This window comes from Juglans microcarpa x Juglans regia, chromosome 6S (assembly GCF_004785595.1).
Source record: "Juglans microcarpa x Juglans regia isolate MS1-56 chromosome 6S, Jm3101_v1.0, whole genome shotgun sequence".
NCBI classification, from domain to species: domain Eukaryota; kingdom Viridiplantae; phylum Streptophyta; class Magnoliopsida; order Fagales; family Juglandaceae; genus Juglans; species Juglans microcarpa x Juglans regia.
Genome location: NC_054605.1, coordinates 13,765,488 through 13,909,666, shown reverse-complemented (window position 1 = coordinate 13,909,666; position 144,179 = coordinate 13,765,488). Strand labels below are relative to the sequence as shown.

The 144,179-nt window shown below is 34.5% G+C and overlaps 11 protein-coding genes and 1 pseudogene across 24 annotated transcripts; 6 read left to right on the top strand and 6 right to left on the bottom strand.

Annotated features, from left to right (window-relative positions):
• Positions 1-19,226: 19,226 nt before the first annotated feature.
• LOC121237195 (GATA transcription factor 26-like) lies at positions 19,227-26,596 on the bottom strand. Of its 5 annotated transcripts, XM_041133820.1 has the most exons (9): positions 26,060-26,596; positions 23,493-23,864; positions 22,185-22,623; positions 21,740-21,812; positions 21,400-21,503; positions 20,819-21,005; positions 20,609-20,720; positions 19,505-19,767; positions 19,227-19,421 (listed from the first exon to the last, which is right to left on the bottom strand). In XM_041133820.1, exons 1-9 carry the CDS (start codon positions 26,097-26,099, stop codon positions 19,410-19,412), a joined length of 1,602 nt encoding a protein of 533 aa, XP_040989754.1. In that variant the 5' UTR covers positions 26,100-26,596; the 3' UTR covers positions 19,227-19,409. The 5 variants fall into 5 exon arrangements, with proteins under 5 accessions (XP_040989754.1, XP_040989750.1, XP_040989751.1 ...); XM_041133816.1 differs by having other exon boundaries at positions 19,227-19,767; positions 26,060-26,595; XM_041133817.1 differs by having other exon boundaries at positions 19,227-19,767; positions 20,828-21,005; positions 26,060-26,594.
• A 17,653-nt stretch (positions 26,597-44,249) lies between these two features.
• On the bottom strand, positions 44,250-49,040 carry LOC121237765. Of its 3 annotated transcripts, none has more exons than XM_041134639.1 (5): positions 48,875-49,040; positions 48,577-48,709; positions 48,290-48,441; positions 46,613-46,723; positions 44,250-44,830 (listed from the first exon to the last, which is right to left on the bottom strand). In XM_041134639.1, exons 3-5 carry the CDS (start codon positions 48,404-48,406, stop codon positions 44,639-44,641), a joined length of 420 nt encoding a protein of 139 aa, XP_040990573.1. In that variant the 5' UTR covers positions 48,407-48,441; positions 48,577-48,709; positions 48,875-49,040; the 3' UTR covers positions 44,250-44,638. The 3 variants fall into 3 exon arrangements, with proteins under 3 accessions (XP_040990573.1, XP_040990572.1, XP_040990574.1); XM_041134638.1 differs by having other exon boundaries at positions 48,622-48,709; XM_041134640.1 differs by lacking the exon at positions 48,577-48,709.
• Positions 49,041-62,721: 13,681 nt separating this feature from the next.
• LOC121237329 (bax inhibitor 1-like) lies at positions 62,722-66,946 on the bottom strand. Of its 2 annotated transcripts, none has more exons than XM_041134026.1 (6): positions 66,673-66,946; positions 64,364-64,507; positions 64,156-64,247; positions 63,420-63,606; positions 63,142-63,297; positions 62,722-63,004 (listed from the first exon to the last, which is right to left on the bottom strand). In XM_041134026.1, exons 1-6 carry the CDS (start codon positions 66,787-66,789, stop codon positions 62,954-62,956), a joined length of 747 nt encoding a protein of 248 aa, XP_040989960.1. In that variant the 5' UTR covers positions 66,790-66,946; the 3' UTR covers positions 62,722-62,953. The 2 variants fall into 2 exon arrangements, with proteins under 2 accessions (XP_040989960.1, XP_040989959.1); XM_041134025.1 differs by having other exon boundaries at positions 64,156-64,250; positions 66,673-66,904.
• Positions 66,947-71,458: 4,512 nt separating this feature from the next.
• Positions 71,459-79,131, bottom strand: LOC121237758 (vesicle-associated protein 2-1-like). The gene is made up of 8 exons (XM_041134629.1): positions 78,885-79,131; positions 78,653-78,778; positions 78,033-78,103; positions 77,832-77,913; positions 74,199-74,314; positions 73,962-74,093; positions 73,140-73,214; positions 71,459-71,930 (listed from the first exon to the last, which is right to left on the bottom strand). Exons 2-8 carry the CDS (start codon positions 78,720-78,722, stop codon positions 71,796-71,798), a joined length of 681 nt encoding a protein of 226 aa, XP_040990563.1. The 5' UTR covers positions 78,723-78,778; positions 78,885-79,131; the 3' UTR covers positions 71,459-71,795.
• Positions 79,132-81,508: 2,377 nt separating this feature from the next.
• LOC121237245 (50S ribosomal protein L19-1, chloroplastic-like) lies at positions 81,509-92,543 on the top strand. Of its 3 annotated transcripts, XR_005934884.1 has the most exons (6): positions 81,514-81,674; positions 81,794-82,165; positions 83,152-83,238; positions 83,546-83,679; positions 85,532-85,764; positions 92,510-92,543. XR_005934884.1 is itself a non-coding variant. In XM_041133882.1 (5 exons), exons 1-5 carry the CDS (start codon positions 81,651-81,653, stop codon positions 85,638-85,640), a joined length of 726 nt encoding a protein of 241 aa, XP_040989816.1. In that variant the 5' UTR covers positions 81,514-81,650; the 3' UTR covers positions 85,641-85,768. The 3 variants fall into 3 exon arrangements, 1 of the variants encoding a protein (XP_040989816.1); XR_005934885.1 differs by lacking the exon at positions 83,152-83,238 and having other exon boundaries at positions 81,509-81,674; XM_041133882.1 differs by lacking the exon at positions 92,510-92,543 and having other exon boundaries at positions 85,532-85,768.
• A 471-nt stretch (positions 92,544-93,014) lies between these two features.
• LOC121237244 lies at positions 93,015-95,168 on the top strand (annotated as a pseudogene).
• A 1,496-nt stretch (positions 95,169-96,664) lies between these two features.
• LOC121237243 (putative glycerol-3-phosphate transporter 4) lies at positions 96,665-100,985 on the top strand. 2 transcript variants are annotated; one of them, XM_041133880.1, is made up of 3 exons: positions 96,665-98,065; positions 99,383-99,865; positions 100,463-100,806. In XM_041133880.1, the coding sequence occupies exons 1-3, from the start codon at positions 97,054-97,056 to the stop codon at positions 100,498-100,500; spliced, it is 1,533 nt and encodes a 510-aa protein (XP_040989814.1). In that variant the 5' UTR covers positions 96,665-97,053; the 3' UTR covers positions 100,501-100,806. The 2 variants fall into 2 exon arrangements, with proteins under 2 accessions (XP_040989814.1, XP_040989813.1); XM_041133879.1 differs by having other exon boundaries at positions 96,666-98,065; positions 99,320-99,865; positions 100,463-100,985.
• Positions 100,986-107,999: 7,014 nt separating this feature from the next.
• Positions 108,000-108,930, top strand: LOC121237896 (vegetative cell wall protein gp1-like). Its single transcript, XM_041134824.1, has 3 exons — positions 108,000-108,326; positions 108,369-108,744; positions 108,803-108,930. Exons 1-2 carry the CDS (start codon positions 108,000-108,002, stop codon positions 108,696-108,698), a joined length of 657 nt encoding a protein of 218 aa, XP_040990758.1. The 3' UTR covers positions 108,699-108,744; positions 108,803-108,930.
• A 4,293-nt stretch (positions 108,931-113,223) lies between these two features.
• On the top strand, positions 113,224-116,420 carry LOC121237911 (monooxygenase 2). Of its 4 annotated transcripts, XM_041134841.1 has the most exons (7): positions 113,224-113,571; positions 114,041-114,187; positions 114,543-114,608; positions 114,738-114,900; positions 115,261-115,325; positions 115,413-115,489; positions 115,607-116,420. In XM_041134841.1, the coding sequence occupies exons 1-7, from the start codon at positions 113,339-113,341 to the stop codon at positions 116,110-116,112; spliced, it is 1,257 nt and encodes a 418-aa protein (XP_040990775.1). In that variant the 5' UTR covers positions 113,224-113,338; the 3' UTR covers positions 116,113-116,420. The 4 variants fall into 4 exon arrangements, with proteins under 4 accessions (XP_040990775.1, XP_040990774.1, XP_040990776.1 ...); XM_041134840.1 differs by having other exon boundaries at positions 113,227-113,571; positions 115,261-115,489; XM_041134842.1 differs by lacking the exon at positions 113,224-113,571 and having other exon boundaries at positions 114,046-114,187; positions 114,535-114,608; positions 115,261-115,489.
• A 1,629-nt stretch (positions 116,421-118,049) lies between these two features.
• LOC121237747 (GTP-binding protein YPTM2) lies at positions 118,050-121,899 on the top strand. Its single transcript, XM_041134610.1, has 8 exons — positions 118,050-118,340; positions 119,332-119,404; positions 119,995-120,042; positions 120,134-120,181; positions 120,751-120,822; positions 120,925-121,080; positions 121,179-121,282; positions 121,556-121,899. The coding sequence occupies exons 1-8, from the start codon at positions 118,327-118,329 to the stop codon at positions 121,647-121,649; spliced, it is 609 nt and encodes a 202-aa protein (XP_040990544.1). The 5' UTR covers positions 118,050-118,326; the 3' UTR covers positions 121,650-121,899.
• An 824-nt stretch (positions 121,900-122,723) lies between these two features.
• Positions 122,724-125,307, bottom strand: LOC121237929 (pentatricopeptide repeat-containing protein At4g16835, mitochondrial). The gene has a single exon (XM_041134861.1). The coding sequence runs from the start codon at positions 124,967-124,969 to the stop codon at positions 122,906-122,908; it is 2,064 nt and encodes a 687-aa protein (XP_040990795.1). The 5' UTR covers positions 124,970-125,307; the 3' UTR covers positions 122,724-122,905.
• Positions 125,308-127,032: 1,725 nt separating this feature from the next.
• On the bottom strand, positions 127,033-132,104 carry LOC121237197 (RGG repeats nuclear RNA binding protein A). The gene is made up of 7 exons (XM_041133823.1): positions 131,607-132,104; positions 130,028-130,337; positions 129,854-129,919; positions 129,606-129,738; positions 128,631-128,789; positions 128,487-128,540; positions 127,033-127,420 (listed from the first exon to the last, which is right to left on the bottom strand). The coding sequence occupies exons 1-7, from the start codon at positions 131,788-131,790 to the stop codon at positions 127,238-127,240; spliced, it is 1,089 nt and encodes a 362-aa protein (XP_040989757.1). The 5' UTR covers positions 131,791-132,104; the 3' UTR covers positions 127,033-127,237.
• Between the last annotated feature and the right edge of the window lie 12,075 nt (positions 132,105-144,179).

Sequence of the window (144,179 nt, the reverse complement as noted above, 5' to 3'; positions counted from 1 at the left end):
TTTTTGGATTGCATATTCTCATATTTCCATTTAGCATCACTTGATGGATGATTCTGAGGTCCAATGTGATCGCGGCCGATAAGCGGATGGGTTGGAGGAGATGTTGGTAGACATTCTCTACTAATAGACCATTGAGGAAAAATTAGTTGGGTCAAAAATCACCAATCGAGATAATGCAAGACTTGCAACGAAGATGACTGGGGAGGAAGCCAGTTGATGTGTCACAAATTAGGGGAAAAATCTCTCGCATGAGATAGAGGCAACAACTTACACTGATTTGATGGGCCAAACGAGAATGGAGAACCCGTAGACGAAAACCATAATTGCCATGGAAGAACATTGGGCTAATGAAATACAAGTAAAAAATTGCATGAACATATCAATGTCGTGGATAATTAATAATTTGATTGACATTATTTATTAGTTTTGTTGATTTCTAAACAACTGCTCACTGTATGATTGCCATACTAATTTTTTTGCTTCTGTTAGGTGCGTAGCCAATGGAGGAAATTCAAGACAAACAGCTGTCGAGACTACAATCTCCTCTGCACCATTTTCAGTTAGTTTGTGGCCACAAGGGTCCTCCATTATGCTTCCATGCAAGAACCCCCCATGTGTGAGGAGGAGCACTGCCTTAAGTAGGAGCTGAGGGCACGGGGCCCAGTATGGGGAACTACCACGGATGTGCCAATAGACATAGATGGGCCAGGCATATCTGGATTGCATGGGAGATAGGCAAATAGTGTAGGGAGTACTCATCGGCGAAGAAGGGAGGCGACCTGGGGTAGCATTTCCCCAAAATCATGCAAAGTGCAGGAAGTTATGGCCGCCAGCGCCATCATGAGGATTGAGTTGGATAAACAAATGTTCGGGGAATGCAGTAAAAAGTGTAGCAAAGGTGAAGGCTCAAGTGGATTAGATGCGTCATTTAGTATTGCAACTCAATGTATGAAGTTTTTGGATGAGATCATCATGCGGCTGCTTGCACATCAATATTCTTGCGCAGCTAGGATTTTGATGGATCCTAATGTGCAGGAGGTGTTCTTACTCATGCCCCAGGACTGCAGAGTTGATTAGATCTAAGGGTTGGAGTGATGTAACGTATGATGATGCTAGCTGTTTGTTTGTTTATTGCAGATGTTGGTTGTGTTATTAGAGCTTAGTATTTATTGCGAATGTTATTTGTTTTATTGATTGAGTTGCATATGATGCATCATTTGCTAACAGTTTATTGACTAAGTGTATGGAATTTGTTTTTTTTTTTTTTTTTTAAGTGATTTGCATAATTTGGTAATAGTTTGTTTCAATCCCTAAAATAATTTGCTACTTATTATAATTGATTTGTCTATATATTATTTAGTAGCATATTTTAGACAAGTCATATACGACATAATTTATATGCTTTTTAGGCTTTCACTACCATCCTATACACGCTTATTATAAATTATTCGTTCAAGCGACAAAGTGTTCTTGAGCTAATTATTTTTGAAACTGCAAAATGGACAGAGGAAATTGGTCGAATGATGAGCTCCAGGTGGAAGCAAATAACGCGATCCAATGTGCATCGAGTATTAACCAGTATCCAACGTGGGACGAATACCAGGATTGAAGGAGGCATGATCCCTCAATGTGGGATCCAATTCTTATGGCCGCTGCAAAAGAGGAATTTACGGAGCTAATGGTTGAGTAAATTTCGCAGCATAATATCGACTTACGTGGACGAGACTATATAGTCGCAATCCTTAATGGACATCTAAAGAATTGTTATAACATGTTTCGGATAGAAGTATATGCATTTCAAGCATTCTGCTATACGTTACGCGCAGATGTCATTCTGTAATCGACAAGAAAGGTTTCCGTGGAAGAAGTCATTGCAATGTTTGCATACATCATCAGACATGGGCAAGTTTAGTGAATCACAGGTGATCAGTTTTAAAATTCGAGGGAAACCGTTAATCGGCATATCTAAGCAATGATGTGGGCACTATGTTGCCTTGCTCTTCAGGTGATTGTACATACACATGTTGCTAGGGTGGCGCCTTATATTGAAGGCAATCATAGATATTATCCATGGTTCGAGATAACCATTTGTTACTCTGGGTTAAGGAAAACAATATGTAGTTGACACTTTCGTAATGTGGTCATCCCATTTATTAAAAATTAAAGAACTCACAATTTTATTATATGATTGCAGAAATGTTATGGTACAGTCGACGAGACTTATATCGACACATGGACCCTCACTGAGGCAACTAACGCATATCTATCGATTTCGATATGAAATTCACGTTCATATACGCTGAGTGGGAGGACACTGCCCATGATGCTCACATATTTATGGATGCGTTGAGTCAGGATCAATTTTCCATGGCCTCCTGAGGGTAAGTATTTTATATTAATTAATTTATAAACAAACGGTATTTCATAATGTTTGAAGCAAACATTATTAATATTTTTAATATTTTTCAGGCTATTATTACTTATTAGATTCCGCCTTTCTTGGGAGATTTATGCCCCTATATCCTAGCATGCAGCATCATAGGTCTAAACGTCACATCAATTGTTCATTCTATGGATATTAAGATTATTTCAATTTTCAACATTCTTCCATCTGGAATGTTATTGAGCAGACTTTCTGTGTGTTAAAAAAAGGGTTTTGAATTGTGCGATCAATGAATCCATATAGACCAACAAGGCAACGATATATTGTTGTTGCATGTTGTATTAGACATAACATTACTAGCACCATTACACCCAATGATGAGATATATCATCATTTTACCAATCCGGATCATTATGATGGACAGACAATTAAAGATAATTCGACTCATCTGTTGCGTGTTCCAAACATGCTATCTGCGTTGGCACAAGCCATGGCTGTAACTAGGGAGTCTATCGCACTACCTATGTGGACACATAGGATTGCTAATTGATACTTGACATTCTTTCCATGGTATTCTAATGTATGACCATTTTCGTACTTGTGGAAAATGTTTTGGAAATTGGAGGCTTTATGTCGTTAAATATAAATATTTTTTATAAGCGAACCTGTTAAATGAGAAATGCAACTGATGTTGAAATTGACTGGAAATAGATGTAGAAGATCGAATATTGGTTTTTATCGCTTTTATGAGCACACTCGAGTAAAAAAAAACTGATAATGGGGGGAGCATGAGATTGTTGTCATCATAATTGATAAAATGATTTTTTTACAAGTTTGGAATTAAATAATTTCCGTTCTTGAAGAATTTTAAATGAGCAAACATGTTTTAATAATTTCCAATATCTATTATAATTTGGAATGAGTTGAATTAAATAAGTTTTGGAGTGAAAAAAAAGAAAAAGCGAAATAACTCACCCGCGGGGTTGTGATCATAATATATAGCCAAAGTTTGATTTTTACCAATTTTGATTTAAATAAATTTCTCTAAAAGAATCTTGTGCAAAATTCATTTTTAAAGGTGTTGGGAATTATTTCTCATAATAATTGTGTTTATCACTAAAACATATAAATAAAATCCTTTCACCATCATTACTAATAAAATCAATTATTGATGAGACTCATTTTTTTTCAACTTTATATTCAAAAGTCAACAACTCAATATACTTCATACATCTAAACAACTCAAACTACTATCAATGGGACTCACAAACCAACTCAATCTTTACTCACAACTATTCACAACTATTCTCAACTCTGCTCATTACCCAAATGCAACCTAAGTGAACCGGTATGATGAAACAACATTTAGGATAGAAAATGTCTATATTAGAATTTAAAACAATGGCATTCTTGCCAAAAGATCTCTAGTTGATGGCATTGCGAATGTTTCCCCTATTCTAGGACTAAAGGTTGAAAATTCTATTTAATAAAGAAGGAAGTGTGGGTAACTAGGTATGAAGAAGAACCAAACAAAAAACAAAAATTAAACAAGAACTGAAATCCTAATAGTCTAAATTTCAGATAATCTGTTCAATGATTTCTCTTCATAATAGCTCGGGAGTTCATAACTGCATATGCCTTTTTTTTAGGGCTAGTCGCATAATGGACATTTTATAGATGGGTAGGGTCTGATAATTGATTCCAAACTTTCAAAGTTCAAAACTTCAATTTTTTTTTATTTTTTTCAAACTGTCCGATTTAACTCGGGAGAACGGCATGATCCAGAGAGACCTTCTTTCAGAATCTTTCGTTTATTGATTTTTTCCAAACTGTCCCATTTTTTTCCTTGTTATTAAGAGTAATACTACATATAGTCTTAGGATGTGAAAGTCTCGTACACTTCCATTTAAAAAAATAGAGTTCACTATTAAGAATTTAATTTTTTCATGTAGGGTCCAAATTTATCTATTTTTTTAAAAAGGAATATGCGAAGCTTGTAGTGGCTGTAAATATTATTTATTTATTTTTCAAATAATCCAATTGGGCTTGGTGGGCTTCTAAAGGGCCTGATCTTGACAATGACGATCCCAACCCGGCTAGAAAGCATGTTGCTTCCACCGCTATCCTCATGGTCTCTCTATCGACAACTCCAAGGTAAATCACTATGATGGTTCCATGCTATCGAACTTAGAGGAGCAAGGATCAATTACCATTGATCATCCTAATGATCAGATGCTTGATGGACCACGTGATGCAAAAATTCATGATGACACTCTTGCAGTTGGTGGCTATTCCATATGTAGATTGAGGATTTGGGGAAGGACTTGAATCTAGGATTTATGATGGTGAAATGGACTCAGAGATTCGACGCCAAACGAGGAAGATAATTCTTCAAGAGGCAAGGTTTCCCAGTGTGAATAGAGGAAATTAGAGTTTTTGACCAGGGAATTGTTGTTCGAAAAGTGCCTAAACGAGTCACCCTCGAGAAAATATAAGATTTCAGAGTGATATTTGGTTTAGAGGTTTGAGAAACTTCTGTTGAAGTTCTAGCTAACAAAAATACATAAAATATTCATAGATATAACTTGAAATCGCAATGTGATTGTTATGGCTCCGCTCTAGAGGGTATAGCTTATGGGTTAGTTCCGACTTCTGAGTTAAAGGGAAGGTAGAAGAAGACAAGTCAAAGAGTTGCTATCGTGTTGAAGAGATTTACTAAGATTGAGGCTTATTGATGGAAGATAGAAGTGATGCGGTGCCGTTTAGAGTTACCACCCACACGACATCGTTTCTGCTAGAATAAATGAAGTTTTGCGTTTTGCTCATAACTGAAGTTATGCGTTTCACTTGTGGAGGACACACTCATTTTATCTTGTTAAGACCTGGAAGGAAGTTTGTTACTAGTGTTATTTGTCCTTTAGTGTTATTTTTGTTTCAATTAGATATAAGAATGTAAGGTGGGACCAGATAGTCATCATTGAATATCTCGAGTCTGAAACTTTCTTTTCCTTTCCTAGAGGTTGAGATTTGCCTCAAATCAATCCTGTGATGTTATGAACAGTGAATGAAATATCAGTTTCCATTATCATTTCTCATCAATTTGTATTACAATTTCCTTCCATATTTCCTTGTTTCTTTACAATCGATTTGAGAACCATAATAAGTTGGTACTAGAGCCCACCGATGGAACTAGATTCAAGCAACAACAGGAACTTCTACAATGCTAAGTAGACAGCCATGAAAAGAAATTCATGAAATTCAGGAAAGGCTAGATCAAATGTTTGGCATAATGAGGACCATTGTTGCAAATTAGAATGATGCAAGGGGGAGCTTTCACAAAGGAGTCTGAATGGAGTTTCCAAACTTTGAAGGTGAGAACCCTACTGCATGGGTCTTTAAAGCACATCACAATTTTGAATATCGTCAAACACTACCAGCACAACGTCTATTGATGACATTGTATCACATGAATAGGGAGGCACTAATTTGGTATCAGATGCACTTGAGAGTGCACTGTTTAATAGCTGGGAAACGTTTACTAGAGCCCTACAAATACGCTTTGGCCTCACAGTGTATGATGATCCATTAGAGGCATTGACTCACCTAAAACAAACCTCCACAGTGGCTGCATACAAGGCTCAATTTGAATCTTTATCCAATAGGCTAATAAGTCTCTCAGAACACCACAAACTAAGTTGTTTTTTAAGCGGCTTAAAAGATGAAATCCGCCTCCCGATTAGCATGTTTAGCCCTATTAACTTGAACGCAACCTTTGAATTAGCAAAAATCTAAGAGGAGTATTTACTCAGCACTAGAAGAACCTAGAAGTCAGCTAGTGATACACATCATTTTTCACCTAAGGGTGGTGTTAGCTTCTTGGGGAAGCATGGCGAGAACTCTAAAACACAGAAGCCATTTATACCAACAAAAATGCATCATCAATGCAAATGGATGAGAGTAGGAAGGGCCTATGTTACTATTGCAAAGAAAAATGGAATCCCACCCACGTTTGTAAACATCCTAGGGTTTACTTACTTCAAGGTTGGGAAGATTGTGGAGAAGAAAAAATAAAGGAGGTGGATGACATTGGGTTCCTGGCTCAGGTACTTCACCTGAGATCTCAATACATGCCATAGCAAGTACCCCGAATGCTAATACCATGCATTTAGAAGGGAGGATCAAGGGAATTTCTGTGGTAGTCTTGGTGAGTTTTGGAAGCACTCACAACTTTCTAGACCCATCCATTGACAAAAGAGCTCGGTTGAAGGTGGAGGAGTCTATCCAGCTTTCAATTCGAGTAACTAATGGGGAAATAATCAAAAGTACAGGCCTATGCAATAAGGTGGGACTGATGGTGCAAGGTAACAAGTTTTCCACTTCTTTTTTTTTTTTTTTTTTTTCTGTTAAGCATGGGTGGATGTGATGTTGTAAGGGGTGTGCAATGGCTCAAAACTTTGGGCCCCAATTATATAGGACTTTTCAAAATTGTGCATGAAATTTTCTTGGGATGGCAAGAAGGTTTGCTTGTGGGGTATACCACTCAGTACTTTAACTTTTGAGGGGAGTCCAAAATTACTAGACAATGAAGTTAATAAAGGAAAGGGATTATTAGTGCAATTACTATCCGAGAACTGTGAGCATTTTCAAAAAAAATTAGGGGATGGATTAAATGAAGTGCTGGAGAGGTTTTCAACAATGTTTGAGGAACCTAAGGGTCTTCCACCCCCACAGTTATAGGACCATAAAATACTTCTTAAAGAAGGTACACCACCAATTTCTACTAAACCTTATCGTTATCCGCACTATCAAAAGTCCAAGATTGAAAAACTAGTGAAGGATCTTTTGCAGTCAGGAGTGATAAGGCCGAGTTCCAGTCCATTCTCCTCATCGATTTTGTTAGTCTGTAAGGTCGACGGGAGTTGGCGATTATGCGTAGACTATTGGGCTTTAAACTAGCACACGGTAAAGGATCAATTTCCTATACCGGTAATCGATGAGCTGTTGGATGAGTTATTTGGAGCTATGGTGTTCTCAAAGCTAGATTTAATATTTGGTTATCACCAGATCAAAGTAGTACCCAAAGATGTCGCAAAAATAGCTTTTCGCACACGCGAAATACATTATGAATTCCTAGTAATGCCCTTTAAGCTGACCAATGCTCCAGCCACGTTTCAAGGCCTAATGAACGATGTCTTTAGGCCCTTCTTGAGGAGGTTTGTCCTTGTATTTTTCGACGACATACTGGTTTATAACAGGTCATGGGAAGATCACTTGGTCCATTTAAAAATGGTCCTTGAAGTGTTAAGAGACAACCAGTTGTTTGCAAAACATTCTAAATGTAGTTTTGGGGTCAAGGAGGTCCATTACTTGGCCATATTATCTCTACTGAAGGGGTGAAAATAGATCTTTCAAAGATAAGTTCTATGCTTGAATGAATGGCCTATACCAAAAAACCTAAAATCCTTGAGGGGATTCCTTAGGTTAATAGGCTATTACTGGAAGTTCATCAAAAACTATGGGGGCATTGCAGCCCTCCTCACAATTCTATTAAAGAAGAATGCTTTCAGCTAGACCAATGAGGCAACACAAGCCTTTTACCAACTGAAGGAGGCAGTTTTAAATCCCCTTGTTTTAAGGCTCCCTGATTTTTCTAGGAATTTTATGATTGAATGTGATGCTAGTGGCGTGGGAATGGGTGTTGTTTTACTACAGGAAGGAAGACTAGTGGCTTACATGATCAAGTCTTTAAAGGGGAAGGCACTATTGTTGTCAACTTACAAAAAAGAGTTACTAACCCTAGTCACAACAGTGCAACGGTGGAGACCTTACTTGTTGGGTCAGTCATTCATTATTAAGACTGATTAGCAAGTTTTAAAATTTTTATTGGAGCAAAAAATAGGCACAGTAGCCCAACAGAGATGGGTTACAAAACTCATGAGCTATGATTTTTCTATAGAATACAAAAAAGGCAAAGAGGATAAAGTTATTGATGCCCTTTCAAGAATGGATGAAGATATGGAACAAATGGAAGGATACTTGGCCATGGTGTTGTTTCCCACACCAGATTGGATCACAGAACTGAAACTGAGTTACTCTTCCTTAGCTGATATGGTGTATTCATTGGAAAGACTGCAAAATAAGCTAAAAGTTATGAATGGATACTCTACTCAGCAAGGTCTGATTTTAAAACGGGGTCGTATTGTGTTGGTGCCTGATTCTGCCTTAAAAAATAAAGTTATAGATTATATACATGTAAATCCTCATGTTGGTCACACGAGGTACCTCAAAACGTATCAAAGGGCTAAACGTAAATTTTTCTATATAGGGATGAAGAAATATATATAAAAAAAAAATTGATTTGGGAATGCAATATTTGTCAAGTTAACAAGAGTGAAACAGTACCAACTCTTGGATTATTGCAACCTCTCCCAAAACCTAACCAAGTTTGGATAGACATATCCATAGACTTTATTGAGGGATTATCCATCTCTCATGGGTTTAGTGTCATTTTGGTGGTAATAGATCGCTACACCAAGTATGGCCATTTTTTTACATTGGCACACCCCTACACAACAAATAGCTCAAACATTCATGGATGAGGTTTTTAAACTACATGGCCTTCCTAAGTCAATTGTTTCATATTGTGACACTATATTTTTAAGTTCCTTTTGGCGAAACCTATTTACACTGCAAAGGGCCACACTGAGTTTTGGCTCAACTTACCATCCCTAGTCGGATGAGCAAACAGAGGCACTTAATAAGGGCCTTGAAACATACCTACGTTGTTACACTAGTACTAAACAGAGGGACTGGAGTAAAGAGTTATCTATGGCAGAATGGAGTTACAACAGTTCTTATCACACAACAACAAAGCTCTCACCTTTGAGGCTCTATACGAGTATTACCCACCCATGTTATTGTCATATGTACCATGGACCTCATCCACTGAAGTTGTTGACCAACTATTGAAATCAAGAGAAAAAATTAGAGAACTGTTAAAAGAAAATTTGGAATGGGCTCAGAGTCGAATGAAGTTGTTTGTTGATCAAAGAATAATTAAACTTTGCAATTGGCGATTGGGTTTACCTGTATTTGCAACCATTTCGCCAGAAATTAGTGGCCCTCCGCCGTAATCTGAAACTATCACCTAAATTCTTTGGGCCATTCCAAGTGCTGAAGAAGATAGGAACCATTGCGTACCATTTGAGCCTACTATCATCTTTAAAATTCACCCGATATTCCATGTTTCGTGCTTGAAGAGGAGGTTGGGTTCTCAAATCCAACCCTTACCAATGCTTCCTCTGGTGGATAAACATGGGGATCTTCAACCAAAACCTAAGGTTGTGGTAGATCGATGCCTCGAATGTCAAGGGAACAGGGCATTGACTAAAGTTTTGGTGAAATGGTTTGAGGCGTCTTCAGATGATAATACTTGGGAAATATTATGAAAACTTCAAGAACTCTATCCCCACCTTGTGGGCAAGGTTCTTTTTAAGTGGGGAAGGGGGGGATGTTATGGCTCAGTTTGGGAGGGTATAGCTTATGGGGTCAGTTTTGAGTTAGAGGGAAGGTAGAAGAAGACAAGCCAGAGGATTGTTGTTGTGTTGAAGAGATTTACAAAGATGAAGGCTTATCGATGGAAGATAGAAGTGATGCGGTGCCATTTAGAGTTACCACCCGCACGTCATCATTTCTGCTAGAATAAATGAAGTTATGCGTTTTGCTCATAGCTAAAGTTGTGTTTCACTCATGGAGGACACACTCCTTTTATCCTCTTAGGATCTTGAAGGAAGTTTGTTACTAGTGCTATTTGTCCTTTCGTGTTATTTCCGTTGTAATTAGATATAAGAATGTAAGGTGGGGACCAGAGAATCATTATTGAATATCTTGAGTCTGGAACTTTCTTTTTCTTTCTTGAAGGTTGGGATTTGCCCTGAATCAATCATGTGATGTTAAGAATAGTGAATGAAATATCAATTTCCATTATCATTTCTCATCAATTTGTATTACAATTTCCTTCCATATCTCCTTGTTTCTTTACAATCGACTGAGAACCATAACAATGATACTGAAATCATTGCATTTGAATCCAAAGAAAGTAGCGAGGACGAATGGGAAGAAAGCTAAGGTAGGTTAAGACAATGGTAGGAGGGTTCACAACTATTTACAATTTTGGGGGCTACATTATTTGTTGAAAGGCATTGTTCTAGATACTCAGATATTGTTCCTCCTACCAATCATAGTCAAAGGCAGTTAGGGGCTCACCATTCACGGCATCATCCATCCTAGTGGTCAGTGAAAGGTCACAACTATTTCCAATTTCTTTTTTCCATTTGCTCTTAGGAAACTTATATGAATTTAACTTAAACTTATATATGTACGTTTGATAAAGAAGTATTGAAGGGTACACCCTTTTACAATTTTTTATATTTTTTTAAATGAAGTCTATTTTTGTAAAATAATGATATTCTTCTCTTTTTTTTTGAATAATTCTACAAGAAAGTCTCACCCCACACACATCCACCTAACCAACATGTGACTTGTCATTTTTTCTCTTTTATTTAACTACACACATATTTAAACATTAATATAGAAGGGAAAGAATGACAAATTACATGTTGATAATCAGATGGAGGTGTGTGGTGTAAGAGTTTCTTGTAAAGTTTTTCTTTCTATTTTTGCTAAAAACTAATGGATAAGATAAGCTTTGTTATTCATTACAATCTTTCTCATGTCAAGAAGCTACATACATGCTTGTGGGAGTAACATCATTCGCTAGAGTTATTTTAAAAAGGGAAATGCCACGCTCATCGAGAGTGGTTACCGAAAAAAGTTAGCTAATGCTTCTTTTCTTTTTACTTAATTATTAAAGAAATGTTTCTATTGAGTTTGTGATTTTTTTAAAAATGTTTAAAGGGGTTTAAAAAATATTTGAAAAAAAAATCCAAAAAAAAATTGTACACTCCCCAATAGAAAAATTCGGTAAGGATCTCAGTGGCCCTAACACCACCCTTTTCAAAATGAAAAATTTTTCTCATCGGCCATTATTCACCACTCCACACCTCACACTTTATAAAAAAGTAAAAAACACCCTCCTATGAAAAATACTCACACACCCTATGAAAAAGTTATAAGTGTGGGGTGTGAGAATGAATAGTGGCTAATGCATAGTAAATCCTATACTTGTACTCACAAGAAAAAAGTTTGAAAATCCTTTCAATTTAGAAATTGTCTTCTCACACACCAAAAAAAGGTAAACTTTACAATATAACAAAGGAAATTAGTCTTGACTCGCTTACTCCCATTTTTTTAAAATGATTTTCCCCATTCAAAACACGAGAGCAACCATTGAAGCTAAATTTAATCGTAAGGGTCAATTTGGTTAGCAGAATAGATGGCTAAAGAGAAATTACAGTTGTTTGGTTATAGTTTTAGAAGAGAAAATGGTTATTGAGAAATAACTATTCATGAGCAATTGGATTACCAAATTTTTTAAAAAGTAACTTTTTAAAATTTTAAAATTTTGGTGGTCCGACCACTCCCAAGTCCCAAGTCCCAAGCCCCATGGCCTCATGGTGGTCTAGGCTGCCTCTAAGATGGCCACAAAGTGGCCTTGGCTACTCTAATGGCCATGGGGCAGTTGATTTACATCTAGAACATTTTATGGATAGAACGACTATTCTCATTGTCATACGTAGTGGCCTGAGCCATCTTGTTAGTATTTCAAAGATAGTTTAATATAATACGTTAAATTATAGAACTTTTTTATTGTAAAACAAATCTAATATATTGCATAAAGCCAAATCAATTTCTAAACTCTCTCTTTGTATTTCTCTTTATGACCTAGCATTTCTCTTTCTACGTATAAGGCTTCACGCCCTAAAATCATATCACTAGTCTTTCTAACTTTAAGTAAGAATTACAAGGGTAGGTTTATAATCAAATAGACTAAAAAAGTAAGAATTACAAGGGTAGGTTTTATACTCAAATAGACTAAACTATGTTCGCCATATAGGACCTCGAAAAGATGAAAACTAAGCTAGTGTGTAAGATGCACATTATATACTGCTGATACAGAAGAAATTGATTTGTATCAAAAGCATACTAGTTTGCAAGTAGGACAACAAAAAGATTAATCATAACGAAAGCTTTTGACCACTAAGGTGGTAGTTCAATAGTCGTTGGGTTACTCTTAAATGGTTTAGCATTTACTAAGTCCTGAGTTTGAATATGAATATAGATGCACCTTAAACTATTGGAATTAGCCATATAAGAATTCATTAAATTTACTAGTTGGGCTAAAGTCTAGACTATGGCTCAAATTTGACTTAAGGAAGCGCCTACAACTTCTAGTCATCTAGGCCATTATGTTCGATTTCCAACGAGTAAGGTGCTACTATGGTGACGCCCAGGCAGGAAAGTCACCTCCAATTGCTCCCTCCTACTCTTTTTACCAAACAAAAAACTAGCAACAACTTTTTTTTTTTATGCATTTAAAATCCAAATCAATCTAATATGTTTGGATGTAAAGTATTTACAGATGTACATAACACCCTTTTAAGTCGAATGCTTGGTACTCCCAACCCCCCTCTCTCTCTCTCTCTCTCTCTCTCTCTCTCTCTCACACACACACACACACACACACACACATCCTAAAAACATCTTGTTTATAATACTCTTGCACGCATTTTCTTTGCAATACTTCTCATGTAGTGTGTTTGTTATGGTAGTTGACAATTGTTAAGTAAATATTGTAGGCACTTCGAGGGGCTTGGTCCTCCAATTTGTAATACTCAGATTGCTGGAAATTAATTACTTCATTCATAACAGAAAACAATACTTATAAGCATTACAATTTAGACTTGGTCAAAGGATGACCCACGGACTAAAACAAATAACTATCCACTATTTAATTAACTGACCCACAATAACATAACCCAAAACAAAATAATGACCCACTATGCTGCAGACCCATAAGGCCATCATGGCCCACTATCTTACGGACTCTACCAACGTGAATAAAAACAATGAAATGGGCTGACTTAGCCTAGCCCTTCAAACAACCCCCTAAAAGCTAGGGTTTTGTCTTACGCCTCATAACACATCTTTCTCCTTCAGAAGACCTTGCCCTCAAGATAAAGGAAGTGCCACTGCAGTTTTTCGCGATCTTCCCATGTCACATATTCTCCTGTCATTCCCTTCCACTAAACTAGCATTTCCACTCTAGTCCATTGTCCCTTCTTGATTAATCGCTGCTTGTTTAGTATCTTTTCTGGTTCTGGTTGGAGGGTTCCCTCGCTCATTACCTTCGACAGCTCTGTAAGTGGTTTTATGTGCTCCCCCACTATCTTTTTAAGCAAGAAGCGTGAAAAGTTAGGTAGATCTGAGATTCTAATGGTAGATCTAACATGTGATTTTTCGATCTGTTGTACCACCGTGTACAGCCCATAATACATCGATGACAGCTTGAGGTTTCTCCTTAATGCGACTGACATCTGGCGGTAAGGTCAAAGCCGTAGGTAAAATCGATCTCCAACTTGGAACTCCCTGTCTATTCGCTTTCGATCCGAATAGATCTTCATCTTTTCTTGTGCATCCTTCAAGTTTTCTTGAACTAACTTGTGAATAAATGCTCTGTTTCTGAGTTTTTCATCTACTGCTTGTACTTTTGTGGACCTTGGTTCATATGGCAACATCTATGGGGGTGATTGCCCATATACCACCTCATATGGTGAAACCCTAGTTGATGTATGCTCTGATGTGTTATAAGCATACTCAGCTAGCGATAGCCATCGTGCCCAGTCACATGGTCTGGCTCTCGAGAAGCATTGCAAGTAACCTTCTACCCCTTTGTTCATCGCCTTTGTTTGGCCGTCAGTCTGTGGGTGTCATGTAGAGCTAAGTAGTAGCTCTGTGCCACTGATTCAAAACAGTTCCTTCCAAAACTGACTTATGAACACTGGATCCCTGTTAATGACAATGGTTAGTAAAAAACCATGTAATTTAAATGCATTGTCAAGAAAAATACATGCTACTGTTGCCGATGTGTATGGATGGGAGAGGGACATGAAATGAGGATATTTGCTCAATCTGTCTATCATCACCATGATCATTGTACGCCCTCCTAAAGGTGGCAACCCTTCAATGAAATTAATGCTAATATCTTCCTAGTTCCTTGTAGGAATTGGTAAAGGCTGGAGCAGGCCTGTGGGTTGAATTGTTTCTACCTTATTTCTTTGACAAGCATCACATACACGAATGAAAGCTCGAACATCCCTCCTCAAACCAGGCCAATAAAATCCATTTTTTATTCAAGCATATGTTTTACATACACCCGTGTGGCCCCCTAATGGACTGCAATGGAATTGCTGCAGGATCTCTTACTGGAATGGCACCAAATTTCCAAGATGTAGCCTACCCCTATAAAAGAGTAGGCCATTGTAGATCTGGTACTAAGATTGGTCCAGGATTCCTTGGTGGCAGCGGCTTATTAGCTCTTGCAACTGGGAATCTTGGGGGTAAGTCTTTTTTAATTCTTTTATCCATTTGGTTTGCATGAGGCTTATGGCTTGTATTGGTGGTTGGTTGGTTTGGGTTTTATGGAGGATGGAAATTGGTTATTTGTGTTTTGATGGTGTTGAAGTGTTGGGTTCTGGTATAGTGTTGGAGTTGGTTGTTGGTTCTGGTTTTTTAGTGAATGGTAACCTGGATAGTGCATCTACCACATTATTTGTCTTCCCACTTTTATACTCCACAGAAAAATCATACCCCAACCACTTTGAGACCCACTTCTGCTGTGCAAGGGTTCCAACCCGTTGCTCCAACAGATATTTCAAGACTTATTGACCAGTACGAACCTTGAAACTCCGTCCCACCAAGTAGTGCCTCCATTTCCTTATGGCTATCACCAAGGCCAATAATTCATTCTCATATGTAGATAGCATAAGACTCCCTCCTTCAACCCTTGACTTAGATAAGCAATAGGCCCGCCTTCTTGAATCAATACAACTCCCAACCCTTCACCTAAAGCATCACATTCTACCACAAAAGTTTTAGTAAAATCAGGTAATTTTAAAATAGGGGGGCTAACCATTGCTTCTTTGAGTCTTTCAAAGGCTGCTTGAGGTTTATCATACCGGATGAAATAATTTTTTCAGAGTAGAACTGTTAGAGGTGCAGCTATTGCACCATATCTGTACACAAATTTGCGATAATAGCCAGTGAGACCTAAGAATCCCCTTAAGGCCTTCAAATTTTTGGACGGTGGCCAACTTTGCATAGCTGTAATTTTCTGGGGGTCAACTTTTACACCTTCCTTACTAATCAAGTGCCCAAGATACTCCACCTGACTACTGCCAAATACACGTTTAGACTGTTTTGCAAATAATTGATGAGACCTCAATGTTTCTAACACAACTTTCAAGTGATGCAAATGATCTTCTACTGGCTTGCTGTAAATTAATATATCATCAAAAAACACTAAAACAAACTTCCTTAGATAGAGTTTAAATACTTCATTCATCAATCCTTGGAACGTGGAGGGGCATTGGTAAGCCCAAATAGCATAACCAAAAACTCGTAGTGACCCTCATGGGTCCTAAAAGCTGTCTTGGCTATATCCTCCTCTTGCATTCTGATTTGATGATAACTAAAGCGTAAGTCCAATTTAAAAAATATTTTAGCTCCATAGAGTTCATCTAATAATTCATCGATGTTAAGGATAAAATACTTATCTTTTAACATGTCTTTGTTGAGAGCACGATAATCCACACACATTCTCCAGCTCCCATCTGTCTTTCTAACCAGTAACACCGAGGAAGAATAAGGGCTTTGACTCCCTCTTATAATGCCACTCCTTAACATCTCAGCCACCAAACGCTCTATTATGTTTTTTGATAATATGGATACCTGTAAGGTCAAACACAAGTTGGTTTTGAGCCATCTTGTAGCTCAATTTTATGGTCATGACTCCGAGGTGGAGGCAGACCACGAGGTTAAAAAAAAAAAATGCTTCAAAGTCCTTCACTATTCTCAAAATAGTTGGCACTCATTCTCCTTTTGATTCCCCCACTTCTTCTCCAATTAACTGTAGCCAGATTCCTTTTGTAGTCCCTTTGTTTAACTTAGGGACATGCTCTTCCGCCTCTAAGGTCTCTCGGGGTGGTTGCAGCCCCTGTAATTTAATCTCTACTCTCCTGAAATTAAATTGCATAGTTAAATCAGTAAAATTCCATATAATGGACCCAAGATTTCTTAACCAATCTACTTCTGATACCACATCACATCCTCCCAAAGTAAACAAATAAAGATTAGCCTTAACCCTTAGATTCTGTAGTTGAATAGGAACTGCCCTACAATAACCTTGGCAAGGTAGGCTATCTCCATTAGCCACTTTAACTATCAACTGGCTTTCTCCCACTGGCAGTCTCTACCTCTTTGCTACATATGGATCCACAAATCTGTGAGTACTTCCTGTATCAATAAGAATTAAAATCTTGTGATGATTAATAAAACCCTCGACTTAGGTGATATAGATCCTGCCATGGCATGTAGTGATATGCCAAGCAGTTCCCCTATCTCCTTTTCTTCATCCATAATCTTTTATGATTGAATGATTGCCAATCTTCTTGCACTAGTCATAGTTTCTTCTTCTTCTAACCCTTCCAACAGAAATAACTTGGGTCTACTACACTTATGCCCTAAATGAAATTTTTCATCACAATAATAACATAAGCCATTGTCTCTTCTTTTTTGCATTTGGGTTGATGTTATTCTTTTTATAGGTAAGGTAGTTTTTTTGTTTGGGTTGTAGGGATTGGGATTGGGACTGCGTCGATTTTCTGGTTTGGATGGTGGTGTTTGTGGTAGTCTCATTAAGGGTGCAGGTGCAGGGAGTTTTGATATGTAGGGAAAGGTAGTTTGAGTTGGGCTTTGGTTTCTGCTGGTCCCCCTTTATTTCTTCTAGCAACCTCTTCCTCATGCAGTTTAGCTAAACCAAAAGTAGCTAAAATAGTGTTAGGTTTAAGCATTGTTACTATTATCTTCAAATAATCCCTTAATCCACTAATGAAAGCGCTAATATGGAACTCCTGTGTTAGTCCACTGATTTTATTTGATAGGGACTCAAACTCTGTTTGGTATTTCTCAACAGTGGCAGTTTGTCTTAATTTAATGAACATCTCTACTGGATCCTCATAGGTTGAGGGTCCAAAACGCACCTTAAGTGTAGAGACAAACTCCTCCCATCCTCCAATAGGCCTCAAATCCATCAACCAACAATACTGAGAAAGAGCCTTCCCTTCCATATGGTAGAAGGCTATATGAGATTTTGGTCCACAGGAGTATTAAAATAAGCAAAGAATTGTTGTGCTTTGAGGATCCATTCCATGGGTTCAAACCCATTAAATTTTGGACAATCCAACCTTAAGGTCCTAGCATGAATTCCCCCATTCCCTTTCAAATAAAGGATTATTACTGACCTAACCTCTCTGATTAGAAGACCCTTCTCCCATGTGTTGATTTCCTGCTATCACTGCTAATTGCTCATAAGAAGCTGCCAAATTATTCAGTTGCTGTAACACTGCTTCCAGCATATATTTTTGCTTGTCTTGTTCTTCACGCAGGTGCACGGTCTCTCCCTCGGCCATGTCGCAAGAACACGGCTGTAATACCATTGTTATGGTAGCTGACAATTGTTAAGTAAATATTGTAGGCACTTCAAGGAGCCTGGTCCTCCAATTTGTAATACTCACATTGTTGGAAATTGATTACTTCATTCACAACAGAAAAACAATATTTATAAGCATTACAATTTAAACTTGGTCAAATGATGACCCACGGACTAAAACAAATAACTACCCACTATTTAATTAACTGACCCACAATAACATAACCCATAACAAAATAACGACCCACTACGTTACAGATCCATAAGGCCATCGTGGCCCACTATTCTACAGACTCAACAATGTGAATAAAAACAACGAAATCGACTGACTCAGCCCAACCCTTCAGACAGCCCCCTAAAAGCTAGGGTTTTGTCTTACGCCTCATAACAATGTTGCACCCTTTGGTGCCTTTAGATATTAAAAATAGACCAACATTACCAAATTCTAATTGTTCCATTAAATGATGCGCATTACAAGTTTGCATTTTGCTTTCGTTAGAATTTGAATAATCACCCAATGCCTCAGTTGTGGAAGACTTCCTTGGAATGATTTGCTCCTAGTTTTAGCACAATCACACTATGATATGGCTATACAGCAGAATATGTACGCCAATGTCAAAAGATGGGAGGAACAGATACAGATTAGAGCTAGCATGGAACCTTTAGGCAGTCTCAAAGTTACAAAGCATTTACCTATCTTCATCACTAAATCTCATCATCCATCCCTCCAAATGACTAACGCAGGGAATGGCCATCAAAATGTTCTGAGAAGCTACTATTGTACTTTAATTTTGTAATCTTGTTGAAGGAACAAGCACTGGAATTCTTGCTTGATAACACTCTGTTCCCTTTCGAATACCATAAAAGATTGGGATTGGGATATGCATTCGTGTTCTTTTATCCTTTGAGTGGATGGTTGACAAACAGATCTTATCTTTAAGATGCAGGCATCCTCCAAAAGGCATAAAAAGGTACACGAAATGTCCACTCCCTTTATGCATTTGAAAAAATAAATCCCCTTAACTTTTTTTCTTTTTTCTTAAAGAGTTAACTTTTTTTCTTTTTTCTTAAGAGTGAATATTTTCATTTCCTCTTGGCCAAAAATACCCAATAATGATTACAAAGAAAGCAAGCCAACATTGCTATGTAATTATGCAAGACAAAAACTACAATAACTACAAAAATACTAGTATGAACCATATAATACAATCTAACGTAACCTATACAAAAAGGCCCACAAAATTCTTCCCTTAGCATTCAGAGTTCAAAAAGGTGAATAGGGAGAAAGATCAAGCAGCAAACCTCATTCACAGACTTTCGTGTTTACCATCCAAAATATTTGAACCCCAGTCAAAGTTTTCAAAGGCATACCTACAATAGCCTTAGTGATTAGAAATCATTTACAGTCAGCGACTGACAAGATGTGGGTATATTGAGCTACTACTAGTGCTTGCCTGCTGGGCACCAAAACTTAAAGCTGGTTGAAGGAGCTCTGCCTGTGGAAAAGAGCCATTGGATGGCACGTCTAGGAGCAGATCCTGATCAGAATTTTCTTCAACAAAATGAAAAGAATCCAGCATGAGGGAGCCACCGTCGGTGGGCAAAGCAAATAGACTTCTTGGACTAAAGCAAGAACCATCATTGTCTATCGCTTCCTTGGTCTCGTAGCTAGCCTTCATGATCACCCTTTTCGGGCACTTCATCATGGTCTTAAATTCTACAAGATGCAAGATTAAATTTAAGAACCATTTCAGTCTACATCATTTAAATCTTATTATGCAAACATGACCATCATTTCATGCAATAAACTAACAATGTAGCTCTGAGTATTCAATCCATGGAATATAGTATATTGTTCATGGGCTTAGTCATACTTAAAAACCACAATAACTGAGATTTGCATGTAGAGATGGAGAGGGAAATGTAAGTTTTCAATACACATCCAAGTTCTCAGTGAACACAAATGCATAGCTGTCTTGTCTTATGAGACTAGATCAGTTAAATATGAGAGAGAGAGAATATTTCCTTGCTGGTTCTGTATATACAAAATGCCTAGTAGAAACAACCATGGGAGTCCAGTCCAAATATGATTATCAGATTGGTGTATTTCCAGGCTTGCAAAACCACCTAGAACCATAAGAACGGAGCACACCTAAAAGGTGGAAAGAACAAGATTTGAGAATGTAAGGGGTTTAGCTTTGTTCTTGTTATAGTTGATTTGTGTCAGTGTAAAATGCATATTCTTTATCTCGTAGGCTTGGAAATTATGATGCATTTTCTGGTTCCGGATATCAAAACTGTTGATGAGGTTGAAGACAAACTGTCCTTTAAGCCCATCAGTTTTATGAGTGACACCTTGTTGTCATTTGGCAAAGAAATTCACTCAGCTTTCTGAAGCCCCATATTAAGCTTCTAAAGTCAGTCTTTCACTTTATGAGAAAAGCCCATGTTGAATTAAACCCTTCATAGTGTTTGGAAATTCGAACTCTGAAAAATACATTCAGACAAAAGCCAGGCCACTCAGCAAAATATGGCCAAAAAGAAAATTCTCAGCTAACCTGTGGGATTTTGACTTGGGCTGTCATGCAACCTCTTGACATTTGTTAAATTACTTGAGGCAGCGGCATTAGATCCAGAAACAACATATCCTCCCGTACTACTTTTACATTTCTGCAGCCAAAGGAAGATGTTAATGGGTTTCTAGCAGCAGAACATTTTCAGTTAACATTTTTATCTAGTGATATTCTGATTTTAAAAGTCACTCAAACCTTAAGCACCTGATAGTTTTCAACCCATTTGGACTTCGTCAAATCGAATAATGCAAGCCTTTTCAAAGTCTTGCAGTCTTCAGATTTTGCGCCAGAGATGGAGATGTCAAAGACCCCTTCCACAAGCAGTTTTCGAAAGTAAATTAAATTATCCTTGAATTGAGGACTATCAAACATACTTTTGAGGCTGCACGGAACAATTTAAACCATCATGAGGGCCAGATCATGTCTAACTTCTTAATACAATTGTTTAGGATCCTAAACGAAACTCTCAGAAGCTGGGGAAAAAAAGACACTAAAAAGAAGTTAAGCAACGTGAAAACATTTCTTGTGTGCGTGACTGTTGCTATAACTTGATCCATATAGCGATACGATTCTTTTCTAGTATGCTCAACATATTCATGCATGCTATTACAAAAAGAATATATTGTTGAAATACAGCATATGAAATTACTTATCAAAAAGAAATACAGCATATGAAATGTGTTTCATGTCTAAAAATAAATTAATTTTCATTGTTGCAATCATAACATTTACAGAAAATTATGTGGTCAATAATGCTCAATGAAAAGGATTCTAACCTATCAGGGACTGTAACAGCATCAACTGGAGATAGATACTTCAGTAATCTTTGTTGCTCTTCATTCGCCAAGTGTCTCATAAACTCCTCATAGTTTAATACATCCTAAACCAAACATGAACTGCAGTTATGATAAGCACTCAACAATTGAAGGAATTGCCAAAAAAATGGACTTTGTACACACATGCATGCTATATGGTGAGCATAGTTTAGGGTGCTACCTATGGAAAATGAGAACTTGATCAAAAGCCTTATTTGCAATTAGTTAATTAACTACATCAAATTTAAAGCAATCAGCATCTGTGATAAAACCAAAAAAGAAACATAGGAACAAAACTTACATTCAAATCTATATCACACAGCGGAGAGTTATGACTTGCCAGGATTTGTAGATTCTCATTCTGAGACTTGTCCCTGCAATTCCAAGCAGCACCAGAAATATTATTTATGGAGAGAAAGATGCATTCAATTTCTTCCACCAATTGTGGAGCAACAGTTTCTCCACTTTGTTATCAAATTATCCACGACTCACGCTAATGCTTGATGATCAGTGCTGTAGGGAAACTAGAAACAGAAAAAAAGAATAGTCCTACTATTGCCCTTCAGACAGGTTACAGTCCTGGCATCTACGTTGGACACAAAATCTTACATTTATACTCAAGATGTATCATATTTTTGAGAGGTCAGTATGTATCAACCTTCCTATCTGGGTTGAACATATTACCCATACTTTATACTCCCAAATAATGATGCCCGTTATCTGAAAGTAGTGTAGGAAGGAGTTACCTTTTAAGTTGTTCTGGTTGCATCCCTTGTCCAGCATGGTTCTTCATTCTTTCAAACCCAGGACTTGAAAAACCAACAACCCTGCTAACATTATGTACAGGAGGGGCATCAGAATAGGAATAAGCCTCATTAGATGGAAACTGTTTGTTATCAACTGAAAGTGAGCTAGCTTCAGATTCCTCATCCCGAGCTATTGAACTCGGATGCCTAATGAGAACACTTCCATGTCCTATCTCAACAGAAACCATTGGCGTTCCACTCTCAAAAAGTAGATCCTCTTCAGAAGATCCAGAGAAATATGAATATGAAGACTGTTGTTCGTGCAAAATAGAACATAGATCTTTTGTCAGCTTCTCGACCGGAGATGGCTTAGGACGACTCACACAGGTCCTCTTCCTTGAAGGCACTGTTGTATCCCACACCATTGACTGAGATGGGCCTGAAAGGAGAACAATAGGAGAGCATGTAAGGTCAGAAATATTTGGCTCTTATGAGATGGCACAAAACTTCACATACTGTGAGGTAAACTGATAAAGAGCCCTTTATATGATCCAATGATGATAGAGAACCACAAGATAACAGCTTAGAAAAAATGAATAAGCAGTTGAACCTCATTCTGATAAAGATGTACTACCCATGGAAAAGACTGAAAATTCTAACAATAACAAAATCGTAAAAGCTGTATTCAGAACTGTCGGCTACAACTAGAACTTTTGACTGAGAGAAATCAATGAAATCAAATCACTTTTAGGCTCTAAGTGGAGAATAAAATCATGGAAATAGAGTTAATTATATAATCTACTAAGGCATCTACCATCATGATTATTTGTTAGCATATATATAACCTCAATGTACTCGCAAAATGATACAAATAATATGCGGATAGAAGCTAACTTTTTGATACAAACGTTCTGGAAAATGAGAGGGCAATTCTTTTTCTTTTCTTTTTCTAAAACATCATTTGAGTCATATAACATTATTTTCCTGCAAACAACAAAATATGTTTCTTCTTCTTCTTCTTCTACTCTCTCTCACTCTCTCTCTCTCTCTCTACTTTTCCCTTGTCCGTTTGGAAACATTTCCTGAATTCACTTCTTCCCTTGCATCAAACATGAAACTTAGAAATTCCAACAGGTAAGTAGACATTTGGACAGGAATTAGTAACTCTTCGGCTGACTTCAGAATACTGTCAACTTAGTCAGTTTTGCCCTGCAGTGACAAATTAGACTCCATTCTGTGCAATAATGGGAAGCAGGAGTGGGGGACTGATTACCCCCCAAAGACTACTAGTTGTAGTGAGTGTCCAACCTGTCAAATCACTTGCATCTGCACTGCTAAATTGTGCACAACTCTCCGAATTAGATATTGCCGATCCGGAACTTGATCTGTTACTTGTATCTTCATCTATCATCTTTCGAAAGCCCTGGTTGTAATCGGGCACACCAGAGGCAACCACCATATTATCACTCTTCTGCTTTCTTTTGAGTAGTTTCACTTCTTTGTTTTTATTTATTGATATACTCTTCATTCTGGAAACCCTGTGATCCTCATACTCATCAGGTTCTGCCCGAGCATGTAGAGGGGTATAATTTGCAAGTGTTCCCTTTGTCCTCCACCGAGACCCACATGCATTGCACAAGACTGGCTTCTCGGGAGGCCCATTGCGCCAAAGGGGAGTGCCTGTTTCAAGGATTAATAGTCAGCAATCAATACGTATAACTGAGGCGACATGTTATTATCGTATCAATAGATGATAAGCTTAGAATATGAAAAATGTGCATTGAATCATTGATGCCATGAATAAAGACAGTTTGGTGTATCTGCATGACAAAAATTAAACATTTTAACCAACCATACAAGAAAAGAACATAATTCTTTGAAAGTATGCCATTTATCACAGAATAGAGTGATATGAGTGCAATTGGTGACACCATGGAACTAACAGATGGACCATGGACACCAGGATTAAAAAAAATGAAGGCCTTTTTCAAATTAGAACATAGCTTGCCCCTAGCTGATCAAATAAACACATAATTATCTTTAAGCATAAGCTCATACCATGGATGAAAGTTGTATTGAGTTCAAGGCAAAGAGTTGCCAAGCACAACATGTCAAAAAACGCTAAAGGGGAAAAATTACATGGCAAGAATGAGGAGAAACAAAAATCCCCTTAATGATTATAAATGAATGGGACATGTGTAGGTGATAAGTTTAACAAGGGCATCCTACTTACCATGAATGACTTGTCACAGTGGCAAATACCATTCTGTTACATCCTTTCTAGCATGTGGAGGATTTAGATATTTTGTCCACTACTTCATTTCAACTCAAAAAACTTTCCTTTCTATACTGAAAAACACAACTTCAAGTTGCTCCTCAACTCAATGTAATATAGGATCAGGATTGACTGCTAGTGTATAAATTTTAGACTGACTAGGCAAGGGAATAGAATTTTCCTTTTTCATAGAGCAGGTGAACTCTCACACACTAGCAAATGGCTGGGACAAGGTGCACTAATTGCGTTCCAATCAAAGTCAAAACAAAGCGCCATTTTCTGATTACATTTTTTTTTTTTTCAATCTTCGAGTCATTTCTTTGACATTAAGCTCAAATGACTGAGACTGCACTATGGAATGTAACAACTATAATAATAAGAAGAAGCTCTTGCTTTCCTCACGCAACTGCTATCCAATAGACTCGAGAGCAAAAGGAATACTTGTAGCACAGATCCCAAATGATAAAAATTAAACTCCCTTCGAATGACTTGAGGCATTGAAGTTTTGGTAAGTAGGGAACAACCTCTTGGAGATGGCAATTAAGTGCACACCAAAATGAGGCACTAGGCGCCAAGTTTTGAGATAAAACAGACTCAGTTGGAATGCTAGGAACAGTTTAGTTGACGTCAACACATACAACCAACTTAAGAGCCTATCACAATACAGATAAACCGTTATCTGAACAGCTCCAGGGCTCAAGCTTCAGAACAATTTCCATCCAATGACATTGAAAATGTGAGTTGGAACAGAAGTTCCACACTGATAGAGCGTGAGAAAACAATTCAAACGAATACAGATTAGTTTTGTTAAGAGTAGTTCTCATTTAAACCATAAGTCTCGGGATTAAGCATGAGAAATGAAATCTGGGAGAATGGTAGCACAAACACTCTTCAGTGACACCAGTAAGAAAAGATTGAAAAGGAACACAGGGAAGAAACCTACCACGAACATAGTGCAAGGCATAAATGAAAAGAAGCACGGTTACCACAAAAGTGTTTTCTTTTTTGGAGATTGAATTCAAGTTAAAAAGGAAATACTACTTACCCAAAAACAAAAAAAAAAAAAAAAAAAAAAAAAAAAAAAAAAAAAAAAAAAAAAAAATACGAATAGGAACTAAAGTTTTACTTGGTATTCTGGTTCACAAAACCCCTCGACAGCAGTGGGAACTAGTACAAATAAAGGAGAGTCTGCAATTACCCAGCATTCAAACTCAATTTTGAATGGGTGACAATTTGAGACTTCAACGACAGTCGAAGGGGACAAACACCAACAAAGATAGAAGTAAAGGGGCTACGAATAATCGAAAACGAAGGGAATAAATCCATGAACGAACTCAAAACCACCAGGTATTCAAAGAAACAAGGACGCTTGTGGAAAATAACCCACGAGCCTTACATGCTGTAAATTCATTTCCTTTGTCCAAGTAACTCTTCCCTTTTGTACGTAGTTATTCTTTTCGTGAAAGAATAATTTATCAAGCAATAAACCATTGGAATAACATTTACTAGGGAATCAAAAAAAACGAAGAAATCAATTTTTCTCGTATGTTCATGATTAAACCAAAAAAAAAAAAAAAAAGCTGGAGAAACAAGAACTCACTCGTAACTCCACAGTGATAGCAAGGCCCTTGCTTGCCCATGTCTCTCTCTTTCCCTCAAGTGAAGAAAAAGGAGTTAAAACAACCCAGGAAAAGTAAATAAATTGAGGAAAAAGAAACCAAAAAACCAATGTGTTGAGGAAAAAGTTAAAAATTTTGAAGGGAAAAAACTTCGTTAAAATGAAATTGTTTTCTTCAAGCCTGGTATGGCATCATACTGCTGGGTATGGAAGGCTTTTTCTGCAACAACCCAGAGAGAGTTGGTACAGGAAAGCAAAAGCCAAGAGACCCAGAAGAGTTTAATGTCTTTTTATCCAGGAAAAATCACAGACAACAGCCAAAAATCTACCATAAATATAAGGGATTGAGATGGGAATTCAGCTAGGAATCTGTACAATCCAATGGAAAAGAAAAGACCATTGGAGGAATCTCATAAATGGTTGTGAAAAAAGGAAGGTGAAACGGGGAAAGAGAAGGAGAGAGAGTGGGTGTATGTATGTGACCTCTTCTTGTTGTATTGTAGATGAAGTAAATGTTTACCTTTCTTTGAATATAAAAAATAGTTATATATTGAGCTTTCTTTATTTTATTTTGATGTTATTCAAAGATTTCAATTTCTTTTTAATCAGATTGTAAAAATTTTGAAGGAAAAAAAAAATATTTAATCCACAAATGGGGGGTAGACGAGTATTATTTTATGTATCCTGTGATTCCTGTTGCCTATGGACTTCTATTATTGAGTTTTTCCAAACTCTCAACCTTATTTGTTTTGCAAATAAAATAAAATAGAAAGAGAAGAAGAAAGTTAAAAATTAAATAAAATATTATTAAAATATATTTTTTAATATTATTTTTATTTTAAAATTTTAAAAAGTTAAATTATTTATTTTATTTTATGTAAAAATTTTAAAAATTATAATAATTAAATAAAATGAGATGAAATTATTAAAAAAGTTTTATAAAAACAAATGAGGCCTAAAAACTCGTTTAGTTTTTTCTTTTTTTAAAATCAGGCAATCACAAAATTAAATAAGAAGATTGTTATTATTTTATTGGTTTAATTTTGTTAAAATAAACTTTTATTGATATTTAGAAGTGAGAGAAGTAAATAAAAGGCTATGGCTATAAAAAAATAAAAGGAGAAAGGAAAAAAAAAAAAAGTCTCTTTAGGCATCTCTCAAATAAATAAAGCCTAAACTCTAAAGTCACCGGCTGCCTGACCATTGGTGGGTTTACAAACCAATTTTTCTCACATTTTCCAAACAAAATTAATGGAATGGAGGCCCCACTTGATTGGCATGGTTTTCCTTCCTTCTTGTTTCATGTTTTCCTTCCTTCTTGTTTCAATTTTGAACAAGGGTGATTCAATAAATTACAAGGTAATGAATGACTTAGGCTGTATTTAGATGTTGAGCTGAACTTATTTTTTTATGAGTAGTAATAAGTTGAGTAGTAGAGAAGTTATGTGGAGCTCATTTAAATTGAATTTAAAGTGTGTTTGGATGTTAAGATTAGTTTAGTACTTTTTATGAAAAGTTAAAAAAGATTGTGAATCCCACGTATAAAGATGTGTTAAGTTGAAAAAGATTGTAGGTCTCACATGTAAGGAGGTTTTGAGTTAAGATAAGTTTAGTAATTTGAGAGTTGAGTATTTAGATGTTAGACTCAGCTTAAAATTAGACTGAGCTCAGCTAAATTCAACTGAGTCTTGCAACCAAACGTAATCTTATTTTAGGTCTTTTGATAGGGAAATTAAAAAATTGCACCCCATCCATATTATTATTTGAAAAATATTCTAACCACAAAAAAATTATATAAAAGTAATCTCATAAACTGATATGGTTTGATGTCGGTCGTCAGATTATAAAATTATTTTATTGTAAAGTAGATCTAACAAATCAGATGAAATCATGTCAATTTGTGAGATTATTTTGTATAATCCTTTTATGAATGTAGCAGTACTCTTATTATTGTCCCACCTCAATTACAGCTTCTTCTCTTTCTTCTTTTGTGTGTTTGTGTGCAGAATGAACAAAAATAAAGAGGACAATACTATGTCCATAATACATAGTGGGCATCCCATGAATTTGACTCATTTGGTCCCATGTGATGCCTTTTTCTAGTCTGCCTACCTTGGTTTAAACTTTGGCCCCTCCCATATCTAAATTTGCACCATAATGGCAAGTAAAACAACCATGGGTCATTTCATTATAAAATAAAATAAATATATGGGTTGCACTTATATTTAATGAAAAAATTATTAGATATATCCTATTAAAATGTAAATTGATGAGATCAACTTATTTATCTACCCCAAATAAATCTCATATGTTAATTTGCTTAACATGATGTAGTTAGGATTTTATCATTGGATGTAAGCCAGCCAAATTGTTTTATTATACATCTAAAACCAATCCTTTGGGGACCAAAAAATGGGGAGTTAATATTCTTTAACATATGAAAAAAAAATGTTGTTATATATATATATATATATTGAGAAAAAAATCTTCATTATTTACTATCTCACATCCTACACTTTATAAAAAATACACTTACGTCTTATAAAAAACACTCTCATACTCTATAAAAAAACTATATGTATGATGTGTGAAAGTGAATAGTGACTGATACATAGAATTTATCATATATTGAATGTTTTATTGTATTATTTTTATTAGTCAAGTTTGAGCCTAACATTATGCTACATTTTATATTTAATGAAAATTCGAGAGTGGTTAGTTTACGACACGAAAATCACACGACAATTTATGGAGGAGAGGCTATCTTCAAGTTGATTACAAAATAATTATTTAATGAAAATTATCATCATTTTCATTTTATTTTATTTTATTTGTGAAGCTTCTCTTCAAGGGTAATTACAAAGATAATTTTTTTTAAAGGGCTGAATTAGCAAAGCAAGGTAGAATCGATGTTATGATAATATAAAAAAATTAGATGTGTTGTCTATGATAACTCCTTCAATAATACTATAGGATTTGGTCATTACCAAAGGTCCAGATCAATTCTGACAGGCTCACATTCATGCCCACCACAATATTCCTAGAAAATTCCACACCAAAGAAATTTTAAAATAAAATATATATAAATAATAATAATAATAATAATAAGTTGAAATTTTGATAATCAGAGGCTCATTGGTGGGTCCCGGTCGAGGGTAAGCAAACCGTGTAAGCGCTCATACCGGGAGATACTTTATTTTTTATTTATTTATTTTTTTTTAAATGACGTTTTGGTCCTAGTCACTTTGTGGGTTTGGTGTCCAATCAAGTGGTTTCCTGATGATCACCTTGGATTTGTTGGACTTAGGCTTCGTTTGGTTTTTTAATTACTCTCAACTCATCTCAACTCATTATTATAATTTTTTTAAATTTTAATAAAAAACATAATAAATAATTCAACTTTTTCAAATTCTAAAATAGTAATAATATTAAAAAATAATATTCTAATAATATTTTGTCATTTCAACTCAACTCACTTCAACATATAAATACACTTTAAGTTTGGATGTTGAGTTGAGAATTGAATTAAATATTTTATAAATAGTAATAAGTTGAGTAGGTGAAGTGAGTTATGTAAGATCCATCTAAAATGAGTTAAATATATTTGAATATTAAGATGAGTTTAATGTTATTTATAAAAAATTAAAAAAGATTATGAATCATACATATAAATATGTGTTGAGTTAAAAAAATTGTGAGTCTCACGTATAAAGAAGTTTTGAGTTAAGATAAATTTAATAATTTAAGAGTTGAGTATTTAAATATTAGATTCAATTTAAAATTAGATTAAATTAAATTATCTTTAACTGAATCTTACAATCAAACGAAACCTTAGTCTCTCTCATGACTGCGGTGGAAGTTGCTAAGGTGAACGATTAGAGTGGTGGGGGTGAGTCACAGGAAGGTCTCTCTGTTTAATTTTAATAATCATGATGGCAATGGATAATACAGAAAGAACTAAGGAGCCGTCTTCAAGAGGACATAAGAAAGATATAAAGAACCTTTATATTCTAAACTACGGTGTGACCAATGACCATCTCTCAATGTTTTTTGTGGGGAATGGATATTCCTAAGCCACCCTAAAAATGTTCAAACAACTCTTTCCTCCTTGAGATTTTCTACCATTTCCATCAAATTTATCTCCCTAATTGTACGTTACCTTGAGTAAATCTTAATAAGTTTTTGTTGAATTAGACTCGTTCGATATGAGACATGTGTTTCATAAAAGAAGATGAGGAACATGTGTCTCTCTTCTAATAGATCTAATTTTGATTAAAAATCAAATCAAATCAAACCCAATCAGAATGAGAAAAAAAATCTATTTATAAGTTGGTGTGGATAACACACATAGTAAAGTGCTTACATGATATAATTTAATTGTAAGAAAAATTTTAAAATCTGAATCTTTCAAATCAAATTTTACTATTTAAATGATGTGAATAATGTACTTTACACACCGACTCGAAAATATAGTAACTCAATCAGAATTGTATCATACGCTAATCAATTTAAAAAAAGAAAAAAGAAAAAAGAAAAAAAAAACTTGACCTGGTGAGGTTTTTGAAGATTTTGTATCATCTAAATGGAAGAAGTAGGTTGACTTTGGAGAATTCGAGGGCGGTGACAAGTAATTTCTTTAGCATCATCAAAATTCTAATTTTCTCACCTTTTGCATTATCATTAGAACTTTTCTTTCACCATAAGTCTCGGAATTAGAGGATTGTTTGGTAATATAGTCCATGATAATTAGTAATTTAGTGTAAAGTAGAGAACAAAGTTGAGAGGAGACAGAATGCAAGTTGAAGGCTAGAAACCTAGCATGCTCTTGTTTGTATTCTTCCATCTCCCTTTTCATATTTACCAACAACCAAAAAAAAAAAAAAAAAGAGAGAGAGAAAAAAAAGTATGGCTCTACAAAAAAGATAAGCCTTCAAATATATATATATATATATGAAAAATTATTCTCATCAATCACTATTTACTATTCCACATCTTATGAAAAACACCCTTACACTCTATAAAAAAGTTATATGTACGGGGTGTGAGAGTGAATAGTAGCTAATGCATAGCATTTATATATATATATATATATATATATATATAACCTATCTTCATTCTAAAGAAGAAAATATTTCTTTTAAAGAAAAAAAGAAAAGAAAAAACATTGTCCATCCTCTAGACATGATTGAAACCTTGAAGTCCCCAATCTCGTGGACACCCATTTTCCATTGGGTACAAAAAGTCTAATGCCCATGTTATATCTTCATTTCCACAAAGAGAAATTGAGGACATAGAGTGAAAATACAGACAATCCAAAATAACTAATAAGGAGTAATAAGGATTGGGACCATTCTAAGGATCACTCCTACTCTATATGCTTCAAATTTTGTTAACAATTAACTTTGATGTCTAGTTAGAAGGCTTTATCAATGAGCTTTATTGGTCTTTTAATCTTAATTTGATTGGATATGCATGAGAAGTGGGGCTATATTTATTAATTATAATCATGAATATCAATTATAAAGTTATTTTTGTCATAAATTTAGTTGCGAATATATTTAATAAATCTAGTTTATGCATGTAAGATATATAATTGCATTTATCGGGTCCAATAAAAAATTTGGGATTGATTCAACCCATTTATTAAACGGGTAAAATTATATTGAAAATATACCGTGTTCGGATCAACCAAATATAATTTGTTTGTTAGATTGTCTATGTGAGTATTCTTTAATTTAATGTGTTAGAATATTATCGTACTTATTATAAAATATATTCATAATATTATAGTATGTATGGTAATATAACTTATTTTATACCGTATTTAGTTTATTATGTGAGTCAATTAATATCAATCAGTATAATTAATTTATTGTATTTATATTCTTTCTCTTATATTCTTTCTTTGGCATCATTCATTTATAAATAGGGACATGTGTTTTGTTTTCAATAACAATTGAGAATAGAAAAGATGAAGCCTTCAAACTCTCTCTCTCTCCGTCTTTTATTCTCCATCTCCATTTCTATTTTATTTTTATTTTCTATGTAATGTTTGAAGCATTTAATTAAATGGGTTCTTGTAGGATTAACATCTATAGTCGTAGGTTCATAACTCAAAACAATGAACATGACTCACGAATCTAAATTATTAGTCATGCCTAGATGACCTTTGAATATAGAGTATTGCTATACAACAACCTCTACATCACACTCCAGTCGATCATTTTTTCTATTCTCTTGATCTTTCTACCATTTCCTCATTCTTTTTGCCAGCTTTTCTTATTTCTGTCGTACAGCACACACACTCTCTCTCCCCCTCCCTCTCCCTCAAGCTCTTCGAGGAGAAGCAACACACGATGGAAAAGCTAGTGGATTTTTTACCCTCTGGTTTTCTAATACAAGGATCAAGAACCAAGCATCAACGTGATATATTCTGTGATGGAAAACCGTGACCTGGCAGCTAGGTTCGATATTTTTTTTGGTGTTGGTGGGCTATTTTCGAACCGGCTAATAAGTAGAATTTTTCTTACATATAATAGCACATACACTTATTACAAAAAGGAAAAAAGGTTTTAGATATCGAATCTTTGAATTAACCTCCATTTTCTAGAAAAGAAACTCTATTTTCTAGAAAAAGAAAAGAAGAAAATGGATACCTCTTAACTTTTGAGTGGTCACACATAAAGTCACAACTTTTTTGATAGAAATTTTAAAAAGAGAGAAAGAGGGATGGATGGAAAAAGAAAATCATAAATTGAAAACTTAAAAAAAAAAAAAAATTGGTGTAGCTTGATTAAATAGAAAACTTTAAGTAAATACTTTAAGATTTTTTTTATTCACTTCAATGCCATCATTGTGTCGAGGGAGATCGTGGTCATTTTACCCATGTGAGGGACATTGTAAGAATTGTTTTAAATGATAAATTATATATATATATATATATATATATGTATGTATGTATTAATTAAATTGATAAGCACAGCTTAGAAAACATCAAATTTTGGGTAATCTATCCCATCCACCATAAGCTAAACTAATTTGCAGTGCGTCATTATTTTCAATCTGATCAATTTAGCAACATAACATATTAGTACTAATCTTTTCTCATGATTAAAACTCCATCAATTTTACTACCATATTTAACCTTATTTTTTCTTATATTTAGCCTGAAAAAAGAACTAATTATATTCTTTAATAAATACCTTTGGCCTAATGATATTTATTTGTATCTTGTATCTTAAAGGTGAGATCTAGACCTTCTCATTGCTTAAAAAAAAAAAAAAACACACACACACATATAATTAGAGAAATTCTATTTGCAATCCTCACTTGGAAACTGTATGTTCAGGTTTTTTATTAAATGAAAAAAAAATGATCATTTTAGAAGGAATTTTTTGTAATTTTAAAAAAATTTTAAAAAAATTTAAAGATAAAATTACTTAGATTTGCAGTACAGTCCCCAAAACGTAGCATTACTTAAGAAAATATATAAAAGTAAACTAAAAAACTGATATGATTTCATGTAATTCGTTAGATCTATTTTATAATTTAACGTACCAAATTAAATCATGTCAATTTCTAAATTTACTTGTATATATTCTCTATGTGACTAAATCATTTATAAAGAAAATCAATTTGGCAGTAGATATTTATGAGCAAATAGTGAAACATAAATTCCAAACTATTCAGTGATTATTAAAGTGAAATTAGGAAAAGCAAATGCTGCTGCTGACTCTCACTGTTAAGTGGAGTCGTGACTCACAATATGGATAGCTTTAAAATTTCAGGTCGAAAGTGAAAATATATAGGTTGTGTGCATGAGTGCTAGGTTCACCAATGATCCATCCACACAGAGCCAACAAAATAGTGACGTGTGGAGGATTATGATTGGCGAAAGGGTCAATTGTTGTGAGATAGATAACATAAGAAGGGAAGGGAGGGCAGGCAGGGCAGGGCACTAGATGCCACACCACTTACCTCACCTGGGCTGACTTAAAAAGCTGAATGACACCACTTAACTGCACCATAGTTCATGCCACTCCACACCTACCCCCAATCAACATTGTTCACTTCCTACAAACAACCAACAGCTACTTGCTTTGGGGCTAAAACTGCTTCAAAGTTTTAAATTATATATATATATATATATATATATATGTATGTATGTATGTGTTGATACAGTTTTTAAGCTCCAGTAAAATAAGAAAATAATCATCAAACCTATCCCGGATGATTAGAGAAACCCTGATGATGAAGTCAATATATTCTGGAGCAATACTAGATAAAATCTTAGAATATGTAAATATTACGTACTCATTTTTTAAAAAAATAGGGTTTATTATTAAAAAATAATTTTTTTTCATGTGTATCTCAGATTTATCTACTTTTTTTAAAAGGGAGTGAGCGAAACTTGCACACACTAAAATTACAAATATTATTTCTCTTTATTTTGATTTTAGAGTGAAATCTAATGAATAGAGAGAATTTTAAAATGATACAATTTTAATGGGATTCTAATGAATAAGATTAATAAATGCTTGAGGCATCTCAGACTTGAAATTGTTCGATGATTGAAGTGAATAGTTTGTACAAAGTAAGATTGAGTGATTATATACTTTGAAATGAGGCTATATTATGGCTTTTATAAATAGATTTATTGGCCGATTTTATCTCCAAATATATAATATTGATGAGAAAATAGTTTTTTTTAAAAAAGATGCATATGTATTTGGTTAAAACTAAGTAGCTTTATTGTTTAAATAATAAACAATTAATTATACTTCAACTTGTTTATTAGTTCTTTCAAATAAAAATACCTTAAAATCACATTATCCTATGTGGTTAAAAGGGTTTTGTTTTAATCAATAGAGGTCCCATAAGAAAATAATGGAGAGTTTAACATGAGATCATTATTTCTATTTCATTCTCGGTTTGGATATAAAAGTCTCCTCAATTTATCTCATCTTATAAGAATATACAGCGAAAAAATACCTCAAGCTCAGCTTATAAAATTGCTCCACAAGTTTCTTCAAATTGACAAATTCTAAGTGTTTCCTCTTAGTGGTGAAATATATTACGTAGTATAAAACTAGAATAACACTTAACAAATCTATAGCCTAAATATCTTATCAAGAGAGAGAGTTTTGTAAATTTCAGATGATGTCAAAACCAAACTGAGGTGCACCAACACATGGCTGGCCTTGAAGGCCAGTCATTACACTGTAATCAAATTGCAGCCGTTACAAGCTGCAACAGCTTATAACGTTTGGCATTAAGCCATCCATTACAAGTCAAGTAACGTATGACTTAATCTAAGCATAAAGGGAGGGGGTCAGCCCATGTGGGCGCCCCTCCTTCCTTCTTGCTAACACATTTAATTATTATAATTTTTTTAAATTTTTACACAAAATATAACAGATAATTTAACTTTTTCAAATTTTAAAATAATAATAATATTAAAAAATAATATTTTAACAATATTTTATTTAATTTTTAATGTTTATTTCAACTCATCTCTTCTAAACTAACTATTCAAACTTGTAATTGTATGTGTTTTTCCCCGTAGTCTGAAACGATATTGGCAACACAAATTGGTCTTAATATCAGAACACGGGCCTTAGAATTATTTCGTTTCAAAGTAGGAATTTTCTTCAGGTTGACTGCATCCTCTATTTCTCTGAAATTATATAATTTTGGAAATATGAATTTTACACATTTTTCACGAAAATGCTTTAACTACCAAAGAATTTCACAAAAGAATAATGTAAGGAACAAGTTCTATGTACACAAATTTTACACAAATCTTTTATAAAAAAATGAACTTTCGAAAAACTGAATTTTTTACATTTTTTATGGTGAGGTGGAGCTTGAACATGTCCTTATTCTTTACTAAAATAAGTTTATAAACTGACATATTTTGATGTGATATATTAGATTATAAATTTATAAATTTATTTTTTTTATAAAATTTTTTCACTTGGTAGACCAAATATTACGTATTGCATTCAACTGTGTAAAGATGCGCCTGAAGATGGACAAGTTATTGTGGAATGGAAATTGTTACAAATATAAAGGGATTATATAAAGATAAATCTATAAATTGACGTGATTTTATGCTATCCATTAAATCTATTTTATAATAAAAATAAATAAACAATAAAAATAAATAAACACTAAGAATTTTTCTTATAAAATATTGGCAGTTTTGGCTCCGACCGAATTAAAATAAAATAAATCAATTTTTGTCGTCAAGCTTTTTCTTTTAACTTCAAGATAAAATAATAGCGGAATGGTTGTTTACAGGTTTGCGTTTGTGGGCTGAATTTTGATCGAAAAGATGCGGAATTTTTTATTTTTTATTTTAAATAATGAATAAAAAATGTAAAGGTAGATGAAGTCAGAGATGGAGACTTTCTACATCAGTGCAGTATCCTTATCCGTTAGATAGATCCCAATGAAAGGCTTAGATGGCGACCGCAAAGCGGGATTGACACGAGAACTGCACCAAAACTTTCAAGGCGGATGACTTGTCTGCATTGAAGTTCCCTGTGCGACTCATCTTACCCGCGTATGGTGGAAGAAGAACACTAGTCTCTTCCGCTGTGGTCCCGTTGGGATTTTTTTTTAGCTTCGTCGTTAAGAAAATTATTTTTAATGATGTATTTTTTTTAAAAATATTTATATTTAAAAATATTAAAAAAATATATGTAAATAATAAAAAAAAATATAAAATACGCTGACAGAGCGGTGGCTCTAGTGTTACTCATAATGGAATACTATTCTTTCTTTTTAAAAAAAAAAAATTAAAAGGGTTGGAATAAGCAACCGAGAGTTAAGGTATCGTTTATTTTTAAGAAACTTTTCAACTCATCTTATCATTATAATTTTTTTAAATTTTCATATAAAATAAAATAAACAATTCAATTTTTCTAAATCTCAAAACAAAAATAATATTAAAAAAATATATCATACTAATATTTTATTCAATTTTTAACTTTAATCTCAATTTATCTTATCTCATTTGCGAAAAACAAAAGAGACATTTAATTGTGACAACACCATACCCATGAGAATCAAACAAGATATGTTGAATTAGCCAGAAGCCGCACATACTCCCTGGAAATTTAATAAATCCTGGAAGTTTGAGACATCAACCTCGGTGGAAATTTAATAAACCCTTAGGAATATGATACTAGGAAGAAAATGTATGGAAAAATAATATGTGTATTTATAGACTACACAAATGCCGCATACTCTTTTTAAAAAAATGAATAAATATAAGACTTATATAAAAATAATAATTTTTTAATGATAGACCCAACTTTTTTTTTCAAAAAAAATGCATGACATTTACATAACTCATGACTATATCTGACGTTCCCAATTTATAGTAGAACATGTTACAAGTCCAAATCACTTCGAGGGTGGGTATGCTATATAGCCTATAGGCATGGTGTCGAACCATTGAATACTACAGATGATCAAAAGAAAAGAACAAATTCAGGAGAAGTGGGGGAGGCAGAGCAGGGCAAGTCGTGACCCACCTGAAATCAAGGTGCATCTGCGGAATTACCATTTGTGGCTGGCGTTTTCTATAGGTTTCATTTGTTTTTTTTTTTCATTTGATAAGTGAAATATATATTTTTAATTATTAAGTGAGCTTTACGTATAAATATATAATTCTGCGCAACCCATCTTCCTAGTGAGTTAAACCCTTCCTAATGGATTTTCTTTGAAGATCTCCTTGTCGTAACCAAATCAGAACTACCCTTTCCACAACTACCACTCAACTGCAATAAAATCCACAACTTTTTGACAACATCTCAACACAAAATACGGAAACAAACTTCAAAATATCTGCAAATCATACTTTCAGAACACTCTCCTACCTTCAGAACACTCAACACTCCCACCTTCAGAACATCTCCACCCTCATAACACTCCCAACTTTCAGAACACCCCCAACACAACAACCAGAAGCAACGCACACAACCATGAAGTCTGCTCAAGAATTAGAAAACCTCCCAACAAAAAACAAAGTCCTAAACTCGAATGATTTGAACTTAGAACCTGAAACAGAATTTGCTTGACATCTCTAGGATCGTGTTCTCATCGGTAGGATCATTTCATCCAAACCACTCAACAAGCACGCACTACATGCAACCACTAGATCGGTGTGGAGCTGTCACAGGGCTCAACATTGAAGACCTGAATGTCAACACCTTCCTATTCACCTTCTCAACGAAACAAGAAAAAAACAGAGTGATGGACCCGCATCCATGGAACATAAAGGGATTTCACATGCTAGTTCGTGACTGGCCTCCAGGTTTGAGCTTACAAGAAATTGATCTAAAGATGTCTATTTTCTGGGTACAAATTCATAGCCTTCCTTTAGAATTTATGACAAATCAAAATGCGGAAAAAATTGCGAGGAAGCTGTGAAGATTTATTCAAGTGGAAAAAAACATAAAGTCCGGGGATAGATTTTAGAAGATACATGAGAATCCAAGTTGAGATTAACATCGATAATTCACTGCCAGAAGGTTTCCAACTCAAAAGACCAAGAAGGCCAACCACCTGGATAAGCTTCAAGTACGAAAGACTAAGATTTTTGCTATTGTTGTAGTTGTTTAGGTCACATACAACAAGTCTGTCCACTTCTACAAATCCAGACATAAGTTTCAAATTTTGGTCCATGGATGCGAGCGGAGAACCCAGCAACCAGAAGAATTACTAATGCTGAAAATCAACAAATTCCACTCGAGATTAAACAGTCTGAAATGGTAACTTTTGAAATGAACACACCAGCATCAGAAACCGGAAACAAGGCAATTCTTTCCACCAGCCTCCAACAAAGGGAAAGAAAAATTGTATCAAGATAACGAAATCTCCAGTCATCCCCAACCTCTGGCTGAATCAAATGACAATTGTACTCAAAAACAACAAGAATGGAAACTACAATCAACTTGATCCCAGGGTGCAACTCCTCCATGAAAGCCAAACCTGCATGAGCATGGGCTTCACCGAGCTGTTGAGTGAACCACGTGGCAGCTTATAAGTAGAGCAGACATGAGAGAGAGAAAATTAAAGAGTGTAGGGACAATCACTTCTTTCTGTCAAATTGGAAGCTCCCTCTACATACTCAGTGTGTAAAATCTGGTCCCCGACTCACGATAGCCAAGAGAATCCCATCCATTCAAAGAAGCTTTGGTGATCTAACGGTGAATAACACTCCCCTTCATTAAACCATAGCCCGCAATGTTTAAAACCCATCAATTCAACACACAGTAAGTCCCCATCGGAGCAGATCAACGTATCTGAGTCAAATCTCTTCAAACAGATCATAGCCCAATTCGAGCATCTCCCAAGCCCAACTGAGCTAGTCCTAAAAAATACTCCATTTCAGTCTTAGTCAGCCTATCAGGAAAGTCCTATTTTGCAATAAAGCCCAATCCACACCCAACTGAACCCATTAACCAAGACAACAAAAGCCCGACCCACAGCTTGTCTTCTTCTTCCAGAATCACAAACCCAACGAAAACACATACCCTCAATCCCAATCAAGCTACAGATACCCCATCAGACAAAGAAACAAGGATCATGTTTACTCACAAGGGGCAAGGGGAATCAACTTTTCCTGGAGAGGAACTCAGTAAAGCTCAGATAGAGGAAGATGATATCCCGATTGCAAATTATCTTCATACAACAAAAAACAAGAGGAATGACGCAACCAACAGGAAAGCAAAGAAAATCATTTTTTCTCCGTACCAAAAAGATGATCAGGACTCGGCTAATCTGACTCAAACCCACACTCTAAATATTTTCTCTTTTGATGATGAGGTTGAAGTGGCAGGGCCAAAATTGCCACCAAGTCAGAAATGAAAATCTTATCATGGAATTGAAGGGGCCTTGCCCGACCTTGTGCAATTAGAAGTTTGATGGCAATTATCTAGAAGCATAAACCTGATGCAGTCTTCCTTTCAGTGACAATTTTGATAAATGTGAATATCTCAGCCATTGTGAATAGACTAGGCTTCTCTTTGTATATAAATGCCCCACCAACTGATAAATGGGGTGGCCTTTTGTAAATATTAATGCAATATCTGTGTTTGTGTACTTGGATCCTTCCCATAATCCTGACTTATTAATCTAGTTTGTTGCCCTGCACAAAACAGTAAAAAATGGCAGTTTTGGGACATAATGAAAAAGGTTGCTAATAATTATGAGGGCCCAAGGTTAGACATTGGAGATTTCAATTCGATTTTGAGTCAAACCGAGAAAATAGGAGGGAGGCCTTTTGCATGTTCCTCACACACCAATGGTCTTAGAGCTTACATGGATAGGAATGGGATGATGGACTTACGATTTCATGGTCCTAAGTATACTTGGTCTAAAAATAGGCAAGGCTTAGGAAACATCAGAGAAATTCTTGACAGAGGAATTGCTAACCATTCTTAGATTCCAATTAGTGCATCCGATCACTCACCCATTCTTTTGGATACTTTTGGGAGAAGGTACCACAAAAATCCCTTTAAGTTTGAAGAATTTTGGATTAGGGATCATACAAGCCAAATGATCAAACAAAAAGCTTGGAACACCATCTTTGTTGGCAATCCTAGTTATATTCTCTCAAAAAATTGAAAGAGGTCAAAAAAATTCTAAAATCTTGGAACAAAAACCATTTTGGGCACATTCAATCTTCTGTAAAAAATCTAACCACATCTATGCCACAAATCCAGACTAATGATCCAAACATTCAATCCATGATCAGGGAAGCAGATTTGAAAGAAAATCTCAATGAACTAAGAAGATAGGAAATCCTTTGGAGGCAAAAATCTAGATTGCAATGGTTGACCACTATTGATCTTAACACTAAATTCTTTCATATGTCAACCACTATGAGGAGGCGCACAAATTCTATTGAGTCTTAAGTTCAGTTCTAACAATTGGACTGCTGATCAATCAATGATACATAATAAATTTCTGGACCATTTCAGAAAAGAAAGATATTCCAGTCATCCAATTCTATGATCCCCTCTGAGTTGGAGTAACTCTTTCCTGAAAAAGTTTTTGATCATGAAAACCACTTCCTCTGTGAGATCCCCACTAAAGAGGAAATTCTCTCCACTTTGAAACAAACTCCCTCAAAAAAGGCTCCTGACCCAGATGGCTTTACAAGACTGTTCTATAAACACTATTGGGAGATCATCAAAATAGATTTCAATGCTGCCATCAAAAAATTTTTCAGAAATAGGAAGCTTCTCAAAGAAATAAATCATACACATTGTTTTAATAGAAAAAAAACAACCCAAACACTGTTCATCAATTTAGGCCAATTAGTCTTTCTAATGTCTATTATAAAGTCATAGCCAAAATTCTTGCAAACAGACTCAAGAAAATCCTTCCCAAAATCATCTCACCCCATCAAACAATCTTTTCCCCTGGTCAAATCATTCAGGAAAACACAATTTTGGCTCAAGAGGTCTTTCATCATCTCAAGAAAAGAAAGGGGGGGGGGGGGGGGGGCGCTACTAAAATAGATATGGAAAAGGCTTTTGACTTTATGGAGTGGAATTTTCTCTTTAAAATAATGTCAAGCCTTGGTTTTCGCAACAAATGGATCAGCTAGATCCAAGAATGCATCACAACAATTTCCTATTCAGTGCTCATTAGTGGCAACCCCTGTGGTTTTTTCCATCCATCCATAGATCTTAGACAATGAGATCCTTTGTGCCCTTCCTCTTCATCCTTGGAACTGAAGTTCTCACAAGACTCATAACAAAAGAAGAGAATCTAGGTCACCTTAGGGGCATCTCTATTGGTAGGACTAGCACTCTCATTTGCTGCGATCTCATCCTTTTTGGTAAAGCCTCTAGTCAAAATGCTCAAAGTTTCAAGAATTGTTTGGACAAATATTCTCAATGGTCTGGTCGGAAAGTTCATGCTGGCAAATCATCTATTCAATTCAGTGGTAACGCCATGGCTCAAAAGGGAAGTGAAAGAAATCTTTGACTTCAAAAGTGCTTCTTCCAAAACCAAATATCTTGGCCTCCCTCTTCTTCAATGCCTAAAAAAAAAAAATACTTTGAAGAGGTACAAGAAAAAATTATTCAGAGATTAGCAAGGTGGAAAGCTAAGCTTCTTTCACAAGCTGGTAGAACCACTTTAATAAGATCAGTGACTAGCTCTATACCCTTTTATCTTATGTCCACTATCTCTATTCCTAAACTGTGACCAACAACATAGATAGAGAATTCATAAAATTTTGGCAGGGGTTCCCTTCTGAAAAAACTTACAACTTCACTCCTAAATCTTGGAAATCTATTTGCAAACCCAAATTTGTTGGTGGCCTTGGCCTAAGGTTAACCTCGGATTTTAACAAAGCTTTACTTTGTAAAATTGGCTGGCAGATGATCAATGGTAACACTGCTATTTGGAAAAAAGTGTTTATTGGAAAATACTTGAGAAACTCCTCCTTCTTTGCAACCAATCCAAAGCCCACTGATTCATGGATATGCAAAGGTATTTTAAAACAAAAGGAGTTCCTAAAAAACAATGTGTTATCAGATCAACAATGGGGTTGGCACAAGGGTATGGGTCGATCCTTAGATACCCACTCTTCCTTCTTTCCAAATCATTCCAAAAACTACCTCCATCTAGAAGGACCTTTCACTGAAAGTTTCTGAATTAACCATGGAAGAACCCAGAAGGTAGAAAACAATCTTGTTACAAACACTTCTCTATCAAGATTCAGCGAATGAAATCATGTAAATCCCTCTTGCTTAGAAAAATTATCATAACTTGGATGATAAACTCATTTGGACTCATCACACTTCTGGGAAATTCACTGAAAATCGGCTTATGCTGCTATCTCAATCAATCATAATCACAACACCCCTGATCAGTCTAGTAATTGGAGAAAACACTGAAAAATCAACATCCAAGATAGACTGAAATTTCTTTGCTGAAAAATCCTCAATAATATCATTCCCACAAGAACTCTTTTAAAAAGATTTATTCCTCTAAACAATAAGGAAATCCAGTGCCCGATTTGTAATACTAAGGAAGAAACTCATAATCATCTCTTCCTAACCTGCACTTTCACAAGAATTCTATGGAGGCACTCCCCTTGGCCTCTGAACATTTCTTGCTTTGCTAATAACAATATTAGCCAATGGATGGAATGCATAATCAGTCCTTCAAGGAACCTCAATATTCCAAGCAGAGATGAGCATCACTTTCAAATATTTGCCATTATTGCTATGGACAGTATTTGGTTCCTTAGAAATAAGATTTTTCATGAGGCCTTCATTCCCAACCTTGATAATTTTGTCTCTACAACTCTAAAATTTACAAAGAACACTGTGATGCTTGGGGCAATAAACAGATTAATATAAGCCATACTTGGAGTGACACCAAGAGATAACTAAATTTTAACATTTGATGTGGCGGTAAGAAGCTCAGGCAGCACAATAGTAGCCATATGCAGATCAGAGGATGGCTTTCCAATATTTGTCCACACCAGATTCATCCAAAGTCTGAACCCAAATCAGGGAGAAGCTACAGCAATGCTCATAGGAATAATGGAAGCTAAGGAAAAAAAAATTGAGAAGATTATGATTGCAGGTGATTCATTGGGAACAATGCTAGTAATGAATGAACCAAATAACATCCTAGACTAGACCGGACTGTCCAGCCTATAATTCATGATATCAGGAATGCATTGCAATCCTTCCAAAGTTGGCAAACTAGGAAAATTCATTGAGACCTTAATCGATGCGCACATTCTATTGCGCAATGGGCAACTTCCAATAGCCTCTATGGAAGCATACCCCTTATTTCAATTCCCCCTTGGCTGTTAAACTTTTATATCGGTAAAGATCTACCTGTTAGTCTGTAATATTTAACTGTACTGCCGTTATAAGCTGAGTTTCTCTTTATTATGAATGAAGTTTGTTTTGAAAAAAGAATATATATATATATATATAATTCTGCGCAAATCTTGAACTGAAATGGCGAAAATGAAGCTTGATGTAACGTCAATTAGCTTTAAAATAACGCCATAATGGTTGGGGGATGATGACCAAAGTTGTGCAAAAAGTGAGTAGTTATGGTCAACTTCAACTCGATCAATCATGGGCCTAAAAGAAAGATCAAAGAACAACATAAGGAGTTGAATTAAGTGAAATTTATTAATTACCTCTGTGTGCTGAGCTCAAGCCTCAAGCTATCCCCAAACTCTTCGAGCTTTGGGGCTGCCCCCAAATAAGAATACTTCTTGCTGCTGCTGATTCTTTGAAGGGCTCTCATATATCAAGTTATTTCACTGCCCTTGACACATCAGCCTTCGAACATGTTTCTTACCTTCCTCTGTGACATCCAAAATACTTATTTAAACCGATGAGGTGGATACAGAGTATTAAATACCAGTAAGACTGACTCCTAAATAGACAACCAAAACTGAAACACACTCTTACAAAAACATGTCGGAATCTATATTTTCAATGTTACACAGAATCATCTCATTTGAGTTTGTTGAGGGGTTTTGGTGGATGCTTGGTCCTAGTTGTGCTGTTTCATATCAGCCTGATGTATAGTCGAGTTTTTTTCTGCTTCACCCTTTTCAATTGAAGCCTGTTGATGCATGGTTTTCATCATCTCCTTCAATGTCTTCTCCTCTCCTTCAAGTTTCATTTTCATAAGAATCTCAGCTTCTTTGTCAATCGGCTTGAAGTACTCTTCAATAGCCGTTTCCTGCACAAAAGCATCTTTTTGTTACATGTTGACTCAGACTTCAACAGGGGAAACAAACAAAAAGAGAACATATATGAGCCAGACGAAGATGTTATGAAAAAATGTAACATCTTCCATACTAGAGACTAGTGTCTCATTTAAGATAAACTAGAAAGGTAATCTGAACTATATCCTCTGGCACTCACCATATCGCAATGAAATTATTTTTTAAAATATTTGTAGATAATTTTCTAAATTGATAAAAAGCAGAACGTATCAGAGAGTGAAGCATTTGAATTATATGAAATAGCCAAGGAAGGTATCATATCATGTCCATAGGTACACTTAATCCAGCATAGGTCTTGGTTCTGACAAGCTAGACTTGGCTGGGGTCTTCCTCTTGCCATCTGGAAAAGTGAAGTACCAGGCATTCTCACCAGTCCTTGAGCAAGTTGTCAGTGAAGTTGGGAAAGACTGAACCTACTGCTGATGCCTCCTGAGCTTTTCTGGTTTATTTAAGCATTAATTTCAGGGCTAATTTGGCACCTGTTGCTGTTTTTTTTTTTTTTTTTTGATAAGTATCTGTTGCTGTTTTTAATTGTATGCCTTATGGTTAATTACTTCTCAGAACCAGGTTATTGAATCTTCTTTTGGTACAAGTGCTCCTTTATTTGATCTTCTTATGTTTGAAGCAGTCTGTGTTTAACTATGTATATAACATTTTTTTTTGCAATGACTGGTTGACAATAATGGGAATGAGTAGTTACTTATCCTTAACAAGGGAGCTTACAGTTGTCATCTATCTTTGCTCAATCAGTAAACCATCCTTTCTCATCTCAAAAGTTCTAACACTAATGATTACAAAATGTCTCAACCGCATAATGACATAAACTTAAAAGAATTAAAAAAAATTACCGAGTCACATAACTTCTAAGAACCGGATTAAAAACATCAGTGGTGGCACTTTTTAACTCAACCCATTTGTGGTAACTCTTTTCGTCTTCTTCAGAATAGACTCAGAGATAGAGGAGACTTTAAAGAGCTTTTGTCAGGCTAAAAACTAGAAGTCAGTGCTGTAGCAGAAGTACAGTCTCGGACTCACAAAATACAAGTTTTACCGTGGGAGTAGACTCGAGGTTTTGCCGTGGGAATTTTGCGATAGCTAAGTTTTCTTCACTTTGAGACACAACCAGTTTCAAAATATCACAAAAATTCAGAGTTGTTTTTAGCTTCTCTTTCTAAAAACTCTAGAAGGTTCCATCAGAACTAGCATGGGATAGTGATACATAGTTAAGACATAAGACCTTCCACAATTGCCAACTATAAAGGCTTTAGTATAAATGTATGTCCGCAAAAATACGAGTCCTCCTGCAAAGCTGTAACACACTGGTGTGTTTGTGAAGTCTGATGTATGGTTGGCAGGAGCTAGGGCTAGGGGTTTGTGGGTGGGACCCTAGGGAGGAACAAAGGTCCCACCCATACCTGTGGTCCAACCTGATCATATCATGTGCATACAATCTGTGTGGAATTTGGGTGAGCGCTGTAGAAGAATTTTTCATTGAGGGAACTACGTAAGTCTTAGGTTTTTTTCATTTGTTTTCTTTCACTTTTCACAAACTGTGGCTGAGAAGGGATTTTATCCCAACATTTGGTTCCTAGGTTCAAGCTCAACATTTATTACTTAGAAGCCCATATTACCAATAAATTTTTTTCAGGAATAAATTCAAGCACATTCTGAAGTAGAATTTCAAATAATCCAATAGTGCTTTGTCAAATATCCTATGTCAATGAAATTAAACTTACGGTCTCTTCAAGCTTCTTGTTTAAAGTTTGCATCTCCTCAACCATACGTCGAACCTCCGCTAAAATAGCCTGCTCTGGAATCCTTCTTAAGGTTGCCTTCCTTTCTTGTGCCTATATAGAGTGTCAACGGTGAAGTACATTGATATGAAACATGTTTATCGTTTATCATGAGAGAGAGAGTGACTGCTCGATATGCCAATAAAAAAACTTGGGGGGGGGGGGGGGGGGGGTGGGGGTTGCTAATATAACCGATATCATACTTAAAAACATGATTCTCATAAGATCACGTGTGCCATCGAAAAGAAGTTTCTTGTCCGTCAAGTCTTGCATATCTTTCAGAAAACTGAGTTTATAGAAGCAATTAACACGCCTCCCCCATAATCAAATTTCAAACACTTGACAGATATAGATAACTCAACAGTTGCCTTCCGGCTTCCTGCAATATGATCATTACTCTTCATACAACAGTTGACTTGAGGCTTCCTACAACAAGCTTCCTACAATAGGGGAGAGGCTCATGTAGGAAGCCTGATCTGGTTTGCCACATGGTGTCCAGAGTTCTAGCCGCCAAGAATCTGGGCTGCCCATGGTGGCTACTCTCTGGCCACCAGATTGGGCCGCCCATAGTAGCAGGATAGCTGTGTTTTTTTTCATTAAATATTTTTTCTAAATTGTTATATCATCCCAAAAACTCCTCTAAAAATTGTTCACATCCAAACATACTTTTAATGGTCACACCATTTTTTAAAAACTCTATCAAAACATCCTCTAAAAGTTTTTTTACAGCTATTTATAAACACTCACACTATTCATGAAAACTTCTAACATCCAAACATCATCTCAATTTTTTCATTGACCAAACTAACATTTTCCGTTAACTTCAAATTTCCACCCCTACCAAACACAAAAAGGTAAAAAAAAAAAAAAATACTGGAAATTATTTCCACTGAAACAAACATAACCTAGCATACGATACAATTAGAAAAATTCTATTTGGAAGCCGGTGTGCAAAGCACACCCACCATGTCATTGACATGGAAAAATTTGATTTGCTACAAAAATTTAAAATTAAAATTTCTTACAAATCAAGTCTTACCATGTCAATAAAATGGAGGGTGTGCTTTGCACACCAGCTTCCAAGTATAAGATCTCATACAATTATGCTTCAAAACATGAAAGCGAAAAAGTCACATTTGAATATAAAAATGAACATAACAGATGCAAGTACACTGCCCATTTCTGGTTGGAATGGGTCTATTCATTCTCATATGAAAAGATGAGATGAATCTATTTCTTGAAAGTTCAGCAGTAACGAAGTTGATCATTTGGTGAGAACGTACATCAAAGACAGGCAAGCAAGACAGGGAGGAGCTTTGTATGTATTATATGTAGCCAAAAACATACACCATAGATAAAAGCGAGCCCATCTTTTGACACCAAGCCTTGCCAGAATAGAAGCAAAGCAATGCACGTCAAAGATTTCTATACTGAGAAAATGCAATATCAATGGTGAAGCCATAAAAATTTGGTTCTTGTGACTAGGTCTATTCACCTAGTTACAAGTCGGGAACTAGAAAAGGAAAACATTCACTACAACTAAAACAAGCAAAACCTGAGACACGTTTATAAAAACAAGAATAAAATATTACAGCGACGACATGGAAATGTAACCAAAACCTGCTGGATACGCTTCTCAAGCTGCAACCTGAATGCTCGGATTCTCCGCTCTTCATATCCGGAAAGAACCCTCACATAGAATAGCGCTTTTCTTCCAAAATCTAATAGCTTATCCATATTATAATTCGACAACGATCTTCCTTCAACCTTTCCTGCAAGAACCAGATTCATTTAATTGAATTAATTTGTTTGTAACTTTTGGAGAACCTCTTATTCGGATTCTTCATATACGTGTTTATGATATATATATATATAAAACTCATTCGATTCAGTAGCATATAAATTACATTTTCTCAGAATTAAATGCAGCTGTTGAAGTGTGAAACTTGTACCCCGTTTGGACGCCAAGAAAATGCAGGAAAAGACTGGGTCAGGTGCCGCTTAGCTCAAAGTTAGCAAGTAAATTTTCGTCTCTTAAAGCTACAAAAAAAATTAAACCGATTACGAACAAGAACCTGAAAATTCAATTCGAGATTGAAGATAAATAAATTAATAATGAAATTGATATTAGATTAAAAAAAAGAAGAAGAAGAAAATAAACACAAGGATCGAGTCAAAACGAAAAGAGAGGAATGAGCTTCTGACATTTGAATGGAAAATTGGCATGGTGGGATTCTGTAGGAGCACCGGAGCAGTGTGAGCGACGACTGTGAGCGGTTTAGCAGTGATGGAACACGTCCGTTTGGGTGTACTTTACCTCTAGGGTTATCCCAGCTCGGAATTAGATAAACTCGTCGTCGAAACGGCCCAACGTTTTAACAAAGAGCTGCTATATATATAGGGATCTCACAAAGGTATCCATAAAATGATGTGGCATAATGCCACGTCATTTTTTTTTTTCTAGGCATTGCATTACTGCCAGCCATCCCGTTTGAAGCTTTCTCAAAGCATCTTTATCTGATTTTGTATCTCTTCTCCATCCCTATAATTTATAGATTATTTAGAGTTTTGGAGAAAAATCCTCTCCATCCCAATCTCCATTTTGCGGTTTGTTTATACGGTCTCTACAGTAGTTCTCCATATATGAGGAACTACTGTACATCCACATCTCCACTTGGTTGTTCTTCATCCCGCGAAAACCCTCCCCATAGGGGCCTCCCTCGCAACACCAACGAACGCAGTACACACCTCCATCGGCATTCCTGTAAATTTTTTACTTCGGTTTCAAGAAAACAAAATCGTTTCTCATTTTCCCTCATTTTCTTGGAATATCTCTCTCCTTTTATGTTTCTCTCTTCCCATTTTTCTTCCTCCCGACGCCATGATCAAGGTAAGCATACCGATGGAGAGCAACTATGTCTCTAGCTCGGCGATGTTTTCGCTGTTTGGCTACCGAGAAAGTGCCGAGCTCACTTTCACTGTTATGCATTTTGGTTTTTATTTTTGTCACTCAGATTCAGTTTATGATTTTGGGGTTTTTAGAGGAAACCGCTTCATCAATTTTATTCTTGCGTTGCCATTGATTTCTCTGTGTTAATTTTGGTTCTCTTCGATGTTTGGCTGTCGAGAAACACCATGGAAAAAAGCCTACTGTTTGATTTGCAATTTTTCTCGGTAGTCACTCTCGTTTAGATTAAGGTTTTGGGCTTTGTTGAGGAAACCGATTGAAATTGCCTATGACATGCATTGCCATTGATTTCTCTGTATTATTTTGGCTCTCTCGAGTTGTTTGGCTGCCGAGAAAGTAATGAGAAATTAGTTTCTGTTTTTTTTTTAATTATTCTGTTTCTCTCATTGCTGTGTTGACTGTTGAAATGCCAAGAATTTCAAGAAAAAATTCACACAGATTTTAGGGGTTTTTGGTTTTGAGAAAACTTTGGTGGAGTTTGTGGTTATGGAAATAGATTCGAGGGATATACTGGATTTTCTGCAAAATAATCGCGAAATAGGCACTCGTGCCCTTGAATATGGTCACGCCGAATAAACTTACGGCGTCGGTGATTGGCATAATGCCTCGATGACTGTCCATCGGTCTCGTCATTAAGAACAACATCTAACTCATCTTCAGAGAATAAGTATGTGAGTAATTTACAAAAGAAGGTACGAGCCATTTGATGAAGGGAGTGAGAGACTGTTGAATTTTGGTTCTTTAGATGAAATGAGACTTGAATTTGTGAGAATGTGAATGCAAGTAAAATGCGTATTTATAGAGGAAAAAATAACCATTATATATAGGACAAAAAATGTTACCGTTTGAGATAAGACAAAAAAAGTTACCGTTTGAGAAAAGACAAAAAATATTACCGTTGGAGGCAAGACTTCAAGATATTACCGTTTGAGGTAGGCGTTTAAAATGTTACCGCTAGAAAATGCACATATTAAAAAAAAATTACTATTTTAATAATGTGAATTTCGGTTTGAAAAATAATACTGTATTCAGTAGTCAAATCGTATAGGTATTTAGTAGAATGTGAAATTTGAAAAGAATGAAGATAATAAGACAAAATAGTTAGTAGTTAAGATTGTAAATGGAAGTGAGAGAAAAAAATAATAAAAAAATAATAGAAAAATATTATTTAATAGAATAGAGATGGGGATGGGGAATGGGATGTAGAAGATTTTTGAAAGATGAGTAAAATTTAGAGAAAAGTTTTAGGAAATGTACTTTTTAGTTAAATTATAGGGAATTTTATGAGGAACTGGATGGGGATGCTCTCACGCAACGTCTCTTGACAACGTCCCGCACAACTCACTCTTTCACACTATAGCTTACAACGTCCCTCTCCCTTTCCTAGTATCTCTCTCTCTCCCTTAATCTTTCTCAGGTTTTTGTTTTGCAATTCCTTTTTTTTTCCATGAATTTATCGCTAGCTTCATTTATTTTTATTTTTAAAGTGTCTATTGCGGCTTCATTCTTCTTCTTTCTTCTTCTTCCTCTTTTTTCAAGTATCTACTACAGGCTTCATTTCTTTTCCTTTTTTTTTTTTCTCTAGGTACTATTGCCTTTAAGTTTGAGAAAGTCAGTTCCAGGTATGAACGTTTCTTCACTCCTCTTCTTTGAGTTCCATTTTTTTAAGTATTCTTTTCATTTTTACACATTTAAAGTGAGTTCTAAGAGATAAAAATGACATTTTTACACATTCTCGAGTTTTTATTTTTACGCATTCTAAAAAGTGAGTTTTAAGGGATAAAATGACATTTTTACACATTCTCAAATTTTATACATTCAGTATACAGATTTTACACATTCGATTATATAATTTTGGTTTCATATAGAACTGTCTTATATATATTATTATTATAGCTATAATCAAGATGGAACTGTGTGGATTAATATTTTTCGAAGAATAACACAACAGTGAGGGTCCTATCACTCAACGAGGTTAGATGTTAATTATTGAATTTTTAATGGCATTGTTTTATGGACTTTTAAATTTCGATTATTTTATGACATGCTTAACAGGTTTTAAATAAATCATGTTTTGTTTAATGTAGACCAACAAGAGCAAACTGGATCTCAGTATACAGAGAATCAAAAGATTGAAGAACGGAATATTGATATGATATTTGGGACTCAATCAGATGTTGTTGAATACTACACAAAATATGCCAAACAAGAGGGATTTGGAGCGTCGAAAAGAACCTCGACTACTGGGAATTATGGGGAGGTAAAATATTTCACCATAGCATGCAGTCGCCATCATAAGCCAATAAGCAAGTCATCAAAAGTTGATCAGCCAAAACCCATAAGAGGGACAGATTGCAAGACTAAGATTAATGTAAAGCAAATAGCAGATGGAAGGTATCAGTTATCCAATGTCGTCACAAACACAATCATGCAGTAAGCTTGAGTATGTCAAGACATATTGATTGCCATAAAAAATTATCAAGTTGGTCAAAAAAAAAGAATTGAAATGATGGATAAAGCTGAAATCCGTCTAGCTAAAAATTACAAAGCTATACTTGTTGAAGGTGATGGATATGAGAATCTTACTCTTGGAGAGAAAGAGTGCAGGAATCATATCAACAAAGTTCATAATGAGCTGCTTGGAGAAGGAGATGCAGAGCCATTTCACAAGTATTTAGTGCGGCAACAAGAGAAAAATAATGGTTTTTTCTATGCGATAGATCTAGATGAAGAAGAGAGATTAAGAAATGTGTTTTGGATGGATGCTTAAAGTAGGGTAGCATATGAATCATTTAGAGATGTAATAACATTTTACACAACGTATTTGACAAACAATTATAAAATGTCATTTGCCTCTTTCGTGGGAGTTAACCACCATGGCCAATCGATACTTTTTGGATGTGGCCTTATATCAAATGAGAACGCAGATACATTTGTGTGGTTGTTCGACACGTGGTTAAGGTGCATGTCAGGACAGGCTCCTAATACAATTATAATCAACCAAGATAGGGTAATGAAAGCGGCAATAGCAATAGTTTTTTTAAGGGCCGAGCATAGATTTTGTTTATGGTACATTTTATTCAAATTACTTATAAGCTGGGATTTTATTCACAATATGAGAACTTTAAAGACCATTTATTAAATTGTATATATGACTCTTTGAGCTGTCAAGAATTTGAAGAAAGGTGGCACAACATTGTTCAAAGCAATGGTTTAACAGACAGTGCTTGGTTGAGTAAGTTGTATGAGGAGCGGCATCAATGGGTACCTGCATATATGAGAGGTACGTTTGGGCTGGAAGGTCCACAACCTAGCGTAGCGAGAGTATGAACACATTTTTTTATGGCTATGTAAATGCAACCACACTATTGAAGAAGTTTGTTGGGGACTATGATAATGTTTTGGCTAGGATGGTTGAGAATGAGAAGATAGTTGATTTTGGTTCATTCCAATGAAAGATCCCTTGCATTACGGTCCATGCAATTGAGAAACAACTTCAAAAATTATACACGAATGCCAAGTTCAAAGAGGTACAAACAGAGCTTAAGGGGACTATGAATTGTTTGTCTTCCCTAAAAAAATGAAGGCGCAATATCGACGTATGAAGTTGTTGACCACTTGAGCATTTATGAAGATTTTGTAAAAGAGGTGAAATACTGTGTATATTTCAATGACGATAAATGTGAAGTGATGTGCACTTATAGACTATTCGAGTTCAGAGGAATTTTATAGACATGCACTCATTGTCCTCACCATGTGGAAGAAAGTCGTGGAGTTGCCATCCAAATATGTTCTTGATCTTTGGAGATAAGATTTAAAAAGAAAGTACACGATGATACAGAGTAGTTATGATGACCTTAGCAATAATCAAGTTGTACAAAGGTTTAATGATTTGTATAACGATCATTGTGAAATTGCTTTAATTGCTTCAAAGGATCATGAGACCTACATAAAGTGAAAGAATCATATGCGCAAGTTTAAGGAGGTAGAGTTGAGTCAGAACAATACAACGAGTGAGTATGTTGTGTGTCAGGATGGTCCAAGTGAAACAAAATAACAAAATCATGAGGTTCGTAGTCATACTGGTATTAAAAGTAAGGGTAGGCCTCCATCCAAACGGCGAGTCTCTACAGTGGAGACAATACTGAAAAATAAAAGAAAAAGTTGAAAAAGAAATAAGATAGATGAGGTATCATAAAATTGTGCAACTAGATTGTCATGTCCAAGCCTTTCCTTTAACACTATACTAACAGTTTTTTTGTGATCTGCAAGTGAAGGACATATATGCTGGAGTAGGGAGTCAAGATAGTATACTTACCCAACCATGAGTACTCTGTAATATTGGAATTTTAATATAATTAGGTGGTTGGGCGGTAATTTTGGGATTTGAATGTAACTTTAGGATTTAAATGTATATTTTGGTAATGACAGTGGAGACAACTTATTTTCGTATTTAAATACTAATTCAACAAGCATAGTACAACTTCCATAATACAAAATCTTTTTTCTATTTAAGCATTATGAATTCTTGTACAACTTGTGCAGCTACAATTATGTCTTACATATTTGACAATAAAGTACTTTGTCAATAACTGCTAACATTACAACTCAAAGTACTTAACAATTGCTAACATTACAACTCAAACAACTATCATCCTTAATACAACCTATAGAAACATTATGGGACACCTTATAGGAATTGTTGCTAGTAATGCTACAACTACCAACAGAGCATGTAACATCATAAGCATAATTTGATTCTAAGTTTGCAAATGAACACCCCACAGTGCCAGTTTGTCTTTTCCTTGCAACGTCCACTTCAGGAATCCTAATTGGTCAGCACAAATTCACACATCAAACACAAATAAAAGCCCTGCATGTTCAAATAAAATGTGAGAATCTCACTTTTGGAGAGAGAGTGCAGGAAAAAATAGCAATCATGTCCAAGGAATTTAGATAAACTCAATCCACTTGCCAAGAAAGGAGAAAACAAGGAACGTGTCCAAAAAAAAAAAAAAAAAGCAATCAATCCAACCAAAAGTCTTTCTATTATAAGTACCTTGTTTAACAGCAAACAGTCCAACCAAAAAAGAAGAAGTAATCAGTCCAACCAAAAAAGTTATATTCCACTCAGTGCCGACTGACTTAAACAAACCAAATCTTCCCAAACCAAACCAAGTTCTATTTCAAAAGTGTTTTTTCTCCTCAATCAATGCTCTAGTTGATATGAGAAAAGAAATGCTGCAAAACCAGTATGCAATGAAGTAGCCAAGAGGACCTTGTTCCTATCAACGAGTTGAAAAAAGCTTGCCTGTGGGTAGACAAAATAATGATGTACAACAGTTCTATCGTTCCTTTTACCATTCTCTTCATATTAATTAATGTTGCATGTAAATAGTAGATGGCCAAACTTATCATCACTTGCCTTTTAATATGTGAACAAAACAATGATGTACAACAATAAATATCAACATGTGAACTACAGAAAGACACAAGCCTTTTAACACACAAATTCAACATGTGAACCACATAATATCAAGGAAAACTCGAGGTATGTTGGATACGGCTTTCTAGCTTAGAGACCCATGAAGCCTTTAACACACAAATTACAAAGTTCAAGGTGATTTCAAGTCCTAGAAAATAAATTACTTGTGGAAAGAACTGGATTAGAGTCTACCAAGTACATAAGATTTTGATCATGTGCAATTTCCTCTACATACCCATCAATTAGTCTACCAACACTCAACAGGGATCCAAGTTCCACCACAAAATTCTCGGCCCCCTTCTCACTTTTCTCAACATCCACATCCCAGTTAAACTTTTCATGAAGAAAAAATTGATTTAAAAATGCATTGCACAACTCAACATCACATACCGTAATTTGGGGTTGTGAGTGACGGTACTGGGTTGATGCCAGAACAACGTCCCGCATTGGGAGGGTCATGATCTTCGGCGGCGGCGAGGATAGTAGCAGAAAGTGGCCGCATTGGGAGAGTCACGATCGTCGGCTGGCAGTGAGGAGACTGGCGGAGGAGGGGCTTCCGTGCATTGTCGGCTGGCAGTGAGGAGAGTGGCGAAGGAGGGGGCTTCCGTGCGTTTTTGGCTGGCAGTGAGGAGAGTGGTAGAGGAGGGGGCTTCCGTGCATTGTTGGCGGAGGAGAGTCACGATCATTGGGGAGAAGGGGAGAATGGAAGAAAAAAAATAGAGAATAAAAGAAAGAGACTTCGGGGAGAAGGGGAAAAAGAAAAAAAAATAGACACGTGACACACTATCAGTGTGCACATCTGTTTGTGAGATCCCTTTGTGAGATCCCTTTGTATCTCTAGTATTTTTTTTTAACAAATGATATTTAAAATATATATATATATATAGTTATTATATAAATGGGGATCGACGTGCTACAGTGATTCTACAACAATTTCTCATTTCGTTTTTTCCTTTCGTGCATGTTTGTTTCCATGTGTTGGTGGTTTTTTTTTTTTTTTTTGTGTTTTCGTTAGGTAGATATTTAGGTGGGTTTGGTTGGATTCTTGGGTGGCTTTTCATTTTGGCCTTTTGTTCGTACCTTATATTTGGTCTTCTCTCTCTCTTTCTCAAGGTTTTCGTCTTCTCCTTCTCTGTCATTTTCTGCGTATGACTCTTTGTGTGGGTTTGTTTAGGACGTTTGGCTTGCTCTCTGTGTGGGTTTGTTTGGAACGTTTGGCTTGTTTTTTATTTTGCCTTTCCGTTCTCTGCATATGGCTCTTGGTACTTATTTTGTTTCTTTGTTGTATGGGTTTATGTGGGACGTTTGAGTTTCTTTTCATTTTGCCCTTTCAGTGGTGCTTGTTGAAGAGCAAGGATTTTTTGAAAGTTGCGATTTTTTGTTTTGTGGATGTTTAATAGGTCTTTTCGAAAGTTGCGGTTTTTTGTGGGTTCAAAATTGCGATTTTTATGGGTTGAAAGTTGCGGTTTTGTTTTAGTGGGGATGTTGTTATGGGTTCAAAGTTGAGTTTTTTTTTCTGGTTTTGGAAGGGTTTGAAGGGTTTTGGATTTTTTTTTGTGTCTTGTGTTTTTTATTTTTTGGATTTTTGGTGGTGTATTTTGGTCAATTTGAAGGAGTTACAGAATTTAGAAGAGTTCGAACATGTTGTTTTTTGGCTCTTCCGGGGACTTTATGTGGGTTGAAGGTTGCGGTTTTGTTTCGGGAGGATGTTGTCATTTTCATTTTTTTCGCTTTGATCCCGTGGTCAATGATGCACTTCATTTGATTTGTTTTAATTCTAGTAAAATTTACATTTTTTGTTATTTTCAATTTGATTCCATTGTGGGTTCAAAGTTATGATTTTTTGTGGGTTGAAAGCTGCGGTTTTGTTTCGACGGGGATGTTGTTGTGGGTTCAAAGTTGAGATTTTTTTTACTGGTTTTGGATTGTGTTTTTTTTTGTTTTGTTTTTTGTGGTGCATTTTGATAGGTTTGAAGGACTTGCAGAGTTTGTGAACATGTTGCTGTTTGGCTCTTCTGGGGACTTTCGGTGGATTGAAGGTTGTGGTTTTATTTCGGTGGGATGTTGTCCTTTTTATTTTTTTTACTTTGATGTCGTGGTCAATAATGCACTTCGCTTGATTTGAGGACTTTCTGTGGGTTGAAGGTTGCGGTTTTGTTTCAGTTGGGACGTTGTCATTTTCATTTTTTTTTTCGCTTTGATTTCATGGTTAATCATGCACTTCGTTTGATTTGTTTTAGTTTCAGTAAAGTTTACATTTTTTGTTATTTTCAGTTTGATTCTATCGTGAGTTCAAAGTTGCAGTTTTTTGTGGTATTATTGAAGTGCGTTGCATTTCCGTGTTCTTCCTGTATTTTATTCGTGGTATTATTGTGGTGGTGATTTGTTGTTTGCGGATTTGATTTTGGATATAAGTTTTGATTTCGTGGTCGATTATGTACTTTTTTGTTGCTGGAATTTTTATGAAAGTTATGGATTTTGTTGTTATTGTTGTTTGTAGATTTTATTTTGGGGGAAACGCTGATCAAATATATGATTTTTTTGCTTTTCTGTATCATTTATGTAATTAGAAATTTGTTGTTGTTTTTCTTGGAGTTTAGGTAACTGTTTTAATTGTGGTTTTTGGTTTTTTTATAGTTATATGTATACCTATATGCTTCTTTTATTAGTTTTATCAGTATTTCTATCTCTTTTCTATTTCTACTTTTCTATTATTTTAGTGTGAATTTACGAACTACAATGTTTCTACAATAACTTTTCACTCCGTTTTTTCCATTCCGTGCATTTTGCTCTGTATTTCTTTGTCATTCATTTTCTATATGTTTCTATTTGTGTAGTGGGGGTTTTATTTTAAATGGATGTGCCAGCCTTTGGTCAGTGCATTAATGGTGCTCTGAGTCCGTCGGTCACTGTTGATGGATTCGATAATTGCTTTTTGGAGATTTTTTCTTAATAATAGTCTAGATATTTTTTATGAAGTTTTTAAGATTTTTTTTTATTCGATCTGTCAGCTTCTTAGTTTCTTGGTTCCTTTTGTTTTGTTGGTTCTACTGTTCTTTTTTCGTTTGGTTGGTGCATTCTTGTTTCATTTTTATATCTAGGGACATTCAGTTTCTGAGATTTCAGTTCCCAAGACAGCTTCTGAAATATTTTTTTGTCCTTTTCTAAAAATTCCAACCGTCTGAACTGTTTGTCAGCTTGAGAGGATGGGTGGAGTCTTTAGGTTTTTGTGTAGTCAGTGCATTGGGAATGAGAAAATGTGATATGATTTATATTTTCTGTGGAAAAGTCTTTTATTGTTTTATCACTATTCTTTTTGTACGTCATTCCTTCTAGAATCCCTACTTTTTGTTCACATTTATATAAACCGATATATATATCATTTATCATACACTACCTCGCTTTTCTATACTCTCTCGTTGTTTTCTAACATTATTTGGTCAAGTGTTTTGTATTAAAAAACGAAGACTGGACTTGGAGTTCTGAACTATAGTGTTGCTACAGTAATTTCCTCCCTCCATTTTATCTTTTTGTGCATTTTGTACTGTCTTTTTTGCCCTTAGATTTATTACGGTTTGTTTCTGTACATTGGGTGTTCTATTTATTACGGTTAGTTATTTTCAATTTGATCCTGAGGTCGATGATACACTTCATTTTCCTGAAAAATAGTATATAAAATGACATTATTTATATTTTGGTGGTACCTTCGGTTGTTAAATATTCCTCCATTTTTTTGTCATCTATCTGTTGTGTAGAGTTTATTTGTAAATACTTACAATTTTAAGAAACGAGTTTTATTCAAGTTTTTTTTTTTTTTTACATTCCATTAGTTATATCTGAGATCACGGTTTATCTATATTCTTTTTTTATGTAGCTTTTGTCTGAGACCACGGGTTATTTGTGTTGTATGTTTGTACCTTATGTTATTAAAGTTCCTCAATTTTTTTGTCGTTTCTCTGTTGTGCAGAGTTTATTTCTACATACTTCCAGTTTTGAAAAATGAAATTTTATTCAATTTTTCTTTTAACATTTCACTATTTATATCTGAGATCACGGTTTATCTCTTCTTTTGTGATATAGCTTTTGTCTGAGACCACGGGTTAGTTTTGTTGTGTTTTTCATTTCTTATATTTTTACATTTCAATTATTTTTTTCATGGTTTAAACGTTTAGTTATGTTGTTCCGTTCAAATTTGTAACTTACTTAAACATTTCTTGTCTTTTTTATGGTTGAAGATCTTCATGGATATTTTTATACATTGTTGTTGTTTGACATCTTTGTGTTGTTTTGTTTGGTTCGTGCTAGCATGGTTCTGAAATTTCTTTTCCTTTCTTATCTGCTTTTGATTGCTCTAATTTGGTTATCTTTGCTGCAGGCAAGCTGGAAGTACTGTTTTCGTGATCCATTCATTTAAGATTTGTTTGTGTTATATTAGACGTTTCTATGAATTGAACATAGTTTTGGTTTGATATTTAAATAAATTAGATGTTGTTGTTATGTTGAGGTTAGTGTTTTTGATGTAGATGTTTTGGTTTGAATATATTTGAGATCTTATGGTGGACATTATGTTTTAATTTTAAATGTATATATTAGAGTTATTCCTAATTTTTTTATCTATTTTGTTTCACAGTTTTTGGTTTACTAGTGAAATGATTTCTGTATTTGTATTTATTCCCTAGCGTACTAAATTTAAGTTGTTGTTTTTGTCTAACATGGTTGGAAGTTTTACTTGGCTGAATGTTGTGGTTTTTATTTTTTTTATACTCATTGTTCTCAACACTGTTTGTTGTTGGGTTTATTTGTTCAGAACAAAGTATTGATTCCTTCATAAATACTTTTGAAATATTAAAATCTTAATTTTTTATGTATTTTGTTTCTTAATTTCTAGTTTAATATTGAAATGATTTCTGTGTTTGTATATATTAAAGTTTTATTCCCTAGCGTTCTAAATTTAAGTTGTTGTTTTTGTCTAACAAAGTTGGAAGTTTTACTTGGCTGAATGTTGGGGTTTTTACTTTTTTATACTCATTGTTCTCTATATTGTTTGTTGTTGGGTTTGTTTGTTCAGAACAAAATATTACTTCCTTTTTAAATACTTTTGAAATATTAAAATATTTTATATTATTTTTTTAATTTTCTATTTATAGTTGTATGTTGCAAATATATATTAACATATTATATAGTTTGTCTTTGTTTTATAACCTTTTATTATCAACGGTTATAAAAGAATACCTTACCCAAAAGGCATTGTCTTTTACATAAATTTCTTTACTTTTGCAGCTTTAACTTGCTAATATCCAGTCAGAATTTTTTATGCCTTTGTATGTTTTTTCATTAAATTTTATGAAAAGACAAAGTTATGATTTAAGGTTTTAATTAGATTGTTTATAAAAATATGATTATTTAACTGTGGCTAGAAATAAATAATGTCAAAAAAATCATTTATGCCCAAGCATGTTGGGTTCAATGAGAGATTTCTATATAATAGAAGAAATTAAGCTAGTGAGCTTTTCCCTTCTTTTTTTTTTTTTTTTTTTTTTTTTTTTTTTTTTTTTTTTTTTTGCATCTATATTATGCGCATAAGTCATATCTTAAAATTTTTTATGCTTATTCAAACGTTCAAAAAAAGTGTGAAAATAGTGACCACCAATTTTCGAGTTTTTGTCTATTTTATTTTCTTGTCATTGATCTCCTACGTATTTGGGTAAATACAATTTTAGACATTTTTCTATAACCTATCTGATTTTGGATTTTGAAATTAGTGCTAGTATCAAATATTCATACCACAAAATCACTTTATAAAATGTTTTTTTTTTTTTTTTTTTTGTTGATTCTTCGATTTCACAAACTCTTCTTTTCATAATAAACTTTGTAATATACTATTGACGCTTTGATTTTATGAACTTTTTTATTCATTATTTGAAAGACGAATTATGAAATTACTGTGTAATTATTATCTTTTATTGTGCGTTTAAATTTTACAAATTTCAATCTTAACAACTTATTTACTATTATCAAGTTTTGCTTATGGTTTCTGACTCTCTCTCTCTCGGTTTTGTTGGCTGACTCTCTCTCGTTTCTGTGGTCCGTCGCACAAATTCTGACTCTCACAGATTCGACATCAACAAAATCTCAGCTCATGCCTGTTAAGTCTTGATGTTCCATGGAACGTTCGCTTCAACTAAGCCGTTGGCAAGAATCAAAGAGCCATAAATTTTTTTGAAGAAGGTAGATCTTTGCTTGTTCACAATACGTGCTGTCTATTTTGGACTATCATAATCTGAAGAATGGGAGAGTGGTTCATTTTGTGTATGATGCTCACGTGCATGAATTATTTGGTAACGCTGTCATTTTGAGATTGGGCAGTGTTTTTTTTTATGCATTCTTATGTGTTTTGAACGACTGAAATTACCTACTGCTGATGGAATTGATGTTGTGAAATTGTGGAATTAGTTACATGCTGCTACTGTTGTGTTTTAATTGTGAAGTGTTGTTGTGAAATTAGTTTATCTTGTTGATGTGTTTTAAATGATCCTGGTTGTTTATTAATCACTTTGAATTGTTGTTGAATTATGTAATTATTACTAGTGTGGGATTGCTATAATTCAGTGGCCTGAAATTAAATGAATGAAAAGTCTTATTACAAGCGATTTCGCGTACCAATGTTAAATGTAAGACATTCGTTTAATAAAACAATATGAATTGAAGACAAAAATTATCTTCGTAAAATAAAAGACCTTATTCTTCTCTCAATTTTTTTTTTAATAAAAAAATTTATGTGAATGTTTATACACGATTAGGTGCGCTAAATCGCTTGTATCTAACAAATCCCTTAAATGAAACTTGAGTCTGAGATGGTCATCAAACATAGTAGCGTAGATAATATTTTATTATTATTTTAACTAATAGATAGATAATCCAATGTGAGAATAAATTTTAAATAAAATAGTCAAATGCAAAATCATGTAATATTATTTAAATTTTACAATTACATTTGCATAATCCAAAGAGAATGCTTGATTGCATTTAAGTAGTGAGGTAATTCTGAGACATCCTGTAAATACTAGTAAAAAAATAATGAAAAAATATTAAATAGTAATAAATAATAGTAACAAATAGGTAAAAAATAATAATAAAATAATACATAGTAATGAGGATACTTGAGAATACCTTAGTAGCCAAACTAGACTGTTCATTTCATCTTAACTCAAATATCTCAATACTATTTACAAACCATCTCAATTCACTATCCATACTAGAACTTAAACTCATACATCGCACCCCCATCATAATCCCTTGCCACTTGAACCATCCCCCAAGGAATTCAAAAAGCTTACCATTATCATGAAAATAAAAGATGCTCAATGTATGAGGGTTGATTGCCAAAACTATAATTAATAGGAAAAACAGCAAAAACAAAAAAAAAAAAGAAAAAAAAAAAGAAAAAGATGCAAGAATATATTTCTTTTTTATTCCGACGGGAGGCAATTCTAAAGACTTAAAAAAAATGATAAACCAGAAACCTCAGGTCGGATTTGAATTCAACGTCGATTCTGAGACGAGACTTGAATGGTATAGTCAATCATTTTACACCACAAATACAACGTCAAGAATGAACATCCATTATAGTCTAATGAAAGCTGTAACCACGGAGAGAGTCATTATCATTCAGGAATTCCAAACATGCACCAAGAGCCAAAAAGAAAAGCTAATTACAACACACCTAACCAGGAAATAAAATCATAGTATATTCAGTAATTTCGTTCCATTGAGAAAACAGACATTATAGACAACTAGCTAGATTTTGGCAAACTTGGTATCAGGAAAACATTCAATCCCTCCTTTTCTTCTTCTTCTCACTCTTGTCAATGGAATTCTTCAACTGCACGACAAATAAGGCCATGTAAGTACACTACCATATACATGCACTAGGAGTAAACTAATAATTTTTATGGTTAACACCACAAAGAAAAACAAGGTGGGTTTCGACACTTCATATGGCGTTCAAGTTTAACTCACCATAATAGTGAGAATTCGGACAAAGACAGCGACAAAATCAGTGAAAAGAAGCAGTGCATGATTCACATAGTCCAAATCACCATGGTGTGCTTTCTCAATTATTTCCTGAGTGTCCACAATTGTGAAGCCTACAAACACCAGAAGCCCAAAATACAACTGCAAAAGTAATCAAGAAAACAGATTAATCGAGCTGCTGCTAGTAGCCACCTATTTCAATCACCAATATAGAATATAACATGATAAAAAACAACAGAAGACTTTGATTATAATCTCCTCACCTCAAACTTGAAGATGGCTGCAGAACCCCCAAAAATAGAAGACGCAAAGTGCAGCCACAAAAGGATGCTGAGGCCAGAAGAAAGCAGGCCACCAAGGTACAGGTACTCTCTACGCCTTGCCAACATGGCTGCTAATGAAAAACAACTGAACGCCAGTGCAGTACCCACAAAGGCACTGACCAAAATACTGGAAGTGGGGGGAACAAATATTTCATGCATCAGCATGTGCTATTTTAACATCACTTCAAAAGTGAGAATGTGTGTGTGCGCGCGTGGGCGGTTGTGAGAGAGAGAGAGAGAGAGAGAGAGATAGAGAGATGAATCTATGACAAACATATGAAGAGGCAAAAAGAAAAAAAGAAAAAAAAACAAAAATATCTCGAGTAAAATATGACATTAAACAGTACATTATGACACTATCAAGAGGCAAGCACAAGTATACTGGTAGTCTGGTAAGCATATTTCTCCGACTAAGGTGCATAAGAACATATCCACATTTTAAGCAGAACATATAACTTAGCAACATTTTTTTTTTTTTTTTTGATAAGTTGATAGCAACGTTAATTGATCATAAATGGTAGCTATACATATATGAAAAAAGGCTAAATCAAAATGATCCCATATATGAAATAACATACTGGACAGTGGATCCAGTTCATGATCTATACTGAAAATTCTCAACCATACCAATTGAGCAAGAATATAGTAAGCAACATTTGATAAATGGGGAACACACCTTGGGTCAATCTCAATAGCTAAATCAATCAGGGGGCCAATTGAAGCCCCCTCAAAGACAGCTGCTGCCATCAATAGTGCAACCCTTTTTTGCTGCTTACCAAGAAAACACAAAGACAAAAAAAAAACATATTAAAAATTCAGAAAGTTTTCTAAACTGAAAACAGCAGGTTGAGCAGAGAACAAATCACAGACAATTAGATTGATACCTCTTGATGAGAAGGAGTGGATAGTAGCCAAATCATGCTTCCCATGCATGCAAACGTTGTAAGGAGACCACCAATGTTCCAGAGAAGATGCAGGTAAGCCCCGGCAGCAGAAGCAATCAAGGCACAGCATAATGACAGGTAGACCTATACAATCGATGAAATTAGACGAGGAATGAAATTGTTAAGAAAAAACAACAGGGGTTTCTCTTTAAGCCCAAATGTCTTTCAAGAGGGATAACTGAATACCAAAAGAAGAAGAAAAAATCCTGAAAAAATCTATGATTCAAAAAACAGAATTCACAGAAACTCATTTAACAAAACCTAAAGTCAACCACTATAAATTTCCACCCAACATCAACTCAAACGAAGAAAAAACAATCATATTTCCTACAATTCTTTATCTGAGTTTTCTCAACAACTACACAAGAAAATCTTTTTTTTTTTTTCTTTTTATAAGCAACTACACAAGAAAATCTTATTGTAACCATTTCAAGAAATTGACGGGAAATACTAGCTTGTTACTCTTCATCCTAAACCTCATCTATCCCCAGTCACACTTGGTGAGTGACACATTTCAAGTGATTTCTTCTATCAACCACTTAAATGAAAATCACTTACATGTGCCACATCACCAAGTTTTATTCGGGATAATATCATCTAGGATGAAAAAGAGCATTATTTTTTACAAAAACAAACAGATGAATGCTAGAAGCCCCACGATTTTCAAACATGATTTAACAAATTGGTGTCACATCAAACAATTTAAGATAAAAAAATCAACTTCATTTATTACATTCGCCACGTAACACCAATCACATTAAGGCTATGTTTGGATGTTAAACTGAATTGAGTTGAGATGATAAAATATTGTTAGAATATTATTTTTTAATATTATTATTATTATTTTGGAATTTGAAAAAATTGAATTGTTTATTATATTTTGTGATGAAATTTAAAAAAATTGTAATGATGAGTTGAGATGAGTTCATGATCCAAACAAAGCCTTTGTCATCTTATATAGAAGTTTGCAGGAGAACTAGTATCTTGTATTTTCCAAAAAAATACAGAAAAATCAGCAAGTTTCCCTCGCTCACCCTCTCACTATTTCGTTGTCCCTAATTTCTCTGCAACCAACAAAGGAAAGCGCTATTAGAGCACTCTCATTGGATTAGCTAAAAGCTAAATCCGTTGATTATTTAGCTATTAGAGAACAAAATATGCTTACAATGGATTAGTTAAATTATATTTGAAATTTAGTTACAATGACTTTCAAAAATTTTTCCAAATTTGAAAGTTACTGTACATACATTAAATATATATTTAATTAATTATTTCTGTCTCCCTTTCTTTCTATCACATATTTTATCACAATTGGTATATTAATTCGAGTTAGTGATATATTAATTTCATAAAAATATGATTATTAATTAATATATAATAGGTAGAATAGTAAAACAAGATAAAATAAAATAAATTAATAATTAAAAAAATTAAATATTTTAAAAATTATTAGTTATTTATTACTATATAATAAATAAATGTATAATCTAATGTGAAAATTTGATGTAAATAACTAAAACCAAATTCATCTTATATTATTTTATTATTAAAAAATAATTGTGGAGATTTATATGAATAGAATAGTCAAAAATCAAATTTCTCTTATATTCATAAAAAATCTCCTTTAACTTTGGCTAATCCAATGAAAGTGCTCTAATTACTAGGGAAAAAAAAAACTCCAAGTTAATTCCATTCAAGTTAACTACAACTTTGGCTAATCAAGTAAACACGACCCAGAACCTTTTCCCCTCATCCGTTCATTTCTTTCTTCCTATTTTCCCCGTAACGAAATAAAGAAATTTGGTCTAGGTAACGAAAAAAAGGGGTAAAAAAGAAGAAGAAGAAAAAACTGTAATCCTAGGAGTCCATCAACAAACATCCAAATCAAACTCTCAGTTTTCCCCGCTTCACTGTCTTCTCCAAACAGAAGTTCCAAATACTAAAGAGAGAAATTTCTCCAACACAAAATTGTCTCATCCACATGTAATAGAAATCCAAAGCAACTCTAAAATATCAGATCGGCTTCTTCTCCTACCACTTCCCTTTTCCATCAATTTTCACGCTGACCAGACGAAACCTAACAGAGAAAAAGTTTGTTCTAGAAAATGTCACATAGATATGGAACACAAAAGTTCAAAAAACTATGAAATGTAAGATCGTTTGCCTTCTCTTTCGCTTTCACCCATCAATTCTCACCGTAATCAAACAAATCCGAACAAGGAGAAAAATCATTCCGACAAAATCAGTACCTGTTTGAGATGAGTCTGGACGACGGGAGAGATCTGGCCAAAACTCTTGAGAGAATCGTAGCTCCAGCGGCTTCGTGAAGACGACTGGGAACCAAAAAAGGATGAGAACGCGTCCATGGAATTTCGATCGTACCGAGAGAAATTGCGAAAGAAGGAAAAAGAAAACTATTTCGATTGGAAGGGTCCAGAAAGTAAACGAAAGACCGAAGCTACAGATTTGGTGAATTATCGTCCTATTATTATATAGAAGTTGCTGGAGAGGGTAGTTTCAAAGAATTTTCAATACCGCAAGGAAGTTACCATAATAACCTTTTCTCTATATTTAATATTTTTTTTATAGTCGGTCTATAAAACATAGAAAAATGATTTGTACAAGTTCTAAATAGATAAATCTCATACAAATTTTTGTAAAAAAATAGACTCTATTTTAAAAAAATGTAAAAAAATTATTATTTATAAATGAGACTCAATATTTTATAAAAAATTTATATAAAACTTATCTATTTAAAACTTATATCTAACATTACTCTAAAACATATCATACACATAACTTCAACAATAAAATCGTGAAATGAGTTTAATTTTTTAATTTCTTTTTATTTTTAAATATTTTAATTATTAAAAAAATATAAATATAAATATAAATTCACTTTTTTAAAATAAATAAAAATATATGAATAAGCAGAAAGTCATTCTCATTTTTAGAAAGTAAAAAATAAAGTCTAAAGATATCCTTGTAATATGTTTACTACTCCTATACTATTTATATTATATTTGAAATTTTTTATTTTGTTATATTTTTTTAAGTATTTTTTTAACATCTCCTTAATTATTAAGAAAAAATTAAAATATAAATATAATTTTATTAATTGTCAATTTCTTAATCTTTAAATAAAATAAAAAATTAATAAAAAAATCAAATAAAAAAAAGAATAATAAATAATTTAGACTAATCCTATCTTTTTTCAAAGTAAATGGTATGGGGTGTAGACTGAGGCAAAGACAAAAAGGGGGCCCACACCCTCTTAAATTCCATCGCTTTCACTGAAAAAAAAAAAAAAAACACGAAAGGACGATGCTGTTTCTTGATGATATCACGTCATGTAACCAATAGGATCAAACAAGTTCGAGACTTGAATAAATCAAAAGTCTATACGGCTGCTTGAATAGTTAGTCCTTGGTCGTCCATTTTTTATAGTCCTCATCTTTGCAACATCCACCTGAGTCTTGCCAAAGCCCGCCTTGCTAATACCGCTGAATTCTTTGCTTTGGGCTCCCATGGTGACAGCATCAAGCCCGGAGAATATATGGCGCATAAATATATATATATATATAATATATATACTAGATAAAAATAACGTACAATGCACGTTTATTTAGTTTATATTTAATTTTTTTTATTAAGAACTAATTTATTTATTAATAAAGACGTAATGTTTTCAGTTAATTAAATAATGATGTAATATTTATGTAATTTATAAATAATTATACGCTTTGATATATTATAAAAGAAGAGCATTAATAAAAATTATAAATAACATGGTCCTATAAATAAATATCGTCCATAGTTTCATGAAAGTTGTTTGAAATAATTTTGATTCTAAGATAACGATTCAGTATTTTTCTCATCTTGCATTGCCTCAATAAAGAGGACATTAAAATGTCTATGATGACGATCCAATATTTTCCTCATCTTGCATTGCCTCAATAGAGAGGACATCAAAATGCCTACGTTTTTTCTCCTTCATTTTCTTTAGATTTACATAAACTTGAATCTTTCAAATTTTTTTTGATAATTTCTTCACAATACTTTTAATATATGTTTGATATTCTTGCAAAATAAAATTTGAATAGCTTTACATAATTAATAAAAATCCAATTTTTTTTAATTAATTCATTATAATCAAACTCAATTTTTAAATAAAAATTTTAAAAGATATCTCTTCTATGTGTTCCATCAACTCAACTGCTGAACAACCAAATGCCTCTTCTGCTACTTTACCAAACATAGTAGCAGCTAGCTTTCTAGTATTATCGTCCAGTTTAATATATGTCTTAGCACTTTAAATGCATTGAATATATTATTTTAAATTTTAATAGTGTTAAATTCTAAATTAAATTAGATATTAATTCTAAATTAAAATTATAAAATACATAACGTATTTTTTTTGCAATATATACAAATGAAACTTTTATTGTATTTATATCTAAGTTCCTTTATTACAAGATTTGTACGTACGTAGAGAATTTGTCGCTTCGGAATTGAGTAATCAGAATGGATGCCATCCAGATTCAACAGATCTTTTGTTCGCATTTAATAATTAGAAACCATTGGAATCATGCTCACTACTTAATTAATTATATAAATCGTTCATTCATGAACTGGCAGCTGGCCTGCAAGGTATATCCTTAAGGGATCGCCAACGAAGGGACTCCGCCGTGGAGGAACTCGGTCACGCACGATGATCCGCACACCACGTCCACGCAGAACTGGACCCTTTGTCGAGCTTATGGACAGCTGAAATCTGGGGTTCTCTACCCAACCTGAAATCTTGATTTTTCAGGTCCGTCTCTCTTTTCCCTCTTTTCTCTCTTTGGTTTCTCTGATTCTTGTTATCCTATTTTTGATTTTCCAGAAAGTGGAGGGCTTTAAAAGTTAAAGAAGGAATCTTCATTGAGTTGGGAGTTGGTTTTCCTTTTGAGAATCGGATATTTTGGTTCTTTTGTTTTGTTCTGTTTTGGAATCTAACAAAACATATTTCAATATCACATACAAAAAATATTTTAGAAACTATTTGCCAAACTTAATTCCCCATTCCAAACAACTATCAACTATTTCTCTACTAATTATTTTAAAAAATTCCTCTATTAATTTTTTATTTGGATGTTATGATTTTTTAATTTTTTAAATTATTAATTTATAGGAGAAAGATGATGATTTGCGAGTCGACCCAAATCACCTCAAAAGGAATAAGCAACTTGCCTGCCTGTCTGCAGGCCTCCAAGTTTAATTAATATATATCCGGATTCTCAAATTCTTAAAAACTTCCATAAATCATACTAATTTTAAATATATGATTAGATTTATTTATTTAATGTGTTTGAATGTTAAAATTATTAATTATATGTTTACCAATCTTTCTCTTAATTAAATTAAAATTTATGATAAATTATTTACGAAGAAAATAACTATTTATAACATAAAGAATATATTCATTTTTTATAGAAAATAACTGATCATAAATAAACAGATTTTTTGTAATGAATTTGTTTCTTAGTTGATCAATGTATGGCTCCACAAAATTCCTGATTTAATAATATGACTTGTGTGAACTATATTTTTGTTGTTTAAATTTGTTTTGGGTTTCTAAATTATGAAACTTAATTTTATTTTTAGTATATATTATTTCACTCTATTAAACCCTATTTCGATTTTCCATCCTCACAAAGAGATCGATCAATGCATGTGATTTGTTTCAGTCGGTTTTCAAAATCAATAGAAAAAAAATATAATTGAAACTGGCCCATTAGCAAGCAATTTAATAATCAGCACAAAAATCAATTTGCATTAATGGGGTTTATTAAATTTAAGGAAAAACAGTAAAAATTATTAAAACAAGAATTCACGAAACTTGCCGAGACAATGAACGGTAGAAGGAGCAAACCGTCCTTTACAAATTTGTAGGGATAAAATCGGGAAGCAGAATAGAAGACGAAAAATTACTACTAAAATGACAATAAAAGAAGATATGATTGATTTAGAAAAAAAGCGTTAACTTTAACGAAAAATAATAAAATCTATTAAAACAAGAATTTCTGTTAGATAGCTACTTTATATATATATATATATAGATAGATATATATATATATTAACTATAAAAAAAAATCATAAAAATAAATTCATAAATATAATATAATTATTAGATTATAAATTTATTTTTATTGTAAAGCAAATTAACATATCGTATAATGACAAGTTAATTTATAAATTTACTTTTATAAAATCTCTTTATATATATATATATGTATATATATACACACACATACATATACGAAGAATGATATCATGCCCCCTAATTTATACAATTCAACTTGCCCCCTGTTGTGGCACCAGAATGTGTAAAGTGGCTTATTAAAAAAATTTGAAAAAATATATATTCAAAACAAAATGTCGTTCAAAAATACAAGAAAATGAAAAAGACTAAAATCCTAAATTTTATCTACCTTTTATGTTCGATCCCATGGTCAATAGTTGATCACATAAGCCATGCTTTTATGTTGAGGTAGGTGATGCTTGTGTAAGCATACATACCTATCTTATACGGTAAATAAAATGAAAAAGTAAAATAAAATGAGTTTTTATATCTTATTAGATCTCTGTTACAACAATAATGGAAATAGATGAATGGTGAAGGAGAAGGTAAAGATATCAAAACGAGAGAAACAAAAAATAAAATAAAATTTGGCAATAGCCACTATAAAAGCTACATTCGGAAATAGAATTATACTCCATATATGCCAATAATTCTCAATAGTTTTAAGAGACTGCTTTCCAAGGTGATCACTCTACCCTTATCAGTTGTGAAGCATTCTCATACGAAGACCAAAGTTGTTCAAATGAGTGTGGCATTACTTACCAAAGTGAAAAAAAATATATATATATATATATATAGAGAAGAATATAGAACAAAAATTGGTAACGTTATTAACATATGGAACTAACCAAATTTTCGGATTTAGATCTCCTAGAGTTCTTGATCTGCTTAGAGTGGAAAAGAGATAGATACATAAAGTAGACCCCGTATCATTTATAGTTGTCCAAGTAAATTTCTCGTGCAACATTAAATACTCAATAACAAGTCATCTGTCTATCCCTCTCCCACTCTAAGCCCCGGAGTCGAGAACTCTCAGGTCAAGAACTTCTCCCAAATTTTCACTATTACATTGGGAGTAACCTGCGAATGGAAAATAACATAATTTGTGAACCAGCTGACCACAACGGATTTACTATGACCAATATACAAAAGCAGCAAAGAAAATATGCAACATCCAACTAAGCGTTAAAATTATACAGTGAAACAGACAAGAAAAATAAAATCTTCCGAATCCTGTAAAGTATCGAATCATTCTGCCGACGGTGAAGACAATGAAAAGTTCAACAGGAAGCCAGCCACGATGCCAATAAGTGCCACAATGATTGCAAAAGTAAGTGAGAAGCCATGATCAGTTTTTTGAGGTCTTCGTCTCTTCAGCATGTCCTGTAAGATGAGAAAAATTAACTAGTACTCACAACTGTCAGTCAGCAGCTGAATATATCATAAATTTAAATTCCGGGAAAAGTAGATTATCTTGGTAGCCACACCTACATATTAAATGGAAGATGACAATAATTCCACCGAACATTCTAAGCATCAAAAGGTGACAGGGACAGTCAAATGGTCGAACATGTTCAAGGGATTTCAATATCGTAGTTATATGCTAATCAGAAAGATCATGGAATAAGCTATACAAGTGTTGATTTTCATTGTATCATATGTTCCTACTTTTAGGACTGTAATATGAGTGAGGAAGAGAAGGAAATGAAGCTACATCCTAAGAACAGGAAAGAGATTCTTATACTATCTACTAGCAGCCAGATCCTATTGGTTAGAATATCCCCAAGCTTCCTCTAACCTATAGAAAGGAGGGCCATCATGGATCAGAGCACTCACCTTATTCCACTACCAGCACAAGAAGCTGGTAGTGGAATGTCCCGGGCCCGATTTAGAGAAAGAACTTTTCCTTTGCTGCAGGGCCGGGGAGAACCATTCGCTAAACTAGCACGCATAGGCAACGTTCTTGTATATGTCTCATATACCGGGCCTTATTCTATTTCATGCTCAATTAAATTTTATTTATCGATTAAAAGAAAGTGTTGTTTGGTTCCAAATATTTTGCACATGGATACCAAAAAACAAAAAAAAAATGGCCCCCATTTAACGAGGAAAATAACACAAGTTTTCAGCTGACTTTTTGCAGTAATCATGTCGGTAAGGCATCTTGGGAGGTGGCACTATAGTACCTGTCAGTAAGGCATCTTGGGAGGTTAAAAAAAAAAAAAAGAAGGCATCTTGGGAGGTGGCACTATAGGTACTATGTACATTTATGTATGTACTACCTCTCAGGAAGAATCTGAGATAATAACTTCATCATGATCATCATCAAACCACTAAGGCCTTGTTTGTTTTCGCAGATGAGATGAGTTGAAATTAAAGTTAAAAGTTAAATAAAATATTGATAGAATATTTTTTTTTAATATCATTTTTGTTTTGAGATTTGAAAAAGTTGAATTGTTTATTTTATTTTGTGTGGGAATTTGGGAAAGTTGTAATGATTAGATGAGATGAGTTGAGAGGAATTGTGAAAACAAACGACCTAAATCATACTGGAAACCAATTGATCAAGGGGAAGACAGAGAGCACAAATACCAGTTCTTGTTGCAGTTGCTGTGTTTGTTGAACAGCTGCATCTCTTTCATCCTTCAGGTGCTGCACAGCCTGGTTCGCATTCAGAAGAAAAAGGAGGAAGAAAAATTAAAAGAAAAACTAAGGGACTTAGTATCCACAAGGCAAAAGGAAGTAATCACCTTAATGAGCACGTTTTTTTTTTTTTTGGATGAGTAAGAGTAAATTTATTGATACAAATGAAATAGGCACCTTAATGAGCATGTTAAGAGTTCACAAACTGACAGCAGGTAACCACAGATACAAGAACAAAGGGATTCAACACAACCAACTCATTTCTCAAAGAAGATCCATGAGCAGCAGTCACTTAGACAGACAAAATTGATTACCAAAAGGAGAATTGATAAAACAAATAAAACTACCTTTAAATGGTAACTAAGATATATAATGAGAGAGAGAGACAGAGAGACAGAAAGAGAGAAATGAGAAGAACTTCCAGCTGTTAACATCAGTGGTAATGGTAGGTTGACTCGGCGCATTTGATACAGGCATAACTATGTTGCTGAAAATGCTGGTGCTGGAAACTGGAAGGGAGTCCTCTTTTCTTTATTTTCTTTATTTCTTTTACAAGTTCAAATCATTCTAAGTACCTTTTTCTCATCCCTTCCATGTGTTTTCTCAACTTCTACCTTTTTGTGTTCCTAAAGACCTCATGCACTGATCATATGGCTACTATCAAAACACAACCAGGACATTTAGTAGTTGTGAGCTGAAACGCATATAAGACCACACATATTCTCACAAGCCAGAAAGAAAAATCAAAATCACAAATTCAATAGAACTTACAGAGTTAGTATCAGGACTTTGAGTAGATCCCGCTAATGCTTGATTTTCTGAGTTTGCATGTGCTGAGGCAGGAGAGATATACAGAACTCTAAGCTTGCATTCTTCTACTGCCCTTCCACTGTCCTTGTTAAACTGAATTCAATGGTAAACATCAATGTCTGAACATCAATGTTATTTCAAAGGGATATCATCAAGTTGGTCAAACGATGACATGGCTCTCAAAATTAACATTCTTACAGTATCTTGCGGAAGTTCATCAACATCAGTATGCGGAGGCACTATTGTGCTCTGCAAGAGAAATTTATCTTTACACTGCATATCTGGAGGATATTCTTGCTGGGCTTGGAGAGTGACTGCAAATCAAGAAGATAGTTTAAGGTACCATTAAAAATAAGAAAATCTTGTGGAACCATTGGAGAATACTTTAAACACAAATATTGTCCAGATAGCGGTAAGTGAAGAAAGGCTGTATTGAACTTGAAGTTTGGGAATGACTGTGCCAACCATAGAAGTGCAGTGGTTCAGGACTTTGTCTATTTGCAGACATCAATAAAGCCTTTTTCTTGCTAAGTTGGCCTGGATGGTAGTTTCAAACCAGGGCAGACCACTGTTGCAAATTCTTAGAAGCAAATATGTTGGCAATACAATTTTTCTAGAGAGACCAGGCTATACCAATGCGTCAGACTATGATGTGGTTCGAAAAGGTGCATACATTCTTGTGGGTAATGGAAGAGATGTAGATGTGTTGAGAAATCCATAGATACCCGGGCAGGTTTCGAACAAGGGCAAGAGATTATATAAATGCATCTATTCCCTTAATGGTTGATGATTTGATAATGTGGAATGGTGGTCAATGGAATAAATAAAAACTTATAAATTTGGACAATGGCTGTCAATGTAATAAAAACACGTAAATTTTTTTTTCTTAAAAACAAACTATTTTTTGAACAAAGCTCAACTGAAGGTATTCTGCAAATTCCCATTCCTTTTGAGTCAAAAACCTGATTCTCTTGCTTAGGTGGCTGATGGGATAGGAAAGTCAGAGTGGAATCTCTCATTGGGTGGACAGTGATGTTGCAATGATGTTGCATTGTTATGGAGACTGACAACAGGAGGAAAATTCAAAGTGCTTGTTTGCATGAAAGACTCAAAATGCTATTATGGAGGATTGCAGCAGATGCCCTTCCTCTATGATCATAAGTTGTTAGTTGGTGCCACACAGAATCCTCTATATGCACCCTTGTGAATTAGTAAACAATACACTCCCCACATATTCAATAATTGTATAGCTGCTAAAATGGGGTGGTATTTATTGGTGGGAATGGAGTCATAGACTTTATGCAATTAGAGCAACATCAATCATGGAGTTTAGCCAAAGTATTAAGCACCAGCCATCATCTTAGTGTGCTGGAAAAGTTTCGAAAGATGAGTTTACAACTTCACTCGTAGAGACCCTGGATATCATTTGGAAGTTGAGAGATTAATTATGCTTCAAATACGTACAACAAATGTTGAGAAATTATTGAAGACAGTAGAGAGAGACTATAATGACCCAAGAAAAAGTCTAAGCCATATCTAGGCTCATACTCCAAAAGTACAGATTAAGGTCCCGTTTGGATGTTGAGCTGATTTGAGATGAGTTGAATTCTTTATGAATAGTAGTGAGTTGAGATAGTGGAGTGAGTTTTGTGGGACCCACCTAAGATGAGTTTAGAAGTGTTTGGATGCTAAGATAAGTTTAGATATATTTATGGGAAGTTGAAAAAGGTTGTTGGTCCTGCGTGTAAAGAGATGTTGAGTTGAAAATGGTTGTGGGTCCCACGTATAAAGAAATTTTGAGTTGAGATGAGTTTAGTGATTTGAGAGTTGGGTGTTTGGAGATTAGACTCAGCTTAAAACTAAACTGAACTGAGTTGATCTCAATTTAGTCCAAGTTCCAAACGGGACCTAAGATTACAATTGGAGTCCATTGGAAATCACTAAAAACTGCAATAACTTCTCCCTCTCGCAAAATGTGGGATCTCATACTGTACTCAATTTGAGGTATTACAATTTTCTCCCTTTAAATTCCTAAAGAATTGTTAAGCCACTCCATCGTAGCTGGTACGACTCAAATCCACACTTTTGGCTAGAGATTCACTTTGTAACCATTTGCAACAACCCAAGGAAACCTGAAGACAAATTTGAGCTTATACTCTAAAAGGACTAGTTATGGTTACAATTGGAGCTCCTTAGAATCATTATAAACAACAAGGACTTCTTTCTCTTACACAATGTGCAATACTATTCACTAACCTTCTATGCTTAATATGGGATATATAAAGCCTTTAAGGAATATAGCAAAAAGTTGTCATGGCGTAGCATGGCTCAAAGACCTAACAAAAGAGATGTTTGGAAGGCCCTTTCAAATCAATGGGCGAAGCTAAATTGTGACACAACCTTTAGAGCATACAAGGTTTTTCTAGCTATCTTTGCAATAGATCACATGGGTAAGGGAATAAGGGAATTATGGGCTAGTGTTGTCTAGAATTGGCTGAGGCATGAACTTTGAGATGACCAACTCCATTGCTACTCCAAAGAATTGGTTTGAGGTAATCCATGAAAAAGATTCAGCTATTGTATTGCAATTATTGTATTGCATCACATCTCAAGTGACCAAATAAGAGAGAGAGAATTCTATTTGTGATATACAAAGATGGGCAACTACCACTCCAGATTGGACTCTTTCCTCAATTAGCAGAACAAGTAATGGAGCGGCTTTTTCACCCATGTTTAACAGGATCTCTTTGCTAGGGGTTCAATCGGTTCGGTTCAGTCCAATTTTGGAAGTATTTTGGAACTGAACCGGTCTAAGTTGGTTTTGGAATTCTAAAACCGATATAGACCGATTCATCCAGAAACTGAAACTTTCGACTTTTTCGGTTTCTCTCCGGTTCGGTTCAATTCGGTCTTATAGGTGTGATTCGGTTTTGGACTTTTTTGTTGGGCTAGTTGGTTTTTTTGACCCAAATGATTTTTTTTTTACCCCAAATATGATAAGAGTCCAAAACATTGTTTTCAAAAACACCATGTATATAACCACAAAAAATGTGTAAAAATGTACTTATAAAAATTTATGTATCATATATATATCAAAAGTGTACTCTTATACATTATTATATATGTGAGTATGTAACTTAATATATAAGGAGAAATAATAACATATTAACAAATTAATATTAATACTCATGATTAAGAGTAAGTTTATATCAAGAACGCACAAATAATAAGAATTTTATAGTATGTATAAGATATATAGCATATAATACATAGAATATAAAAAAAATAAAAATCAGGTTCGGTTGGGTCCAATTCGGTTTTCAAACCATGAAAACCAAGACCAAACCAATTTTCAATTGGTTTCAATTCCTAGGAACCGAAACTGACCTAACCGGTGTTTGGTTCCGTTCAATCGGTTTTTTGGTTTTTTTGTTACAACCCTACTCTTTGCCCAAGTCCTTTCATCTATATGTAAGATTCATGCTTGGCGGATTGTAATTAGTTTTCCTATCGCCTTGTTAGTTAATCATTTCCACCAAAAAATAAATGTACTCGGTAATAGTACACGATCAAGTGGCATATGATTGATCAGTACCAGCAAGAACATTTTGATCAATCAAAAGCTACCCCCGGCATTTACAATATTTCACTGAAAGCTTATTTATTTTCCAATCACTAGATTCACTATTTGCTCATGTGAGCGTGTCTATATGTTCTGCAGTTTGCCCCAACTATATATTCATAGATTATCAAAACGTCGCCACTTGAAAGAGGAAAAAGAAAAAGGAAAAACAAACCTATCAAAAGTTTTTACAAGATATTGTAAGGCACCTCTTATGAAACATGAGTCCCAAGGCTGAATAACGCCAGTGTTGGGCCGCACAAAGTACTTTTTAGGTGAAGTGGTTTTAACCTGGCAAGAAACAGAAGGAGGAACATTCGAGTCACGCGTATTAGTAATTTGGAATGGCTTGACAAATGCATATCAAGTAAAAAATAAAATGTTTATCTGAACGGTAACAGAGATGGCACCTTAAAAGCAACATGATGTTCTGTTTTGTTCACAACTTTAAGATCACAGTAGCTTTGCTTTTCCAGCTCAACTGATTAATTGAATCCCAAAATCATAAGTCCCTAAGAACTTCTTAAAGAAAATGATATTACAAAAATCACATAAGCAGAAGACAACTCAAAGTATATTACAGAAACCAAACAGTTTCCACATCCGCATCCATGTGGACCATATCCATATAAAAATCCATGGGTCGAAGTTCATCACTTGTCCCCTTCTCATTTCGAAATTCATGTATTCATATAATCAAACCACAGTTTATAATGGGAAGAAGGCATAATTTCCTATTGTGACATTGTTAAATCTAAAATATAATGAACCGTACCCGAGTCTTGCCTGCCTAATCATTAAAAAACAAGACCGCAAAGTTTGACCAACAAATACATCACAGCAACGAAAAGGGACACATTTCCTAGCTCCCGACCTACCGTGGACATGGACAATTTAAATTCAAATCCATTCAAATGCAACAAAATCCAGACGCATGCAAGAACAACAGAATTTTGAAAAAAATTACGATAAACAGAAAATTTTCAAGGAAAAGTTCTAGAGAGAGAGAGAGAGAGAGAGGTAAATATACATTGGAACTTGAGGTCGTCAGGTTGAACAGCCACCAAATGATTGCCGCCGCCGCCGCCCCCGTCGCTCATGATGAACTTAACAGACCAATGATCCCTAACACGACCCACTCAAACCCTAATAATACCTGCCCATTCACACAATCCCCAGAGCATTCAGAGACACTCACAGAGAGAGAGAGAGAGAGAGAGAGAGAGAGAGAACTCAGAAGAATTGATTGGGGGCTGACTCACACGTGGTGTGGAAGGAATATGGGAACGCTGCGGATGGCTCGGTCCAAACTTATATCGCGGTGGATGGGTGGGGTTGTGGTTCCGTGATTTTTGGCCACCTTGATCGGACTCGCTCTCGAGGTGGTCCGAACCAGCCCCAGAAACACGAAAGAGAGAGACAGCGAGAAACGACACGTGTCGAATAGTAGCGACGGCGACGTCCGGTTCAAGTGAGAGAGCTTTGAGTCACCAGAGTACTATGCCTCTTTGGAGGTTGAGAGGAGACAATAAATTTATAAATAGTGGTAAAATTATATATAAATAGTAATAAATTAATTTAAGTTAAAATGTTTTATAAGTTTTTAGTGAACGAGAAAAAAAATTTTGAATCAAATAATTATAAAATTAAAATAATCTTTTAATATGATTTTTGTTTTAAAATTTGAAAAAGTTGAATTATTTTTTGTATTTTGTTTCAAAATTTGGTAAAATTATAATAATTAGTTAATGACTATAAAAAAAATTAAAAAATTAAAAATTTGAAATTAAAAAATAGTTATATTTGAGTGGCATTTGAATGTTGAGATGATATAAGATGGGTTGAGACCATTCCAACGTCCAAACAAGGCCTAACATCAAGCGATACCTACTTTCTTATATGTCACTAAGCGAGCATTTTTATTATTATTGTTTTAAAAAGATTAGGGCATTTCTTGTCTATTTATTATTTTGCATTCTAAGTTTTATAATTAATGATAATCATTTTACCATGTGATGATCGGGATAATAAATTTGAATCATATCAATATACTTATTATAATTTTTAGGATCTAGATTTGGAAAAATATATATGCATTCTCAGTCGGTATAAATTTCTCAACATCATTAAATGATCAATAAAAACTATATGATTTCACAATGTATGTGTTGCTCTAAATTTAAATTATAGAGTTTAGGTAGCAATTTTAAGAGAATCCAATTCATCCATACAAAAAGATATTTGAAAAAACTGGAAAATTTTATTAATTTGACAAAATTAGAATCTTCAGTTTGTATTTTAGAATTTAGAAGTTTAGTCTTGTGTTTTGGTTCCATAGTGTAGGGAGAAGGCTGTTATTTAAGGCTGATTTCAATGGATGTAATGGATATAGAGATCAATGCTAAGTTCTAGGTCCCGTTTGAATATTAAGATGGAATGAAATGGTTTTAAATGAAAGTTAAAAATTAAATAAAATATTATTATAATATTATTTTTTAATATTATTATTATTTTATAATTTAAAAAAGTTTAATTGTTTATTATATTTTATATAAAAACTTGATAAAGTTATAATGATGAGACAGAATAAAATGAGATGAAATCGTTTTTATATCCCAATGGGACCTCAAAGTGCCATTGCTTGAAATAATAAAGATGAAAAGTCCATAAAAGTAAAAGCTTGAGTGGAAAATGGATTTAACATGGCTTCTTATTATCCTATTTGTGTCTAAAATTTCTATTTTTTCAACGGTCAAGCGTAACTTCTAAAGGTGGTGATGCTGCTAATGTACACGTTAACTATTCTTTTTAGAATTATAATGTAAATATGGTCACATTTTTCTTACATCAATTGTGTAAAGATATTTTTTTTGGTAGAAATTAGAAAGAACACATTTTGTATTGCTCTTTATCCTTGAAATTGATAATCTGAAGTGATATATAAAACAACCGGGTCTAGTGAATGTGCCCATTTTGCAGAAGACTTGGCTGAATAATTTTTGTTTCGTCGGTAAACAAAATTTTATTGATTATAAAAATAGGTAAACGTCTAGATATATAGACAGTCGTAGAACCATGTTATGTATTGGCCCTCCATTTTTTTTTTTAAATTCAAAAAATCTCCTAATTGTTTTTTCATAATTCTATACTTAGAAAAATGGCCCCTAAAAAATTTTATAATTTCAACATGCTCTCCAAAATTTTTTATAATTTCTATATACATATAAATGCCTCTCCAATTTTTTTTCGTATAGTCCCAAAATGTTGTATAATTTATATATAGTATCTATTAAATTAAAGTTAAGTTTACGAGAAATAATAAACTTATTAATCTGTATCCCAAAGTCTTTTAATAATTTGTATTAAAAATATTAGAGCGAGTTGGGATTTATCATGCACAATTCAATCCTATATGTTTTTTAAGAGATATTTATTGTTTACAAAAAAATTTATAAAAATAAATTCAACGTATCAGTAATTAGATTATACAATTTTTTTTATTATAGACAAAATCTAAAATCTTAGATCAAATTATATCAATTTAAAAACTTATTTTTGTTAAAATTTATTAAGAGAGGTAGCACTTTTCAATTATTAAATAGTGTTAATATTTAAATTGACATAAATTTATATAATACATTATATCTACATATAATAAGAATAATTTTACATAAAAAGTTATGTTAATTTATAAATTTTTTATAAAAAAAATTATTTATTATCTTTTTATTATTTACATTAAATAATAAATTTATAAATAAAATATAATAAATATTTTAAAATACTTACTTTTGGTCTAGTCGATGTAAAAGTAAGTCGTGTCCGTTCGCTTTTTCGTTAATCACCTAATCGGCTGTTCGGCCCGATTCTGTACGAGCAGGTGCCTACACGTGTGGGGCGGATAGAACCAGATAAGGCTCGGTGCCCTCTTCAGTCCTCTCCCTCTCAACTGAGTCGGAACACAGTGACGGCACCCTTCCATGTCCACTGCTCAGTAATTCTCTCCCATTTCGCTCTTCGTTCCAGTCATGGCCTCCAAACTTCTTCCTCAGGTTCTCCTCTCTCTCTCTCTCTCTCGTTTTCATTTTCTTAATTTGATAATGATTTCAATGAACTTTACTTATAAAAAAAAATAATGATTTCAATGAACTCTACGAGTTTTTGTATGTAGGCTCTGATTGTTACCCCAAGAAACCCTCACCAATGTCCCCAAAAGAACATGAGTTTTGCTACGCGTGTTTCCGGCCTTCCCTCCTCGTTCAAGTCTGGTGCTCGGACTTCCGTCTCTAGGGTTTCTTCGTTCTCGATTGGCTTGAATTTGAATCCCATGTTCTCGGTGGCACCCAAACGGGTTTTTTTTGTCAGAGCTGAATCAAATCCTGAAGCTGAAGGGGAAACCAATGCAGAAGTAGAGGTGAATGAGAATGTTGAAGAGAAGGAAGAGGTTGATGTTGAAGAATCTACTCAAGTAGAGACTGAAGTTCAGTCTGAGGAAGCCAAGCCGCCTAGGAAGCCTCGAATTAAGCTCGGAGATATAATGGGGGTAAATCATTTAATGCTTTTTTTTTTTTTTTTTTTTTGCCCCTCGCTTCGGTTCTTGACTTCATGCCGGAAACGGGAAAAGGAAAGAAATGGAACCTTAGATCTTCCGTCCACTTCAAAAGTTGTTTTTTTAATATAGTCTAATCTAAAACTTACTTGTAGTCGAGTGCACTAATTTTAGGCTCTGTTTAGTTTCTGAGATGAGAAGTTCCTTTTTGTTTTTACAATGATAATTATAAAAGCATGCCGTTTTACCTAATTCTGGAAGAGGGGAGTGAGTTGAGTATAAACTGACTCTCTTGCGCCTTTCTTCTGCATGTTCGTGTTTGTCAATTCGGGACGGGGCAATGTTGCCTTTTTCATGAACATAAAACAGTAGCTGAGAATGTCAACTGCATGTTTTCTGAAAATGGGTTATTTGAAAAGAAAAATGAAGTAAAGAATGGAGAAAAATAATTTTCAGAAGCACCATCACGAGTTTCTGAGGCCATCCATGAAAGGGAGGGGAGGAGGGAAGAATAGAATGGTCCTTTCAACCTTTTTTCGGTGATCAACTGCTTAAGCGCTATCAATCATCTCTTACCGCAATTGTGATTTGGATCACCAAAGCAGATTTTGAACAAATTTTCATGTGGGGATCCACAAGACTCATTACTGAGTATTGAGTACTGACATAAAGGAAAAGGTTCAATTTGAGTGAGATGTATGTTTGAACAGCCTAGACAGTGAGGGATACAGTCTTATTACCATTGCCATCAATGAACAGCCATTTGAAACGGATTCTAGCTTCCATAATATAATTTATACTATTTTCTGACTATATCTTAGACAAAAAGGTAGTTGGATACTAAAAAGAAAAGGTTTCGACATTCTAAATTTTGGTTCTTTACTATCCTCACCTTCCCCCCATAGTTATTCTCTTTAGACAACCCACTGGTTTACTGTGATATAGATGAAATGATCGAAATTATGCCGTTGAATGTGTAGATATTGAATACAAGGGCAGTCGAGGCGTCAGAGAAGGAGAGGCCAGTTCCAGACCTTAGAACTGGAGATATTGTGGAAATTAAATTGGTAAATGTTGTTATTACCTTTGTTGCTACTTATAAAAAAAAAATTGGTACTTTGGGCTTGGGCTAGGGCTTTGTTAGGTTCATTTTCTTAGATGGGTTTATTGTTCCTTGTATCTATTTTTGCACCACAACTAGGTGTTTTCTCTTGTATACATCCAGTGTACTTGGCTACGCCTATTGATATTAATAATTGTTTACTTAAAAGAAAATGGTAAATGTGTTTTCGATTCTTTTTTATTTTTTAGGTTTGTTTATTGTGTTTTAATGAAGTCCTTTCCTGATTTTTTGTTAATGTTATTCACTTCCAGGAAGTTCCTGAAAATAGGCGGAGGTTGTCTGTCTACAAAGGTATTATTATATCAAGACAAAATGCTGGTATTCACACAACAATTCGAATTCGGAGAATTATCGCTGGTGTAGGGGTTGAGATTGTTTTCCCTATGTAAGTACATCTATTTTATTGACTCTCATGGTTTGCTGAGGCTTATTTTGGCTAAAACTCTATTGCGAGAAATTCGATCAGAATAAGAATATTTATGAGTGGCTATGAAAAGAGAAGAAAAAAATAATTAGTGAATAACTAATGAAACATCCAACAAAATATTTGCAATATGATGTATAGTCATTGAGTTTTCACGTCAGGGTGACTTTGGATTAGTACATCCTCCCAAGGTGTCACAAATGCTGGTAGCGTTTGCAACACTCTTGGAAATGTGAAACCTGAAACAGTTATTGCATTCTATGTTGCTTTCAGTTACGGCAGTATATAAATGGTAATGAAGCCATATAATGGAATCCTAAATGCCCATATCCATAGAAACATTATGCTAAAAAAACATCAAGGGAAGTAAATAGGTTTTTATGCAATCTGTTGAATAGAAAATTATTGGAATTAGAGCATATCATTCTGTTATGGCATTATCCTGATGTCATATAGTCTGTTGGAATAGGAATGCATGGCTGCAAATACTGGGTATGGGTATGGTATGATGAAATTATGTAGAGAAGAATTTTTGAAAAGGCATGAATAGGCTGTTAAATAATTTTTTTTTTTCATTGAACTCTTGTATGTTTGTAAAGTTATACAGTGTAATAGTCTAATCATGCAAGCATATTGTACATGAAAAAAGGTTACATTTGGTATATAAAGAAGAAGCAAGGGTCTGAACACATTAGTATAAAAAATGTAGAAGGTCAAAGCATTAATAACAGATCTTATTAAGTGCTTCGCATACTAATGGGAAGTGCATTTTGAAAAGCGTGCTTTTTTTTTTTTCAGTGCTTCTAGGGGTGAGCTTTAAGCGCGAAAGTGCATTTGTTGCATTTAATTTAAAAAAACTTTCTTTCAGTCCTTCAAGCACATGACTCTATAGCCTGGCACCATAAGTAACCTGATAATTAGAGACTCTAGGATTGCATTGTATTGGAGTATTTTTTTAGTATACTCTAACATGCTTTGGTCATTGCTATCAAATATAACGGTTGTGTATATTTTCTAAGCCACGTGAGAAGTATATAATTTTTTATGTTCGAAGTTTATATAATTAGTTGATCACTGCTCAGTTTGTATTGAGAGCGGCTTTCAACCCATCTTATCTTATCTCATGATTATAATTTTCATATAAAATACAACAATCAATTTAACCTTTTCAAATCTCAAAATAATAATAATATTCTAACAATATTTTATTCAACTTTTAACTTTAATTTCAGCTCATTTCATCTCAACTCACTATCCAAATCTAACCTTAGTTGTCATGTTGCATAATACTCCAATAAAAGAGTTAGGAGATGCTTGGGGAATGAGATGAAAATTTTGTGAATAGTAGTAAGATAATTTGTGAATAGTAGTGAAATAGTTTGAGTTAAGTATTTATTGGATTTTGGGAAATAATAGAGAAAAAATTAAATAAAAAATATTCTAAAGTTAAAATATTATTAGAATATAATTTTTTAATATTAGTTTTGTTTTGAAATTTGAAAATGTTGAATTGTGTTTTGTTTGGAAGTTTGGGAAAGTTGTAATAATTAATTTGAAAAAATTGTAATGATTAATTTTAAAGTGTTTGTGTTTGAATGATTTTTGGAAAGAAAATGAGATAGGAAGAGATGAGATAAAAGATGATATGAAATGAGATGAAAATTGTTTCTAAACATCCCCATAATATGCTAAATATATCATTACGTTTGTCCTTTTAAAACCTTTATTATGTTTCTTGTAACTCTAATTCCGTTGTGTGTACTGTATGAACTTGATGCAGCCTGATTTGTGCTTTATCATTGTTTTGTTGCAGTTACTCGCCAAATATCAAAGAAATCAAAGTATTAAAGCACAGGAAAGTCAGGAGGGCGAGGCTGTACTATCTGAGAGACAAGCTTCCCAGACTCTCCACTTTTAAATGAAGAACATCTGTGCAACTAATCTTTCTCTGTTTTCCCTTTCAGACTAATTTATTGAGTTTTGATCAGAAGTTGTATAACTTGCAGTAATCCATCCATTAATCCGTTCTGTTGTAATATAATATCCATTCTTGTCAATGTCATCACACATTCACAGCTTTCTTTTTAAGAGTCCTGCTACCCGTATGCGTGAAAAAGGCGCTGCAGGTTACGTGCTGACGTGGCAGTGACAGGTGTCACTTTAAGTAATTTCTTTTTATTTAAAAAAAACGTGGACAAAATATAGGAGGATTAATTTGTTTTCATAATCATTTTCATCTTATCTTATTTAATTATTATAATTTTTTTAAATTTTTATATAAAATAAAATAAATAATTTAATTTTTTTAAATTTTAAAATAAAAATAATATTAAAAAAATCTATTCTAATAATAATTTTTTTAATTTTTAATTTTTATTTTAAATTATCTCATTTATAAAAACAAACCAGGCCAAAACCTTAAATTGTCTTATCGCATTCAACATTTAGGTATGCCCGTTTCTCCCATTCCTCTACAGCCATTTTGGTAAACTAACAGCCAAAGCAAACATTTCTGCACACCAACTTTGGTTAAATGGGCCTTTTGGTACTCAATTATTTCTCTTTATCTTTCCTATGCTAGGTTGATCGTAATGCTAAAATATATTTGGTTTAGGATCTTTTGTTGAGGACTTGACTGTTGAGGATACTCTGTCTTAATCTAAGACTTGAAATATGTGACTTAATTTATACCTTAATTCTAGGAGATTGCTTTGTATATAGTTTTCATTCTTACATTTCTTATTAATTGTAATTGATATGTAATTATTTCATACGATATGTAAATTGCTATAAATGACAAATTACTCACAACTTCAAAGTTGTGGTGGTTTCATTAAACTTTCTCATGGTATCAAGAGCTAATACGGATTAACATCCCTCGATTCCTCCCTTCATCCTCTCCTATGGCTGCCGAGCCCACCCTTCTCCCTTTAAACACCATAATTCACATGGTAACCATCAAACTTTCCTCTACCAACTATCTCATGTGGAATAGCCAACTTCTTCCCCTTCTTGAAAGCCAAGAATTACTAGGCTATGTTGATGGAACCCTTGAGTCTCCTCCACGGTTCGACCCAGCCACTTCACAGACGCCCAATCCCAAACACATGGCGTGGAAAGTCATTGACAAACGACTACTCAGCCTTCTCCTCTCCTCCCTCACCGAGAAACCTATGGTTGAGGTTGTCGGTCTCTCCACCTCTCGAGAGGTCTGGCTTGCCTTGGAAAACACATTCAGCCACCGCTCCAAGGCTCGAGAAATTCGCCTCAAAGATGATCTGCAGTTGATGAAGTGCGGTGCTTGATCCGTCACTGTGTATGCCCGTGTCTTCAAGGCAGTCTGTGACCAGCTTCATGTGATTGGTTGTCCAGTAGACGGCATCGATAAGGTACACTGGTACCTCCGAGTAGGGGTGGGCAGCGGGGCCCCGCCCCCGCTGCCCCGCCCGGCTTCCGCCCCGCCCCCACATGGGCGGGCGGGCTAACCCGCTCCGCCCATGCGGGGGCGGGGTCCCCCGCCCCGCATAGAGAGGGTATAGCGGGGGCGAGGGGCGGGATGACCCCAGAGGGGCCCCGCCCCGCCCCCGCCCCCGCCCCACATTAAAAAAAAAAATTTTATTTATATATATTAAATAAATATATTGTATATAGATATACACAATTTATAAAAGACTTAAAATTATATTCAAGTCATTGGATTGTTTTGGCCTCCTAGGCCAATCTTTATATAGGAGGCCAAGGCAATACAATAGTCATCCTTAAGCAATGTGGGACTTACTACTAAGTCCCACATTGCTTAAGGATGACTATTGTATTGTCTTGGCCTCCTATATAAAGATTGGCCTAGGAGGCCAAATCAATCCAAAATCTAACTCTAATGAGTTTATATTTTTTTATATTTATAAATTTTAATTTATTATTTAAAATATATTATAATTTTGGTCTAAAAAAATATTTTTAGACCAAAAAAATTTTTTTTTTAACATAATGGCGGGGGCGGGGCGGGTGGGGGTTTTTCCCCCGCCCCCCGGCACCGGGCGGGGGACCCCGCCCCCGCCTCCCGGGGGGGGGGGCGGTGGGGAAATCCCCAACCCCGCATGGTGCGGGGCGGGGTGCGGGGAAGGGCACCCCCCGCCCCGCACCATGCGGGTAGCAGCCCTACCTCCGAGGTCTTAGCTCTGATTTTTCTTTCTTCTCCATTGCACAGATGGCTGTTACGCCCCTCCACTGTTTTGCTGATTTGATCTCAAAGGCTGAGAGCTTTGAGCTCTTTCAAAAATCTCTTGAGTCTTTAGGTTCATCTTCAGCAACGTTCACAGCCACCAACCGAAGCCATGATCATGCGAACCAGAGAGGAAATTCCTCTCGCATCCAATGCGGACGCAGCAATGGCCACTCTTCTTCCAATCGCGGCCATGGATGTAGCTCCTCTGGTCATGGGCGTTGCCCCCCCCTCCCCCCCACCACCCCGCTACCAAATTTGCCGCACTGAAGGACACTATGCCGATCGTTGCAACCAGCGGTACGCATGCCATGAGTCTTCTGCTCACCTTGCCGAGGCCTTCAATCACTCTTGCTCTGTCACTGAAAGTGAAACCTCAGATTGGTACTTGGATACTGGGGCTTCGGCCCACATGACCACCAACCCATCTATTTTGGATCACTCAAATACTTACACGGGTAAGGATTGTGTAATTGTAGGGAATGGTGCCTCTCTACCCATAACTAATACGGGTATTATTTCTCCAAATCCAAATCTTCATTTATTTGATGTTTTGGTTATTCCTCATCTCACTAAAAATCTCTTGTCAATTCGTAAATTAACTTCTGATTTTCCATTATCTATTATCCTTACTAATAATCTTCTCACTGTCTAGAATCGCCAAACGGGAAGAGTGGTGGCAATCGGTAAAAGAGATGATGGCTTATATGTGCCGGAGTGTGGACATTCAGTTTTTATTTTTGTTCTTAAAAATAAATCTCTTCATACTTCATATAATTTATGGCATGCTCGCTTTGAACATGTGAATCATTTTGCTATTTCTTTTTTAAATAAAAATGGTCATCTTTTTCTTACATCTTTATTGCCTTCTCCAAAACTGTGTGGTACATGCCAACTTGCGAAAAATCATCGTTTTCCTTATTCACGTAATGAACGGTGATTGTCTAATGTGTTGGATTTAATTCATTGTGATATATGGGGTCATTCCCTCGTCAAATCCACCTTAGGTTTTGCCTACTATTTTCTTTTCATTGACGATTTTTCTCGTTTCACTTTGTTATATCTTTTGAAATTAAAATCTGACTTTTATGATGTTTTCTACCAATTTCAAACATTTGTGTAAAATCAACATTCTGCTCGTATAAAATTTTTTCAAGTGATGGCGGTACCGAATTCACTAGTCATCATTCCAAAGATCACATTCGCACCTCTGGTATCCATCATCAACTCTCTTGTCCATACACACCTGCTCAAAATGGTCACACTGAAAGGAAACACCATCATGTTACCGAGACAGGTTTGGCCCTTCTTTTGCACTCTAACCTTTCTCCCTACTTCTAGGTTGACGCCTTCAGCACTACAGCTTACATTATTAACTAATTGCCCACACCACTTCTTGGAGGTAAGTTAACTTTTGAGCTTTTCTATTGTTCCTCTCCTAATTATGCAAATTTTCATCTATTTGGTTGTTGTGTTTATCCTTGCTTACGTGATTATATGCCTAACAAAATTTTCTCATGTAGCATTCCATGCATTTTCTGGGTTATAGTCCCTCATATAAAGGTTTTCGTTGTCTTGATCCCACCACTTCTAGGTTATATATCACCCGACATGTCCAGTTTGATGAAAATCATTTTCCTTTTCTAAATAAATCTCACTCTCAGCCCATATCCTCTCTCCACTTTTCCAATTTTTTGGAACCTAGCATGCTTCATATCGAAACACCTGCCTCTTCTCCCAAGCACCATTCCCCACCCATTACTCCATCCGGATCTAGCCCGTGTGCTATTTGTACTGACTTAGTGGATGAGTCTTTGCAGGCTACTGACTCTCTTGCAATTCCTTCTTCGCTGCACCCAGCCCCGAGCCTGCCTCCTGTTGAGTCTGCCACCGACCCTCACATTACATATCTCACTCCCACTCTAGCATTCCCGTTGGGTTCTCACCCTATGCTCACACTCGCTAAGGTTGGTATTTTTAAAACTCGTCATCCGGCAAATATTGATGTTTTGAGATCCTCTGGTCTTCTTTCTGCTCTGCTTGTATCTACTGAGCTTAAAGGATTCAAATCTGCTGCTAAAAATCCTGCTTGGCTTACGGCTATGGATGACAAAGTTCGTGCCTTGCAAAATAACCACACCTGGATTTTGGTCCCGTAACCCGCTAACACAAACATTGTGGGTTCTGGGTGTTTCGGACCAAATATTTATCTGATGGATCCGTTGAACGTCTCAAAGGTTGCCTTGTTGCCAAAGGCTATATTCAGGTACCTGGTTTTGACTATACTGATACTTTTAGCCCTGTTATCAAGACTACCACTGTTCATGCTGTGCTTTCTACTGTTGTCATCAACAGATGGCCTCTTCGCCAACTTGATGTCAAGAATGCATTTCTCAATGGTACTCTCACTGAAAATGTTTATATGGAGCAACCTTCTGGGTACATTGATCATCGCTTTCCTAATCATGTTTGTCAGTTGAAGAAAGCCCTCTACAGTCTCAAACAAGCACCTCGTGCCTATTTTAGCGCTTCAGCTCATTTCTTGTTCAACTTGGATTTTCCTATAGTCGTGCTGACACTTCTCTCTTTATTTTTCATAAGTAGTCTGACATAATCTATTTGCTTCTTTATGTTAATGATGTTATTGTTACTGGCAACAACTCATCACTTCATAATAGCTTCACTTGCAAGCTCAATTTTGAGTTTGCCACTAAAGATTTGGGCCCTCTCAGATTCTTTCTTGGTCTTGAAGTTTCAACAACTGCAGATGGTCTCTTCATCATTCAGCTAAAGTATACGGGATATTCTTACTTGAGCTTAGTTATTTGACAGCAAATCGGTCCACAACCCTATGGTTGTTGCGCAGCACCTATCTACAAATGGTAGACCTTTTTTGGATCCCACTCTCTACAGGTCTCTCATCGGTGTCCTCCAGTATTTGATCATTACATGGCCTGACCTTGCCCATGCTGTCAATTCTGTTAGCCAGTTTCTCCACGCTCCAACAGAGAATCATTTTTTTTGCCGTTAAGCGTATTCTTCGCTATGTCAAGGGCACCCTTCATTTTCGCCCATTTGCTACTTCTGGTGTTTTAATTGCTTACTCTGATGCAGATTGGGCAAGCTGCCATGACACTCGTCATTCTACCTTTGGCTACTCTGTTTATCTTGGTGACAACTTGGTTTCTTGGATTGCCAAGAAGCAACTTACTGTCTCCCGCTTTAGCTGTGAATCTGAGTATCGCGCTCTTGCACACATTGCAGTTGAACTACTTTGGCTTACGCATCTTCTTCATGATTTAAAGGTCTCAATTCCACAGCAGCCTCTTCTTTTATGCGACAACAAAAGTGCCATTTTTTTGAGTTCCAACCCCGCTTCTCATAAGCGGGCCAAATATGTTGAGTTAGACTACCACTTCCTTCGGGAACTTGTTGTTGTTGACAAACTTCGCACTCAGTATGTTCCCTTTCACCTACAGGTTACCAACATCTTCACAAAAAGTATTCTTCAACCACTTTTTGACTTTTTCAGATCCAAGCTTCACGTCTGTTCCAATCCGACACTCAGCTTGCGGGGGGGTGTTGAGGATATTCTACCTTAATCTAAGGCTTGACATATGTGACTTAATTCAGACCTTAATTCTAGGAGATTGCTTTCTATATACTTTCCATTCTTACATTTCATATTAATTGTAATTAATATGTAATTATTCCATACGATATGTAAATTGCTATAAATGACAAATTACTCACCACTTCAAAGTTGTGGTGGTTTCATCAAACCTTCTCATTGACCATCGAGGAGGCTTGTTTTATTGCGAAGAATTGAGAAGCATTAGGATGTTTTTAAAGCTTCTAGATCTGTAGCGTTACAGGTTGGGAATCGCATGAGAACGTTGGGACAAACCATGGTGATGCCCATGCCTTCAAGCTTGATACACTTCTCAAGTTTGATGTCAAGGGTGCAAATGGAAAAACCACTCTGTTCATTTTATTGTACATGCGTCATTTGTTTTAGTTAAAATGAAAAGGCAAGAGAGAGTTTGAGAGTCAGAGTGTCACAGTTCCCGAATGAAGGACCTGGGCTATTGGCCTTGGGCTCGTTTAATTTCATTTACAATTTCAAATTCAACATGTATTTGGACTACAAGATAGCTAGTGGGCCTTAGTTTTATTTGCTTGTATGATATTAGTTGTGTTAGACCAGGCCCATGTAGGGGTCATCTTTCTTATGTATGAGCTGATGGCTCTAGGTTTCAGACATCCAAGAAGTTAATGAAAATTCCTATTTCTTTTCTATTATCATCTTCTTCCTTTCTTCAATAGAGGTGCAACCCTCAAAATGAGCAATTTCTATATATTTCTCTTTAAACAACTTGAGGTGTGTTACAAGTGGTATCTAGAGCCAGCCTTTCTTTGGCAATTACTTCATCAATCAATTGAAATTGAAGAAATTATCTCATCATTACTCAAAATTAAAGAGATGGTTGAACAGTCACAACAACGTTGTGAAGTTATTCTACAGATATTCAAAGATGTCAAAAACAGTTTTGAAGACTTCGGGACCAACTTCAATGAAGAGGTCGCCTATCTGCAACACCAACTTTGTGCGTTGTAGGAAGAAAAAGAACACGATGGCTGTAGAAAAAGGGGAAGTGAATCTCGACTAAATTCCTCAGTTCTCTGATCTCCCTTTCTAGCTATCATTTCCTTCCTTTCTTTTAAAAATTTATTTTCCCTTTCTCTCATATCTGTCGGTCGTCCCTAGCAACATACACTCACTAACAGTAAGAAAAGAAGGCCTAGCCATCAAATGAAAATTTGATTCCGGTGGCGTTGAGTTTCAGATTCAGGACTCCTCACTATCAACCCAAAAACCCACGTCATTCTGATTTTATCTATTAACTCTTTTTTCCCATCTCCTAGGGCTAAAGTTTCACTCTCTCTTTCTCCCTGAGGCTTGGTTCTTATTTTAGGTCCCTCTGGGATTCAATCACTCTTCTCTTGTTTATTTCCTCTCTTCCTCGTGTCTTTCTTGGTTTCCATTGGGTTCCATCTCGTTTATTTTTTCTCTCGTGTGAGGGCTGCACGTAAGGCGTTTGCTAAAAGGCAAGATAAAAGACCAGAAGCTGAGGTGGTCAACGCTGCCATCGTTGGGGCCATAAGCTACCTGAAGCTGCACGAAATGCTCGAAGACCATGGCGACGGGGTATGGAACCTGGCTTGGGATCTAGCCATTGGCACCTCTAGATCTCCTCTTGTCTTCGCCCCCTGTAGCGGCGACAAGGCCAAACGAATCTGGGAGCTCACGCACAAGAAGAATGCCGGAGTTCAACCAGAGCTCTTCAATACGACCATACCTAACAAAGTCAACCCTCTCTATCATTCATAGAGGCATCGGCATGACCCAAGCATATTTGGGGACTAAAGATATCATGGAGGTGTTGCAAACCGGAGTGGAGGTGAGCATGATTGGTCGATTCGGTGGAGCTTCTACCAAGCACAACGACAATAAACAGTGCCTCTGGCAATTTCAAAATATTGGTTCTAAAGTGGATAAGGATGAAAGAAAACCATTTCATTATGAAGGTCAGCTTGAAGAAGAGTTAGCACAACACAATATGCAGAGGGGAAGAGAAGGCCCAGACAATTTCTTTCACTCGGTTGACTTGTTGGGAAGTTTCTGGAGCTTCGCTGGTTTTGGATCTCGTAGAAGTATGATGCCCAGTCTGATTGGAGACAGGGATCCGTTTGACCATCCTTCTTTCTCTCGCCCCTTTGGAAGCTTGTTTAATTCTAGTATGTTTGTTTCGAGTGCTACTGTCAGTGGGAAGGATCACACTAGTCGAGCATCGGGAATTGTAATAGGAGAATTAAACTCCAATGATGAAGGAAAGAATGAGAAAGGTAAAGGCATTGAGCCTGACAAAGACAATGATCAGAAGAATTCTCCATCTAGGAAAGAACCGTCTGTCGAGCATCCAGATGATGATGATGAGAGCAAAACCCGATTCAGAGGATTGACCGCAACAAGGTTGAAGGTGCACAACTTGTTACTTATTACCCAAAAATAAGGTTGGGGGTGATTAATTATATCACAATCTTGATTCTGGAACTGTTCAATTTTCATTTGGACAAATTAAGTAATCTGTTTGCTCATATTGCGTTGGGATTATATGGTAAGAATGATTATCCGAGTTTTGTGCACGATTTGTTTGATAAAATGCTTATGCAAGATTTTGTTTCTTGGATGAGAACATATATTGTACTTGGGAACTTTGAATTACCACCACTGGATGTTTCCATCGCATTCCTGCAAGCAACTCTAGCGTCCGTCTTTCCTCTTTATGCTTCAGACTATTTTGATGATCTACTGACTACGGATGAGAAGGCCATCAGGATGAAAGTAAAACAGTGCATGGAACAAGAAATAGCTCCAATAATGGCAGAGTATTGGGAGAAGTTCAAGTTTTTGTTTCATATTATTCCAAAACTTGGTGCCCTGAATATCGCAGGTGGCACAATCAAGGGCTATGGGTGTCCTGGTCTCTCCATTACTGCAAGTGCTGCTATTTCAGCAGAGATCGCTAGAATTGATGCAAGCTATTCCACATTCATAACAGTGCAATTATCATCTCTGGTAATTGATATTGTTATGGCTCCTAGTGAGAAGGTGAAAACAACAAATGGAGACATGTTCTTGGGAGGAGATGATGTTGATAATGCACTGTTGGAATACTTGGTAAGTGAATTCAAGGGAATTGAGGAGTCTGCAAAAGAGTTTTTTTTTTTTTTTACCAAATGGCCTCCCCATATGTTGTTTCTTTCAAGGCTATTTGTGTGGGCCTTGCAAGACATGGGGTAAAAGATGAAAATTTTGATTGGGTCACTAACGGTGAGTTGAAAGTTAATAATTTCCAATTACAAAAGAAGTGTGACAGCCAAACTGCACCTTATGGACAATGTGCTTTTACGGGGGATGGTTTGTCACAATTCTCGAATGAAGGACCTGGGCTATGGGCTCTAGGCTCGTTTAATTTCATTTACAATTTCAAATACAACATCTATTTAGACTACAAGATAGCTAGTGGGCCTTAGTTTTATTTTCTTGTATATTTTTATTTGTGTTAGCCCAGATCCATGTAAGGGTCATCTTCCTTATGTATGAGCCAAGGCCTCTAGGTTTCAGACATTCAAGAAGTTAATGAAAATTCCTATTTTTTTTTTCTTATCATCTTCTTCCTTTTTTCAATGGAGGTGTTCCACTTGAAGTGAGCAATTTCTATATATTTTTCTTTAAACAAATTGAGGTGTGTTACATAGAGATGCTAGAAGACTTGGAAGGTCGGAGAGATAGGAAAAAAAAAACTTCTAGATGCAAAAGCAAGATGCTCATTCTTTACAATTTTACCCCTTGTATCACATGTTTTTTTAATAGTTCATTGAATTATTTCAGTTGATCAATTTAGAACCGATTCTAATTAATTTTAGATCGATTCAAGCTGATCCAAAATTGTATTTATTTTTAAGTTGTTTAACAACTGATTTTTTTAAAAAAAATTCTTGTACCAAAATGATATAACTAAACATATATTAACTTCATCATTGTATTCAATAAGAATAAAAAAAAATTGAAAGATAAAATATGTAGTTCTTTATTTTTTTTTAATTGAACAAAAAAATTAGGAGATAGATGAATATTTTGATTAAATTTGAAGTTATGCATAAAATGTTATATACATTTTTCATGTACTTATAACTTAATAATATTTATCTTCTCCATATGTGATGCAAAAAAATATCGACAATTGAAATTAAATATATAGATTACATATTTATTGAAACTATTTGGATTCATATCATATTTTTATTAAAATTAGTCAATAAATTTATACTTTATACTCATTTATACATTATATTAAATGCTTGAATTGCATTATATTTAATTTTTAATACTTTTTTTATTAACATTGAAATAACCTGGTTATGAATTGTCTGGATTTCTTGGATCACCCAATTCATTAAATCAATCCTTATCCGATTTCAATTTTCGAATCTTACGTTTTACAACTCTTTATATAATTAAGTTTTAGATTAAAGATATTTATGTAAAACAATACTATTCTTATAAATTTTTTTATAAAAATACTCTTCATTTACAATAAAGGTGGGTAAAGAATTATGAAAAATGTTATATGTGTTAAAGAATTATGAAAATGTTGTGTATCATTTTCCTTAAAAAAAATCTGCATTGATTAAAAAGAAGGTAAAATTTGATGTGATTTTTTTTTAAAAACATTACTATACTGCTCCACTCTTACTTTTCTATTTGATTGTTCAGTAAAAAATTTTATAATTATTTTTTTTATTTAATAATTAAAGAAGTAATTTTAAATATATTAGTATATTTTTTTATTTTTTAAAAATATTTAAATACATTAAAAAAATGTGAAAAAAAAACGCTTGTTTTTTTTGAGAAAAATTTGATGAGATTTTTACCATTATTTAATAATGACATCATGTGTAACACGTGTAGCGTAACCACGACATAGGTGGTATCCCGCGCCGTTTCTATGTTGTTCCCGATGCATGATGACTCATATACTTGTGTAGTACCCCACCTAAGATCAAGCCACGTGTTAACTCTTCCATTTTTCATAATAAATAAATAAATAATAGTAGTAATGTGGGCAGCATGCGTGAGTATAAAGCAACAAAAAGAGACAGAAAAAAGAATTTGAACGGAAACGTCGGAAAGGACTTTCAAAATCCCCACAGTTGGCCACGCCTCGTCCCTCGCTCTTCCACGCTCCGTCCCTACACCCGCCTTCCTCGCTTTTCCTCTCGTTCACTCTTTCCCCCTCTCTCTCTCTCTCTCTACCTTGTCTCGGTTTCCTCGCCAATCCCACCCGTCAAACGGACTAAGGTTGCTTTCTCTGGTTCAGCTCTCTCTGAATGCATTTCTCCTTATTGGCTTGTTACGTAATTTAACTTCATTTTGTATCTGTTCCTGTTGATTTTGAATGTGCTATGAGGGGTTGTCATGATTGGTGAGGAATTTCGGGTTGTTCCTGGTGACTGACTTGCAAAGAATATCTCGGAGTTCTGACACAATGAGAGGTACCCCACCTGGGATTTTGCTAATAAGAAGCATTAGAGGCAGGGATTGGTCCTTTGCTACCTATAGGTATTTTGTTTTGTTCATTACCTTCATTGCTTATGCTTGTTATCATGCTTCTCGAAAACCCACTAGCATAGTGAAGAGCGTTTTGTATCCTGACCCCAAAAGAATCCCGGGGCAGTATCCTTGGCCTATTGGCAAGTTTTTTATCAAGGAGAATTTTGTAGATAATGACATTAGCTCGTTGAGATACAAGGGTTGGGCTCCATTTAATGAACCGGATGGGCCGTCAAAATTGGGGGAGATTGATGTTGCATTCCTAGCATGTTATTCTTTGGGAATGTTTGTTGCCGGACATTTGGGCGATAGGTTGGACCTCCGGCTGTTTTTGGCGAATGGGATGATCGGCAGTGGCATTTTTGTTGGGTTATTTGGGATGGGATATTTTTGGAATGTGCATGCGTTTTGGTATTTTCTTGTAATGCAAATGGCTGCTGGGTTGTTTCAAGCAACGGGTTGGCCTTCGGTTGTTGCTGTTATTGGTAGTTGGTTTGGGAAGAGGAAGAGAGGTTTGATAATGGGTATTTGGAATGCGCATACTTCTGTTGGGAATATCACTGGGTCTCTTTTGGCTGCTAGTGTCTTGGACTATGGGTGGGGCTGGTCTTTTATAGTTCCAGGCGCATTTATCATTATGGGAGGGATAATGGTTTACTTGTTCTTGCCCGCTTACCCCGAGGATTTTGGGTTTACCTGCCTGCCTGGTGTAGCTTCGAATTTACAGGAAACGCCTAATGACGAAGAAGCTCAGATTACTAAAGGAAATGTGCCGCGAGGGGAAACAAATGTTGTCTCCCAACATGGGATGGTGAGGAGGAGAGGTGTCGGGCTTCTTGAAGCATGTTTAATACCAGGAGTAATACCATTTGCACTGTGCCTTTTCTTCGCTAAGCTTGTGGCCTACACATTTCTGTACTGGCTACCATTTTATCTTAGTCAGACGGGTATTTTCTATACTCCCAGCTTTATTAATCAGCTTAATCAACATAGAAGTCTAAACTAATGTAACTTTTAAGTTCGTAACATTTTACATTGCTGTTTGGCTTGTCAGATAGCTTTCGAGTTTTGTTCCTGGTATATATGTTCTTTCGGACTCTTGAGTAACAAGATTAGAGGAGATTTTAAGCAATTTTGGATAGCTAGAAGTAACAAGAACTGCTTACATAAAGGAGGTAAAAGAATAGCGTATGGTAACTTGCTATGGGACCAGTATAAATAGTTCTTAATGCAGTCCCAAAATGACCTTCTCTATCAGAGGTGAATTGGTCTCATTTGCAGAACAAGGATAATATATAAAGATAGTGTCTCATAATCAATGGTTTCCAGTTGACTATAGAATTGCTATTTTGAATTGACATTAATAACTAGTAAATAGAAATAAGTGCTATATTTTCAATAAAAAAAGGAGACTGATATGGTTGAAGTATCTTGTGTCTCCATCCTTCTGCTCCTCTATGATTTCATGTAACTACAGTTAATTCCATACAATCTGGGCAAAGTGACAGTCATTTTCAACAAAATAAAAGAGAAAAGTGATGTGATTGTACATTGATGTTGGTGTCATCTTCCTAATCTAAGTAGTGACCCAACTATATTCAGAAGGGAAAACTGCTTACAACTTATCTTCAAATTATATTTATATTTTTTTAACAATTTGTGCCTTTGTATGTGTGCCCGTGCGCACATATATATTTTTACCATAAGATAGCTTGAAAGATTAATCATGCAAACATGCTCATGAATCTTCATTTGAAGGCCTGTCACTTAATGATTTTAACAGATCTCAGGTTGACAGTTCGAAAACATTCTGTACCTTATTGTGAGTCCCCCTAACTAGATTATTCCAGTTTGCACCCATTGTTGATTTATCGTAAGAATAGAGGCAATATACCTTTGTACCACCCGGGTTCATGTTCTGATCAAAATCGTCACTGTGAGGACCCATCAAGTGTTTTTTGCCAATTCATTGTGTATTATATGTGTGGATGGTAACCTCCATTAAAATTTAGAAAATTGATTTTGCTACTGCTGATAAGTTGATGCATTATGAACATGGCTATCTGTAGTTGCACCATTTCTGTATGGGTAGATTTTTGCACTTGTTGCCTGCTTCCAAATACTTTAGTGATTTCATTAAGCCATATACTGTGCCTTGAATCGTCTTTATGATCTGCCATAATGTTTCTATGATTTGGCAGAAATTGGTGGAGAGTATATTTCTGTGAAATCTGCGGGAAACCTATCCACCTTGTTTGATGTAGGTGGCATTGTTGGTGGAATCCTTGCTGGCTACATCTCTGATAAACTTGGTGCTAGGGCTACTACAGCTGCCAGCTTCGTGTATGCTGCAATTCCTTCAATGCTATTGTATCGCACATTCGGAAATGTTTCAGTGAATGTCAACATTGTACTTATGATGATAACTGGCTTGTTTATAAACGGGCCCTATGCACTCATCACCACTGCAGTTTCTGCGGACCTTGGCACCCACAGTTCCCTTAGAGGGGATTCTCGAGCATTGGCAACAGTGACTGCCATAATTGATGGTACTGGATCAGTTGGAGCAGCTCTTGGCCCTCTTCTTACTGGGTTCCTCTCAACAAAAGGATGGGATGCAGTATTTGTGATGCTAATGATTGGTGCTCTTATTGCGGGACTTCTTTTGTCGGGTTTGGTTATAGCTGAACTCTCTGAGAGAACTTGCAATCCAATGTCTCAATCCAGCGGCCAGCAAAGTCTTGGAGGTAAGACAGTTATTTTTCCCCCTTCCTTTATACTTCTTTCTCAGAATCCAGTGCTGAATTCTGAATTTACTGAAATGCTAGCTAGCAATAGGGTAATTACTGGTTGTCTGTTTCTAAAATTGCCCCTAGCTTCCATGCATCTTACAACCAATGAATTTATTTATTTATTTATTTTTGCCTCAGTGGATTGGCAAAACAAAGGAGGCCGAGTCTGTGGAGTGAAATCATCTTTCTACTTATTTCGATGAATTTTCAATCACTAATGTCTTTGATGGTAGTTTGGACTGTTCATGGAATTGAATTGTTACCCTGTTCAAATATTATTTAAAAGATGACAAATATAGCTCACAATTCACAACTGAGATACTCCCTAGGAATTTCTGACACAATCATCTTGGCTTTGAAAAAGGGTTTTACAACGTTTCGGATTCAGTCTATGGCCGTGGTTCTCAAAATCCACGATCAACTGCTGATATGCCATCTATTTTCACTTGTATCTAAGCCCCAGATTCCTCATCTTGAATCCCTCTACACGTCTTGGGACCAGAACTGTAATGTCTCAGGCATGGACTAACAGGTGCTCTCTTCTTTTTGCAGATCATGTGACTCAACCACTGCTAAGGGATCGAAGGTGATATAAATTTGGGTCTTAAGAAGCTTCATGTTGTTGATAACATCAAAGGAAAAGGCTCAACTGCATAGGACTGGTATTTCATGTTTACTTCGATGAATAGTATTGAGGCAGCACCTATGTATTTCCGAAGATTTTTTCGCTTTGGTTGCATCTTGTAGCACATGCACTCAATATCCTATTAGGGATTTGTGACTTGTGAGAATTGCTAGATTTACATAGGGATTTTATAAAAGTGAACTTACGAACTAACATAGCTTGATGTGATGCGTCAGAACTACTTTACAATAAAAAAAACATTACAATCTAATGTAACTACTTTACAATGAAAAGAACAGTACAATCTAATGTATAACATCAAAGCTACGTTAATTTGTGAATATTTTATAAAATCTCTATATGGATGAAACACTTATCGTCCTGTAATGTACACAAACTACCCAGCAATGTATAGATTTTGTTTACTTGGCCCCTCAATGGGCTCTCCAAGCCAGTCTTCTCTTGGGAGCTTACCCCTAATCACTGAATGCTCAAGTTTTTGGACAAAGCAATCTCAGAATAGTTGGAGGTTAACTATTAGGATAAAGCTTGGTTTGGTTTCACAAACTTTTGAAATCATCTCATTCTATTTTATCTCATCTCAACATTCAAACAGTATTATTTTTCAATTTCAAATTTTAACTTTTTTATCTAATCATTACAAATTTTCTAAATTCTTAAACAAAACACAAAAAATAATTTAATTTTTTCAAATCTCACAACAAAAATTATATTAAAAATTATATTCTAACCCTTTTTTAACTTTATAATTTTTTTTATTATCTTTTTCCCTCTTATTTTCTAAAACTTCATAACAATTTTAACTCAAATCATTTCACTATTATTCACAAATTATTTTACTACTGCTTATAGATTTTTCATCTCATTTCATCTGTATAACCAAACGAGTCCTAAATTATCGTTTACGTTTTTCTTTTTAGAAATTGAGACTTGTAGTTTAAATAGTTTTAAATTGAACCTTGGGGCTAGGATCATATTTCAAATTGGTATTTTCGTCAAAATTTTGTTAATTAAGAGACGGAAGATATTAAGATGATGCATAAACTGCCACGTTATTACTAATCAAAAGAAAACATGTCGTATTTATACACAATCAATTTACAATTAACTAATATGAACTAACATAGTAATGATTGAAAAACCAATTGAAATATCATCCTAACTTTGGGGGATTAAGCATCTGTTTGACAACACAATTATTCTGACATTCTCAAATATAGGGGAGTAAGTTTACCGATAAGTATATTGATCGGTTTCAGTTCATACAACCTTAGAATTTTGGTTTTAGGTCTGGTCTCGAGGTGTGGTTTTTACCGGACATACCGAAGTGTATATATAGTTTTTTAAAATATTTATATATATTATTTTATATAGTAGCTGTATAAGTTAATTATGTGATTTTTATTTGATTTATCATCATTGACCATATTATTTAATAGTCATTAATCATAAATAAAATGTTAAAATCTTAATATGTATTAAATATCATAATTCATTTACTATTCATGAATACTAAATTAGTAATTATTAATATCATAAATATTTGAACACCAAGCACTTACAAGTTACAAGAGTCATATTGTTCTATTCTGCTTCAAAATATGAGGAATCCTTTTTTTTTTTTTTTTCAAATTGAAGACATGACCCACCTTGAGAAAGCCACTAAATATTTGCCAACAAAAATACGATATTTTTTTGGGTTCTTCCTATATATACGTATGTAGGCATCTCCTTTAGCAAACCAACAACATGTTATTTTCTGCCAAGCTGTTACGAGATATCATTAATTGTTCCTTTTAAAATAATGTAACACAATAATTCTGAGATGTGTGAGCACTATGTACTTTTCAAAATCGACATCCTAATGTATTAAATGCAATAGCAATGGAGAATGAAAAATTCTATACATAAGCCTCACACTCTGCACATCCACTTAAAAACATGTCATTTTATATTTTTAATTAACATGTCATTTTATATTTTTATAAAATGATATGTTTTTAAGTGGGTGTGCAAGATGTGAAGCTTGTGGGTAGCATTGCTCATGGAGAATTATCCACCATGAGTTCTTGGAACGAATGAAGTATTTTGATTGGTCTACATGACATAGATCATGTTTCAAATTGGTATTTTCGTCAAAATTTTATTAATTAAGAGACAGAAGATATTAAGATGATGCATAAACTGCTGCGTTATAAATAATCAAAAGAAAACATGTCGTATTTATACACAATCAATTTACAATTAACTAATATGAACTAACATAGTTATGATTGAAATATCATCCTAACTCTGGGGGATTAAGGATCTATTCGACAACACAATTATTCTGACATTCTCAAATATAGGGTGTATAAGTTTACTAATAAGTATATTGGTCGGTTTCAATTCATATAAGTTTAGAATATTTTCGGTTTTTGGTCTGGTCTTGGGATGTGGTTTTTACCGGACCGACCGAAGTGTATATATAGTTTTTAAAAATATATATATTATTTTATATAATAGCTGTATAAGTTAATTATGTGATTTTTATCTAATCTATCATTATTGACCATATTATTTAATATTCATTAACCATATATGATAAAATGTTAAAATCTTAATATGTATTAAATATCATAATTTATTTACTATTGAATACTAAATTAGTAATTATAATTAATATCATAAATATAATTAATTTATAAATATCATAAATATCTAAACACCAAGCACTTACAAGTTACAAGAGTTATATTGTTCTATTCTGCTTCAAAATATGAGGAATCTTCTTCTTCTTCTTCTTCTTCTTCTTCTTCTTCTTCTTTTCCCTTTTTTTTTCGAATTGAAGACATGACCCACCTTGAGAAAGCCACTATATATTTGCCAACAAAAATACGATATTTTCTTGGGTTCTTCCTATATATAATACGTATGTAGGAATCTCTTTTAGCAAACCAACAACATGTTATTTTCTGCAAAGCTGTTACGAGATATCATTAATTGTCCTTTTAAAATAATGTAACACAATAATTCTGGGACGTGTGAGCACGATGTATACTTTTCAAAATCGACATCCTATGTATTAAATGCAATAGCAATGAAGAATTATGTCCCTGTTGAAAACTCCAAAATGGACAACTTTCATTCTCCACCATGAGTTCTTGGAACGAAAGAAGTATTTTGATTGGTCTACATGACATAGATCATGTTATAAAAGTGAATTTATAAATTGATATGATCCGATTAAAATTTCAGATTGTAATTTTTCTTTTTATTTCTAACATCTCATGTCAAACTATGTACAACAATTTATAAATTTACGTTTGTAAAATTTTTGCGTAGACTTAAGACTAATGAAACAAGCAATATAAAGCATAACCCAATAATCCAAGCAACTCCCAAGGAATATATATATATATATATATATATATATATATATATATTAATATGCCATTTTATTAATTTCCAAAACACTTAAACTATGCTTCTTTATGAGTTTGAACAAACCCACACAATAAGGGTCCACTGAGTTAGGCCGTGAGTTTGGATACATAAATGGTTTTATCTCATCTTATTTTATTATTATAATTTTTTTAAATTTTCACATAAAATTTAATAAATAATTCAACTTTTTCAAATCCCAAAACAATAATAATATTAAAAAATAATATTCTAACATGAAAATTTTATTTAACTTTTATCTAAAACCATCTCATCTCATCTCATCTTATTTCACTATCCAAACGGAGCCTTAAATAGAATACTGCATACTCTTTTGTCTGAATGGTAAGGTTTTGGTCCTATGCATTTATTTATTTTGTTCCAGAGAGAGATAGCTGACAAAACTCGATTTAATTTCTCCTCCACGCATATAATATATATATATATATATTGTGTGTGTGTAATGAGTTTGTAAATGATTTATAAAAACATAGATTGATTTGCAAAGGCAAAGAGTGCTTAATTATTATTAATTAATGAGAAGATCAAGATCATCATCATCAAGAAGAATTTTACTGATCTTTTGCTAGCCTTTGATCTGCTCAGGAGAAAATGCAAACCCCATGCTTCTTAATGACCACCCAATTGCAATTTAGATAATTATTTGTTATTTCGGAATGTGTTTACTAAAAAGATAATAAATAAAATTTATCTAATATTGATTAAACAGAAAACTCTCGCAGAATGTTTCTATTAAGAAACTTTGAGGAATAACAAGTACGTACGTACACTACTTGATTAACTCAACAACTCGAAAAAAATTATATATATGTTCGCTCGAGAGGACATGATTGACCATGTGCAAAATTGTAAACTTTTGGATATGAAAAATATTTTAGTCACGAATTAGAAATTTTATAAAAGTAAATTTATAAACTGATTTGTTGATATGATACATTAGATTGTAAATTTATTTATATTATTTATAAAATAAATCTAACGTTTCATATGAAATCATATCAATTTATAAATTTATTTTTATAAGATTTATTTATGTCTGTAATATTTCTCTTTGGATATTGGATAGCAATAATTCATTTTATCGACTGGATCAAGTAGCTAGCGGTCAAAGCCACCTGCATGCAGGCATGCATTAGGAGAATCCTCGAAAACTCCTTCCCAAGCCGCCTTTGATCATCTTGATCTTAAAATTCTCCATGAACGTCCACCTCAAACCAATCTAGCTTAATTGCACCAGTTTCCAAGTGTATTATAATTTATAACTTTCCAATATGATATAATATATGAGAGAATCTAGCTAGCTAGCTAGCAGCAGCTTTATCCATCTTCTTTACATAATTTTCTATGATCACTAATCATGTACTTATAATTCTTTTACAATTTATTTTCAAACAATCAATGAAATTATGCCACTTCATTAAAAATAAATTTTAGTATTACAAAATCATTCTCCATTTCATGTAGATTTGTAAACTAGTTATAAAATATAAAAATTCTACTCATCTCCTCACATTATGCACACATTATATATAATTTTTTAATTTTTTTATTATTTTTTCTTATCAAATATATAGTGTATGAATGAAAAGTAGAAGAAATTAATTAATTTATAAATAATAAAACAAAAAAAAGTAAGATGCGTGGTATGTGGAGATAATAAATAGCGAAGCTTGTAAAATAAGTGATTGTGATCGACTCTCGAGAATGAGTCAGCAACTAAATATATAAATTTATCATCATTATCGTCATCGTCGTCGTGTGTGCAAGTTTAAGCTTAGCTATGATGTTTGAACTTTACAAGAGATTTTCAATTAGATTAAGGTAATGGAACAAGATCAACATGCATCACCAACTTCTTGCCTTCGCTAACCTAGGTAGGCTGCAGCCTTCCTAGCTTGCTTGCTTTGTCTCTTTTGTTATTCTTTGATGCCGAATGATTGAGGCATATTGCGTCGGTATTTATTACACATTTAAATATTTAATAAATATTAAATAACCCATTTTATTTTAAAAAAATATTAGTCTAATCTAGATTAATATTTCCAGCATCGCAATTATATATTAGCGTTGCTTCCTCATCAACACAAGAGGGACGATAATACTACATCTCAAAAATTTTTTCATGTCGAAATGAAATACCGACACAAAAATGTGGCCATTTGCGGCGTAATTTGTCACTGCTAAAGGAGGACATGAGCAACCAAAAGGACATTCCAATGGTAGGAAAAACGCCCTATTTGCGACCAGATTCAAGTATCACAATAACTAAATAGTATCCCAAATGACTACTTCTCATTCCCGGCACATATATCCGATCTCAAAATCATTCATTCGCCACAAATGGACTATTTTTCTTGTCATTCTATCTTGTCGCAATTACTAGTTAGCTTGACAACAAAAAAACATAACTTTATTTCTGTCGATACCTATAGCATCACAAATACTTTAGACAGAGTTTTTATGACGGTAGTTTATCAACTAATGCATTTAATGCATTTCCGGCGATCATCAAAATGACACAAATACACAAGATCCGCCACAAAAAATCGTTGGGATCTTCTCGCCACTAGGATCTCCTCGCCACTAGGGCTGTAAGCGAGCTGAGTAGAGCTGAGTCGAGCTTTGGCTTGTCGAGCTTGGCTTGACTTCAAATATTTGAGCTCGAGCTCGAGCACGTGCTTGAAATCTTTATTTATTATTTGTTCGAACTCGACTCAGTAAGCTAGACTCCCAACTCGAGCTTGAGCTCGAATTATTTATTATTTATTTTTTGAATAAGATTTAATAATGAATAAATTAGATAAAGAAAAAAAATAAAAAGTCTAATATTGAATTTGTACAACTAATAGATTTTAAAAATTTATAAATAATTAATATCTAACTAGTTGATATTTATCCATAATAACAATATATTATATGCCTACATATATTATTAATACATACACATAATATGATAGTATATATCTATTTCATATATATTTCCTACATACTAGTATATGAAATTATTAAATCTTATCGACTAATTATTGTACAAATTATAAAATATAACTATGGAGTATATTTCATATATAGACATAAGTAATTAGGTTACATATTATATATTTAATTATAAAAGTGCTATGCTTATATTATTAGCTAATACATATATATGTATATATACATAGATGTATGTATATTATCAATATATGAATAAGTTTTAATCAACTCGAGCATAAACGAGTAGGCTTTAACAAGTCTTAGCGGAATTGAGTCGAATTTTGTCAAGTATGTGTCATTTACTAATCGAGCGGATATCTGCTTTCACGGGTGAGCTTTTTTTTTTCACAAATTGAGTTCGATTCGAATTTAATCGAACGAATACCGAGTTGATTATTGAACAGACTGATTCATTTACAACCCTACTTGCCGCAAATTGTTAGTCGCAAATATTATTAAAGATCATGTTATGTACCGTTTTTGGTTTTAATGGGATAAGTACAAGTGATTAGTGATGCGGGGGAGACATGAAATGGGGGCATGGGATTATGTCTATTATCTTTCTAGAAGTACTGATTGATTAGGCAGTGGATTAGTTTCCACCTTTATTATGTTGCATGCACGCCGGGCACGTTTAATTTGAGTATTTTTACCTTTAATTTCTTGCTCTCTATAGGAGTAAGCCTATCTTCATCCTTTCTAATGTCTACCTAAAAAGCCACAAAGACTCAAAAGAGCTCCACCAACAGCATGCCCACGTGTCAATCACAGCATGGATTGCGTGGAATCTCCATCCACTCATCTGGAAAGATACAAAGATAATATTCTCCCAAAACCTCCTTTCCTTTCCCTCTATTTTCTGTCTATATATCAACCTCGCATCACTACTCTCCCCTATCCCTCACAAAAAACATCTCTCTCCTCCTCCACCTCGATCTCATCCATTTCTTTCTTCATTCTAACCATATTTTCCTCTTCTCAGTCACTCAATTCACACAGACACATTGCTAGCCAGCTAGAGCCATGGCTCTCCCGCGTGCCGTGCTCTTGCTAACCATATTGTCACTCACCCTCATAGCATCCTCCATTAATGCTCAAGTTCCACCCTCCAGCTCCCAGCCGCCAACCAACATGGCTACTCCCCCACCAACAACCATGGCCACCCCGCCACCAAGCGCTGCAACTCCTCCTCCAACCTCGCCCCCAGCCACAGCACCAAGTACTGCTTCAATGCCTTCCCCTCCCCCAAGCCCAACAAGCTCAGAGAGCCCAACATCTAACGCACCATCTTCACCCTCTGCGCCTGAACCACCATCATCAATGCCTCCATCTCCTCCTTCCCCATCACCAGCAGCAGAACAGACTCCAGGTCCCGCACCAACAACCATGGCCACCCCGCCACCAAGCGCTGCAACTCCTCCTCCAACCTCGCCCCCAGCCACAGCACCAAGTACTGCTTCAATGCCTTCCCCTCCCCCAAGCCCAACAAGCTCAGAGAGCCCAACATCTAACGCACCATCTTCACCCCCTGCGCCTGAATCACCATCATCACCTCCATCTTCTCCTTCCCAATCACCAGCAGCAGAACAGACTCCAGGTCCCACGGGGATGGCACCAGGAAATGCTCCGGCCTCACCCAACGACGGCAGTAATGTTTTTGTTCATGGAAGCAGCATGGCCTTGGTGGTAGCATTGTTTGGAGGGTTTGCACTCCTTGTTTGATGACATTCATGATGATCTGGCTCATTATTGTTTAGAATCATTGTTCGTATTTTAATTTTTTGTTCCCCTTTTTTGTGTGTTTTTTCTCATAATATTGATACTTGGTAGCTGTTCCATTTGTGATTTTGTGAAGGGAGGAGGTGGATTTGGAGATATATCAGATATTACAGGTATTTGTTCTTAGTATATTTTGAGTACTTAGCAGAATAAGAGGGACCTTGGGATTCCTATTTGTTTAATTTGTAACTTTCTAAGTGCTAGATTTTAAGCCCCCAAAACAAAGCTAAAGTGTTAGCATATAAGGTAGCTAAAATATATATTTTTTTAATATTAGCTAGTCTTTTTAATTATTGTTATAATATCAAATGATCATTGAATAAAAAATAACAAACAATTTTTTAATAATTATAATTTGATGCACATTGAGAGATGATTAAAGGGCTATTTTCTTGGAAATTAATTGCTGCAAATGTTTGTACTCCGAAATATATCATAATTTAATCCAAGTACCTAAACAATTTTTTTACAAATTAATATACATGAGAATGCATGATGCTTACATGATAAGGAAAAATAAATAAATAAAACATGCGTGCATGATTCAAACTACTTCTTCCCTTAACAGCTAGAAAGGTGGTTAGGGGGTAGATGGACATTTGATGAATAGGAATAAATGGTGTAAAAAGTTAGGTGCTAGCTCATGTGAAGATATATTATATATATAATTAATATTTGAAAGAAATTAGAAATTAATTAGGGCCCAGGGAGATGATCAAATCATCATGTTACTGCTTTAATTTGGAGATGGGAAGGTTTCCTTTAGTATTGATCAGTGCCATGAAGATTAAAAGAAGAAATGGCATTTTTATTTTTTTGTGGTGGCAGCACGAGTAGCTGGTTAATTTGTAGGGCTAGCGCTAGCGGCTTGCGACAAATCGAAAGTGATGTATTCACATGCATGGTTTTATTAGCCCCACAAACATGTACGTATATATGTAATCATGTGTGGGCCGGGGAGAGAGAGAGAGATTTGTAATTGCTAACATACGTGCAAGAACCATTCTGTGATATCCCTGCATTCTCATAAGTGATAAGGGTAGATATAGTGTATAAGATCTCACATTATTTAGAAATAAAAAATTATTGCTCCTTATAATAATGTTCTAACGGGGTCCAATTATATCATTGTCTAGTCCATTTGAAGTATAGGTTATATAATTTGGGCCTTCTACTAAAATGTTACACATTCTCAAAGTCCATGCATGCCACTGAATTTTGGGAGACACAATGATCGAACCAACACAATCCCCACAAATTCCCATCCTTGTTGGTAATGCGTAAACCCTCCACGCCAATGTGAGACAACATCACGAGCAAGATGCTACTATTCTCTCTCTTTCTCTCTCTCTCTCTCTGGTTTGCAACATTCCCCAATTACAATGTATTTCCATTATTTTTTATGAGAAATACTATTTGTCATCTACATACCACACACCACACACCAACATATATATGATTTATCATTTATGTCATTTATGTTGGTGTGTAGTGTTAGGAATGATAAGCAGAATTTTTTATTTTTTATATCTCTCTCAATACTCTCTCGCACGTACACACATAATACATGTACATATAAGATTCATGTTCTTCATGGATTATAATAGGGGACAAATCTTCTCATGAAACAACTATAAATACATGTTTAAGAGTACTAGTAAATATCAGTTTGACTAATAGATTATGTAAATGTAATTTATGTTTGGTTATGATTAGATGAGGCTATACTTGAAATAGAATTATGGATGAATATAAGTTTAAATAAGACTCTAAGAGTGCATCCGATAAAGATAAGTATGTGAACGAAAGAAATTCGATTAAGATAAGTTTTGAATTGTAACTCTTATCAAATCTTGTTTATATTATGAGATAAGAGTCTACAAGAGTCTTATGTATGTGTTGAGTTTAAGAGTCAGTAGAAGAGATAAAGATGCAAACTTTATTGAAGAAACTGAAACAGAATTGAACTCAATCTAGTCCAAAAAAAGTGATCCAGTCTGATATGTTCGCAAATAGTTAGCAACGTATCTGACTTAGATTTTGGATAAACCTAGTGGTAGAATCCTTCTCCAAATCAATGACATCATTGCCTATTTATAGAGAAGTTGGCTGAGGATTTTAGATAACACTTAAACTGCACATATTCACAAGTATTTGAGAGATTGAAGATCTGGATAGAACTTCAAAAGATCGTGCAAGAGAAAATTCTTGAGAGAACGATTTTCTAAAAAGACTCAGTCTGTGGGATTGAGTGAGAGGATACTCCAAGGGGGGAGTTGTCGTGTTCAAGATTAACCACTGGAGGTTCCAATAGAAAAGATAAAGATTGGAAAGTGTTAGAGGTTCTAACTACCTACTGCGGTAGAAGACAAGCGGGTCGCGTGTTTTGGGTAAACGTGTCTAGTTACAAAAGTTTTGTAAATCTTTTATTTGTAATACTCTCAATCGATAAAATTGGTTTTCCTGGATTTGGTATATCAATATGTATTATGGCACTTGCTTTAGGGAAAAGTATACAAATCCTTCTTCAACATGACCAACATGGCTATAGGCTGATAAAACATATACAAATGAAATGTAATCAGGTTCAATCCCCTTCCCAAACATTTCCTCAAACAACTCAATGGCTTGGTTTGCACAGTCATGTTATTGGCAAGCAACAATCATCGTTGTCCAACAAATCACATTTCGTTCTTGAGTATCTTCGAACACACGATTGGCATCAACCAAGCTCCCACTTTTTGCATACATTGTAATCAATGAGCTTGCAATGCATGCATTGTTCATAAAACCTGTTTTTATGGTCCGATCATGGTTCAAAGCGTCTTGATTCAGTGTTGAAAGACTAGTAGAAGCATGAAGGACAGAAGAGTATGTAGCCTCATCAAGTGCTATACCTAACCAGAGGACGAAAGTGGAAAAATTGAAAAAAAAAAACCATTGAAACAAGACGCAAGGGCTGGGAAACTAGAGGATGAAAGAGAGATAGAGTGATTTACTGGCAGTCGAGGAAACTCAAATGCACGAGCCTGAAATAGAACCAATGAAATGGGACGCGGGGACTAGGAAAATTGCTAAACGAGACAGTTGGCTGGGACTGAACGAGATGGGACGAGAAACTCATGGAGACAAGACAGCTCTGGCGAATTTCTTAAAAAAATAAAAGAAGTTGACTTTGCATTATGCCAGGTCAAGTGTGTGAATCCCTTTATGTCTGTAGCGAGTCACACACACACACATAGATATATATATATATATATATATATATATATATTGAATTGGATCACGGACTCATTTTAATTTGAATCAAAATCTTTTAAAATCGATATTTAAATTTGAGTGTATAAAGTAAGATAAAAGACAAATATATGAAGTTGTGCTATATGGCATTGCTTTGTGTGAGTTTTTTTAACACATTAAGCCTCATTTTTTTTCACAAATAAGATAAACTGAGTTGAGATAAAAGTTGAAAGTTGAATAAAATATTATTAGAATATATTGTTTTAATATTATTTTTATTTTAGAATTTAAAAAGTTAAATTGTTTATTTTATTTTATGTAAAAATTTAATAAAATTATAATAATGACATGAGAATAGTTATAAAAATAAACAAAACCTAAATGCCATTGGAGACAAATTTCATGTTTTCCCTCTTCCGTTTGGGCAGAAACTTCAATATCTTGGATCCTTACCTCTATAAGAATTTCATAACGTTTTGAGGAGGGATAGGTAGAGGATTGTGGTAATAAATAAGCTAACAAAGTCAATGGGCCATCGGGGCATCAGATGGATGGTTGATGGCATTTTTTTCCTTACCCAATAAATGCATTCTAATTCAAGTTAAAAGCTGGAGTTCAATGGAAATATTATTATTTCTATCTGTAAATTGGTGTGGATGGAAAAGTAATGGAGACGAAATAATTAATTTAATTTAATTTAATATTAAAAAAATTAAAATTAAAATTAAGATAAAAAGATTAATTCGGGTCAAACTTACTATTTTATTATTTGAGTAATATATATGTACAATCCATTTTATAACTCTTTATACAATTATATTTTAAAATAATATTATTTTTTAAATAAATTTATTAAAATATCCATCATTTGAAATAAGGTCGTGTTGGTAAAAAATTGACTATTCCTATATTATTTTTTGAGAAAATATTATAGGTACAAAAGAATTATATAAAGTAATCTTATAAATTGATGTGATTTGATGTCGTTGATTAGATTATAAAATTAATTTTATTATAAAATAAATTTAATGAAACCACATCAATTTATAAAAATCTTTTATATAATTCTTTTATAAATGTAATTATACTCTATTTTCTTTACTATTAATCTCTTATTTTGGAGTAAAAGACAACTCATCCTCTTTTTGGCCAACACCGATGTCATAACTGAAAGGGGCTTAGGAAATCTTTGCCGGGAAAAATCTGATCAAATAACAGTTAAACCAATCTCTGACTTCGTCTCCACCACTTATTTCTTTGCTGATTAAAGTTAAACTATCTTCTTCTCTTTCACACACTCTCTTACTATCACAAACTTTGCAGAGACATTTTCTGGAGCATCAATGGCCACGATTTCTTGCCATCTTCTGTTTCTGAACACTCCTCGCTCACACCCATATTCACACCGGCCTCAAGCTAAACCACTCTCACATGGGCGGCCTCGATTCCAAGCCAGAATCGGAACTAAACCCACTATTGCATCATTCATCAAAGCTCAAGCTGAAGCTCAAAAGGAGGAAATTGTCATCGTAGGCGCTGGGATTGGCGGGCTTGCCACTGCGTTGTCTCTTCACAGGTTGGAATTTCTTGAATCCCAATGTTAGCATAGTTACTTATTCATAATACCCCCCCCCCCCCCCCCCCCCCCCATGTTATTGCTGTTTTGTTTCTCTGGTTTACCCACTGTTCTAAATTAACCCAAGTATCCCCGTGAAGGGCTTGTAAGGAATCCTTTCTAATGGATATGATACCATTCTTAGGAAAGTAATTGAGTTAAGTGTTCAGTTTATTTTCGAGAAAATGGGAAGATAAAAGCAATGAAATTAATGTAATGTTTCTTACGCGTTTGGTTCTGAATGTATGATATTTATTTGCCTACATAATCTGAATAATTAGGCAATGATAAGGCAAGCTTCTTTTTTTGTTTTGGCTTTGATTTCTGCTCTAAAGAATAAGATCTAAAATTTTGTCTAAGTTATTCACATGTTCTTTGCTTTTTTAACTGATCCAATGCATTATAATTCCCCATACTTTTGAAACATCAGGCTCGGACTTCGTTCGTTGGTGCTTGAGCAGGCAGAGTCACTTCGAACTGGTGGAACTTCACTTACCCTTTTCAAGAATGGCTGGCGTGTGTTGGATGCAATAGGAATAGGCAACGATCTCAGGGGACAGTTTCTTGAAATTGAAGGGTAAGTGCTGATTTTCCAGCTCCATTTTACTCAGCAATGAGTCAATGACTGACATGGGTACTGTTAGATATCAGCAGTTTAGTTTCGCTGTAAAGAATGCGATTATGGTCTGTGTATAATTTTGTGGTTGTCCTAGATATAAGATATAGGCATAAAATCCGCAGGTAGACTTCAGCATTTGATTTCTTGGAAGAGTTTAAACTCGAGGATAAGTTATATCTTAATCACTCATGAACTATAATAACTTTTCTCAGAAGAAAATGTTTGAAGGCGCACTTCAAGATGTCATGCAACAGGTGAAGAAATAGAATTCATGAATTTTACCCTGAACTTGTTCATGGTATCAGCTGTGCAGGATGGTGGTAAAGTCAGAAGAAGGGAGGGAGTTGAGGTCCTTCAGATTTAAAGATGAAGATGAAAGGTATTGATAATTCTTCTTGTTCTAGGATGCGACTTTTAAATCTCATAGAAGCACTTTCTTCCTGCCTAGCCCCATGTTGCAAAAGTTTTTGCTCCATTAATCGGTAGCAGTAATTACATGATGACACAGCCAGGAGGTCCGTGCTGTGGAAAGGAGGATACTTTTGGAGACTCTCGCCAATCAGTTGCCACCAGGTGCAGTACATTTTTCTTCAAAGCTAGCCAATATTGAAAGAACTGAAAATGGTGAAATTATGTTGGAACTTGTGGACGGGACTCGACTATTTACAAAGGTAAGTTGATCTGATTCCAATCTTCTAGTTAAATTATATATAGAACTTAGTTTTATCTATTGATACAGATTGCATAGTTTTCGCTTCCGAATTCCTCTCAATCCAGCTGTAGACATAGAAAACAATAAGTCTAGTACAACCCTTTGATTAAGAGAGAGAGAGAGATGTTGCGTCCAATGACCCAGTTGTATGAACTTTCTCCAGTAATAAAAAGGGGGAGGACTAGAAAATGGTCATTAAATCAACCTTTCAAGAGTAGAATTCTTTATGATCTTCGTTCTCTTAAAGTAACTTGCCTTTTAACATATCCCACTGTTGCATGTAATTGTGAAATATGTATAACTCGACTCTTTCCAACAGATCTTAATTGGCTGTGATGGGATCCGGTCTTCAGTAGCCAAGTGGATGGGATTCTCTGAACCGAGGTATGTTGGCCATTGTGCTTTCCGTGGCCTTGGATTTTATCCTGAAGGGCAGCCATTTGAACCAAAAGTCAATTACATATATGGTAGAGGATTGCGAGCTGGATATGTTCCTGTTTCTCCTACAAAAGTATACTGGTTCATCTGCTTTAACAGGCCATCACCAGGTCTGTTTTGCATTTGTTATGCATTAGTCTTCTCTAGACACTTAGTTTTGTCAGAAAGCAAAAAACTTTTTAGTTTTGTCACATCGTTCTAATGATCCAGGACAAATCTTATTGCAGGTCCGAAAATTAGCGACTCATTTGTGCTGAAGAATCAAGCTAAAGAACTAGTCAGAAACTGGCCTTCAGACCTAATGAAAATTATAGATCTCACACCTGATGACACGATCATTAGAACACCACTTGTAGACCGTTGGCTATGGCCAGCCATCAGCCCTGCAGCTTCAGATGGCCAAGTGGTTCTAGTTGGAGACGCGTGGCACCCAATGACTCCGAATCTCGGGCAAGGAGCCTGTTGTGCTCTGGAAGATGCAGTAGTTCTGGCAAGGAAGCTTGCCAATGCAATCAAGTCTGAAGCAGAATCTGTAGAGGGTGCTCTTAGATCTTATGGAACTGAAAGATGGCCCCGTGTCTTTCCACTAACCATACGTGCAAATGTTGTGGGATCGGCCTTGCAGTGGGAGAATCCCGTTGTGTGTTCTCTTAGGAACAATCTTATCATCCCTAAGCTTGTTAGGCTTGGACCATTGTTGGAGCATACCAATTTCGAGTGCAAGTCCCTATAGAAAAGAAGAATATTTCATATTTCAGTGTAGCAAGACATGATTTGGGGTAGGGTACTAGAAAGCTCAAACCTTCTCCCATTTAGAACTTCGAATTATTGCTGCTCTGTAACTTATGTAAAGAGACTCTTACAAGTTTCCATAGAGTTATAGAACACATACTTTCGAAAAAACTTGTGTTTAGTAGACATAAACTGCACACAAAATCATGTTTTTATAAACTGAATTCAACATTTACAACTGTGTTCATATGAAATGGCAGAAGAATGTCTTACAAATATGAATGATATATGGGTGCTTGTGATGTAAAACTTTTCTTGTTTGGATCAAAGTCCATCAGCTCCAATTCCGGACCAAATTTATCTCTGTAGACTGTCCTCTCACCAAGAGGCTGCTGTCAATCTTCAAGCCCTCAATTCTGCCAACAATAAAATTGATTCTGATGACTGCACAACATAAACTTTGTTTTTAGACAAGTGGGTCTTGAACACAACTTCTCCCTCCATCTTGTTCATAATCTCACCCTCATCATGTTCATCCGATGAGAGGCGGTACGATTTGAGCTAGAGCTCATTGCCATGGACAATCACAACTTAACAGTCTCTGATAACTGATAAGATGATTCTGAGTAATCACAACTTAACAGTCTCTGATAACTGATAAGATGATTCTGAGTAATAGGTTTGTTTCCCTCTTAGTCTTAACATCCTGCCCTAAAATCAAAGCACACGCTTTTACTTTAAAAAGAGATTGCTCATTTTCAAATCCATGACAACAAGTGTCACTGTAGTCTGTATCACCTAGCAATCCAACAAACATTCCAATTAATACCCAGAATAGAATTGGGTGTCTATCAAACTTTGGAGCTTCAAGATGACATGCAAGGGTAATGGGAAAAAGAGGGATTGTTTTACAATAAAACTTTTACAAACCACTTTTATTTGCAAATAGCCTCGTTTGGTTACGCAGTTGAAATGAAATGAGATAAAATGTTTTATTTAAAATTAAATAAAATATTGTTATAATATTATTTTTTAATATTATTTTTGTTTTGAAATTTGAAAAAGTTAAATTATTTATTATATTTTGTGTAATAATTTAAAAAAGTTGTAATGATTATATGAAATAAGATGAGATAGTTCTCTTTGTAAATCGAGTATTTCCCATAAAGATGATGAGAGTGTCTAATAGTCATGTAATTAATATTATTAACACAATAGAAGTTAATTCTTTTTTTTTTTTTTTTGGTTATCGTTATTGTGATAAACATAACAATATCTGTCACATCAATTTTCGCACAAGGGTTAGAGTGTTTCAAATACAAGGATTCTTTAATACCCTACAAATATTTGTTCATCTTCAACAATATCATAATTTGACTTTAGGTTCTAAGCTTATATTTAAATGTTAGTAATTGAGTGATTTCGTGATGTACAAGTTAAATGTAATGTTTGTTCTCAAAGTTTTGACATAAAATATAGTTCTGAAGAATAAATTTATTTGACATCAACTTATATACAACTTATTTTATGAATATGATAGATCTCAATTATGTGATACGTCACACACCAATTTAGTAAAGAGTATTGTTATTCATCATTTCTTTTATTAGCATCCTCCCACCATTTCGTTATGTGGAATTAAATGATTGAAAAATATTTGTTATGACTAATTTATAAGCTAATTATTTGATACCATATTATAAGATGTTGAGAATACAGTAATAAAATAGATGATAAATAAATTATTTTTTAATAAATGGAGTAAGGGTGCATAACGGGTGGTAAAATAGAAATAATATTTGTAGTTATTGAGTCGGCAAATATCGCATAATCTTTTTAAAAAAATAAATAAATATTAAAAAAAAAATTAATTTTTAAAATAAATTCTATTCTTTTTAAAAGTAATTATACACTTTACCTGTAACATTTTCGGGGGCAAAATTTCGTTCCCGTCGGTACGTCACCCAAATGATGAGAATTTTCTGAACCCGACTTTCCGGGTCCTTATAAAAGACGCTACCCGCTTGGCACAAGCCCCAAGCCAACACCTGCTTCCCATTTCCTCGATTTCTCCTTTGCGTTTTCAATCTCTCTTCCTCTCAGGCAATTCATATTTGTTCCGGTCAGTTATCGCCGGGGAACGCGTTTAACGCGTTTAATTCCACCATCTCTTCGAGATTATTGTGATTTAGTCGATCCCCATCTCAACATAGCCATGAATCCCGACTAGTAAGCTTTATTCATCCTCGATTCTCCTCTTTTTGTTCCACGTTTTTCTCACATGGGGTTTGAATTCTATTTTTTCCGATTTTTTTTTTCGAATCCGTTTAGATCTGTGTTGGTTTATTGTTCAATAGCTTGAAATTTCGTTTTATTTTTCATGATTTGTTTTGAAAATCTTCTACCATGTTTGGATTATTCATTTCGCTTTGATTATTGATTATATGGAATTATCCCGTTGATTTAGATCTAGATGTTTCGTTGCCAGATCCGTTGACCCGAAACGGTTCGATTTTGTTTGCGGCAGTTAGGAACGTCTTTGGTATGATGTAATGGTGTGTGAGCTATAAGATCTCTTCCCATATTTCATCAATTATTTGTATTTCTTAACGAAAATCGTGCAAACTAGGTCTGGTGAATTCGGTGTAAGATTAGAAATTAGCCAATTGAGCCGACACTTAAATTTTAACTAATTGTTAAGCTAAAACTTCAAAGACGCAGATTTGGTCAAATGCTTGAACGTTTGGAAAATTCTAGTGGTTTAAAGGTGAGTGTAATTGGCCATACCCACAAAATATTATTCAGGAAAAGCCTAATGAAAATTTTCATATTGATGTATTATGATGTATGGGAGCAGTTTTAAGAGTGCTTTACCTGTGTTATGCAACAGTTGCATTCTTAATCTTATCCACGCTGTGAACTTACATATAATGTAATTAAGGTGTGGGTTTTGATCAAGAAATGAGGACAGGGATGGTAGTTGACAAGTTTGATTGAGGTCTTTTTGAGTTTTGGGATCGCTATGACTTGACTATCGTTTTATGAATTCATTGCCTACAGTAGTGCGCATGAAATTTAATTTTGGCTTTGAAGGCAATCTATGATGTGTTGCAGTGCAATTCATTTGCTGATGAGTAGATTTGTGGCTTCAATCTATTTTTTCTTTTAAGATTGGAGTAACATTCTACTTATTTTTTCCCATGTTATTTTCTATTTGCAGTGACTATTTGTTTAAGCTTTTGCTCATTGGGGATTCTGGTGTTGGCAAATCTTGCCTGCTTCTGAGGTTTGCTGTAAGTTTCAAGTGTCCTTTTGTTCCATGCTTATATTTAATCCATGTTTTAAAATTTTTATAAGAGGAGATTATTCAGTATATATGTTAGTCATTTCGTGAGTGCATTTACTTCCCTTCGCAAATAACTTATATAGGCTAATAATTTCCATGAGGTGATTTACTATTTTTACGGAAATTAAAAGTCTTCTGATTCGTCTCTAGGAACTGAATTTCATACTGCTATGTCAAAACAACCTTTTTCAAGAAAATAATATAACCATGCTTTCTGCTTTGGCATTCATGTGAGAAGTAATCAAGGGCTGGAATGTTTTTTTATTGTGATGTAGTCCATTTGAAACTGAAAATTCAGTATAAACATTGAGCTGTAGTGCAGGACAGCCAAAGGACATTTGTGGTATATATATTTTTTTATGCAAATTTATAGAAAATATCTTTTTCTTGTCTGATTTTACTTGTATCGATATAAAAAAAGTAAATTTACTTGTTTATTTCTTTTCTGATCTAAGGTTTCGGGTCCAAATTTTGATAATTATTCCAAAGAGACAATTTTTTATGTTTTGTAATTATATTCTATCCTTTGGGAACCAGGATGATTCATATCTTGATAGCTACATCAGCACCATTGGAGTTGACTTTGTAAGTATTCATTTTCCTAACCGTTGGCTTCCACCATTGGTATTTTTGACTTAAATATGCAGCAATTATCTCTTATGAATCTTGTATGTAGAAAATTCGCACTGTGGAACAAGATGGGAAGACCATTAAACTCCAAATTGTAAGTTAATTACCGTGTTATTACTTCATTTATCAGGGAGAATTTTAGTCTCATGATCTGTGTTGGTGTTGATTGCAATCAATTTGAGATCCCATTGGTATGAATTGCTTATTGTGTATAATAAACATACTATGGTTTTTAAATAATTGAAGATGTCAGATCTGAATGAGTGTTTTATGATTTTGAAACGTCTAAGCATAAAATTAGGCTGAAGTGTTCATATTTGTTAAGAAGAATTTTATAAGTAGTGTACAATCAGGCAGTCAAAATGTATTGTCTTGTTGGTTGATAATATGCATTTCAATGAATGTTAGTTATGTTGTAAGTAGGCTACATGACAAGGGAAATGTGAGGCGTTTTCCTGCTTGAGGAATCTCCTTTGTGCTACTACTAATTTCTGATTGCATCTTTTTCCTGTCCTTGGAACGTTCAGTGGGGCATTGCTGGTCAAGAAAGTTTTAGGACAATCACTAGCAGCCACTACTGTAAGGAGGTTCCTGCTTGGGGAATCTTCTTTGTGCTATTACTAATTGCTGATTGCGTCTTTCTCCTGTCCTTTGAACATTCAGTGGGACACTGCTGGTCAAGAACGTTTTAGGACAATCACTAGCAGCTACTATCGTGGTGCTCATGGGATTATTGTAAGTTCTGAATTTTCTATTTAATTTGCGTGCTTCTTTCTATTCTCCATTGGTGGTTCCTCTTACAAGAAATTTGGCTCAAGCAAGTGGCTGTCTGGACAGGTTGTTTATGATGTCACAGATCAGGAGAGCTTCAACAATGTTAAGCAATGGTTGAATGAAATTGACCGCTATGCGAGTGAAAATGTGAACAAGCTTCTAGTTGGCAACAAATCTGACCTCACAGCAAATAAAGTTGTGTCCTATGAGACAGCCAAGGTAATAAATACTAAACGGGCAGGCTTTCTATTCTGTTGAAAAGACTCTTTCCTAAAAAGTCTTAACTGTAATGCTTGGACATGTTGTTTCATTGTTAGGCATTTGCGGATGAAATTGGGATCCCTTTTATGGAAACAAGTGCTAAAAATTCGACCAATGTGGAACAGGCTTTTATGGCCATGGCTGCTGAAATCAAGAATAGGTACTGTATCGTGTGGCTTTTATGTTGTCATATAGTTGAAAAAGGAAAGCTGTGAAATACGGCATTGTCCGTTTTTGAGTGGTTATCTAACTCTGTTGCTTGGTCATCTAACTTGGTTTGCTGGGGAAGGGGGGGTCATCAATGAAATCTGCTAGTTATGTCGGTTCAAGATATCGACCTTTAATCAATTCTGTTGGTTCAACAGATCAAGTTATTATATATACATGTTTCGAGAGACTCACCTCATAATTTCTGTTGGTTCTATGTCTGCAGGATGGCAAGCCAACCCATGAACAATGCCAGGCCTCCAACGGTGCAGATTCGGGGACAGCCTGTCAACCAGAAGTCTGGTTGCTGCTCTTCTTGAAGGGGGAAGATGTATTAAAAGGGGTTCATGATGTATGTCTACCTACCTGTGTTTTCCTGTGGCATGTAAAACAAAACTAGTAGTCCTCTTCTTAAATACTTTGATATGAAGAAAGATTGTTAATCTGCTTGTCAGTTGTTGTTCAGCACTTACATAAATTCCATTCTTTTGAATGTATTTGATTTTGAAAACGATTGTACAAATTAGGAATTTATATCGGTGAATAGCTGTACTTTCCTGCTTGTTCCAAGTTTGTTTCCTCTACTTGATTGTGGAAAAGCTCTGATGCCAATGCCTGTTAACCTTTTACGGTAACTAAGGGCCCATTTGGAACTCAGGGGGTTGGCTCAAGTGTTGAAGGTCTTGGTCTTGGGGTATCACTCTTTTTAAGGTCTAAAGTTCAATATATCATGGGTGTAAATAATCTTTTGAGGTCACACCTCCCGGTGAAAAGTTAGTGATTTAACCAGTTTCGTGTAGGAAAATTTTCAAGGGTGTGGTACACAGGATTGAGGTTTACTCTGCAGGATGGGTTGGAATGGCTTTGTCTTAGAAAGGTTTCCTAACTTAAAATAATAATAATAATAATAATAATAATAATAATAATAATTAAAAATTAAATTAACTTCAAAAAAAATTCCTAGTAGTAACCAAAGATCTTATTATTCCTTGTGATTTTTTTTATTACTATTTTATAGAAAGGGTAATAATATATATGCACAAAGTTTTTGACAATTTTTCTAATAATGGAAAAATGGTATATGAATAAATCTTTACAACCTTCTCACACTCCCCACTCTACATTTTTTTTATTTTTTATTATTTTTTTTATCAAATATTTATTATATGAATAATGAATAGAAAATTTGAAAAAATTTTAAAAAAATAAACTAAAAAAAATTTTTAAAAAAATATTAAAAAATTTAAAATTTTTAAAAAAAAATTGGGAGTGTGGTGGAGGTTGTGTAGCAAAACTCATGGTATATATATTATCATTATGTACGTATTCACAGCTTTTATATCATTATGTTGACGTAGTATTATTATCAACATCTGAGTTTGTTATTTTTAAAAAAAAAAATAAAAATAATATTTTATCTAATGGTTAGATGGAAAATGGAGAATGTTAGAAACCGGTGTCTTCTGCAAATTAAACAATATTTTATAGCCAGATCTAAACACAGGACAGGAGTATATTAATGATTTACTCTTCCAAGAAAGACCCATGCATGCACTGGAGGATTTTGCGTGCGAGCTCACCAGTAATCACCACAACTACAAAGACCATCTTTGAAATGATGGAACCTCCTAGTATCTCGAACAATGATTTCCCTTCTTTCAATTGCTGATATGTACTTGGCAGCGCAGTGGCAATCCCCACATACCCTCAAGTTTTTAAAGATCCGGATTGGAGTCCCTGATGGCACTTTAATGAGGCCGAAGGCAATGGCCAATTTCTCACTGTGCCATAATAAAATCTGCTCTTTCTGATCTTCCCCCACATCATGTAATGCAAATTCTAGCTCTGGAAAATAGCCTGCCGACTTCATTTTCTTCTCCAATTCTTTCAGTTTCTCATGTATAAGGTCCAATTCTGGGTGGACCCTATCACCTGACCTAAACTCGTGAACTATATTCTTCACCTCAATCCAACTGTACCCTGGTGTCTTCACTACATTATTTTCTTTCATTGATCTTCGAACTCTAGCAACATGGTCCCATCTGTTCATGGATGCATAAACATTAGCCAGTTGAACATAAGCAGCCGCACTAGCAGAATCAATATCAAGCAAGCTCTTCGCAGCATATTCAGCCAGCTCTGGATTCTTATGGACCCTGCAAGCACCCAAAAGTGTACCGAAAATGGCAGAATGAGGCTTGAAAGGCATTTTCTTTATCAAATCTACAGCTTGAATCAACCTCCCTGCTCGACCAAGAAGGTCAACCATGCATGTATAGTGGTCCGGCTTAGCTTCAACTCCATAATACTTTACCATTAAATCAAAATACTGAACTCCAAGATCTACCAATCCTGCATGGTTGCAAGACAGTAATACCGCAACAAAGGTAATCCAATCTGGCTTCATTCTCTCATCCCTCATTTTATTAAATAAAAGGATAGCTTTTTCACCAGCTCCATGTTGAGCATAACCAGAAATCATTGCATTCCAAGTGACCACATCCTTTGTTGGCATCTCACGAAACAGTCTCCAGGCATCCTCCAACCCCCCACACTTACAATACATGCTAATCAATGAAGTTCCTGCCGTTGTATCACTATATAACGGAGACTTACAAACCAGCTGATGAATTTGTTTACCCAGATGCAATGCAGATAGATTGCTACAGCCCAATAAAGCACTACTCAAACTTGATGGGTTTGGTCTAACCCCAACTACCACCATTTTTCTAAAAAGCTTTAAACCATCTTCTGCTCGATCATTATCAACATAACCTGCAATCATAGCATTCCACGTCACCAAATTTTTCATAGGCATACCTTGAAACATTTTCTCTGCCAATTTAATCTTCCCAAACTTCATATACCCAGTAATCATGGCAGTCCATGCCACCACACTCTTAACTGGAGCCATCTCAAATAACTCCACTGCTGATTCCAAATTGCCACATTCCACATACCCCGAGATCATTGCACTCCAAGACACACTATTCTTCATTGGCATCACCAAAAACAACCCATGTGCCTCTCCCATCTTCCCATTCTGAGCGAAACCTGAAATCATTGTATTCCACGATGCTGTATCCTTAACAGGCATCTTATCAAAGAAAGCCCTTGCAGTGTCTAGATTAGTATTGAGCAAATAACAAGCTAACATGATGTTGTATGAAACAGTATCTGGTTTAGGAATTCCATCAAACAGTTCACAAGCTTCTTTCATCTTCCCGGGTTTTTTTGAATACCCGGCCAAGATTGAATTCCAAGTAACTGTAGTCTTAACTGTCATATTTTCAAACACTTTAAGAGCACAATCCAAATCACCCGCTCGAATATAGCTGCTGATGATTTTATTTGATGAAATCAAATCACTAAAACTAGGTTGAGCAGAGAATGTGGATTTCTTCCGAAAATGGGTGGCGGCGGCAGTGTTTGTTTCCGGTGTCAGGTTATTGGAGGGAACCAAGTGGGTTTTTTGTGGTGAGTGAGAGGAGAAAGTGGCGGGAATGGGTTCCCTGTTTGGATAGGCATGTGGATTTTGGATTGTGAGAGTGGAGAAAGAAGAGGTTCGGCGTTTGGTGAGTGAAAAAAAACTGAAGGAGACAAAGGATTTTCCGTTCCCTGTAATTCTAAAAGCACACATTTGCCATGGTCGGAGACAACGGAAACCTTAGTACGAGGGAATGTTTGATTTGCCTGAAAAGGCACGACTTATAGTCGAAGGTGAGCAGAAATCAACTGCGTTTCAATTCGTGTACTGATATTGTCGAAGAGCTGCAAAATCATGCGGAGTTAATGCTATTAAAGGCATAAGATTGTACAAAAATGGCCTAATCCTCGAAGTTGAATCTCACTTATGTTGCCAAGAGCCGGTGGCATATAACTCGTTCTCCAAATGAAAACGTGAATTCGAACCCCTTGTAAGAGATAAAAGTAAAAATAAAAATCTCACTTGATGAGTTGATGTTCGGTTGAGCGAGGATCGACTAGAAGGAAAAAATTAATTATAAGCGATTTTATACACTAATATGTACATACATTCAATATGATTAGTCAGAAAGTAGATTTTATTGAAAACAGTGCTAATTTGAATTTAGAATATGAAGGCAACAATATTAATGTGCAGATTGGTACGTAAACTTATTTGTAGATAACAAAACTCATTTATAAAAGCAGTAAAAATCATATATATCAGTATTTTCTTTATGAAAATATACATATATAATTATTTTTATAATATTATGTACACGAGAAATACTTTTATAAAATATCAAAATATTTTTAATTTAAAATATAATTATATATAAAACATCTAAAAAAAAGTTCTAGTGTATCATTTCTTTTTTTTCTTTTTTTTTGCGTCATAGATTCACATTTTCATAAAGACATCTTATAAGATTCTCAGCGAGGCTTAGCCTCATTTGCTTACACAAATAAAATGAGATGAGAAATCTGTAAATAATAGTGAAATAATTGGTAAATAATAGTAAAATTGTTTGAGTCGAGATTTTTATGGAATTTTGAAAAATGATAGAAAAAGAATTGAGTAAAAAACTATAAAATTAAAAGGGTTAGAATATAATTTTTTATTTTGAAATTTGAAAAAATTAAATTATTTTTTGTATTTTGTTTGAAAGTTTGGAGAAATTATAATGATTAGATGAAAATTTTAAAATTTTAAAATAAAAAAATATTTGTATTTGAATAGTATTTAGATGTTGAGGTGAGATTAAATAGGATATATGGTTTGAAAGGCTTTTTTAAACCAAAGCAGGGCATGACCGGCATCTTAACTTGAGACGACCAGTAAGATATCCCCATTGTCCCTATTGCCTTGAAACTCAGAAGCTGGATCCTTGTGCTGTCTTTCCTAAAGCTTTTCAGGGACTTTGAAGGAGTTAGTTGCGTTAAGAAGAGAACTGAGAGAGACACGGTCAAAAGAGTGGCTGAGAAAGGGGCAGCCATGAATACAAGAAGAGTCTCCAGTGTAAATATACATACCATTTTGGTTGTAAATAGACTTCAGAACACACACACACACACACAATTCTCACATTGTTTGTCTTAACATTGCAAGATTAAAAAAACTACCATACCAATGTTGAGTAAAAAGGATTACTGACTTGCAATCGTTGAATTCAACCAATTCTTACCAGCAACCAAACGATATTCAAACATAAATACTTTCCTTTTGCCGCTAAACCGGTCCACGATTGAATCGCCAAGGTGGTTAGCAATGTGAAAAGGATTCACTAAACTTGCTCGACCTTTGACTCGAACAAATTCATGTCTGAAGAGCTTGAACAATTTTTTAATCAGCAAATCCCAGCATAATAACTCATCCAAACCCCGCGCCTTTTGACCATTAACGGCTGCTAACACGAATCAGTCCGGTATTATCTTTTTATTTTTTTTTTGGCTTCACTGGCTACATAGAATAATTCCAGCCTTAGCCAAACTTGACCAAAGTTCAAGTCTCTAGGGTCGGTGGTAAATCACACACATTGCTACCAAATGTTCAAAAGATTCAACTTCATTCACAATTCTAAAAGCAAAAGGAGAAAAAGCTCTGCATCAACTTTGGCTGCAGGTTTTCCATAAGAGTATTCTCCTGATTGATTCAGACCTTTTTAGTCTGCAGTAGTTTAATTCTAAAGCTCTTCCATTCTTTTCAAGCATTAAAAACCGAATACACAAAAGACAAGATACCCAAAAACAACTGTGTTCTCACTTCTCACCTATTTCAAATCAAAACTGGTGCATGATTTCTCTGTCCAAAAATAAGATCTGAATATACACTCAAAACATAATATTAAAGGTAGTTTATAATATGCCTGTCAATAGACTACCACTCAAAACTCCTGAAATGATAAGACACCAGAGAGAGAGAGAGAGAGAGAGAGAGAGAATCTCATTTAGCACCCAAGGAGGGGAACTGCTGCTGATCCTCAATGGCAGGTGCTCCTGCATTGCTCCTGTTGCTTCCACTAAATCCACCTCTTGGACCACCACGACCACGGCCTCGACCACGACCCCCAGGGGTATTGTACCTCTCCCCTTCAGCAGGCTTTAGAAACTCATTTATGCTGACAGACTACACAAGTAACAATCAATTAATAAGAGAGCCAACAAAGATATATGAGATAATTAGCAGTATAAAACAACCAAGAAATCAAGTACTTAGATCTGATAAAATGGGAATTAAAAACATTTCTTTTGATAGGTGATAAGATGGGAATTAGAAACATGTACGGTAATCCCAACAGAAGAATAAATAAAAAGAATGCTCAAAACAAATAATTTTCATGAAAACAGGTATGAAGAAATATATTCTACACGTTTAACTTCAGCATTATGGCATCATAATATATGGCCAAGTCGCTGTAACTATTTCCAACTATGAGCAAGAAAAATTTGTACAAACAGTCAAGGAATACAATTTGCGGGATATATATTCTGACCACGTTAAGCATGACTTCATAAAGCCAAATAAAGTATAAGCTGAAGAATGTACTCATCAGTGAACATCTGAAACAGTAAATCGGTAGCTCTGAGTGCAAGCACGGCAAACAAAATTCAAATGAGGACAAGAATGACACCCTTAATGATGATGCTTCCAAGTCCAGCTCTGCTGAGGCTGAGCAGATATTGAGTTGGTCCAATATACAATAAATAGTATGTGTGATGACAACACAGATAGGTATCACCATCTCCAGATACCTTTTTTTTTATGACGGGAGAACCACCTCACGGCAGAGCCCTTAGGACTCACCCATGGAACCTAAACCCCCGGGGAGACTAGAACAGCAACCCACCGCCATGACCTCCCACTTAAATCGCAGTTTGATCCTAGGGGCAACCAAACCTGTGACATGGGGCTTATGCACACAAGTTTACCCTTACCACTTGGGCTACCCACGGGTGGGTACTATCTCCAGATATTCAGTCACATTGTGATATATCCCCCATCTCCAGATGGCAGAAATTGTAAGTTTGACAAAGACATCACAAAACATGTAGCATCAAATTAAACCTTTTTCTTTTTGCTCAACAGAATGACATAAATAGCATGGACCATACTGACTACTTAAAAACAGCAGTCCCACCATGGCTGCTTAGAGTAAAAACAGAAAAATTTCAATAATAAACAATAAGCATACCTTTTTTGCTTTTTCTTCTTTTTCAGCCTCTTTATGTTTGTCCTTCTCAGAACCCTGACAAGCAAACACTAACGAGTCAACATACTGCATAAAGCATATAAAATGAAACATGGTAGCATACTTTCAGAGTTTCAAAGGTCTCACCAGTTTGATAAAGATGTCATCATTGCCCTTCTTACTTGAGAGCTGCTGCATGGACTCGAAGTCCTTGTCCAGGTCAACCTTTCTTTCCTGAGTCTTTAGTGCAAGCAGAGCCTTTCTCTTCTCTTCAAGTACCTTCTCATACTCTTCTAAAGTCATCTCCTATTAAATAAACAAGAATATAATGCAATTTTAGGACGAGTAATTCCTGGAAGCTTTCACACAACCATGCAAATTAATCTGAAATTGATAAAAACTATTCAGATACATAAATCTCCACAAAAGCTGAACTTATACACCAAAAATAATAGACCTCCTAACATTGCTACTGGGTCCACAATATCAGTTTTTTATAACTGGAACAAACGGATATTGGAATTTGATTTAAAAATTAAAAAAAGAAAAAAACCAAACAACTGCCACCCCTTATCAAACAAAAATATACTAAAACCACACTTGAGTGTCAAACATGATGAGAAAAATATCTAAACAATCTCAAAAAAAGTATTTTATTGTCTCTCATCAAGGTATAAATGTCTGTACACCATAACTCAGAGTTGCTCATTAAGCTGGCCTCATCCCGTACTCAATCAGGTAGACAATCTAATCAAATCCCAGATTGCAAAATAAGGATGAAAATAAACAAAACAAAAACAAGAGAGAAAAATATGACAGATGCTCAATCCATAGCACCACAGTACAATGTATGAAATTTTGGAGACAAGCAAAACATGCACACAGCTTGCATTTGTGAAGTTGCAGCTTAAATGATTGTTTTCAAATAAAGGGTTATAAATCCATATCATAAAGCTTTTCTCGGGATATATACCATCATAGATTCATAATTCCCAATTAGAGAAATGAACATATTTTCCAGCATTTAGACCTTAGGTCCTTTGTCTTTACTTTTTCTTACCATTCCCACAACATAGTAGCAAAGTCTGGATAGCAGACATCCTGAACAGTAAGATCTTTTACCTTATCTTCAGGCTCCTTCTCCTCGGATCCATTGTCAGGATTCTCTTTGTTATCATCACCAGCATTTTCCCCTCCCAATGCCTTCTCAGCACCAACAATCTTATCATTTTCAGTGATAGGCTCCTCAGCATCCTTAATTTGGAAAAAGAGTATAGATATACATAAAAGATATCCTATCTTATTGAAACTTGATAAACATATTATCACTTACGAAGACATATGGATAAAGTGACAACAAAGATGCTTACGGAGCTATTTCATCAGAAGGAGTCCCCCAATTAGCCCGACCAGCTCCTTCGCGTTTGGTCTCATTCCTGTTAGTAAAACATAGAATTAATCAGTGAAATAATAAACTAGATAAATCTATACATGAATTATGCCATCTACAGTATTATTGAAAAATTTGTAATAAAAGCACTTACCCACGTCCAGTCCCACTGCGACGTTCATATATCCTACGTGGCCGCTCGCCTTCAACATCCTCTCCATTGCTAAAACCACCACGACGACCACCACGGAAGAAACCACGTGAACCACCAGAGCCATGCCTCTCAATGGGCCTCCCTGCTCCTCCCTCTTCATTTGGCCTATAGCCTCCAGAAAAACCATTTTTCTCGACAGAGTTATTCTCATTATTAAAATCTCGATTAAAGCCACCACCACGTCCACGCCCAAATCCACGTCCACCACCCCGTCCCCCTCCACGCCCCACTTCATTCTTTCCTTCCCTCACTAATCACAAGAAAGAAGACATGTTAAGCTAAGAGAGATGCATATCAAAAAAAGAGAGATGCATATAATCACACAAAAATTATTGAGATAATGCAACCTCAATTTATAAAAATAAATTGAGAAAATATGCATAAAAATATTGTCTGTAGGAGCTCAACAAAGATCGCATAAAAATATATAGCAGTAAAATTGTTTCATGCTCTTGATGGATATTTACAAAAGAGCTTCTTACTTTCCGTTCCGTTTCGGGACACAATACTAGATTAAAGCATACATAACCAGTTAAAAAATTTGAAACCAGCAACAAGGAGTGTGTGCAATTGGCCCAGCCCAATATGCCTCAATGGACTGAGCTCTCATCTTCGAAAAGAATTCAATGCAAAAATCCAATTTCCTTTCTTTCCTGTACTTAAAAACAAATATAGGATGATAAGACCAAATATGATAGACACCATGCACATAGAAAGCACATAAACAAGTTCCTAGACTTCAGATACATAACTAACCAAACAATTACACATTAGTTCCAAACCATCCAAGTGAGTATTCAACTGCAATTATTAAAATAACACAAATAACATCAGAACAAATACCAAACGAAAAGACAATATCTGAACTCAAAGTCAAAATACATCACTTCATGCTAATAGTTTTTTTATTGTTTAGTTACCATCGGCCCTGTTGTTTTGGATGCAATGGTGCTTTCTTATTATTTTACTTATCCATTACACATTCCAGTCCTCTCTTTGGTTGCTAGAAAATTAAGTAAAATGGGAAAAAGATAAAACCTTCGAATATTAAATATTGTTTCGACTTAGTTAAGGAGGGTGGACAAACAGATCTCCGTCTAGACGTGTTAAGCAAACACAGATTATAATCAGCGCCAATTCCAACAAATGTACTTTGCTATTATATAACCCAGCAAGAGCTACATCATACAGCTGCATGTGAAATGACATGCCACCAAACCTTAACAAAAATGCACAATAACGGAAACCCAATTCAGTCGGCAGGATACAGAATCACAAAACCGTGAAATACAAAATGGACACAAATAAACAAATATAAGTGCACGTATACAATAACAATGAATACAACAAAGTAAGCCTACTGAAACTAATACAGATACAATCGCTAGGTAACTGAATCGACAGCTTAACTCATGCTAAAAACTTCATATTGTCAACACAAATGAATCCACTATGCCAAAAAAAAAAAAGGATGAAAAAACAGGGAAAATAAACGATAACAATGGAAATCAAATCTCACCCGCTTCAGCAGGAGGCAGTGGCTTGGATGGCAGTTTGGCCGGCTTAGCCGGCTGAGCAGTGGATAGAGCTTGGGCTTGGGGTTTCTTTGGCGGCACCAGCTTCTGCTGCTGAGCGGCGAGAAGCTGACTCGGGTCCTCGTTGTCGTCATCACCCAATAGATCAAAAGGGTTCGTGGATGCCATTTCTTTGCGCTCCAAATGGAAAACCCCTAACTTTAAGAACCGTAAACAGCAACCACGAAACCCTAGTGCTTAATCAGCTCCATGAAAAGCCGATCTTAGATACAAATGATATTTCTGAGAAAAGAGAGACAGAATCGCAATAACGTTAAAACAAGAGAGTGAGCGAGAGATTCTGGAAGCTCTAGAAAACCCTAGCCAATGCGGCAGAGAAGAGTGAGAGTGGCTGGACCTAACCTTAAAAACCCTAACTAGAAATGATTGTGTACGGGCGACTTCACTCAAAAATAAAATGAGCTCCACTACAGACCGCGAGACCGATAGTGCTGATAGCCTGATACGATGTTCATAAATTTCCGTTTTGTTTTTTAGTAAAGCTACGCATGAACTCGTAGCCGCAGCAAACCAAACAAATTTTTTTTTCTTTTTTTTTTTTAACCGCAGCACTCAGCACATCTTACATAAAATGTGCTGCGGCTAGTAGCTGATACGAATAATTTTTTTTATTTTTTGAAGTATTGTAGTGCTATTGTTAAAAAAAATAATAATAAAATAAAATTATACTATTTAATATAATGAATAATTCTATTTATCATTCTCACACACTGTACATTATATCTATTTTTATTTTTTTTATAAAAAATATATAGTATATAAATGATAAGTAAAACAACTCAATTAGTTTAACAAGAATAAAATAAAATAAAAAATAATTTTAAAATATGTAAAATATGTAGTGCGAAAAAAAAAATCTATTCATCATCATAACTTCCATCATCTTCTCATCATCCCATGATGTGGTATTAGATGATAGGTTTATAAGTGAAATATAATAAATAATCTTCAATCATCTAATGACACATCATAAGATGATGGAAGGATGATAAAAGTTAGGATGATGAGTAGCATTACTCGGTATGGGATGATGAGTAACATCCCTCTAATATAATATGGGTTTTACTATAAAGAAATCTAGTGTGCAATACACCACTTATAGTGAAACTTATTATAATTTAAAAGAATCAAAGAGACCAATCATTTTTTGTATAGTTAACTTGAAAGGTTTCCATATCAGCAATGTTATCGATGTATTAAGAAAATGATAATGATATCTTTACACTTCCTTTACTATTGTTTTACGATCCAACTTTTTTTTTTTTTTTTTTGGTTCGTTTTGCTATTTAAATCTGGATTAAAAATATCAAAATATGACCTTCTTCCATAATCTAGAAGAAAAAATTCAATCAACTAATATAATCATTTAATTTAATTAAGAATAAATTCAATTTTATAAAAATTGACTCAAAGAATAAAAGAACGTCAATTTTTATAAAATTAAATTTATTTTCTTCTAAATTATATAAGAATGTCATGTTTTGAAATTTTTAATCCAAATTCAAATAACAAAACGAACAAAAAAAGAAGTTAATAGTAAAGCAGTAGTAAATGAGGTGTAAGTGTATCATTACCCTTAAAAAAACTGTGCTAAATAGATTTTCTCATATAATATATTATATCTATTAATCTTATTTCCTTAAACCATTTTAAGATTTGAATTTATTTTTATAAAATATTTTTATGACTAAAACATTTATCTTTTCATTTTTTAAACTATTTTAATTTGTTCACAAATATATAACCATAATATATTTCATGTAAAGTTGAAAACAAAAATTAATAAATGATTGTGACAACGATAACTCTTATGGAAACTACGCATATGGCTATTCAAAACTAGAAAAAGAAAAATTGAAATTTCATAAAATATGACAGCTAGGAAAAGATTAATTTTTAAAAGATTATTACCACTAAGATCAAACAAGTATTTAAAATATGACGGATAGTAATTATATGAGTCTTTAAAGTACAATAGTTAAATAAAACAAAGTTTCAAAAATATTATTATTGAAAACCAAAGAAAAATAAATAAATAGAGTAAGAAACAATAGAGAACAAGGGTGTATAACATTTTGAAAATGTAGATAACTAAAACAGAAAAATGATGATATTTTGCAAAGTTTTGGCTAAACTTTAGGCGAAGGAATTTGAATGTTAGATGGTAGAAAAATAGTCAAGTTCTTTTATTTACATATTCAATTCTCTCATCACATTTAATATAGTAAAAGTTTTACATTTTCCTTCCAGAATTCTCTCTCACTCAAAAAAAAAAAAAAAAACCTTCAAATATAAGTTTCGCTGGCTTCCTCCAGCCTTCCCCCTCTCATTCCCTCATTTCCTCATTTCTCCTTTCTCCTCCTCTTTCTCCCACTCCTTCTCCCGCTCCTTCCTTCATTTATCATTTATCATCCTCCTTCTCCATCTATTTCTCTCATTTCTTAGTTTATTTTTCTTCCTTCAATACATAAAAAGTCATATCTACAGTTTTCCGACAACTCTCGAGAGACATGCACAGTGCAAGAAGACTCACAAGCCGTAAATCGTTCAGAGTATAGTGGCGATTTTGCAGAAATCACCATGCGTGGTCCTCATGCGCCGTTCACAACTGCATGTGGTGTTCACGCGCCACCACTTCCAACAGTTCTTTTCGCCACACGTGCACAAATCACCGGAATTGCCACAACCAAATCTCTCAGATTTGACGTTTGTAGTTGAAAAGAGACAAGTTATTTGCCTTCACGCGCCTTAAAAGTCTGCCGAAGTTGATCCAAACTATAATCCATTATTTTTCGTTCTTGTTTTCCTTATTGTATAGTAAAAATAAAAAAGAAGTTCGTCCCTTGGACGGTTTGTCTATAGAGGTTGAGTCATTCCTTTTTATGAAGGGTGAGATTAAGTCTTTGTTTAGCCAAAGTGTTGTCTCTTGGACGCTTGTCTGTAGAGAGTATCAGCAACAGTGTCGTCCAGACCAGTCCAGTAGTGTACTGGTGGAGCTCCAAAGGGTTGATATGAGGATATTTTCGCATGTATTTGGTCATGAATATAAGTTTCTCTTCACAAATGAATGAATGATGACATTTTTATTAAAAAAACATATTTCTTATGTTCTATTTGGAACTTGAAAATTTCTCTAATTTTTTAAAATTGTTAAAAGAATTTTGAGATATAAATTGTATCAATTTTTATGAAAGTAAATTTTATATTAGATCCATCTCTCCACCTAAGTAAAGTTTGCAAAGTTTCTCATCAATAGCATGGAAACAAAAAAGAGTAAAGAGAAAATTAAGATGTTCCATCAAATTTTATATATAAATATACTACCATTGACACTCTTTTTTAAAAGTTATGTTTATTATATAATGGTTCAAGATGTCATAACTTAGTTACATGTTATTATTTTATATAGTAAATTTAACTATCTATCTTTCTTGCTCATGACTACTATTAGTATTAATTTTATAATTTGTATTAAATTCTTAACACCTATCTTCACGTGTTGGACAATCTTTCTCTTAATGAGTGGCCTAACATATAAAATATTTAATTAAATGAGTAGAGTGTAGAGTCGAGATTCAAACTCAAGACTTCTGCTTTGATACCATCTGAAAGATAAAGATAAGCATATGAAATGGGTATTAAAAACATTTATCAAGATATGTTGGTAAATGAGATGATATGAGAAATTTTCAAAACTTCTCATAATTTTCTTTCCAAACATCATTTAAACATAAAACACTTTTCAATTTTAAATTTTTAACTTTTTCTAATGATTATGTAATCATTACAACTTTTATAAATTTCAAAACAAGACACAAAGAGAAATTATATTTGCAGTCATATGGTGTACAAGTCTTACGCACTTTCTTTGAAAAAAGTAGATCAATCTATGACCCACATGAAAAAATTATTTTTTAATGGTGAATCCCACTTTTTTAAAATGAAATGTGCGAAGCTTACACATTCTAAGACTGTACCTAATATTATTCAAATAAAAAAATCAATACAACTTTTTCAAAATTAAAAACAAAAATAATATAAATCATTTCTCTCTCATTTCCTAAAAATAATATTCACTACAACAAATACTTGTTTTTCTAGTGATGAATTGTGGTGGCAAAAACCCTCACTGCCGTGGGAAATTTTTTTTTCCCACAAATTTTGATCGTGGGGAGCTCATTGAATAAAATTGGTGAGATAAAGTGTTTTTCTCCACCAAAAGCTCAACTCATAGGAATACTTACATTTTCCCATCAGATTAGTCGCGAGAAAAAAAATTATTTCACCGTGAAAAATATGATGGCTTTTGACAATAAATCGTGAGAAAAAAGTATTTCCGACAAAATAAATTCATGGCAAATGCTATTTTTGGCAAACTAATTCGTCAAAAATTTCTATTTATGAAGAACTCTTATTGCGAAAAATAATCACTTTCGACAAATGCTAAAAGATTTCAGAGAGAAAAAAATGAGACTGACACAAAAATAATCTTAAGAAATAGTCTAACATAGACTAAAATAAATATATCCGAATCTTGGAGATCCAAATTCACACTTTTAATAATTTCAAAAAAACATGTAAAATTATGCTAACATGTTTATAATAAAAACTCTTAATGAAAACCCAATAGCCACAAGAAAAATAATCTTGGCTTTATATGATGCTGGATAATCCTCTGCAGGGCGTTTTTTCAACTTTGAGGTGCTCTGGTGGGATAGGAGGCATTTGATAGTCGGCCTTCTCGATAGATGGTACATCTCCAAAGGCATTCACAAACTAAAAAAAATATATGTAAGAACACAAGACTTTGAAGCAACATGTTCGGTGTTTGCAATACTAGAAGATATTAACTTTGATGAAAACTAATTTCTAAAATAATTTCTAAACTGCAATCTAAAACAAAATGTGTATGCACACATGCAAACGCGAGAGAGTACTGACCTCAAGAATTGCAATTGGACATGCTCAAGTATTATTAGATTAATGTTGGAATTATTGTAAACTTGTAGATAGTTGTAGGCTTGTAGCTCTTAGCCAAAGTAAAGTAGTGACAATGGATGAATATTTCATTTGTAAGACAAGTGATTGTCATTTGCTATTTACAAAGAAAAACACACACACACATACTCTTGAAACATAATTTTTCAAAAGGGAATGTTGAAGAAATTAAAAACATACTTCAAAGGCATTGAACTCTGTAAGACTGGGTGCACCAAAGTGTTTGGACAGCATATTGCAAACCATATGAACTTCAACTTCATGTCCCAACAGCATCCACATCAAGAATCAATCCAGATTCTTAGAAGTATTCAAGAAAATTTAAAAACATGTAGCCTCAAGTATAATTTTAGATAGACCCTCACCTTGGAGTTCGGGAAAATTTAGGATGGATATCTTCAATAATATTTGCACTTTATCTGCTTGATGGAAGTAAACAAGATAACTAGTTCAGTTCAGTTAATGTCAATGGAGGAGCACTAAGCAAGTGATATTGTTGCATAACGCGGTTGCCTCCTGCCTAGCTGCCTCGTTCTTCACATTATAAAGAGAGATATCAGTTGCATGCATGCTGCACATCAAAAGATTGGCATTCCACGCACTACCATGGCCACATGATTGATACAATCCACAAAAAGCATTTCACACATTGCAATCATAGAATCAAAGACAGAGCAAGGTCTAGTGGATGAGCACTAAGTAAGTGATATTGTTGCATAACGCAATTGGGACAATAAACAAAAAAGAAATTCTGCAAATATGTAAAGATAAAAATATCATGCAACTTTCCGACCTTATTAATGTATTTAAAGCTTCAAAATTATAAAGGCAACCCTTCTAAGTGAAATGCAATAAAAACACCATGCCTTTGCCTTCCTAGATTATGCACTAATCAGAGTCCAACCACATATGGAAGCAAAGCACATCATGTTACTTTCTTTCCAAGTGATTAGGGCTAATTCAGTCCAACCACGCAGAGTTATAATTGAGAGTTTATGGACTTATATATTAAATCTATACTATTTACATACTCAAATATCAAGTACACCTAAAGCCAAAGATTAAACATTAAATCTGTCCAAATGCATACCATGCACTCCATTGCAATCCAAACCACCACATAGATAAGATTTGCCCATACAATTTATACACATACACCCCACATTCACAAATCTTTATAAGTTATAATTCATGACTCCACAAAACCACAACGATATATCACTTCAATAATTAGGTACTAGCTCACATCATGTCACTCCAATATTTCATATACACAACTTAAACTCATAAAACATACTAACATACTTGCTGCCCATGTACACAAATATACATATTCTATCTATTTAACACTTGAGCTCCACACAAATCCATTACACAATCAAATAGTCATATAAACTTCATATTACATCCAATATGCATAAAAATCAATACACCCAACCTTCACAAACACTTTACTCAATTTACAGGCCTCTTGGTAATACATACATATTCCCAAGTTACCATCCAATACAAACACACAATCCATAACAAGTTCTCAATCAATACATCACTCCCTCGTTGTTTATTGAAACCAACATGTTCAATATATAAAATCTGTCCCTATCATTTATACACCAACTTAAACACAATCACGACATTGTGCAAGCTTCATTCATACAATACATTCAATGTACAAAAATCTATCCAACCACTAATATCAACATACAAATGTTTTAAGTTTCATACACCAACATTCCCAACACTTCACATGGCAATTGACTATTTCACAAACTATAGAATCATCCCCTCATGTCACATAGCATGACACATAACAATTACACATTTATCACATCTTCTCAATTATCACAATCAATACATTCAATATATATATACAATTAGAGTTAGTCTACATACAGTCTCTAAATGGAGACTGCTCATGCAAACTCATACAATTATGTCTAAAAAAATTAAAATTATAATAATATTATTTTTAAAATGATGATTTTTCCTTTTACCTCATTCATCAATGAGACTACACACGTAGCCCCCACCCAGGATTGCAAATAGAAATTCTCATACAACTATACACATACTATCAATTTATTACACATATAAACTCAATATCCAACAACCTACCAATTTACAACATTTTGTTAGCTCAACTACAAACTTCCTTAGTTTATAGAATTAACACCATATCATGCAACTACACACAAATATATTTAAACTCATTATCCATTTAAACTCAATATACAACAAAACAACACCAAACAAACATACTAAATCCATGGCCCATTCAAACTCCACGCACAACAAACCAACAGAATCCCCTACTTCACAATCTTCATGCTTCACCTACAACTCCAATTCAATCTCAACCACGCTTCACTTCTTCTAATTCTATCACAATCGATACAGTCAATATATATAGAAAATCTATCCAATTCAACACAATACTATTTTAACTTCACAACATAACATTTTCTAAAGAGTTAATTACCCTTTGTCCTCTGGAGCTTTCACTCAATTCATAATATACTTACAAAACTAATAATTGCATCAAAGTGGACTCTCGAACTTTCAAAACTTTTCAATCCCCCCTTTCGTCTACCAGCAGTGTCAAATCTAAAGGAAATTCACTGCACGTGCTGCTCATGTGCATAACATTCACTGCAAAGATGTAATTTTTATCTAATTTTTTTTTCAGAAGTACTACATATAATCACAAATAGATCCCACAAAATTATTAAATCTATAAACTGACACTACTTTATATGATACGTTAAATCTTACACAATATATTTCATAATATATTTCACAATACATATTTTAAAGTAAGAATATTTTTGTAAAGTGATGTGTATTTATAAAATATTTTACTAAACTATCTATCGTTTTAAAACATGATTATATAATAGGTTGTGAAGAGTAATACGTGTTTATCATTCTTCATATAGAAAAGTGATTTCGGAGAGTGATGTGAAAGTGGATATTTGGTGGGTTGATGCATGGTGGGGTTAGGGTAAGAACCTCCAATTAATGGAAGTAGCATTAATCTTTTGCCCAGAAGACAAAACTAATAAGTTTTGACAATGTCCTTTTTGGAGAATGATGCATCATCCACTAAATTTGATGATTGGGTTTAGGTGTACGTGAGGGAGATGGGCCAGTATTTTTGAAATTGACATAAGAGCATTTTTATTAGATTAGTTAAAATTAAAAGATATTTTTGATGAATATAAGAGAAATTTAATTTTTAATTATTTCATTCACATAAATTTTTATATTGGAATAATTATTTTTTAATTATATAATAATAAAATAATATAAGATAAATTTAATTTTAGTTATTCACATCAAATCTCTACATTAGATTATACATTTATTCATTATATAGTAATGAATATCTAATAATTTCAAAAATATTTAATTTTTTAATTATTAATTTTTTTAATTTTATCATATTTTACTATTCTACCTATTATATATTAATTAATAATCATATTCTTATTAAATTAATATATCACTAACTCAAATTAATATATCAGTTGTGCTAAAATATGTGATAGAAAGAAAGTGAGAGAGAAATAATTAATAAAATATGTATTTGATATATGTACAGTAACCTTTAAATTTGGAAAAACTTTTGAAAGTCACTGTAGTTAAATTCCAAATATTTGGAATTTGACTAATCCAATGTGAGTATATTTTGCTCTCTAATAGCTAAATACTCATTAGATTTAGCTTTTAGTTAATCTAATGAGAGTGATATAAGACACCAGTAATGAATATAGTTGAAATTAAGGGAATTTGGCAATTTCAAAAAATGGTCAATTTATCATTATTTTACAACTTTATATAAAATAATGGATAATTTCATAATATTAAAAATTATTTGTAAAACAGTGACATGATTATGGACTTGTTTGTATAGAGAAACGATCTCATTTCATTATTACAACTTTTTCATATTTTCACGTAAAATATAATAACTAATTCAACTTTTTCAAATCTCAAAACAATAATAATATTAAAAAATAATATTCTAAGAATATTTTATTCAATTCATCTAAAATCATCTCATCTCATCATCCGAACGAGCCTATGATCGATCAATTGACTGAAAATAAATTGCAAAATAATTATAAAAACAATTGAAAGGGTATCTTACCTTCACAATAATTTTATTTTTGTTATGATATATTGACAGTATGTATTACTTTGGTCTCTAGAGTCTAAAATCCTTCGAAAAAAAATACAAGTTCCCTCGCCATTATCTCATGCTCAACTACTAAATCGTTGATTGCTAAATTAAACTCCAAATTAATTTGTGCCTCTCTGTGAGATATCATTTTGAAGATCAGTAATGCATTAAAATCCTTTATAATCAAGCATTTTCCTCTAATTTAGTGGCATGTTTAAAAGAAAAAACTGTTGCAGATTTTTCTTTTGTGTGCTGCTTTTTGTTTTTAATTAACTGTTGGATTACTGCAGACTTCTTGTTATTGTTTGTCTCTTCGCACCCACGTAAAAAGTCTCGCCAATAAAAAATCCACAGAGTTGAGTATTTTTTTTTTTTTTTGGATTATTGTTATATGTAATTATAATGTTTTTTAAAAGTTTATATATAAAATCTATTTTTTCGGTTTAATTATTTGAAATTCAAGTTTTAAATTTTATAATTTTCAGCATATAAAAAACTAATACGTAGATATATAAATTTTTTATAAATTTTTCTTAAATATAATTAACATTTTCTTCTTCTTGTGGCTTTGTATTTCAAACCTTTGAAGAATTCTATAACTTGCTTATTTTTAACTCCAAGGGTACTAATATATATAAGTTGGAAGATCAAGTCGCATACCACATTATATATGTAATGCTAATCCCCTAAAAAATATTGTAAAGGCGATTTTAATTATTTAAACGAGTCTAAAAATAAAAGAAGAATGTTATATATAGTTTTAAGGTACTTAAGGCCTGCGTCTTCTTTTTGAAAAAAATAAGATCTACATTAAAAAATAATTTTTAATGTGAATCTCAAATTTAACCACATTTTTCAAGTCAACCAATTTTCTAATTATGATTTGTCTCACGAGGTATCGCAAAATTTTGATCAATTAGTGTCTTTTGTAATTTTTTTATTCTCATTGAACGATTAGATATATATATTATTCGGGAAAATGATATTTTGTACCCTCAATTAATATCCAAAATTAATAATCAACATCCTAAACTAGAGTTTTTTATGGTTTAATTTGCACCTTTTAGATAGATTTGATCATTAAGAACAACCAACAATAAGATACGTGGCACAATTTTTGTTTAACGGTTAGACCTTAATAGATGTAAATTACTAACATTTCTTTTAATTTACGGTAAGAACCAGATTTTATGAATTAAGCTTTTGCAAGGGAGAGAACTTGCCACATAGATTGGTTTGAAAGAGCTGGGCACCCCCCATCCGTCTGCCCCCACTTGGCCAGTCGGGTACTCCCAGCTGTCATATGCTGAGGTGCCCCCCACCTACACCTAAAAACTCAGGCGGGGACTGGATTTGGGCTAGGCCTAGGCCTGCCCGTGCTGGACCCCATCCGTCTACATATATATAATTATTTTCTTTAACAATACATTGTTGTTTTTAGATTATTATTTTTTTTTGTAAAACCCCAAAACGATGTCATTGTAATTTAGGATTTCATTAATTCGTATAAAAAGTCATCTCATTCCCCCCACCCAAGCCCTCTCTCTCTCTCTCTCTCTCTCTCTCTCTCTCTCTCTCCCCTTTGTTTTAGTATTTTATGGCATTATTGTCGCCTCAGCCGATCATTGTCGTCGTCGCCATCATGGTCTCTCTCTCCCTCTCGCCATCACCCCGAGTTGACATCTCTCTTTTTGGTCACTGGTGATTGGTGGCAGTGGGCACTCTATATTTACCAAGGTGGGCGGACAGACTAGGGGTCAATCAACCCCACGACAGTTGGACAAGAGGCCCCACCCACCAAGAGCAAGGTCGGAGACGAGTGGCCCAAACCTCTCCCTATGTGGGGTCGAGACAAAGTATTTCTCATCCGAGGGGTGCAGGTAGCACCCCTAGAAGGAGATGCTGGAGAGACCAATTTGGTTTTGGAAATAACCCACTCAAGGCAATTAAGCAAAGATGTGTCGTTAGTGAGAGGTGAAGGATCGAGAATGTAAGCACGTAGGTATAACTATTAGTTATAGTTGTCCATTTCAAATCAAATGGATCCTATATCATTTATTATTCATTTAATGTTGTCCCAAATATTTTTATGAGCAATAGTGAATATTGTAGAATTCACTTATCGAACTGAAACCATACAAGTTTTTACAATGAATTTTATTTTAGTTTCATGTTTTTATGTTAATTAAATCTTTAATCTTATTCACTATGTTTCTGGGCATAATCGTTATGTAGGAGAGATGACCGAGTGGAAGTATTAGCACTACAACAAATATAGTTTTTTCTGACGAGATGTAGCAGCAAATAGTCAATTTCTTTCCACAAAAGTTTTCTCACAAAAATTGGTCATCACAGACTTGTCACAAATAATTGGCAAAAAAAGCTTTTTGTCATGAGTTTGTTGCCTTGTCGAAAATGTTGACATTTTGCGGGACAAAGGTTCACTTCAAAAACTTAAATGTTTGTCAAAGTAAAAAAAAAAAAAAAAACCAACAACAGCAGCAGCAACAACAACAACCTAACGAGGGTAAAAGCTATCGTAAAAGATTATTTTTTATAGAAATTTCACAAAAAGAAAACTCAAATATGTTATATAAATATACTAGTTTGAAATTTCTTTGTAAACAAATACACACACATAAAGTGTATATATACACACACACACATGTATTTGGATAATCACTCATATCACAAACACGAGAAATAAATTACGAACGACACATGATCAATACTCTATATATCATTCATATTCATTTTTTTTACATTATGTTTAAGAATATAAATAATATCTTCCGTAATATCAATATATAAGAAATCAATACTGTTAACGTCGTGTTTTGCATACCTTTGGGCCAAATTCCAATAACTCAGATCTTCGAAAACGTGTCCTGCACAAGGTAGAAAAGACTGCGGTTTGAGAGGGCGGCCTTGAGGCCTGGTAACCTCTGATGCCAAAATTAGTAAATATTTTCAGAGTGTAGTGAATAAGTAAGAGAGTCTAGGGATCAGAGATATATTCTCGTACATGGGATCTGCCTTTTATACTACAAGCCTGAGGAACAGATCGTGCCTTCTTTCATGAAGTCCGCATTCTCCATATTGTTCCTTTTGTTAGAATCTTTAAATGCGGCGTGATTCTTCAACCTCCTCCTCTCAGTCTGTCTTCCTTCTGGTTCGTTCATGCCTTATTTGTCAGTAGATCAACAGTTCCCCGTATATTATGCCTACTGTGCAGGCTGGCACTCGAGAATTGGACACTCCCCGAGGGGTCCTCAGATCGACGAGTCTCATCCTCTGCAGCACCATCCCTCCTACA

Bases quoted from the DNA above. Each gene is read 5' to 3' on its own strand.
- LOC121237758 (XM_041134629.1), bottom strand. From the start codon at position 78,722: ATGAGCGACGGGGGCGGCGGCGGCGGCAATCATTTGGTGGCTGTTCAA. The intron at 78,104-78,652 runs GTATATTTACCT...TCAATTAATCAG, and splicing joins TGACGACCTCAAGTTCCAAT to TTGAGCTGGAAAAGCAAAGC. The intron at 74,315-77,831 runs GTGCCTTACAAT...CTTGATTTGCAG, and splicing joins GGACTCATGTTTCATAAGAG to TCACTCTCCAAGCCCAGCAA.
- LOC121237765 (XM_041134639.1), bottom strand. From the start codon at position 48,406: ATGGATAAGCTATTAGATTTTGGAAGAAAAGCGCTATTCTATGTGAGG. The intron at 46,724-48,289 runs GTTTTGGTTACA...CACTCTATATAG, and splicing joins TTGAGAAGCGTATCCAGCAG to GCACAAGAAAGGAAGGCAAC. The intron at 44,831-46,612 runs GTAAGTTTAATT...GCTTTTGTGCAG, and splicing joins ACAAGAAGCTTGAAGAGACC to GAAACGGCTATTGAAGAGTA.
- LOC121237329 (XM_041134025.1), bottom strand. From the start codon at position 66,789: ATGGACGCGTTCTCATCCTTTTTTGGTTCCCAGTCGTCTTCACGAAGC. The intron at 64,251-64,363 runs GTATCAATCTAA...TTTCTTGGTAAG, and splicing joins CCACTCCTTCTCATCAAGAG to CAGCAAAAAAGGGTTGCACT. The intron at 63,607-64,155 runs GTGTGTTCCCCA...CCCCACTTCCAG, and splicing joins GCTATTGAGATTGACCCAAG to TATTTTGGTCAGTGCCTTTG.
- LOC121237243 (XM_041133879.1), top strand. From the start codon at position 97,054: ATGAGAGGTACCCCACCTGGGATTTTGCTAATAAGAAGCATTAGAGGC. The intron at 98,066-99,319 runs GTATTTTCTATA...ATGATTTGGCAG, and splicing joins ATTTTATCTTAGTCAGACGG to AAATTGGTGGAGAGTATATT. The intron at 99,866-100,462 runs GTAAGACAGTTA...TTCTTTTTGCAG, and splicing joins CGGCCAGCAAAGTCTTGGAG to ATCATGTGACTCAACCACTG.
- LOC121237929 (XM_041134861.1), bottom strand. From the start codon at position 124,969: ATGTGTGCTTTTAGAATTACAGGGAACGGAAAATCCTTTGTCTCCTTC.
- LOC121237195 (XM_041133816.1), bottom strand. From the start codon at position 26,099: ATGGGCAAGCAAGGGCCTTGCTATCACTGTGGAGTTACGA. The intron at 20,721-20,818 runs GTTTGAGTGACT...CTTTGGCTGCAG, and splicing joins AAAACTATCAGGTGCTTAAG to AAATGTAAAAGTAGTACGGG. The intron at 19,768-20,608 runs GTTAGCTGAGAA...TGCATCTTGTAG, and splicing joins CCCAAGTCAAAATCCCACAG to AATTTAAGACCATGATGAAG.
- LOC121237747 (XM_041134610.1), top strand. The intron at 119,405-119,994 runs GTAAGTTTCAAG...TTTGGGAACCAG, and splicing joins GCCTGCTTCTGAGGTTTGCT to GATGATTCATATCTTGATAG. The intron at 121,283-121,555 runs GTACTGTATCGT...CTATGTCTGCAG, and splicing joins GCTGCTGAAATCAAGAATAG to GATGGCAAGCCAACCCATGA.
- LOC121237911 (XM_041134840.1), top strand. From the start codon at position 113,339: ATGGCCACGATTTCTTGCCATCTTCTGTTTCTGAACACTCCTCGCTCA. The intron at 114,188-114,542 runs GTAAGTGCTGAT...TCAGCTGTGCAG, and splicing joins CAGTTTCTTGAAATTGAAGG to GATGGTGGTAAAGTCAGAAG. The intron at 115,490-115,606 runs GTCTGTTTTGCA...ATCTTATTGCAG, and splicing joins CTTTAACAGGCCATCACCAG to GTCCGAAAATTAGCGACTCA.
- LOC121237197 (XM_041133823.1), bottom strand. From the start codon at position 131,790: ATGGCATCCACGAACCCTTTTGATCTATTGGGTGATGACGACAACGAG. The intron at 128,541-128,630 runs GTGAGACCTTTG...TTTGCTTGTCAG, and splicing joins ATGACATCTTTATCAAACTG to GGTTCTGAGAAGGACAAACA. The intron at 127,421-128,486 runs GTATGCTTATTG...TTACTTGTGTAG, and splicing joins AAGAAGAAAAAGCAAAAAAG to TCTGTCAGCATAAATGAGTT.
- LOC121237245 (XM_041133882.1), top strand. From the start codon at position 81,651: ATGGCCTCCAAACTTCTTCCTCAG. The intron at 81,675-81,793 runs GTTCTCCTCTCT...TTTTGTATGTAG, and splicing joins CCTCCAAACTTCTTCCTCAG to GCTCTGATTGTTACCCCAAG. The intron at 83,680-85,531 runs GTAAGTACATCT...GTTTTGTTGCAG, and splicing joins GTTGAGATTGTTTTCCCTAT to TTACTCGCCAAATATCAAAG.
- LOC121237896 (XM_041134824.1), top strand. From the start codon at position 108,000: ATGGCTCTCCCGCGTGCCGTGCTCTTGCTAACCATATTGTCACTCACC. The intron at 108,327-108,368 runs GCAGCAGAACAG...ACAACCATGGCC, and splicing joins CTCCTCCTTCCCCATCACCA to ACCCCGCCACCAAGCGCTGC.